The sequence below is a fragment of the Lissotriton helveticus genome, chromosome 7 (genome assembly GCF_964261635.1).
Source record: "Lissotriton helveticus chromosome 7, aLisHel1.1, whole genome shotgun sequence".
NCBI classification, from domain to species: domain Eukaryota; kingdom Metazoa; phylum Chordata; class Amphibia; order Caudata; family Salamandridae; genus Lissotriton; species Lissotriton helveticus.
The window spans coordinates 494,883,097-495,027,275 of record NC_136068.1 but is presented as its reverse complement, the minus strand read 5'-3'; the positions used below and the strand labels follow the sequence as shown (position 1 = coordinate 495,027,275).

At 44.9% G+C, this 144,179-nt stretch overlaps 1 protein-coding gene across 1 annotated transcript; it reads left to right on the top strand.

Moving 5' to 3' along the window:
- The first annotated feature begins 53,612 nt into the window (after positions 1 to 53,612).
- On the top strand, positions 53,613 to 141,102 carry LOC144768666 (perforin-1-like). Its single transcript, XM_078652487.1, has 3 exons — positions 53,613 to 53,793; positions 73,028 to 73,621; positions 139,353 to 141,102. Exons 2-3 carry the CDS (start codon positions 73,059 to 73,061, stop codon positions 140,434 to 140,436), a joined length of 1,647 nt encoding a protein of 548 aa, XP_078508613.1. The 5' UTR covers positions 53,613 to 53,793; positions 73,028 to 73,058; the 3' UTR covers positions 140,437 to 141,102.
- The last annotated feature ends 3,077 nt before the right edge of the window (positions 141,103 to 144,179 follow it).

Below are 144,179 nucleotides of genomic sequence, written 5' to 3'. Positions count from 1 at the left end.
GTCTCGCCTTCTATGTGTGATGAACATTGGGAACCTTTGCTTACTGTTTTGAGTGTAAAGGCTTTTCAACTGCAAAATGATGCCATAAAAATGTCACTACACCTTTACCGTGTCCCCCTCACTTCACTCACCCCTCCCCTTCTCACCGAGAGCACTTTTTTGAATTTATGAATGTAATGAGTTTATAATTACATGTTTGCTATGTCCTCAAAATGAACTATTGGCTGCAATTTGATTGAAACTTTGCTTGAATAAATGCCAATGAATCTTGAAATAAATTGTTTAAGTTTATGGAGAATGTACTTTAAAGTAAACGATAATGAAGTCGTTGATTGTGTGACCAACCAAATAACTGGCTTTCTATAAGCCTTTTGAAACTCTTCAACTCGGACCAACCCTTTTTTTGTACTGCTTCACGGACCCAGGTCCTGAGTTCTTAAGGGCCTACCCCTTTTTGTACTCACACGGTATAAATATTGGGGCCAAGACTTTAGAACTCACTTGAATCAAGGAACCTGCCAAGAAGAAGAGCTGCGAGGAGGAGTACTGCCCCTTTGCTGGGTTGTTGCTTTGTTGGGTTAGCCTGCAGCTGCTGCTTCTGCCTTGGGCAGTGAAAGGACTGGACTGAACTTTCTCTACGTGTGCTGAGTATCTCCAAGGGCTTGAGGTAGAGCTTGCCCCCTGTTCACGAATTCTCAGGAACAGCAAAGACTTCAAGCCCGACACCGTCAATGACGCCGCTGCCGACACCGTGTCCTCAAGGCACCGCAGAGAGCACTGCTGCAATGCCGCAACGCGACCCTGGTCTCACCGACGACACCTGCTGACGCCGCCACTGAGCCGCTGCTCGTACCGCAACCTGTGGGCACCACACTCCGCACCGGCTCGATTCACAACCACGCCTTGGTATCCCCGAAGACGCCGCTCCTCATCGGACTCGACGCCGCTGCTTGCACCGTGGTTCGGGGGCACCGCTCATGAAGTTATACGACGCACCTCCCTCATTCCGCACTGCAGCTTTGGCCTACCGACGCCGGTGCCATCGACTCCAGTTGTCAGCTGACGACAGCGCTTCAAGCGACAGCGTCGCCGCTGCTGCACTGTGACCTGCCAGCACCGTGACGAGCACCGCCTTCATCTCACCCCGCGACCCTGGTCTTACCGACGACACCATCTGACGCCGCCACTGAGCCACTGCTCACACCGCAGTCTGAGGTCACCGCATGCCGCACTGCTGCACTTTGCACCGCAGCAGCCGATGCCTGCCAACGCCAGCACTCCTGATTCCATCAGAAGGGAGATCGACTTGCAACGGGCGTGACAACGAGAGGTCATTGACGACCTGCATCTCTGAAAGGTACTGTTGGCGGGTCTTCCCGACACTGCAGCTGACCCACGACGCCGCGGCCAGCCAGAACTGTTTGGATTTGTTTGTTTCGACCCCGTGATAGCCCGGACGTGGCTATCGACATCGACATCAAGGAACTGTGCTTTCAACGTATCTTGGCAAGATAAAGATATCTTGCAATGCATCTATTTTTAAAGTGCTGTTCTGTGGATTTTTATCGTATTTGGTCTTAAGTATATAAAAATATTGCATATTTTTCTAAACTTGTGTGGTGTCCTTTTGTAGTGTTTACACTGTATTACCATTGGTTATGTGCAAATGCTTTACACACTGCCTCTGAGATAAGCCTGACTGCTCGTGCCAAGCTACCAAGGGGGTGAGCTGGGGTTATTTTAGGAGTGTAACTCCCTTATCCTGACTAGAGTAGTAGTTTCTGCCTGGCTTCGGTGCAAACCTTGGCCAACCAGAAATCCCATTTCTAACACAGCCATTAATCCGGAGGCGGGCAGTAGGCGAAGAATACAGTAGAGCAATCAGGGTGATAAAATTAAAAGGAAGGCCAAGTTTACGCAAAGATGCCATAAGGAAGGGCCACTCAAGGGAATCGAAGGCCTTCTCTGCGTCTAGTAATGCAACTACCACAGGGGTAGTGGGTTCGATGCGGTTGATAAACGAAAATACCGTGCGAAGATTTAGTGCCGTGGAGCGATGTAGTATGAAACTTTGTTCCCAGTACAGTCCAGTACTGTGAACAAAATTCGATCCATGAGCAAGGAAAAGCATGTGGAAAGCGTTTTAGCAAGGATTTTATTATCGAAATTGATGAGGGAAATGGGCCAATAGGACGAGCAGTGCTTGGGGTCTTTCATCAGCTTGAGTAGGAGGGAAATGGCAGCCTCTCGCATAGTTGGGGGGGAGGACTCATGATTCCAGTGCCTCAGCAAACACCTCAAGGAGTTGGGGCGGTAGACTGTCCTTGTAGGCTTTATAAAACACTCCTGAGAGTCCATCAAGGCCTGGCACTTTGGAGCCGGAGAGTGCATCTATGGCAATCGAGATTTCCTCAACCGTAAAGGGGTCCTCTAAAAAAATGAGACTGGCCTTTAGTAAGCCAAAACATGGCCACTTCCTCCAGATAGGACAGGTGCTGTGTAAACTTGTCAGGAAGCGTAGTGGAGTAAAGGGACCGATAGTAGGCCACCGGCTCCGCCACAATGTCCGCGTCAGAAGTGGCAGACGTACCGTCCGAACGCTCAATGGACGTGATATGTCCAGTCCCCTTCGGGGGGCTCCCAAAGGGAGCCAGCGTCCTGCCAGGGTGTTCGCCCTCACCGTAATACCGAGCAAGTTGGTATTTACCAAGCAAGGAGGCTTCCCTGTCAGCGTGATCATTGAAGTCCAGCAAGAGGGAATTGCGCTTCGCCTGTACGTTCGGATCTAGGGAGGATTCGTCCAGTAACGCCAATTCGCTTCTACTTTACCCAGGCTGCCACGCACGACCCGCAAAACCCCGACCTGTTTGGAATTGAAAACCCTCCCAAATGAATGGCTTAAAGGCATCCCATAGAGTGGAGTAATGGGCCACCGTGCCATTGTTGAGAGCGAAGTACTCTGTAATGGCTTCCTGGACCTCTGAGCGGAACACCTCGTCCAAGAGGGCAGAGGTTGGAAAAGACCATCTCCCTTCCCACCCGGCCGAATGTAGAATGTTCAGGTGCAAAAGTACAGGGGAATGGTCTGATAAGGTACGGGGCTGTATGTCCACACCCTCCACCCAGCGACACCCGACAGCAGTAGCGAAGACATAGTCAATATGAGTGTGCATTGAGTGGGGTGCTTAGTAGAACGTTTCGCCGGGGGCTAATGGGTGATGCCTACGCCAGACATCGCGGAGGTTTAAAGAATGGATCAGGTCATTAAATACTGCAATGGAGCAAACCTTAGGGGACACCTGAGGGTTTGAGGAGTCCAGAGCATGATTGAGCCAGAGGTTAAGGTCCCCACCTGAAAAGAGGATGTTGTAATCGTGGAGGTTCAACAGGGCATGTAGATTACCAACAAAGACAGAGTCATCAGTATTTGGGGGGTAGATATTAAGTAGGAGGATCGTTTGGCCCAGGACTGTTCCCTTGATTAGTAAATAGCGCCCTTGTTATGTTATGTTATTTAAAATTTATAAAGCGCGCATACGCCCAAGGGCTTCTTGGCGCTGGAAAGAGATTAAAAAACAACATAACAAGGGGAAAATCAACAGAAGTCTCTATTTCGAGTATGCCTGTTTGAAGAGGTGAGTCTTGAATGCCTTTTGAAAGTCCAAAAGGTCCTTGCTCTGTCTAAGAGCTAGCGGCAGGGAATTCCACAAGGTGGCTGCTAAAAAGTGAAAACTACTGCCTCCCTGTCGTTTTTTCTTAAAGCGTGGTACCTCGAGTAGACCTTTTTGTGCTGATCTTAGGCTACGTGAGGGAACATACCTACCAATCAACTGGCTGATAAATAGGGGACCCTTGCCTTGCAGTGCCTTAAAAATAATACACCCTGCTTTAAATTCGGCTCTTTGAGCCACAGGCAACCAGTGCAAGGTCTCTAAGCCTAATTTGATTGATTCCCATTTAGGTACGTTGTAAATCAATCTAGCGGCCTGATTCTGCAGGTACTGCAGTCTTCTAAGTTGGCCTGCAGGTAGGCCAAGATAGAGACTGTTTGAAAAGTCAATATGGGACAAGACTAGGGCCATGACTACCTGAATTAAGGCGGTGTGGGTGAGGAAATGTGCGATTTTCCTGATTTTCCTCAGTTGGAAAAATCCAGAAGAAACCACAGTTCCAATCTGGGATTTTAAAGTAAGGTCCTCGTTGATGGTAACCCCCAGGCTTTTTACTGATTGAGATTTCTTTGGAGGAAGACCCATTTCAGCAGGCCAGAAATTAGGGCTCCAGCTGATTTCGCTCTTACCGGGCAGAATCAACTCAGTTTTCCCCGGGTTTAACTTGAGATGGTTTAAGGACATCCAACTCTGGATAAGGGTCATGGTAGCCTGAAACTCTTCCACAGCATTTAAAGAGTTGAGTACAAAGACTAACTGCAAGTCATCTGCATAATTGTATACAGTGACTTTATGTTTTCTTAAAACAAAAAGAAGGGGCCGCATATACAAATTAAACAATAAGGGGGACAACGAAGAACCTTGGGGGACCCCACAAAAGGAATTGGTTTTAGCAGCAGAAAAAGAGCCTAAGCAGACAGCTTGGGTGCGTTCAGATATGAACGATTTTAGCCAGGCTAAGGCAGAGTCTCTGAGACCTGCCTGTTCGACACGGTTGACCAGAATGGAATAGTCAACCGTGTCGAAAGCCGCAGACAGGTCAAGGAGCACCAGGGCTTGGTGAAGGTTTTTATCAGCGTTGGACCTCAAGGTGTTCTGGACAGCCAGTATTACTGCTTCGGTAGAATGACCAGGCCGAAATCCTGCTTGGTTGGGTTGAAGATAGCCCGATTCCTCCACAAAGCTTGAGAGGCAGTTAGTAACATGAGCCTCCAACATTTTGGATAGGAAGGGCAGCAGGGATATTGGCCGGTAATTCGTGAGGTCCAGCGGATCGATACCAGGTTTCTTGGTGAGAGGTATCAATAAGGCCTGCTTGAAGCTGCTGGGCACTATCCCAAGAGTAAGAGAGTTGTTAAGCAAAGGTATCATGCTATTGGGAATGGCCCGTCCAATTTCCCTCATGATTTGAGGGGGGCAGACATCCATAGGGGAACCTGATTTGACTCTGGATAAAAGTTCCAAAAAGATTTGCAGGTCAATGGGGGGAAAGGAGTGTAAAGTTAAAGGATTAAAAGAAATGTCTTCCACCGGGGCACAAGCTGGAAGTGTGGAGATGTTCTGTTTGATCAGTAAAATCTTTTCGCTGAAGAAATCATTCAGGGAGTTACATAATGCTTGAGTAGGAACTACGGGGGGGAAGTTCTATCATCATTACATAAGTCGTTCACTATCCTGAAGATTTCTTTCGACTTGTTGGTGGCATTTAAGATTTTAGATGAGAAGTAGGCGGTCTTATGGTTGTGTAGAATTTTTTGATATGCCTTCCTGGCTAGGCAGTAAGTAGCCCTGGCTAGAGGACAATACTGGGAGCGCCATAGCCTTTCCTGTTGCCTCACTTCCAGTTTTAATTTTTTAAGCTCAGGTGTGAACCATTTATGAGCGTCCGAGCTCCTAGAGCTGCATAGACGCATAGGAGGAGCAAAGATGTCAATCGCTGAAGTAAGCCATTCTTTAAGCCGATAATCGGCCTGCTCCACATTGGTATTCTCAGGGGGAAGGGAAGTTTGTAAAAAATTTAAAAATGCTGACATATCCATGGAAGTCCAGTTCCTGATGGTCTTGCTGGTTTGTAGCTTAAATTGATTGGTCTTGTCTAACTGAAAAGAAAAACTTATACTATAGTGATCAGACCAACAGCACGGTTTTATGTCTATCGATGATAAGGATAGATTCAAAGACCAGATTTGGTCGAGACTATGACCTTTCTGATGAGTCTCAGTGCAAATATGTTGTATCATATTGAGATCGCCAAAGAGGTCTTTCATCTCTGCAGCCTGGGGGTCTTGCAATAAATTATCAAACCAGTAATTTAGGTCCCCGACCAAAAGTAGTTTAGGATGGTTAATGACCAGCGGGGCCAGTAGCTGTGCTAAGGTGGATGGAAATGTGGCCATGGTTTGGGGTGGGCGATATAGTAGCACCAGTGCAAGTGATCCTTGTGGGTCTTCCATTTTCTCCTGGACTGTAAAAGGGAGAGAACTGTGAATTAAAGTGCAGACTCCCCGGGAATTTGTACTATAGCTGGTGAAGAACCTGTTGGATCCCCAAGAGGAAGCAAAGGGAGGGGAACCCTGGGGAGGGAGGAGGGTTTCTTGTAAAAAGGCTATCTTTACCCCATGACGTTTCAAATATGCCAAAACCAATTTACAGGTTATTAAGCCCCCAGACATTCCATGTGAGCATGTTAACTTTCACCGCAGGGGCTACCGCCATAACCATATCGAACCAAATCGGAGTGCATACAAGCAGTATATCGTCAGCCCGGTGAAGGCTACCAGAACGGGGAACTCAACCAGTGATATGGCAAAAATAAAAAAAACATCAAAACCATCAAAATAAGGACATAGACAACCCCACATAACCCGCACCCCCAAACTCCTACCCGCCACCCACACCTGAGCCTACAGGCTCTGAGAATGGGATCCCTCCCTAGAAATTCACACACACCAAAAACAGCAACAAATCCCATTGAAAACTTAGTCGGAGTCATCCAAGGGGGGGAGGCAACACCTCAGATAGACGATGCCCACAACAATGAACCATAGACTTGAAACAGAGATAATGGTAGAGGCCGTTCAACGGTGAGTAGAACAGTGAATCCACCAGTCAACAATAAGATGCAAATGTGGTCCACCTTAGGAATAAAAAAGATAACCTGAGCAGATATCCAGTGTTTTATTGAAACAGGATAAAGCTACTGGATCAATAGATTTAGAGACAACTTGCCTAACCAGTACATGAACGCCCAGCACAAATAAACACCAGGATCTACTGCACGGAAGAGGTCAAAGTCGCACAACAGACATGGCTCAGTCTGTGGTGAAAAGTTCAGCGCTGGGGGCTAGTTGATGGTTTGGGGAGGAGTGCGGTAACGAGCGGGCAGGGCTGCGACCGGCGTCCCCTACTCGCTGTTTTCAGAAAGCCAGGACATCAGGAGCGTTGTCAAAGAAGCTAGGTTTACCACCCACCATCACCCTGAGCATGGCTGGATAGAGCATTGCATACTTGAACTCAAGAATGCGGAGTTGACGGTTTGCATCCACATTGCTCCTCCGGGACCTGGCCTCCAAATCCTTGTTCTAATGGCGACAGCTTTCAGCAGATGCTCCGTTCGTTCCAGCCATTGCGCCACGTTTTGGTGCCGGTCCTCCTGATCAGATAAGCGTTGTTCTGCCTCTCCAAGCTGGGTGTTATGACCATCAAGCCGCTATCCCATTCTGTCCAGTCGGGAAGTGAGGGTGTCAAGCCGATCATTCAAACCGCGGAACCCAGCATAGAGCTCCACCAAAATGGCCGACATCCCCTCCCCCGGCGGCTGTCAATCCGCCTGACTGGAGGCACTGTTGTGATCCAGGGACTGAGAGGAGCGGTCCCCTGCAACCGGCCTGTCAAAAGTAAGCTGCCTTTGCTTGGGATCCCCCCGGCCCATCGTGCCCAGTGTCCAAAACAGTGGCAAGGAAGGTGAAGGCGCTCCGCCTGCTTGTTGGGGCCCAGAGTGTATCAGCCGGCAGCTCGAAGGTAAGTCCGAGGAGAGACTGGGGGGGAGAATTGAGGGGGGGGGGGGGAGATGCCAGAGAGTGCCCAACAGGAGCGTCTCTCAATCACCGAGAGGCAGGGCCAGGCAAGAATTGGCTGGGAAAAGGCCCGATCCCCGGCCTGCCCAATCTCCACTCACCAGGCAATCTGTGTGGCAGGTGCGGCAGTCTCCACAGGCGGGGGGATCCAGGGCTGCAGTCACCGGTCCCAAAGCAATGAGCCTGGGGGAGCCCAGCGTTGTGACAAAGCAGCTGGGCCCTGTACGTAGAGCAGACCACGGGCTCTCCCAGTGTTCTCCCCGACGAGGCCTCTGGCATAGAGCGGGACTCTCCGCCCAGTCAACAAGGAATCCCTCCAGCAATCCAGGAATCTGCCACAGCAGCCTGATTTTCCGCACCGATCTTATACCCTCAGCTTTAGATCATGGGTGGACGCACTCTGGGCGATATATTCGGTGGGCTCACCACGCATTAAGCAGCGCGTGTGAGCATCGGAGGCCGGAGCTTCAGAGCCGTGCGGCCATGCTAGTCGATGGTTTAGCCACGCCCCCTGTTTTGTCACTGCATGATATCAAACATTTGAGGGTGCCTCTGTACTCGCTATCGCCAAACTGTTTGGTTGAGAGAGGGAATACGCTTATAAAAGAAGGCATACACACTGCCATTGCATCAGGCCAAGATGTGTTCAACTTCATTAAAAAGAAATGTTATGTTATGTTATACGTTTTTTAGAGTGCGCAGCTGCCCCAGCCAAGAGGCGTCCCGGCGCTGACAAATCTAACTGGAAGAGGATCCCCTGAGAGCTCACCAAACAACATCCAAAGGCTATGTTGAAAGGAAAAGGAGGGCTTTAATTGCTTTCCTGAAGACTAGCACATCCTCCATTCTCCGAGTATGGGCCGGCAAGGAGTTCCATAACTTGGCCGCCATGTATCTAAATGACCGACCACCAATGCAACAGAGTTTAATCCGTGGGACCATCACCAGATGTTGTCCCAGTGAGCGCAGGTTACGGTGAGGGACGTATGGAGTCAGAAGGATACATAACAGTTCTGGGCTTCCAAATTTGACGATCTTAAACATTGGAGTTATAATTCATCTTCACACTGCATAACTGTTGTGACTCCCTTTTTCCTACGTAGAGGAAGAGAAGATCACACTGGGTTGTTTCCCACGTGGCTGAAGGAGCAGTTGCAAAGAGAAAATGTAAGCATTCACAAAAACATTGAGGATGTTGCTTCAAAAGGGATTTTTAATCAAGGTAAAATGAAATGGTACTTTTATTTAATTTTTAGAAACGTGTGCTACAACAGCACAACTATCAGTGATTGGGTGCTGATCAAAAGTCCTGTCAGAGCCAGGAAAGGTGAATCCAAACTTCAGTTAACTGTGAGAGTATTTAGTGGTAAAGGTGTAATTTTGCTTGAAGGTAAAGGGTGGTGGAATAAGAGGCAATTGGTAGAACTCACTTAGCAACAAGCTCATATCATATGTATGAGAACTTGTTCCAGAGCTGGCTCTGATTAGGCATGTTGATTATAACCTGTGGAGAAGTTTCAGGCATGGATAGAGATATTGATTCTGGGGTCAGTGAATCTGTCGGTGATTCTGCAGTCTCAGAATTGGTAGTGGCTCAAGCCGCTGGTGGTGGTGTCAGGAGATGTGTTGAGTCGCATGAAATATAGATTCTGAGTAAGTTTGATGATTATTTAACCCCTCCCATGCTCGTGACGGAACCGTTCCGTCACGAGCCTCGGGTGGGCTGTGCTGGTGACGGAACGGTTCCGTCACGGCCCGCTCGCCGCGCCTGCGCGGCGCGAATTTCGCGCCTGCGCTGACGTTCTAATGGGCAGGCGGGTCCGTGACGGAACCGTCCCGTCACAAGCACAGCTCACCTTAGGGCCGTGACGGAGCAGTTCCGTCACGAGCACGGGACCGCCGCGCGGCCCTGCCTCCCCCTTAGCGCTGGGGCGGAATAGCCGCCGCAGCGAAGGGGTTAATTTAGTATCATGGGTTTACAATTAAGCTTGCTTGTTTTAGATTTTAAATGGGGGAAGGTGATGCAGTGATGCATGTGTTATGTTTTAATGTTATTCGTGAGCGTGGGCAGAATGGTGGGAAAGGTTTCCAACAGCAACCGGCAGTTGCAGTGGGGATCTGAGCTGATCGGTCGCTTCATGTCATGGATGCTTTACATTTGAATAATCTCATGTTATCTATATACTGGTGTTGATACAACTTACTACATTGCTGCCTCTCACTGTATATCAGATTACTTCCGGTGAACACGTGAGAGTTGCATAAATGCTGTATGGTTTTGCAATATCGAGGTGGTACTCCAATATTGCAGTCTGATGCATGGTATGATGCTTAAGTGCCAGCCTGCCAGTGGGGTTGTTCAGAGGATACTCAGTGGAATAGCTTCAACTCTAGATTGGCAGTTTCCATATTGCCAGCATTTCTACATTTGGCATGTGATATTCACAGTACCCACTTGGATATCAATTGCCCTTCAACTACCAGCATGTGGCAGAGAGCAGACAGGCCATCTCTACAGTCTGCATTTGACATACTTTTCCTCTTCCCAGCCAACTTCAAACAAACTGTTAGTAGAGGGCCAGCCCAAGATGGAATAGAATGATTAATTTCTCTCTGAACCAAAGAACTCATTGTCTCCAGGAACATCTTCCATGAATGAATGAAAGCTGTCGCCACCTGGATGAAGGACAACTGCCTGAATCTCAACTTGGACAAGACAGAAGTCCTCAGCCTGGGAGCCTTCCCCTTTGCTTGGAACTACTCCTGGTGGCCCTCTGCTCTAGGAAGTACCCCTACCCCCACAAACCATGCACGAAACCTCAGCATCGTACTGGACTCCTCGCTCACAATGGACCACCAGATAAATACTGTCTCCTTGGCCTGCCTCAACACACTCTGCCTGTTTCGAAAGACATCAGATGGATCCACACTGAATCCAGGAAGACAGTCACCCATGCCCTCATTAGCAGCAGACTCAACTATGGCACCGCACTCTATGCCGGCGCCACCCAGAAACTCTTACGAAAAGTCTAGAATGTCCAGGTTGCCGCAAGACTAATCCTCAACATCTCCCGTTACAGCCACATCACTCGGCACCTCTGCAACCTCCGCTGGGTCCTAGTCGGCAGAAGAATAACCTTCAAACTGCTCACCCATGCATATAAGGCCCTTCACAACACCAGATCCGCTTACCTGAATCACCACCTCACATTTCCCATACCCAACAGACACCTGCGCTTCGCCCAGATTTCCCTGGCTACCATCCATGATCCTGCAAGACCAGTTCTTCACTTACCTTGCCTCCAAGACATGGACCACCCTGCCCAACAACCCTAGAAAATCACCCTCGCTAATGCAATTCTGGATGGACCTCAAGACCTGGCTCTTCAGATGAACTCAGCACTTGGTCTGATCCCCTACGCCCCCAGCGCCTTGAGACCCTCACGGGTGAGTAGTCATGCTTTACAATCCCTGATTGATTTGAAGTTGGTCTAAGTGGCAGCTGTTGGCTTGTTAGCTCTTTGCTCTTAGTATTAGTCATAAAGTAGTTTGACTTATACACCCCCACCATAACATCTCTACACTCCATTTCTTACTGCACCACAGTCTAAACACACTGCCCGGCTATGATGAGGATGCCTCAGAGTGCTAAATGGCGAACCCAATGAGGAAGCATGACACAATAAGTGGGTGAGGTTTTATAGTCTTTCAAGAAAACAATTTTTACAAACATGTTTTCTTAGATGACTCCTTTACCAACATTGAAAGTAGCCTGATTTTTTTGGTGGATATAGTTTAGTGAGAAAGTGCTGCCCACCTCGCTTTGGAGTAAAATGCCTGCCTCCTTTTCTGTAGGTTCCCTGCTCCATTAGAGTGTAGCCTGAACTACCAGTTCCGGTCCCCTCCATACAGGAACACAAGCAACTCATGTCTACCTGCTTGGGTGTCATGAGTGACATAAAGTGATGGAAGGAGTGCTTGAAGTATTCTCTGCCACTGGTGATTATTTAGTGGCACATTCCCGCACATTGGGACCTGTGATTTGACTCTGCATCTCATTAACACCTGCCTTTTCATTTAGTGGTCAAACTTCTGATCCTCTACTTAAAACATTTGGTTACATGTTTTTGCTCTTGTTTGTCAACTTCAACTATGGACCACTTTTTAATTTGCCCATTAACTGTGCAAAGATGATGCCGCTGTCTTTGTGTCATAATTCTTTATTGAAAAAGTAAGGACCGATAAAGACATAACAGTGTAGCACAGTGTAATGGACCCACAAGTCTATTGTCAAAACATATATGAATGTGCTATAAAAGGAGAGAAAACTACGCATAAAAGGAGAGAGGAAGGGTGTAAATGGAGGAATGAATTAAAAGACAAGAGGCCAAAAGTGGAAGAGATGGATATTGTACATGGTATGCTTAATAATCCATAACTCTGGTTATTCATTACCATGGGCTTGGTTAGACAGAATGAATCATGGACAGGGGGAACAAAAAAAATAAAATTGGACCTACAGAAGTATTAAATACGTAAAATGTAATGTATTTTGAAGATAACGGGAGGTCCTAAAGAATCATAGATAAATAGTTAAATAATTAAATAAATAGGTAAATAAATAAATGAATAAATAGATGATCAAATGGGTGAGTTAATAAATAAAAGAATGAATAAATAGATGATTGAGAGGGAATGACATATCCTTACCCTGAAACAGAACGAGAGCATAAGAAAAAGAAAAAATAAGGGAAAAGAGAAGAGAATGAGAGAAGAGGGCGAGAAAGAGAAAGAAGACAGGATGAAAGAGATAGGGAAAGGGGAATGAGGAAAGATGAAATAGGGGAGGGGAGAAGGAAAGAGTAAAGTAATAAAAGAAAACATTCAGGAGTCTCTGAGAAAGGAAGCCCATACTTGTTGGAACATTTCTTCCTGACCTTGTGGTCTATATATTATACTTTCGTGGGATACCGTCTGGATCATTGCTACCATCCAGTCCTCCGTTAGGAATGACTAGGCGATTGCCACAGTCTTAAGATACAAATGTTGGCTGTAGAGAGTGCAGTATGTAAAAGACAACGCTGTGGGTGTGTAATGTCAGGTAAACTCCCAAGATCATGTAATAAAATAAAGGGGGGTTGCAAGGGGAAGCCAGTGGGGAATTGTTTCCTTAAGTGTATCCCACCTTGAGCCCAAAAACATTGTTTAGAAGGACATTCGCAGAGTATATGAGGAAGGTCACAATTTATTCCACAACACCTCCAGCACTTAGAGTGTGCTAATAATCCTGCTCCTAGTAATTTCAAAGGCATCCAGTACCAGTCATGCTAAGTTTTGAAAAGATAAAATTTCAAGCGGGCTTCCCGTGAACCCTTGTCAAAGGCTTCCAGTATGTCCAGCCAACATCTTCATCTATGATGATGTGTAAGTCTTCCTGCCATTTCTCGCGAAGAGCTTTAAAATGTGGTTGTGAGTATAAGTGATTAGTTAAAGCACAATATAATAACAACATTACTTTCTTATGACATCCCCAGATAAAAAGATAATCTAATATCGGCGATGATTCTAAAATCCAAGGAGAAGGACCTAAACATGGCCTCAGACAGTGCTGCAGTTGCAAATGTCACGAAATCTGGTGCAATGGGAGATTAAATTCCTCACAAAGCAGGTCAAAGGATTTCCACTCTCCATTTACTATAACCTGATCTAGTGTCTGGATTCCTCTTGAACTCAACTGGACCAGTGAAGCGCATGACAGTTTATTCGGATACTCTTGTTACGCCAAAGTGGAGCTTAAGAGTGTAAACGATAAGCAACCCCAAGAAGGGGATGTACATGATACCATCCTTGATATCTAGCTTGTATCACAGGGTGTGGAGGAGATATTCATGGATTATGGGGTCCATATACAAAATTCAAGGCCGTCATTACAGTTAAGGAGTGAGTGTTCTGTTGTAACCCACTGTGGAGGGTCAGATGTACCTGGAAGTAGATAGGCAAACTGCGAGAGTTGTAAGGCTAAAGAGTGATGCTCCAGCGATGGCAAACCGAAACCACCGTGGGAGAGGCGAGCTATTAGTTTGGCAGGAGCTAGACGAGGACGCATAGATCCCCAGACAAAGGCCCATACACGAGCATCCACACAACGTTATGTAGACAAGGGAACTACAATTGGAAGCCTTCCAAGAACATAAGTAAAGCGAGGTTAAGTGACCATTCGTACCGTCTGTACTCTTCCCCACATGGAAAAACCCAAAAGAGACCATTTGGCAAAGTCAGTTTCCATTTCTAGTCTAAGGGGAGAGAGACTATCTGAGACCATCACTTCTAATCCGCGATTAACCAAGATTCCCAAAAAGTTTAAGTGCGAAGATTTCCAGCAAAAGGATTATCCATCAATTGATGCTTTTGTGGTGCCAGAAGAGAGTGGGAGAGCTTCACTTTTGTTCCAATTCACCTTATAGCCAGAAAGGACTGATAACCTTTTAATAATCCCAAGTAAGGCTAGTAAAGAATGAGAGAGATCCTTAAGAGTATGAAGGATATCATCCGCACATAAATATAACTTAGATACACCTCCCGTTATATGTATTCCCCGTATCTGCGACGAGTGAAGAATAAGTGAGGCCAGGGGTCCCATCGCCAATAAGAATAAAATGGGGGAAAAGGGAAATCCTTGGCTAGTACCCCTTCGAATTGGAAAGGGGTCCAAAAGAAAACCGCCGCAGTTGACCTGGGCTATAGGGTTGTGATACAGAAGGCGGACCATAGAAATAAACTGATCTCCTAGACCAAAGCGGTTCATGGCAGCGAAGAGATAGACCCAGTCAATGTGGTCAACCACTTTTTCTGCATCCAAGGAAAGGGCCACAGCATCTTCCATCATCCCTTTTGAAGCCCATAAATATGAGCTAATGTTCGGAGGTGATTTCTGGAGGAACGACCTGGGACAAACCTGAGAATGGTGTATAAGGGAGGGAATGACTTTGCAGAGTTGGGATTCTAAAATACTTGCCAATATTTGAATATCCCCATTTATTAGGGATATAGGACCGTAACTACCAAAAGTGAGCGAATCTCTACCCGGCTTAGGTATAACCCCAATTAACGCCCTATTACAGTGGTTCCCAAACTGTGCTCCGCTGCACCCCGGTGCGCCGTTAGGAGTAGCCAGGGGCGCCGCGCACAATCTGGGAAAGATAGCGGTGGCCGTGTGCTGAGCAAGCTAATCATGTGAGAATGTGGGCCAATAAAATAATATGTGTCTTTTGACGCCTACCTGAATGCAGCAAGTGAAGCTCATTCCAGCCACAGCCCAACTCACGGGGAAGTTACAAATGCCACCTGCATAATTTGGGGTTTGGCCCAGGAGCGCAATGCCGCCATAGTGCCTACGTGCTTTCGAAGACGTAGCCTCCACATACGCAGCATGACTGTCAGCGTTCTTGCTGCCAGCCGTGTTCTGCTGTGCCTCGGACGACCCTCCAGAAAAGTTAAAAGTAGGTAAGAGGGCTGAATCACTGGTCGCTCATTAACGGTTTTAATTTGACAAGTCAAATTTGAAAGGGACAAGTTAAATAAATGTGCAGTGGCCCACAGTCTCGACGGAAAACAGCAGTGCATCTTAATGAATACTAAGACTCCTCTCAGAACAATTTTAGTAAACCGATGCAAATGAATGAAATTTATGGTGCAGTAAAGTGTCCTGGGGAACAAGAGTTATGTAAGGGGAAACACAGACTCGTGACATTGTCATTCGAATAAAGATAAAGATTTCAAATATTGCTCCAACTTCACGCAGGCCGTGTATTTATATGCTGGCTGCTGTTTCTGCACTTACTTTGTGTGAACTTGAAGAAATACCATGCCAGATTTTATAAACCAGAATGTTTTATTTCTGTGAAGAGGAGTGCAGCAGAGGGCTGGGTAATACAGGAAACTAAAAGTGACACCTGACTTTCAGTCTGAGAAAACATGGAAGAAGGAATGCACGGGGGTAAAACAAAGTTTGAAAGAATCAATGGGGAAGAGAAGGAAAGCAGGACATAAAGGCAGAGAGAGGGGAGAAAAAGAACGTTGAAGAGCAAAGGTAGCAACAAGAGGTGAAGAAACGAAAAGGATGAGGGAATAGAAGACGCTTTAGCAGGCTTTTTCATAATTTAAAGTTTCACAAAGTGTCATCAACTGACCAAAAACAGATACAGCAGAGGCTGTAACTATGCAAGCTTCCTTAAAGCACCGAACAGGCACACATATAGCTGCTCTTTTTTTAGCTTTTGGTAGTGCATTCTTGGGCTTGTAGTTTGCCTTTTTTACATTATTATGCTTCTTAATACATTTTAGGGAGACAACTGGAAGTACTCCCAAGGTCAGGATTATATTCCCCCACCAGTAAAAAAATGTTGGGGAGCCATGGCCAACAGCCAATTAGGTCAAGGGAGCCACAGGTCTGAAAAGTTTGGGAAACACTGCCCTATTAGAAATTGGACCAAGTGAGGATGTCTAAACAGCCCCATGAAAGGCAGAGTAAAGAGTATCAATTGTTTCTTCCCCAGATCATTTATAATATTCCTCAGTGAATCAATCTTCACCAGGGGATTTGTGATAAGGTAATTTGGCAATGGCTGCAGTAATTTCTTCTCTGCTGATGTCGCTCTCAAGTAAATCTCTAGCTTCGTCTGTAAGGCATGGAAGATCAATATCAATGAAATGGGCAGTCAATTGTTCTTCAGTTTATGAAGTCTCAGGAAGTATAAAGTTTTTCGCAAAAGTATTTACTACTTATTGCGGTTTAGTAAGAATCATTCCTGATTCTGTCCGAATTGCAGGTATAGCCATGGCAGCCTCACGTTATTTCAGCTGAGTTGCAAGTAATTGGCTTACTTTCTCCCCTTGTTCATAATGCCTACCTTTTAGACACTGAAGAGCATACTCCGGTTTGGAAGTATATAGATTATTAAGAGCCATTTTAGCTAACTCTAGGTTCTTCCGGTTGGGAACAGTGGGACGAGATGAGTATAGATGTGTAAGAGAGATAATTTGAGCTTCAAGCTCAGTACGATGTAGAGATGCTGACTTATTGGCCTCAGCTGTATCTCTCATTAGTTGTCCATGAATAGTTGCTTTCGCAGCTGCCAATATGGTTCCACAAGAGGTAACAGATGATGTATTGTTGATTAACTAATCAGAGAAATTAGAAAGTAGTTGGTCTTTACCCTGGGGTGAGCTGCATCTCTGAATATTCATACTCCAGGGTTTACGGCCTGGAGAGGTTAAACCTACTTCTAGAGCAAGAAGAACAGGGGAATGGTCTGAAAGGGCAGCTTCAAAAATATGGGATTCACTAGTGTTTGTGACTACCGAATGTAAATAAGAAAATAATCAGTCCTGGATTGGGTGCCATGAACAGAAGAAAGGAATGTGTATTCCTGATCTGAGGGATGACAGAGGCACCAATGATCCACCAATTCGTGGTCCAATGTTATGTCTCCTTCATTACATATATCTAAGGGACCTGTTCTGTCTAGAACTGCATCACGAGCAAGATTCCAGTCACCACCGATGACCACCGGATGCTCTAATTTCAATCAGCAAGTGATTCAGGTTGAGAAGACAGGAGTGTTTAGCTCCCATTGGAGCATATACTGAACCAACACAAAGAATCCTATCTCCTATTTTTAACTTAGCAAAGACATATCTGCCTTCTGAATCAACCCAGGTCTTAACAATTGTGATGAGTAGGGATTTGTTTAAGAGAATAACCACTCCACATTACCATGGATGACCCTTCTCAGAAGGAGATTGTGTTGTCAATCCACAATGAATTACTTTTCCCACCCAATCTCGCTGTAATTTAGATGATTCTAAAGCATCCAAATGAGTCTCTTGTAAAAGAGCAATATCAGTTCTTTTCATTTGCAGATAAAAGAGTACTTTCTTGCGTTTATTAAAATAAGTAAGGACGTTAAAATTCCATGAAATAATTCTTAATGGATGAGAGGAAGAAGGAATGTTCACTGTCATAATTGTGTTAGAAGGCGAAAGAGGCTGGTTTTGAAGGAAAAGCTAATGTATGGAATGAAAGGTGTTAAGTTATGGGAAGAGTGAAGTAAAGAAGAAAGTAATGTATAATATTAAAAGCTGTGTAGATAATGGGGGATATTAGGGTAAGAAAAAGGCTATGTAAGAGAAAGGGGATGGAAAAAGGAATTAAAGAAAGAAAAAAGGAAGGGAAAGAACAGAAAAGAAAAAGGGGGCATGGAAAGTGAGTAAGTTCTGGGTAAGGAGAAAAGTCAAGGATGAAATCAAAAACCTTTTGAAAAATACCAAGGAGGTTAAAGGGTTGTAAAAAGGAAAATAAGCGAGTCGCTTACATGTACACAGAAGAGCAAGCGAGAAGGAGGAAAAGCTAAATTCTAGAAAAACTGAATGAAAGAGAAAAGAAAGAAAGGGAAGAGTAATAGATGTGCTATGTGGGGAAAATGCAGCACTAGGGGGATAGGACTGCTCTCTGCGGGTCTAAACGTTTAGGCTATACGCACTGGAGGAGCCCCGTTCGGCAACAAAGTCAATAGTGAAAGGCACATCTGTGTAATAATATCAACAGCATTGAGTTTGAGGTAATAAGAATACTTACGCATTCAAAAGATCAGGTTATTTGACCTATAGTATAAAGATCGGAGTTAAAAGTTGAAGAGATAGGGAAAAGAGATAAGTGTCACGTCTACTCCGGCTCCTCGGGATCAGGGTGATGCTCAAAGGGGTCCACCTCCTGACTGCCTCAAACTCTGACTAATAAATCAAACAGAGCATAAAGGTAATCAAGCGAGGGAAAAGGTAAGGGTGCGGTCGGCGGTGAAAAGGGATTACCTGCAACGACAAAAGCACAACATAAATACTGTATGACAATCCTGTCTACTCTCAGTATGATTTCGCTAGAATCCTGACTATACCTGGATGGTATCTCCCAAGAAACGGTTCCAATGGCTCCTACCTCTCCTACAGTCAAGGGAACACCACCGCCTGTAATATACAAGATCCGTTTACCAAATTACTCCTTTGATCTCATCCGAGAAACTCAATATTCAACTCTCATTCCTCCATACTCACTTTCATTCCCCACATTACCCAGAACAAAAATAGGAATGAAAAACAGGGTCCAAATCCAAGGTTCCAAGTAAAAGAAACAAGATCCAAGAACAGAGTTCAGTAGAAAGCGGAAGAGAGGCTTCCTGATTCCTGTTACTCCACAGAATGGTCAGAACTCTCAAAAGAAACAAACTACAAATGTTATAGAGTTTCTCCTCTCACTTCCGATGGACGGAGAGTACCCAGAGACATGCAAGAATGTTAGTGCCCCAAAACGATACCTCCGTGTAGATCATTAGCCGATGGCTTCCTGCTGGGAACACTGTTCTTCACACCAGAAAAAACCCTGCAGCCACAAGAGGATAGGTTTTCAGAGAACCAGCTCAAATTACTTTTCCACCGCAGCCGCGAGTGGAAGGATTCGGGGTCAGTAGTAGCTCCGTCTGAGCCAAGAAGCAAAGGAATGCCAATACCGCCGCAGCCGCTAACCGGAATGGCCCTAACGACTTTTCCTGCTCAGCCGAGCAGGGAAGGGAGACGCCAAGACCCGCCGCAGCCGCGCCAGAAGACAGGAACGAGGTTCGCACCCAGCCGAGCAGAACACAAGGGAAGGGCAACCCGCCGCAGCCGCGCACGGGCTCCGGTAAGCAATAGTCCGTGACTCTAGTAACGCGAAGGGGTGGAGGTCACAGTTTCCACTCCCTAACAGCGCAGCTGCTAGGAAGGAGTCGGGTAAGGACAGAATCACGTACAACGCGGTCGCGTTGGTACGTGTATTTTACGTAGAATGGACACACCTCCCAAGAAGGCCTTCTGTGAGTCGAAGTCCTTGAATCCAGGCACAAGTAGGCGATTCTGCCAGGTCAAACCCTGACAATAAGCAACTTAAGAGTATAGTGTTGAAGAAGAGGAAGAACAAAGCAAATAGGAGAGGAAGAGAGAGAAAGAAAGAAAGTCTATATAATATGAGACTATCATATAGATAATATATTTAAACAAATTATGCATACCATAGTGGTAGTGGCAACTGAATATTAAATATCATAAAGAGATTATCGCATCTAAAAATGAACACCCTGTAGTTAAATATTATCTTAGTTAAATATTATCACTTAAGTATTAAATATTATCATAGCTTACTAATACCATACATATTGGTTAAACAGAGGAAGAGGGGAGGTAAATATGTTGGAAGAGAACGAAAGAGGGGGAACATTATAGTGCATATAGCACATAACAAATAAGCAGAAATTCAAGAATATAGTCAATTATCGAATTCGTGGCATATGAGGTTATACAAAGTGTGGAAGTTAAGAGTATGTGAGTAATTGAGTTTTCAAGTTCTTGGTTATTTGACCTTTAATATAGATAGCAGGGTTAAAAGATGAAGGAATAGGGGTAAGAGATAAGCTTTCTAAGAGTGCAACATTAAGGAAGAGTAGGAAATCAGAGGAGGGGGAAAGGGAGGGAGAAGAAAGAGAAGATCTGCGTAATATGAGATTATCATATGTAGAATGCAGTTAAAACAAGCTTAGCATACAATTGGAATGGTAAATAGAAATTATCATAGTTATAAAGGCTTAAATATTATCTTAGTTAAATATTAACTTAGTTGAAATAATATATATTATCATAACTAAATAATTTCATAAATACCTGTTAAAAAGGAGAAAGAGAAACAAAAAGGTGCAAGAAGGGGTCAAAAAAGAAGGGTAACATTATAAAGCATATAATATATAAGAAGTGAGAAGACATTCAGGTATATTGCCAGCCAACCTAGTTCATATCATATAATATAAGATTAACAATACTAAAAGTACAAGTAGATAAGCTTTATAAGACATTATGAGAACAAATCATAGTAATATGATAAGAAATGAAGGAAAAGGAATTAAGAGAGAATGAATCAGGAAAAAAGAGGAACATTATAAAGAAAGTAATGCATAACAGATAGGCATATATGCAAGTACTCAGCTGATTGTCTTCTGGGACAGGTGAAAAGGCAGCAATCCCCCATCTATCTTCTCATAGATGTAATAAGATTGATCATCCATAGTTCAGGGAACACCCTCCTCAAATGAAGAGGGCTTTATATGAGATCTTGATTTGTTCCTGTTGTTCCTGGCTCTTTCCCGCGTGAGGGCAGCCACTGCCTGAAGGGCCTGTGCTCTGTTTCCCAGAGAGCGCGCAAGTCGATCGACGTCTCGACCTCTGTTCTGAGACCGGTTTATTGCGAATCCCACTAGAGGGTATCTTAGAATATGATGATAAGTTTTGGGGTCCAAAATCTTGTAGGGATGCAGTACATTCCATATTTGTAGGAGTAAGAATGTCTAAGAAATGACGAAGGTCCTCTGGATTAAAGAATTCTTTGGTTACTCCATCTTTGGTGATCCACAGACGTGCATGTTCAAAGAGACCATACTTAATATCATGCTGTCGTAAACAGGGTCTAAGAGAAAGGAAGGCTTTATGACGTTCATGAGTTGCTTTCGCGAAAACCGTTATCGTTCTGATCTTGTGACCTTCAAAGTGTATGGGCCATGAGTACGAGACGCTATAACTAGCTGACTGGCTTGTTCATGGCGTAGGAAACAGACAATAAGCGTACTTGGTCGCGTATTTTTACCTATGTTGTACGATCCGATGGGCTCTCTGCATTTCCAATGGTGGATCAAAAGTCAGACCTGTGAGCTTTGGAAGGGCATCTCTAAGAAAAGATTTAGTGTCTAGGCCTTCTATCTACTCCAGGAAGCCCAAAAAACGGACATTGTCATGACGGTTTCTATCTTCAAAATCTAGAATTTTACTTCTAAGGAAGAGAAGATCTTGGTTGCAGTTTGGTATAATATCAAGGCGATTCTCAACCGCTGTCACCCGTGTATGTAAGCCATCCATCCGACTCCTAAATTCAGCGATGTCTGTGTGGATAGATTTAGTCTCAGTCGTGAGGGTAGATATAGAAGTTTCTATGCCTTCTAAACGATGCCCCACTGCTGAGATTTCCTGGAATATTCGATCCATGGTAGAATCCATCAAGTTTATCGTCGTGGGGTTAGATGGTTTCTGAGTCGAGAGGGTGGTTCCACTTATTTCTGAGGTGGAACGCCCCTGGTTTAAAGCTTCTGAAAAGACAAATTGTTTGACAGGTTTACCAGACACCTTATCAGAAGCCAATACCAGTTCTTCTGTATTCTGTAAGTATTTATAACCATTTAAGGACCTCTTTGTGGTAACCAGTGAGTGTAGATGCACTCTGGAAGGGCAAAAAAGAGAAAGTATTGATGTAGTGGACTCCTTCGCCCCGGTAAGTGTGTAATCAAAGTCCTTGCTGTACTTCCAGTCTTTCTATGAAAGCAGTAGTAAAGAGTGGTCAATATATGAAACAATAATGATGTAAACTGACCACTGAGGGTGTGAGGTAATCATATATTGATTAGAATTCTTATGTGCTTCCAACCAGGTTTAAATCCTTGCTAGAAGATTTCTGATCAGACAATCTTTAAAGGAAGCGGTAAATACCCTTACTAACTCAGTCAATCAGTGTAGGCAGGTGAGTATCCAGAACCAGTATTTTGTTTGTTGTGCATGAACTTGTCGCTGCAGTTCACGTCTGGACTATCTCTCCTGAGAAAAAACACAGATTGTTTATATATCGAGCCTTGTTGATGATGAAAAAAGTGTCTCATGTGGGTCTGGCAAATGGCTATGGCAAGATGAATTAATTCACTGAGGCTGCTCTAAGGATAATAGTAACCACAGGTAATCAAGAGAACGTCCGAAGTCTGATAACAGTACAAACCGTTGTGCCGTGAGGAAAAGTAAATTCATATCGCTTTATAGTACCATTATCACAGAGCAAGAGATGATAGTAGTCTGATGCAGATTTGTAAGAGAGCCAGAAGTAGTATTGCACATACCTCATTAAATTCTCAAACAGCTCCCTAAATGCGTCATAATCCGCTATTTTAATTTACCTAAGGAGCATCGCAGATAAGCTAAAAAACTTGAGGTAGACCGGTTATGTTAAGTGAAAGTTTAATCGGGAGACCACACCTCAGTATGAACCCGAAGGAGAAAGACTCCGCATCAGTGCTGCCGGTGATTATAGATTTACGGTACACCTTTTATAGAAGATTGAGCAGAGTTGCTTCGCGCATACGACGTTGGCCGCCATTTTACACTCATTCAGTGCTCCAAACTCACTTAATAAAAAATGGCACTTAGAGAACTCCACAGTCGGCGAGAGAGTAATCAATCAATCCCCAACAGGTTCATCGCTAGAAGTCAGGGCTCAAGTCGATAAATGATCACCAGGAAGACCTGACGCTGGCTTCAGGGGCTCCTCACAGCACAGAGCCCCGAGATTAAGCGGCCACCTTCTTGCATGGTCAGACCATGCCCGTCGCCACTGTCTCAAATGTGATTTCCTACTTCAACCTTGTCTATGCAACAGAAGGCTTTTGATATGACATTCCTAATTGTTTCAGTTGCCACCATCCAGGATTTTATCTGAGTAGTTGTGATTTAGGTTGATTTGAAGGGGCCTATTCTGTGTTTGGGACAGGACAGTGTTTTGATCAGACAAAACACCTGCCCCACTGAGCCTATAATGTGCTCAGGTCCAGAGAAAATCTAATAAAGCATTTTTCGGTGGATTGAATAGAGTGTAATGCTGTGCCATCACCACCAGTTATTATGTCTGCTGTTACTAAAGACCTTTTGATTTGACGAAAGTCGAATGTGCAAAACGCTAACTTTTTACAGTTTTTAGATAGTCCTTTTCTTCCATTGGTGTATTATTGTGTCATTCACAACTTTTTTACATCCTCTTAAGGATACAGCTAAGTCTAGTCTGTCAGCCCACTACAGCCATTGGCTAACTTCACTCTCACTTACAGCATTCTGCCCTTTCACAAAGAGCAAAGCCACACACTAAGATCCTTCAGTGCCAGGGGGTACTGTGGCCATTTTTGTGTTTTGTAGCTAAAAATGTTTTGAGGGAAAACATCTTTTTCAGATAACTCCTTTGTCCAATTGGAAAGCACCCCTGTTTCTTAATGGATAGAGATTAGGGAGGTGCAGCCCACCTCGCTTTGGTGTAAAATGCCTGTCGCATTTCTGTAGGTTGCGTGCTCCAGTAGAGTCATCCTGAACTACCAGTCCCGGTCCCCTCCACAAGCAACCCCTGTCCTGTGTCTACCTACTTGGGTATTATCAGTGACAGTCTGTGACACAGTGAACATGGTACCCCATCTGGGAATATCTGTTGCATTTAAGGTGTCTACAGCAGCAAACACAAAGTGATGAAAGGAATGTTTGTATTAATCTCAACCACTGGTGATGCTTGAGACACATTCCATTACACTGTGACCTCTGATTTGACCTTGCATCTCATTACCAGCTCTCCTTTAATTTAATGTTCAAACTTCTGATCCTCTACTTAAATGATTCAGTTACAGCCTTTTGGCCTTTTTGTTGGACAACTTTTATTATGGGCCCACTTTTTAAGTTGCCCATTACTGTGCAAAAATGTCACCGCTATTTCTAAAATGTGATTTGCTGCTCTGCATTGCTTTTTGCTGTTGCTGTTCTGCTTTTTGCCATTGTTTTTTAGATTGATGGAGGCCCAACAGCTTCCCTAACAGAAGCGTTGTGCACAAACCATGACAAAAACAAAACAGGTACTGACAAAGCAAAAAGGCTGGCAACAAGTCCCAGACCTGTTGCCTTTTCCCCCTTATCTCTAAGCTTCCTTGTATGTTTTTGTCTGGCATTAGCCCAAACCTATTGATTTTAGTTAACTTGTTAATAATATAGTATCAAATCAATCAAAATATCTTTATTTCGATTGCTGGAAGCAATCATAAAAGTACAGAATAAAAAACATTATTTACAATATTAAAAACAGATAATTACAGTGCAAGAATTCATCAATTTCAAGGAGTTCATCAATTTCAAGGGATTCAAGATCCAATAATGGAATTTAAATATAAAGTGCATTTTAAATGTCCATGCTTTTTCTAATGCTCATCACATTTTTTAAATACAATGTTGTTGTTGCTACACCTAAATGGTTATCAAGGCATTGAATATTAAGAATTGCCACTTGGCACTGATGACATCCTAATTCTCTTAAAAATGGCAATAAAACATTTTTCCTCATTGCGTCATAAAATTTACAGAATAGGAAAACATGGATGGTGCTCTGAGGTGAAACATTATCGCAGGGACAAAGAGGTAGATCATGCATCCAATTGTTAGTCGTAGGAAAACTAACCAGTCTGTGGAAAATACCAAATCTAAAACGTGAGAGTAAAAAACGCTCATATTTATTAGACACATGTATTAGATAGGGCTGAATTTTAAAAGTCGTTAAAACCATTTGATGCTGTAGGACAGAAGGTTTTAGGATCTCCGTGTCAATTCTATGAGAATCCAAAAGAGCTAGACCCTCGATTTTCAACTCTTTCCGCGAGATAGCTGAAATATTGGTGGGGTTCAAGAAGTAGTCTTCTCCCCCATATCCTTAAAAAATTACGAACGTAATTTACCCAAGGTATCTCTATGGCTCCCTCTAATTTTAAAATGACGGTCAGAACATCTCTATTTAAGTGAGTTGCTTCTTGTGTCCAGAGTCTGTGCCATAATAGCACAGGCTCTAGTTTAATTAGGTCAGTAATATAAGGTAGACCCAGTTCTGCGTGGCAATTATAATTAGAGGAGCTTTTGGGAAGTGCCAAGATATATTTTAAAAATGAATTTTCAGCCATCTGGATGGGTGCAGGATTTGCAAAACCCCAAACCCCACTGCCATAGGTAGCGCCAGCCACACACTTAGCTTTGTAGATTTTAATTAATTCTACAGGTGGTCTGGTCCCTAGTTTATTTGAAAAGATTTTAGGAGCAGCAGTCGATTGTAGAAACTCAAGTCTTTTCATAGACACAGCTTGGGTCCACATCTCATTTTGGGCAAAAAGTATCCCAAGATAAGAAAAGTGCTTAGCAAATTCAAGCTTCTGTCCTGCAATAAAAATGGGCCTCTTAGGTTTGCTATGTCTGCCACAATACATAGTGAAAGTCTTTGATGTGTTGACTTTCAGGCCCAGCTCCTTCATAAAGCGGGAAAAACTATCAACCACTCGCTGTAGGCCCACTTGAGTACGTGACATAAGTACAGCGTCGTCAGCATACAAAAGTGCTGGTATTGGGCGGCCACCTACGTATGGGGGATCCAAGCTATCTTTGCACAGAACTTCTTCCAATCCATGTATGTACAGGTTAAAAAGGAAAGGGGCCAGGACACAGCCCTGCCTGACCCCACTCCTGATTGGAATTTTATCAGTGCGTTCTCCCTTTAGGCCAAAGCGAACGCGGGCTGAGGCGTTGCTATAAAAACGTTTAAGATAATAAATAATGTTAAGTTCAACCCTGAGTTGTTCCAGTATTAACCACAGCTTAGAATGGATCACACAATCGAAAGCGGCCGAGAGATCAACGAAGGCCAAAAACAGGTTACCCTGTTTTGCCCTCATGTATTTCCCAACCAACATTAGGAGATTCAATCCCTGTTCTACTGTCCCCAAGCCGGAGCGAAAGCCATACTGAAAATCAGACAGAACAGAGTTTTCCTCTGCCCAATCCAACAGCCGGTCCAAAATTATTCTACCAGCTATTTTTGTAAAGGAGTCCAGAAGGGAAATAGGCCTGTAACAAGCAGGGTCATGCCTGTTCTCCTTCTTGTAGATCGGTACTATTACAGACTCCACCCAGGTGGGCAGGAAATCAGTGACACAGCTGGCATTAAGCACCTGGACCAGGAGGGGCGCCCAGAGAGGAGAAGTGGTCTTGAATATATCTATGGGGACCCCGTCTGGGCCAGGTGCCTTGCCGCTCTTACTTTTACCCAAAGCTCTTTCAACCTCCTCAAAAGTAAAGTACAAATTTCTATCAGAGGGGTGTTCAAGATCAGGAATCATGCACACCGCTTGTTCCTGGCCCTCATAGACTCTTGTGAAGTGTCTGACCCAGTCCGAGTCGGGGATTGCTATTTCTATTGTTGGTACGATCTCTTCCTTAAGAAAAGGAGTTCCCACCAATTTCCAAAAACTCATGCTATCATTCCTTATAGAGGCGGAATGAAGAGCCTCCCAGGCTTCAACCCTCAGGGTTTTTTTCCTATCTTTAATTGCCATTTTATATTCTTTCCTACATCCGCTGACTTCCTCAGTGGATCTAGGTTTTTTGTGCAGCGCCTTCTTTAAGAGCGCATAGGCCCTGGTGCACCTAGAATCAAACCACCCTCTTCCTTTTTTTTGAGTCTTAAATTGCCTCGTAAGAGAGTCTTTAATCCTTTTCGATATAACAAGAAAAGATGCAAGGCAAATTTCAGGTGGTGAATCTGTCCCTAAGCACATCATTATATCTGAAAAACATTTATCAACCACGTTTTTAATTATCTCTTCCTCGTTTACCATTGACCATTTTAAAGCATATCCATTAACACTACCAATTGCTAAATTCATGTCCAGGCTGTCACTTTCTTTCTTATTAATCAGCGTGGATGCAGTGGGTAGTAGGATGGTCACACAAAGCGGAAAGTGGTCGCTCAATGCTATATCGGAAACAATAAAAGAACGAATTCTGTTCCCACATTTGTTAGAGACAATAACGTAGTCTATAGTTGTAGAGCAGCCCCTACCATTATATTATAATATAGGAGCTTTCAACCAGCCATCTTCATCCGTTGCTCTGTTGTTGTGCCCTTCACAATTTTCTTCCACTCATTCCATCAAACTGCATAGGGCAATTGGTCAGCCGCTTCAGCCATTGGGTAACTTCATGCTGACTGTTGATATTCTGTACTTGAACAATGTGTGCTTACATAGAAAAAGTAATCCCCTTTAGTGCCAAGGACTATTGGCCCATAGTGGGCTTTTGGATGAAATACAAATGGCTAAGACTATTTGATGGCACAAGTACGCTGTGCTAGTGGAATCTCTTGTATGGAAAAAACTAAATCTTAAAAGGGGCTTATAGCCCGCCCTTTACCTACCTTTACTTACTGTTAGTTGGGTCCCATGTTGCTCTCATTTCCTTTCTTCTTATTGGACAACGCCTCCTATTCTCCTCCAGCTTCCTCCTGGGGCATAGTGTGCGCTCTCGCCGTGGAGCATGGACCAAGTACTGCTTCCAGTCTATGCTTGCACACCTTCTGAGGTCATTTTTTTATTTTATAGTGTAGCTCTTCATCAGAGTGCATAGTTTTGCAGGCTGTCTCTGTAGTGACCCAGACCTCGGCACCATGGTCTTAGTTTCTGAACTGTCCTATAGGTAGGCTATTCTCATACTCCACAATAACGGCGTGCCCGTCACAGTGAGCCTCCAGGAAGCGCAGTGGAGGAGAACGTTGAGGATCACTCAGAGTTTTCAGTGCTAAATAATAAATCTAAAGATAAAATTCCATGTTTAGAGTGGTTTTCGCTGGGATTGATACTATGGAGAGTCGCTAAAGTGCAATCTATCTGGGCTTCTCTTAATATATACCAGTAATTTTTTTTTCCACTTTCGAACTGGGCGCTGTAGTGTTGTCTTGTGTTTTAGAAATGCTTAATAATAAACCAACCCTCATAAATTATTTACAGATTGGGTTCCCTTAAGTGAGTAGCTCGTCTAGTCATATAGCGTCAACTCGACCCAGATGTATTGGAGCGCTTTAACAGGAGCACCAGTTGTCAGTAGCTTTGACTGTAACCACATCCTCCTGTCCCGACCTCCCTCCCTAGTGTTGCATCCCCATCCAACCTCACCTGTTCAGCACAAAAAGAAATCTACAAAGCCAAATAGTTCCCACATATGCGAGAGCTATTTTTCTTTGTTTTTGTGGTTTTTAGACTTACTGCACAGCAGCGCAGGCTAATGTGCAACATGGGTTAAAGTAAATAGAAAGAAAAAGAGCTGTGCCTCGGTAAATACCGGCCACGTCACAGCACTTTGGGTCATATGTACAAGGAGTTAACGCCGCGTTAGCTGCGCTTTTCTGACGGTTCGGCTGTGATATTTTCATCGCCATATGCACAAGCTGTCGCTAACCTCTGTTAGCAGCAGTTCTCCAGCGAAAACCTCCAGAGAAAAGATCGCCACTTCTGTTAGAGATAATGACATGTACGGGAGGCGTTCCCCTGCAAAAACTTCTGCTAACCCCGCTTCGCAATATTTAAAAGGGAATTCCTGAAGGTAGGAGGACCTAAAAAATCTGCCTCTAACTGTATTTAGAGGCAGTTTTTTAAGACCAGAAAATAGCTGGTCTTAAACATGGAGATAACACTTGGGGCCTCATTTCAGCAGGTTTTGGTGCTGGACAGCACTGTAAGCAATGTTGCTGCGTTGTCCTGCGACAAAACTACAGGGCAGGAATACACACCATCAATAAGACAGTACATATTCCTGGGCCTCAGTCATGAAAAGTGATGCTGCGCTGTAATAAGGCAGCGTTGCAACACTTTTCACTATGCCTTTCTTGCGACACCATGGATGCTCTGTTTTCACTGGATAGTGCTCCATGACGCAAGTAATGACAGATGCGCTAAAGTCACACATTGCTGCAGTTGTGTCACAAGCATGATGGAACTCCAGCAATACATGGGACCAGCCTATCCATGTGGCACTGCGTCACCCTTTCTCCTGCCATCAGGCAGGCGTAAGGTACTGATGCAGTGCCGTCCTAGAATTGTTGCAGTGAAATCTGATGGATTTCACTGTGCCACTCCTATGAGGCCCTGTCGCGTGGGAACGCACACCCTGCATACATCATACCTGATGCAGGTATGATGTGGCACAGGACTTTACATGCGTCACTTTGCAAATATGGTGCAATGTGGTGCTTGGTTTTGCCTGGTCTTTTCTTGACGGGTGCCAGGGTGTCGGCGCAGTTGGAGATCCATCGGTGGTGGTTGCGCTCTGCGGTGTTATAGCCTGTAATCATTGGCGGAGTGGGGGGCCTTGATCCAGCTGCAAGGGGGGGCAATGATGGCGGTGGTGTACAGTGATGGTCAGTCCAGGAGAGTCCGGTGGTGTGGCTGTAGTTGAAGTTCCCACTGGCGGAGGAGACCTGCATGAGTCTGATGTTGGTGAGCTTCCCCAGGAAGAGGTGGTTTTCTGGTCACTGGGGTTGTCCAGGTGGAAGTAGAGTTCACTGAGTAGTATGTCGTCGGTGGATGGGAGAGCCTGGGGTTCAATGAGGTGTACAATGGTAACGGAGAATGGGGGTCCATGGCCCGCCATAGAGAAGTGCTGCGGGGGGACTGGACAGCTGGGAGGTGGGAAACACCAGAAAGGACACTGGATGGGACGGGGACGCCGGGGTGTGTGTGTCAGCGGGTGTTGTAAATATTTAAATGAAAGACATCTTACCTTGAGGCCGGGTCCCGCGACTTCATTGCTCCTGCTCTCCTGAGTCTGCTTGAAAGCAGTGGGGTGATGCTCTTCAGTCATTGCGGATGAGCAGCCACTCAGGGTGCGTCACAGCAGGTGCTAGGCCTGGGCGACTCGACCCTTGGTCCTCCTCTGCTACGTGTCCCACCTTCTCCTTACCTGGACATTGACACCATGGTGCAATTAGCTGTACTCTCTCCAAATCTGTGACTCAGCCAGCAGGAGCCTCAGCCAGGAGTTGCCGCCAAGTTCGGTGGGGAACCTCCTGATGCAGGTGATGCAGCAGGGCCCCCTTAGGCGTGAAGTTGCAGCGCTCCCGCCACACAAGTTCTGCGCAGCTCAGGGGCCTTACCCTCCACAGCATTCGGCCAGTGCAAATTCATCCGGCCTGTGATGCAGAGAGGTGCCGCTCGCCGTTGGTAATCCCCTCCCTGCACCCCGGTGTTGTGGTGGATGGTAGTATGCAATGCAGACCTCCCTACGTTGGTGCGCATGAGCGCCTCTATCATTCACACCTCCAAGGGGCTCAAGGCTGTCTTCTTACACAGATCAGCAATGTGTCTCCGTGTGCCCTACCAGACTTAACCACCAGGTAAGTGTGATTGCTGCGCCTCAATGTCTACCACCATGGCTCATCGACTCCACAGCACCTCTGTATACCACTCCAGGCTCCAGACGTAGGTCCATCGAGGCATCCAGGCTCCAGACGCAGGACCAGCGAGGCATCCAAGCTGAAGGTGCAGGACCATCGAGGCCTCTGGGTCCCCGGGACTGTCCCCACTTTCGAGGTTTTGGATGCCATGGTGTTTTGCGAAGAGTGCGAAATGAGAAGTGATGTATCACTTGTGTTGCACCGCAATGTGCCTCTTTTCATGGATGCAGCCCTGCATTTCCTCTTCCCCTGGGACTCTGGCTGGTCATTGTGGAAGTTGGGGGACTTGAGGGGGTTATTGATCTGTGCTGCAATTGGTTCTGGCTGCTCCATTCTGCATTCCATTGTTTTTTTGCCTAATTTTAATTTGAGATTGACTGATAGTTTTTGGCTATAGAGGCAAAAAAACTCATGTTGGGCTGACTAACGTGTGTTTTTTTGCCGCTAATCGGCCTTTCGTTGGTTTTCACCCGCTAGTGCAAGAATTTCTATCGCCATCACGCTAATGTTACTATCAGTTTTCACCGCTGATCCCTGAAGCTATCGCCATGGATTAATGTCTTGTACATACATCGATAACAAGGCGATAGTTTTCAGCGGTGCACAGCGGTAAGAAAACTGCTGCTAAACAGCGTTAATGGTAGTTATCGCCATTGTTATCGTCCTTGTACATATCCCCCTTTGTTTTTCTTTGGGCCATGTTATACAGCAGCCTGCGCTGCTGTGCAACAAGTCTAAAAGCCATTGCTATTAAATATTGAGCTGCAGACAGGGTGCAGTAATGTCTTTGCAAATATTTATTGATGCACAGTGGGTACTCAACAGCCCTCATCCCATGAACCACTGTACCAGCTGTACCATTTACAGCAATGCCCTTGAGCATCTATAAAACAAAAATTAGCCATGTCTAGTTGATTCAAAGATCGCAACAGACCTGCCGGCAGACGTTTGAATCCCAGCAGGGCCTGCCTAGCGTATCCAACTCCAGAGGTCGATAAACTCAGTGACAGTAAATTGGGTAATGGCATCAGTTGTTCTTTATAGCACCAGCAAACGATAATGTTTAAAAAGTGCAACATAAAATAGTAATTAAAAAAGCATAGCACATGCAAAATCAACTGCTTGGCTGAATGTATGGATCAGTATAGATACAAAGGAAAATCAGTCGAAGAGGTGTGGTGCAGCGGCCAGGGCAGCTGACTTAGGAGCACAGGGCACACCGTTCGATCCACGGCTTCGGCGGCAGCTCAGCTCAGCACCATGTGACTCTGGGCAATAATACGTCACGTAATTTCCAGGACGGCCCCCAAGCTCCTTGAGACGTGTAAGGGCGAGTAGTTCGCGCTTTACAAAGACTGATTTATTTATTTATTTTATCAAGTTTGATGCCTTTCTGAGTAAGCCATTAGCAGTCTTTGTATTTGAAATGTTCTGTGGATTAAATACTTTAAGAATGGTTACTGGAAGATGGGGAGACATGACGTATGTAAAAATGCTTAATGCACTAAACGAATGGAAACGTGAATGAAAGTGCTCACGCCACATTAGAACACAAATTGACAAATAGGTGAGTGAATTGGAACGCATGGATGGGTACACTGGCCAGGAAGTTCACAGGAAACACCTACATTTTGGGGAGGCATGTGGGCGCTTCCAGGCCTCATGGGCTGTGCAGGCCTTAGCCTTAAAAGCTGCCCAATGGAGTGGAACTGAATATTTGTAAGATACATGAATGAATCTTCTGTGGACAAACAGTGCTCCTACACAGGGCTTTAAGACCCGGTAGTATTTTAGAACGAACATTGAAATGGGTACATTTTGAACTCTATTTTCATGTCCTTAACCTTATTTAGAAAAACCCTGATGATTTCTGAACAATTAATGTAAAAATAATCAGGTAATTAATCCACGCCTGTGATTTTCTTCCCGTTTTCATTTCACAGTTTACTGAATCTTGCGCACATCTGGAGATTTAGGTTTTCCGAGGATGCTGTGTTTTTGTAGTTATTTTTGTGCAGCATATTACTCTTGTATAACGGGCCACGTTTCCGGGTCTGGAGCAGAGCCTGAAGGCAGTGCAATTTTGTTGCAGTGCCTGTCGATGGTTGATACAGGTGTTCAGAATAGATGCTCATTCAGTCCTTGGCCCCTCTGCAGAGCACACAGAGGCAATCGGTGACAAAGCCAATCATCCTAGCTGGTTTTAGGTGTATGCAAGTAGTTGTGGTATATATCTGGAGGTAATAACAGAAAGCTAAGAGAGGCACCAAAATACTGGTCGGTCGGCACAATATGGGAATCACAGATGTGTAGATAATTAAACCACACCATTAACTACATAGGCCACATACCTTTTAGAGACTCCCTCTTTTCCATCCCACTTAAAAGCTTCAGTCCAGGTTCACGTTCACACGGGTGTAGCTACAGTGTTACACCCCCCTAATAATGTGAGTAATGTGATCCCTGCTCATATTGAAACAGACCTGTTGAGTATGTCAAATGTTTCTAGTGCGGCCCGGGGAGTAGATGTGTTGGAGGTGCAATTGGGTACTGCTGAGAGACACGGAGGGGAGTCAGATTTCATAGTTAAATTGGATACCCCCGAATCAGACACTGCTATGACTGAACTGAAAGACGTGAGAACCCCTGACGGAGAAAAATTCTACTCCGTTACAGATGTCTCTGAACTATCTAAAGATAGTGAGTTGGGGGCTTCTGATCTCGATAATTCTAGAGAGAAGTCAGAAAGCACAGAGGCAGAACCCAGTCACTCAGAAATGGGTAATCGCACGGAAAAGATGGAGAAGCATAGGTGGAAAAATCTCTCAAGGTGCGGGATTTGAATCCGACATTGGCCAACCTGATCAGATGAAATGGGATTACTCAGGGACCCCTTTGGACTCTAATAATTTAATTTCTGATGAATAGTTGGGTACAGGTGCTCTCAGTCAGGTATGGTGAGGGGTCTGTTGGATTTCACCTGAGATTTTTGCATGCACCCACTAACAAGACTATACTCACACTCTCAACTCTGTTTTGAAAGTCCTCAAAAATGTTGGTTGTGCGACAAAATCGTGTGTTTCTCTCACTTAGTACTCCTACCAATCCTCATTCCTCTCCCTACCTACTGCCCCTTAAGCCCCTCTCATGCACCCTGCTTGTTGTATAATGTATTTTAACGTTATATGCCAACAAGATTGTTGGGAAATATGAAGCTCACCCTACTCCCCTCCCCCCGTTTTACTGACCAAGCTGCACCCCTGCACATTCAAAAGCAGAAAATTAGGAAAGATTACAGCCACTCCTTAAATTCCAAAGTTTTCAGAATGTTCATAATTTGAAATAAAATATTTCTTTAGTTGTTAGGATCTAATAAACTATTTTTGACTAACTTGCAATACAATCAAATAAACTATTTCTTGACTGAATTGCTATATTCTAATAAATGATTTCCATACATGGTATAATTTAATACATTTCTTGACTTGCTGTAATCTCGTGAAACACACCATTTATGTACCGCTACTAGAATATTTAGGGGCTCTACTGTGGAGCTTTGTAATTGTAAAGTAGTTTCTTCAGAGAGTCTTGTTTACTGCTTACTAGTGAACATTTAAAAAGCTACTTTGTACTCTCTTGAGATAGAGTGATTACCAGCTTGCTTGATACAGAATTTATAGCAGACACTTCAAATGTTGTGAGCTACTTGCCCATCCCAGTGTTTGCACAAATCTTTATAGTATATTGTAACTTCAGCAAGATATTAGTTGTTGAAACAGAGTTTAGATATGGCTCACATGTCTGATATAGATGCTCAGCATTTTTATTAGAATTTTAAATTAGTCTGTCTCCGAATTAGGTCTTCTGTTCGACTTCATCTGGTCTATAGTGACCCAACTCTAGGCGCTATACCTTGCAGTCTTTTTCATTAAAAATGTTTGTATTTGGAGACACAGAGGCAGGAGACAACTGATGCAGCTGTGAAAAGATTGTTTTTGCCTTTTTAAGTTTAGGTATTTTCTAGTTGAATTTAAATAGAGGAAACATCCTTCACCTCTTCAAATCGATCCTGTCACTAGCAAAAGTGATGAGTAAGGATATTGAATCTATAGGATTCCTACCAAATTTTGAGGGCATCCAAACATCGACCTTGATAACCGTAAATTCTGTGTCCTTAGCAGAACAAATCATAAACGAAAAATAAATATTCCATAGCTGGGGATAATAATCAGTAAGCCAGTTCCAAAAGTATATCCAACCCCTCTCATTAACGAGGAGGGTATGACACAGAAAGGAAAGAACAACAAGCTGTTTTTCTCTGTACTAAAAAATGCCCTTGGAAGATCAGAGCGAGATATTGAGGCAATACTGACCCAAAGTAAAATTGAAAAGCCAACAGGAATAAACGAAAAATGGATATCGTCGGCTTTACATGGTAATAAGGATCCATGACAGAACACAGCTATATCCACAACAAAAGAAGAAAAAAAGGATAGTGAAATATTCATGATGTGTTCATGGAATATAAAAGGGGTAGGAAACAAGTTTAAAAATGCCCACTTAAACTCTATGTCTAATACGTATCAGATCATTTTTCTACAACAAACATGGGAAACCAACCCTATTATGCTACAGGGATATAAAGGCTATTATGAGCCTGCAATTAAGCAACATAAAGATGGCTGTCTGAGTGGGGGGTTAGTAACATTCATATTCATCAACTTGGAAGTAGAACATGAACAACTGGATACGATTAGTTCTAATATCCTAATGGTAAAGCTAATATATGAAACAAACGATCAAATTAAATTAAAAACCTATTTTTGATCAATGTATATATACATCCAACACAGAGTTCAAGGTCTAATATGTGTGCTACCCTTAGCAGTTTTTTGATGGAGCGGATGTTGGATAACCCACTTGTAGATTTTATACTCACAGGGGATTTTAACTTAAATCTTTTAGTACCTTTTAGCAGAGATGATATCACACAGTCACAAGACCATCATTGTACAATTCCTCACCAGGTACTAGAAACAGAAACAAAACCTCTTTGAAGTAAAGTAGGGATGAATTTTGTAAAGGACATAGAAGCAATGGGTCTACGGATATTAAATGGGAGATTCAGGTTAGATTCACCACCTGCATGGACTTTATATTCACACAATGCAAAGTCACGTATTGACTATACGATTGTATCGCTTAATATCTTTAGCAACATTACCTCCTATCAATTAAGGAAGGTCCCTGATAGTGATCATAGTCAACAAATAATCACCACAAACTTGTCGAGTAAAAAGCACCAAACGTACCTGTCCATGCAAGGTTAGACGGGAACTATCAACTATAGGAAACTCATCTGGACAGTACATAATAAAGAGGAGACCAATGAACTGGCGCAAAATCTCGTTAGAGAGTTTTTTTAACAAAAGATCTTGACTTCCCCAATTGAACAATGGGTAAACTTTACTAGTAAACTTGTCAAACCACAGGACTCTGTATCTAAAGTTAAGGAAAAATAAGTGATACAAGGAGAGAAAAGAAAATTCAATATTAATTTACCTTACACAATAAAGAATCTGAGACGGTCTCGTAACAATCAAAGGAGACAGATTACCAATTTTCCGCATAATGAGGAATTGCCAATCATATTAAAAACCTTAATTCAGAACTTGAAGAACCTGATTTGGAATGAAAGAAACCAAGCTAACAAACCCTGTGGTTGAAAATGTTCTATGCAAGAAACCAAACAAATTCAAGAGAATTTTGGAAAATGATAAATGGCCTAGTGAGACCTAATAAATCTCTGGTCTCATCTACACTAACGGAAAAAGAATGGGTTAACTTTCTGGTTAATCATTTAAACTCTGACTGGAAAATAAAAAATCAGTAAGGCAATCAGAGCAGGATGGATATTTAAAATTATGACATTGGCAGTGAAATTGATATATCAAAATAGCAAGTCTCTAAACTAATAACTAAACAAAAAGATAGGGCTCCAGGACCCAACGGTATTCCGTTCGCCCTTTACAAAGAAAAAACGGATTTATGGTCAGAATACCTCACAGAAGTGTTCAAAGAAGTAGTACGGACGGGGAACATACCCGAATCCTGGAGAGTGTTGTTAATATCCCCTATTTATAAAATCCGAAACTAGGCCCACCCTGAAAATTACCGACTAATAACCCTTCAAAATAGAGATGCTAAGCTGTTTGCAGAGATTTTACTTACAAATCTTGCTGAATGGGCAACGGATAATAAGATACTCCCACTGAATCAGACTGGATTTATTGAAGGACTTGGAACTACAACACATATACTAGCCTTATCACTTTTAATGGACAAGACAATCTTAACGAAACAATCCTTTTACTTGTGCTTTGTAGAATTTAGATCTGCTTTTGAATGTGTACACAGAAATCTTCTATGGAGAAGACTGCTGGAAAAAAATATTCAGGAGCAATTGATAAAACGAATTCAACTTTTGAACACCAATACATGAGTTAGAGTGCAGATGGGGATGGCCAGACATTAACAAAGGAAATATTAACGACAGCAGGTCTCAAGCAGGGGTGCGTATTGGCCCCTTTACTTTTTTATTTGTTTTTAGCTGACCTAACGGATGCTCTGAATGAATTAAATGCACACCCATCCAAACTAGCTGGGAAACAAATATCTAATCTGCTGTATGCAGACGATGTCATTCTCCTAAGCCAAACAAAAGTGGGGTTGCAACACCTAATAGATCGAATATCTTCATTCTCAAAAGAAAACTTGATGGTGATACACGAAACAAATACTAAAGTTATGGTTATCACTAAAAACTTAAGATTAAAACATAAATTCAAATGGTTTCAGGAGAATATCCAATTAGAACAAGCCAAAATCATACAGATACTTGGGAGTATTATTCGATGATAATGGAAACTATCGTCTGCAAAAATTGGATAAACAAAGGAAAGCAAATGCTTTGACAGCAGCATTCAGGATCCTGCAGAAATCTTTAGGTAATCTTACTTATCGCCCCTTTTTAATGGTTATATCAATCAATCAATCAATCAATCAATCAATCATAGAATTTGTAAAGCGCACTACTTACCCGTGAGGGTCTCAAGGCGCTGGAGGGGGAAAGTGCCGCTACAGCTCGAAGAGCCAGTTCTTGAGGATTCTTCTGATGGTCAGCATTTCTTGGGTCTGCCGTAGGTGGATGGGGAGGGTGTTCCAGGTCTTCGCGGCGAGGTGGGTGAAGCTTCTGCCACCGGAGGTTGCTCTTCAGATGCGGGGGACAGTGGCGAGGGTGTGGTCGGCGGAGCGGAGCTGGGGGTTGGGGTGTAGAAGCTCAGTCGGCTGTTGAGGTACGCTGGTCCGGTTTTGTGGAGTGCTTTGTGTGCGTGGGTGAGGAGCTTGAAGGTTATCCTCTTGTTGACGGGGAGCCGTGCAGGTCTCTCAGGTGGGGTGTGATGTGGCTGCGGTGAGGGATGTCGAGAATCAGGCTTGCTGAGGTGTTCTGGATGCATTGGAGCTGTTTCATAAGTTTGGCGGAGGCTCCTGCTTAGAGAGCGATTCCATAGTCCAGTCTGCAGCTGATGAGGGCCTGGGTGACCGTCCTTCTTGTTTAGGTGGGGATCCACTTGTAGATCCTGCGGAGCTGAAAAAGGTGGAAGAAATGGCGTTGACCTGCTTCGTCATGGAGAGGGTGGAGTCGAGGATGACTCCTAGGTTGCGTGCATGGTCGGTGGGTGTTGGAGCTTTTCCTAGTACGGTCAGCCACCAGGAGTCGTCCCAGGCCGAGGTGGTGGAACCGAGTCCGAGTTGAGCTTCAGTTGGCTGTTTCTCATCCAGTCAGCGACGGCCTTCATTCCTTTGTGGAGGTTGGTTTTGGCAGTGAGGGGGTCCTTGGTATCAGCAAAACTCCTGCCTACCTTAACATACGGTAGTGAGGTGCTAAGTAGGAAAGATACTGTGACTATAAACAATGCAGTCACAAAAACTTGTAAATCCCTTTTTCATCTACCATATAATGCATCACCAGCACAAATAAGGCTGAAGTTTGGCCTAAATAACCAAGAAAGGGCCAATTTATGGAACAGGATAAAAAATTATCATGAAAATCAAATGTCTCAGCTATTATGGCAAGAAATAAATGAAAACAAATAATTACAAGCCTGGAAATATTTAAACACAGCGCTGGAAGAATTTGATGTAATGCAAATCTGGAAAACCACAATAACCAAGGAATCATTTAAAAAAGCAATCAATAAAATAACAAATCATCTATCAATTACACGAGATAAAGATATATTTTCAAAAAGAAAACATGCATGGCCAATAATGGGTGGGTTTTCAAAAAAGAAGAATCAACCATACTTAGAAATACCATGGTTTAAAAAAAAAAAAAAAGTCTTTATAAAGGCACAATTTGGTGTATTACCTGGCCTATGCCACCTCCCTGCATGGATAAATTCGGAAGGGGTCACATTATGTAGACTATGTAAAACAGGAGAGGAGAACATTATTCACTTATTTTGTACTAGCAGCCCGTCCCGACGTTGTCCGGGTATGAATTGCTGCCGGCCAGTAGTATATTGTTTTGTAGGATTTCATTTTGATAGCATTTCTTATCTGTGACAGGCCTGTGAAACGCTCCGATTCACAGTGCACTGCTGATGCACTTAAGAGTGAGCGTTCAGTAGTGTGTGAACTCCAGTTTCCCTACTTTATTTTTCCTTGCAATATTATATAGCGCAAACTCGACAACATGGCAATTTACATTACAGAAGAACACATTCATTTGTGGTAGGCACGGGGAGACAAAGCGATTTGCCTGGAATCATAGGATGTTGAGCTGATGCCGAGATTCGAACGTAGCTCCCCAGCTCTAAAGTTCGCAATTCTAGAACTTGTGGCGGAAGGTGTGTCTAAAAGTATATGTCGGTGCTGGCCATCAATGAGAGAGACCTGTGCATTTTTCAAATGGGTGGTGAAAAAATATGAGTATGTTGCTGGAGATGTGGGCTGCCGTGCCACCAATGTACTTACCGGGGGAGGGTAAACACCCATTATTCTGCAACTTTCTTTCCGCATACCATCGCTCCGCATATTTTCATTACGAAAGTACCATGACTCCGCAATGCCATTATAACGCATGACATTACATTTTATATGCTTTTACCACGCATACATTTACAACGAAATTCGTTGTAAATGCACGAATGGTAAAAGCATGTTTTTTTTATGTTTGGATAAGGTAAGTATGGGTATAGGGGTATATGTTTTGGGGTACTGAGGTATATGTTTTGGGGTGTTTGGGTATTTTAAGGGTTCAGATATAGTTTTGGGTTATGGGGTACAGGGGTAGTTTTAGGGATAGGTATGGGTTTTGGGGTACAGGGGTATTTTTAGGGTTCAGGGCTAGGTTTGGGTTTTGGGGTATAGGGGTATTTTTAGGGTTCAGGGGTAGGTTTGGGTTTTGGGGTACAGGGGTATTTTAAGGGTTCAAGGCTAGGTTTGGGTTTTGGGGTACAGGGGTATTTTTAGGGTTCAGGGCTAAGTTTGGGTTTTGGGGTACATGGGTATTTTAGGGTTCAGGGGTAGGTTTAAGTTTTGGGGTACAGGGTTATTTTTAGGGTTCAGGGCTAGGTTTGGGTTTTGGGGTACAGGGGTATTTTTAGGGTTCAGGGGTAGGTTTTGGGTTTTGGGGTACAGGGGTATTTTAAGGGTTCAGGGCTAGGTTTGGGTTTTGGGGTACAGGGGTATTTTAGGGTTCAGGGGTGGTTTTGGGGTACAGTGGTATTTTTAGGGTTCAGGGCTAGGTTTGGGTTTTGGGGTACAGGGGTATTTTTAGGGTTCAGGGGTAGGTTTGGGTTTTGAGGCACAGGGGTATTTATAGGGTTCAGGTCTAGATTTGGGTTTTGGGGTACAGGGGTATTTTTAGGGTTTAGGGATAGGTTTGGGTTTTGGGGTACAGGGTATATTTATAGGGTTAAGATGGGTTAGTGTTTAAGGGTGTTGGGGTATTTTAAGGAGTAAGGGTGGGTTATGATTATGGGATGCAGGGGTATTTAATGGGAGCAGGGTGGGATTAGCACACGATATGAAACATTGCATGAAGGGCGGAACGTACCACACGCCCCCAGCGTTTGTCATGCCCCCAGCACACGCCCACAGCACAACGCAGACATGCTCACAAGGGACTACTTTGCTGGCACGGTTCTTTTACCTTTTAAATGTATATGGTGGGCGTCTGCATAGCCTATGTCCTTCTGCTGCAACTGCCCTTTCCAACGCTGTATTGGGTGTTGTGATTGGTGCTGTGGTTCCTGAGATAACCCGCCTCAAAGGTTTGGGCTCTCTCTTTATTATATTAGTATAGATTTGCCCTGAACTGCAAACTGCAAACTGAAAGAAAAACCATGCTTAAGGCACTTTTTTTTAATGCTCTAGGAATAAGGTCATATAGGCAAGCTTTGATAATGTGCCTGCATTCTGATATATTCATGAATTCTACTTTTGTAAAGTTTTTTAATAATAGTAGGAGCCAAACCAGAAGATCATAATTAAGAATCCACTAGCACAGTATGACATTATTTTTATATCATGAAAGGAATGTTTTAGAAAATATACCATGAAATTAATTTTATCTATCGCAACTGGCTTAAAACAAATTAGCTGCTGCATTTTCATTTTTGTTTTAGCTGTTTTATATTGTATTATATATTATATGTATAATGTCTCATTGAAAGATTTTAAGTAATCAAACAATAAAGAATTCGAAATTGAATAGTGGAATTTATACATGTGGTGAATGTGTAGTTAATTAGCAGTTATTTTGCCATCAATTCATCATCTAATTTATATGTCAGCAGATTATTGGTATTGCTTGAGAGGCTGTGTGTTGGAAAGTATGTGGATAAATGCAGTGACTATGCCAGGTAGTTCCAGAGAGTGAGGAGTGAGGAATACTTAGGTCGTTCCTGACTGGTTACCATGTGTCTTGGAGCCCTGTCCTGCCCCCTTTTCCGGTTCTGCCAGCACAGCACTTGCATTGTGCTTCCAAACTCTCTTGTGAGGAAAAAACCAATCCTAACACGGGCTTGGAGACTGCCCATTACTTACCTTTACTTACTATTGATTGACTCCCACCTCACTCTTATGTCCTTGCTTCCTATTGGTCAGCGCTGGCTCCTTGCTTCCGGCTTCCTCCTGCAAGTACTCTTTTTTAAAATTACTTTTTTGCATGCACTCTGCAGGCTCTGTCCTTCATATCCATGACCCTCTCCCTATAGTCAATCCTCCCGCTGTCTGATCTTTTTAACATACCCACCTCTATTTAAAACACCCCCTGCGTTCTCTTCAAGCCACCCCATAGCTTTTGAGAGGCCTGCAGAATATTATGTGAGGCACATAAGAGGTATAGGAACCTTTTTTTATATTGCTTCACATTGGAAAAATCCCACTTTATAAGAATTAAGATGCCTGAAAGGCTTTGGCTTGGTATAATGTAACATTTGTATTCTCGCTCTATGCCATTGATTTAGGCATTGGCTACTGCATTTTCTTTTACAAGATTTGACTTCAAGTCTGTTGAATACAGCTCTGCCTCTTGTGTGCTCTGAACACTTCATTAACCCCTTCGCTGCTGCGGCTATTCCGCCACAGCGCTAAGGGGGTGATGCGGCGGCGCGGCGGTCACGTGCTCGTGACGGAACCGCTCCGTCACGGCACGCGGGTGAGCTGTGCTTGTGACGGAACGGTTCCGTCACGGCCCCGCCCGCTCAATAGAACGCGGCGCGCAGGCGCGAAATCAGCGCCGCGCAGGCGCGGCGGCGGGGCCGTGACGGAACCGTTCCGTCACCAGCACAGCCCACCCGAGGCTCGTGACGGAACGGTTCCGTCATGAGCATGGGAGGGGTTAATCTTTCGATGGTGTTTGGTCCTCTCACCCGGGTTGTACCGTCTTTAAGCATACACGGTCATTTCATATGACACCCAGCGGGCTCTGCCAGTTTTATACACACACAGGTACATAGGAGGATCATGTGGCGCCCTGCCGCTCTTATCACTGACTACTTATTTGCCCGCGCACAACCAGTTTCAAACGAGGATTTTATCGTGGTTTGAAAGTTTGTTGTGTGCTCCTGGGGTGGCGTGTTCCGTTCAAGAATGTCAATGTGGTATGAGCGATTGCCATGAGGGGAATGGCTTATACATACCTTGTTTCTGACTTCAGATGCCGTGAGGGGAACGGCCCAGCATTCCTGACATCGTGCCGTGAGGGGAATGGCTGTGCTTTCTCCTACACGCCGTGAGGGAAACGGCTGACGTGAAACCAAGACCACAACTCCCAGTGGCCCCCTGCAACCAGCGGTGCACCTCTGACGTGCCAGTTTGCGCCCGGAGGCGCTACAAAAATGCCAAGCGCCCCCCGCAGTGTGGGATGAGCGATTTCCATCCCACACTGGGATGCCATAACAGGGCAGTGTGTGTGTAACAGCGCAGTGTGTGTGATAGGACAGTGTGAGTGTCAAACAGCAGTGTGTGACTACGTACTGTGTTTGTGAGGCAGCGCAGTGTGTGTGTGTGTGAGGCAGCGCAGTGTGTGTGTGAGGCAGCGCAGTGTATGTGTGTGAGGCAGCACAGTGTGTGAGGCAGTGTGTGTGTGTGTGAGGCAGCGCAGTGTGTGTGTGTGTGTGTGTGAGGCAGCGCAGTGTGTGTGTGAGGCAGCGCAGTGTGTGTATGTGAGGCAGCGCAGTGTGTGTGTGTGAGAGGCAGTGGTGTGTGTGTGTGTGAGAGGCAGCGCGGTGTGTGTGAGGGAGGGCAGCGCAGTGTGTGTGTGTGAGGCAGCGCAGTGTGTGTGTGAGTGAGGCAGCGCAGTGTGTGTGTGAGGCAGTGTGTGTTTGTGTGAGACAGTGCAGTGTGTGTGTGTGTGTGTGAGGCAGCGCAGTGTGTGTGTGTGTGTGTGTGAGGCAGCGCAGTGTGTGTGTGTGTGAGGCAGCTCAATGTGTGTGTGAGGCAGCGCAGTGTGTGTGTGTGTGTGTGAGGCAGCGCATTGTGTGTGTGTGATGCAGCGCAGTGTGTGTGTGTGAGGCAGTGCAGTGTGTGTGTGTGTGAGGCAGCGCAGTGTGTGTGTGAGGCAGCGCAGTGTGTGTGTGTGAGGCAGCGCAGTGTGTGTGTGTGAGAGGCAGCGGTGTGTGTGTGAGGCAGCGTGGTGTGTGTGAGGGAGGGCAGCGCAGTGTGTGTGTGTGTGTGTGTGAGGCAGCGCAGTGTGTGTGTGAGGCAGCGCAGTGTGTGTGTGAGGCAGCGCAGTGTGTGTGTGAGGCAGCGCAGTGGGTGTGTGAGGCAGCGCAGTGGGTGTGTGAGGCAGCGCAGTGGGTGTGTGAGGCAGCGCAGTGTGTGTGTGTGAGGCAGCGCAGTGTGTGTGTGTGAGGCAGCGCAGTGTGTGTGTGTGAGGCAGCGCAGTGTGTGTGTGTGAGGCAGCGCAGTGTGTGTGTGTGAGGCAGGGCAGTGTGTGTGTGTGTGAGAGGCAGCGGTGTGTGTGTGTGAGAGGCAGCGTGGTGTGTGTGAGGGAGGGCAGCGCAGTGTGTGTGTGAGGCAGCGCAGTGTGTGTGTGAGGCAGCGCAGTGGGTGTGTGAGGCAGCGCAGTGGGTGTGTGAGGCAGCGCAGTGTGTGTGAGTGAGAGTAGTGTGTATGTGAGGCAGCACAGTGTGTGTGAGGCAGTGCGTGTGAGGCAGCGCAGTGTGTGTGAGGCAGCGCAGTGTGTGTGAGGCAGCGCAGTGTGTGTGAGGCAGCGCAGTGTGTGTGAGGCAGCGCAGTGTGTGTGAGGGAGGGCAGTGTGTGTGAGGCAGCGCAGTGTGTGTGAGGCAGCGCAGTGTGTGTGAGGCAGCGGAGTGTCCAATGTGTGGAAGGCCCTGGTTACTTCACAATGAATGACGCACCTGCACTTCATAGCAGCTAGATTTAGACCGGCACTGCAGGATTATAAACCCCATTGGAAGCCCTTCAATCGTCTGTACATCCAGTTCTAGGGTCACAACACGCATTCTGTTGTTTTATCTATTTCCAATACACGTGGCTGTGTTTATATGTGACGGGGTACTGCTTGGCCCAAAACATGGGCTTCAAACGTCTGGTCGCAGAGCGGTGCAGCCGCCTACATGCTGGAAGCACACAGCTTGATATGGCATGATTTACATTTAAACAAAAATAAAATCAATGGTTTTACATAGGGTACGACTGCCCTATATGAACACGGTGACAGAGACTGGAAAACAACTGCTTGCTTGCTGGTAGGTAGAGAAATGCATTTATAGGAAAAAGTGTTTATTTTTTATTTTTTTACTCAACAAAATATATCAAAATATAGATACACCTAAAAAACTGATTCTGCGCGAGCCACTGCCGCCGATTATGCAGTTTCCTACCTAAACTTCGTAAATAGTGTATAGCCACCGGTTCTACCAATCAACGCAGTAGTGCTTATTTTATCAACGGAGGAATGATGAAACTTTGAGCAGTGACTCGCATTGTAACATGCTACTTACACACTGTAGGAGGGGCTAGCGGCTCAGATGTTTTACCTGCGTTGGAACCTGTGGCTGAAAGTTCCCCACACATGTGTTTTAAAGGTTTGGAGCCTGGAGGTGTGACCACAAAGATCTCCGCAGTGGGCGTATCACGCCTTTGGTCCACTACAGATGTGTTTTTTTTCGAATGCGACATTTCAGATAAAACGTGAAACCCTGTCGCTGTTACTTATAAGACAGCTCCAATGGTGAGGGTTCTGGAAGGGCATGGTCTTTTTTTACGTATCCCCTTGGGCAGGCCCACCACCATGCAGCAGAAACAAAAAAAATGAACAAATAAAAGTGCGGTGTGGAACATTCCAGGGAAACGCCCGGTGCGCCCTACGGCCAAGTCCAGCCCTGGCTGTGGGTCTCTTGTTAAGTTCGGAGCTGTTTCTAGGGCGCTGGGGGGGGGGGGCAATATTGGGGTGGCTGCCCACCCGTCAGGTAACCGAGTTATCAATTCACAGCGGGGTAATGAAGCTAGTTTCGGCGTATTTCTTTCCCCGCAGGTTCCGGTGTTCGCGCTGTCTGTCTGCTGTTTTTACAACAATGATAGCATGTTGTCGGTCGCTTGCTTTTGCGTTGGTTTGTTGGTGGAGTTCCGTCCCTTTGTACTGTGTGGCCTGATATGTACCACGGCCTAGCTCCTGTTTCTGCTGCTCTTGTTTTCGTCTGTAATTGGACAGAGGGCGTAAGGGATTTGTTCTTACAATGTGGATCTTGGATTGAGCTGGGCCGCAGTCTGCAGGGCCATTGCAGGTCCAGTGAGTGCTCAGAGCATAGGTAGTTGCGGCACTTTCGCGAGGCCTGAGGGCCGTGGTACAGTTCCAGCAGAACCAACGGGTGAATATAGGGGGTGCCAGGGGAGACTGGGAAAGGTTACTGTAGCCTCCCAAGTTTCGTATGGGCCAGGTGCGAGGAGGCACAGAGCTGCTTTGGCTGGAGCGTCTGGTCACTGCGCATGAGCGTTTGACGAGTATATGCACTCCCGGGGGACGAGAAGCAAAGTACTACATGGTATGGTTTGCGGTGATGACCTGAACTGAAGAGGCTAGCGTGAAGGCAACTGGTTGCTCAAAGTGCTGGACAGAGCCTTATAAATCGGAAGCCCCGCGTGACGGATCCTGTAGCCGGGTGAGTGGGGCGGATGGGGCTTAGTTGTAGGGGGGGCGGGGTGGGTGCGTGTGCGTGTGTGTGTAGCTGTGCAGCTGTGCGTGTGTGTGTGTGTATGTGTGTGTGTGTGTCTGTGTGCGTGTGGGCGCGATTTCGAAAGGCTGACTTGCTCTCTGAATGTGGGACAGGGGATGTGCACGGCGCCTTGCTGGACGTGCTCGTACAGGCGATGAAATCGCAGAGGGAAAGCGCGTGCCCATCCCCTGTCCAACATTCCCGGCAAGCCGGTAGCAATAGGTCTTTCGCTGACGCAAGACCTAAAAAAGGGTGGGAAAGTGACAAGTGGGATACTCTGAGAAGTTCTCTGGGTTCCCGGGACATGAGGACCTTTTGGAAAGTTGTTAATAAAGGTAGCTCTGGTGCCAAACAGATAAAGCCGAATTTGGAGGCAGACTTTTGGCGGGAACATATTGAGTCCCTCTATTCATGGGGGGAGACACTGGAAGATGTGATCGCCAAGGGAGGCTCTGTGGGGTCCGACCACCTGACCGTAACAAAGCATACCAACGGAATTGAAGATGTTACTCCCATTATAACGTTAAACTAGATAACTGGCGCTCTCTCTAAAATAGCTCCAGGCAAAGCCCCCAGATTAGATAAGATCCCTGGGGATCTATTTCACATCGAACCGACCGTTTGGACACCATACCTTTGGGTGTTATTTAATGCCATACTCCAAGGTATGAAGATTCCTGCTAGTTGGGTTGGAGCCGAAATAATCCCCATTTACAAAAAGGGCTCACCGCTATTGCCATCAAATTAGAGGCCGATAAACCTCATAGATATCAAGCAAAAAATCTTTGCTCGCTTTCTGCTGCTCCGGCTGCAGAGCTGGATGGAGGAACAGAAGATACTCTCACCCCCATACAGGCAGGGTCTAGAGAAAAAATGTCCACATTGGACCAAATCCTCAGGCTACAAATATTACACTGGAAGACCGTGTGTCTGGAGGGTGGCAGCCTCTAATTAATATATGTAGACCGGAGGTCTGCTTTCCACCTGGTCCCAGGGGTAAAGTTGCGGGCAGTTCTCCACTAGATGGGGGTTCCAGCGTACCTATCTCAAGTTATAAAGCGGCTGCATGAGGACAATTATGCCCAAATCAGATTCGGCAAGGAGGGAAAGCTAACGGCACCCATTCCGATAAAACGTGGCGCCCGACAGGGATGTGTGCTCACCCCCACCCTTTTTAGCCTCTATATAAATGGCTTAATAGACTTTCTGCTTGCAGAGAAAGATCTAGATGCCCCTAAGTTGGCATCCCGCAAAATCCCAGCAATGATGTTTGCCGATGATACCCTACTAGTATCTAAATCACCTACGGGGCTACAGAGGGGAATTAACAGATTTGAAGCGTTCTGTAGGGAAAGAGGACTTGAAATCAATCTCCAGAAAACTAAATGTATGGCGTTTATTACCACCAAAAGTACCCGAGCAAATTCATCTTTAAAAGGTAAACCCCTTTAGAGAGTATCCTCTTTCGAAGGATCTTGGCATCACCATTACAGAGACTATGGACTGGGGGCCCAAATTAAAAAATCAACCCTGAAACTGTCGCAATCGTCAGGTGGGCTGATGAAGGTTTTTCGTAAGTCTAGCCATAAACCTGTGAGCCCTGCTATCGAGATATATAAGGTCCAAGCCAGGGGAGGGGCGTTATATGGTGCAGAATTTTGGGGACAGCGTTGTTCTGAGAGCCTCACCCAGATAGAAAACAACTTTCTCAGGCAGCTGTTCAACCTCCCACGGAGAACCATTCTCACCCCGCTCCGACTAGACCTGGGAGTAAGGGCCATTGCCGATAAATCTAATCTCAGACCCCTCCTATACTGGCGGCGCTTGTGGACCACTCCAGAACTTGCAGAATACAGGGAGGAACTCAAAAAGTTGATAAACCTTTCGGGGGCGGGCAAACTACTATGGCTTTCGTATATACAACACATGACAGCCAGCTTGGGATGGGGTGTACTTTGGGGTGACCAGGAGGGTGCCTGTGCCTCAATGTCGAAGAAATCGCTAAAGGACCATTATGGGGAGTTTAAACTAGCCCAGTTCCATAGTAACCCCCTAGTAGGCAAGCTGACCTCAGCCTTTTTAGTAATAAAGGATAGATAAAGCCTTGAGCCGGCCCTGAACGATATCAAGCTGACAGCTCAAGAAAGTTCTATCTACAATTTAGACACAGGTCTTGCCCCTTCGCTCTTTTACACATACGTGGGGGGGGGGTGTAGGAAGGTGGATATCTGACTATGGTTACCCCCAACTTTTTGCCTGGTGTTTTGCTGGTTTTTGACTTAGTTGGCCAGGGATCCTGCTATTCAGGACCCCAGGCTTCCTGCTCTCTCTGTTAAAATGGACTCCATGTACCCTAGGTACATATCTAATTGGATACTGAGTCACCTTATCAGTCCCTGTACAGTATACCTTAGGTATCCAGGGCATAGGTGTACCCAGGGCCTACCAGGGGTTGAAGCATGTATTATGCCACCCCTGGCTGGCCATCCAAAACTGACACAACTGGCTGCAAGACAGCTGGGGCAAGGTGGTGTAATCACCCTTTGCTATAGATATAGTATGCCTATATCTAACCCTAAAATGGACACATATATTCCTATCAGTCACTCCTATGGAAGGCCTTATCAATCCTGAAGGCAGAGTGCTTGGAATTATGTGAGATGGTGCTCTGGCATGAGCTGAGCCCGTTTGCAGCTTGCGGAAAAAAAGTCCTAATAGCTGTTCCATGATAACGCTATACCATATACTTTTAAGTGCATTATAATCCTCGCGGTTAAATGCCAACTCTGGTATAACATTATCAAAACATGTCGAGTAAGGTGTCATACGATTTGGAATACTACCCCCTCGCCAATTCTGGCGACGGGGGTAGCATTCCACCCTTCTAGAGGGACACGACATGTATGTAACTGTGAACCCCGGTTAAAGTTAACTCGAGCCTCAGCATCACAAAATGGATGCTGCCACCACAGACACAAGTCTGACCTCCTGCTGCTGGGAGTCCTTCCAGCGAGGATGGCTTGGACAAGGGGTTTCCTGCCTTGGGAGGTGCTAGCACCACCCGAGACAGGATTTTGTGTATTGAGGTAGGGAGGCCTGAAAGGAATGAGACATGCCTGGGGCACACAAGGTGCCCTGTGCATACACCGGTTCAAACCAGTTGCTGGGGCATCCCAGCCCCAGCTCTGGCGGGAAACCGGACAAAGGATAGGGGGTGTAACCACCCCCCTTCCTGGTCCCACCCAGGGGAGGGACCTAGTCAGTAGTGCAGCCCCCTTTAGGAGAATAAAGGTAGGAGCTGGTCCCATTCCAAATTAGATTATCCTGAACTATTCAAGAAGAAGAAACTCTGGCCTTCGACGTTCTGCTCCACAGAAGACTGAAGAATCTCCCTTGTGGACAAGGAGTGTCCACCCTGAAACTGCAGGCACCATCAAGCGTCCAGCGGCTTCACTTTGTCGTCTTCCCTCGAGGATCCAGACTTCAGAGCCCGACGAGACCCGTATTCCCAGACCTCTCCGACCTCAACCTGCATCTACAGCAAAGCTGAGACCCGTGGGTGCGACGAGACACGTGGGACCGGCCATCTTGAACGAACCTGCACTTCGCTTCCAGCACGACTCCCGAGGTAAACTCAACCAAGTGCTTTGGGGACTGAGAAGCCCCAACCCCGAGCAGCCCCTGCACCGAAGCTCAGCCCTCCAGCATCCACGAGATCTGCGTGGGGCCCTTCTGCTTTGTTGCTGCTCGACGCGTTGTCTGGTCACTTGCCGGCTGGCTAGTGACCTCCCAGATGACGAACCTGTGAATTTCCACTGCTGATCTGGTTGCTCCAGATTGGCCCTTGCTCCCTTCCAAAAGAGGGGCACCCCGGACGCTCCTAGTCCGCACCAGACACTTTCTTCACTCACCGCGTGGGTTGCCTTTGCCAAGGCCGATTCCAGCCACGTTTGTTCACACGCGGGACGCTTTTGCCTTAGCACCAGAGGGAATGTCTATACTTCAATCGTATGAGTCTTAAAGACCATACCCATACCGCGTGTGAGGCACTTTCACTACATATCTGTAGTTATACGCACTGATAAGTGGCATATGTGGTAACTAAGAAGTCGAGGAACTACGTAGAATATTAGTGTGGTTGTCCACTTATGATAATCCAGATAAATTTGAAGGATAATATCATTTTAACTTTGAAGAGATAGTTCGCTGGACAAACATCTTGTGAGACTGGAAAGGAGGCAGAGTTCCCCTGACCTAGATTGTACGATATATAGCTTTTGAGAAACATTGGGAAACATTGATTTTGTCCTGATGAAGGTGGCTAAACATTAACTACACCACCGAAACGCGTTGATGCTCAAGGAGTAATACTAGGAAAACAAATTAAGGAAAATTCTGTATTTTTGTCAGAATTTAATCCCTTACCTGTACCTCCTTTTTTACTGAAATGTTGGATATATTTTGTATATAATGTTCTGTTCTGTGTATGTTTCCCATTTTTAACAAACTATAGTGTATGGTAAAAAACTGTGCAGATCTACTTTTATTATTGTGCTTTTTCTTAAAACCTTTTGAATATTTTTTGCATTGCTTCCTTGTTATGATTTGATATTATTAATTGTTGAGTGTATATGTGCCTACTGGTAAGAATTTGTCTTTCCATGATAATTCGCCCAAAGGGAATTACATATTTTGACTTGTGTCAAGGCCTGGTGCCTCCAATCCCGGATCCAACACCGCCGACAGCGAGAGCCTGCGTGGGACAGCTCGTGCCTCCATCCTGGTTGTCGAAGACACCTCCTGGTCCACGTGGCTGCAGAGTAAAGCGTCCACTCTTCACCTGATTGCGACGACGACATCTGGTTCCTTCCTGGTTCCACTCCAGTCACTGGCTAGTGACTGTGAACATTGTCCCCTCTGCTTTCAGGTCTCCTTCTTCAACAATCCACCCTTGGATTGCACCGGACATCTTCCTCCTGGTCGCCTGCAGCATCTTTTCTTTCAGGCTCCATAGACTTCAACGCGAGAACCCGACGCACTTTGACACCTATGCACCCGCAGCCCGTGGGTGAGGTAACGAGAGCATTTCGGTGCTCAAGGGTAGTTTAACTGTTCTAGTGTCCAGTTCCACAGTTGTTGTTCTAACTAGTCAGGATTGTCCGTACTCACCTTTTCTTTGAACTGTACTGTCCATAGACGTTGTTACGCATCTCGCGTGTGAGTTCACACTCTGAACACGCGTTCCGTGGGCCTTCTATTACTTACCTGAAGTTAGTGTAGCGTGGTCCCATCGATCCTACAGCCTCCGGACAGCTCCATTCCTCTTATTGACTTTCACATTCCACTTACTTAGTATATAGTTTGTCGTGCCCCTAGGGCACCATTGTAATTTTGTGCAACTTAACGTATTTTTCAGAAGAGATTGTCATGTGCTTAGCCCTCTGACCTCATAAAGAGTTCAGAGGTGTTGGTTATTAATAAATATATCGTTTATTTTCATAACAACCTGTGTGGTGTCCTTTCATCTGGTATTCAAGGGGTTATATTGTGGTAAAACAGCTGGCTTCACATGCCAAAAGAGTTTAGCCTAAGACTGCTTTTAGGATAGCTGGTCTATAAGGTTGACTTACAACCAATCACCATAAGGGTTGTTTGGACTGATACAAGGTGATCACTAGAACTAGTGAGCATCATATATCAGGCCAACTTCTCACAGGGGGGTCGCAAGCTTTAAAGTGCCCGGCATGTGACTGCCCTGCAGAATCAGTCCTCCATGTGTACTTTAGCTGCCCCGGTTATTACAAAGCAAGAAAACGATGGATGGTACAGATATGTAAAAACTTAGGAACCAGGTACTGCTGCGAGGCTTATAGGATACTGAAACACGACTGTAGTATCCTGATAGTATACTCAGTAGCAGGTTTCCTATTTTCTATGCGGTGCACCCGCAGAGCACTTTTAAAGCCATCTCAATAAGCACAGTCCGTGGCTCTGCACAAACTTAACGGGGCCCCTTTAAGGGTCCTCTATCATCATCATCTATCTGAGAATAGCATGCATCCACGCACCTTACTTATATTTTTTGATCTATTGCTCAATGGCTAGTTGTATGCAAGTTTTGTATATAGTAACTGTGACCATGCTCTAGGAAAAACTGACTTTGTATTTATTTATTTATTCACTTTTTACTATGCACTTTCAAATGCCAGTACTGCCTCCAGTCTTGATTTATTCACTGCTACTTTTGTTGTAATTGCCCTCTGGTGAAGTAGCCTGAATAGAGCGCACCATAAAATCATGGCAGGTAATATCCACCTACAAACTTGTGTTTCATGCAATGCTCACTCCTGTTTTCTTCAATTGTTTTATTATATGCACCCAACTCTCCCTGTAGTTTTAAATGTGTCTGTATGCATTGTTAATTGCCCTTTTAAGGTCATACTGGCCGATATAAAGTTTTTACTGACTGACTGACTGGTATATACCTTACTGCACTTCCAAACTCAATTGTTTGCATCCCCCTGGACCCTGCCACCCTTACACACACGCACTTCATGTGGTACCCAGGTGGGCACTGCTGTCTTTACACACACACACACACAAAGCCAATGCACCTCGCATAGGCGAAAACTATTGGCTCTGCCTATGCTTGTTTCTATAACTGAAGTAATTGTTCACGAACAATGAGCGTGAGAATAAATAAGTAACCCTCGGTGCAATTTGCCGGGTCTCGGGTTGTTTTCCGGAAGTGCCTTGTGGTGAACAGCGCGTCCTTTAGGCACAGGTTAGTCAGAAGAGTGTGAAGCATCTCCCTCCCACCAAGAGCTGCCCCCTCGGTGCTAAAGCGAGGCCTAGTCATCGGCGCCCACCACCTGAGGGAAGCCGAAGCCACGGCCATGACCACAGGCACTGCAGGGACCAGAAGTGACGCAGCCCGTCACCAGGGCGACGGTGAGAACCGCGCAATGTGTGAAACGCGCGCCCTCCGAGGCTCGGGGTCGACAGGGACAGGTCACAGGTGTTTGGTATAACAAGGGGTCCGGCTCGGTGGCACGTGCTCCGGCCTGGGTTGGACTGCGTGCAGAGGTTCAGCAGCATCCCTTCTAACGTGAGTCTCCAAGGTGAGTGACTTAAAGTGTTTTTTTTTTAGGGTTAGCCCTTTGAAATCCATGGAGATGGACATCCCCCACCCCAACACATACATACCCTAGTTCTAAATCGGGAAGAGACAACTGGTGGTGGTGAGGGCCGGGGGTGCCATCGTTTTTAGTTGAGCGATCTTTTTGAAGTTTATGGGAAGCATTTTACTTGTGTGTTGGGGGGGGGGGGGGAGGGGGGTGCGTGAAGAGGAGTCCATGGAGGGTGAGTTAGGTAAGAGGTACGTTTGACTAAGTTTTTGATTAGCTGTCAGACGGGCATGTGTGTGTGAGACGGACATTTGTGTGTTAGGTGGTGACAAGGGCGTGCTGTACCGGAAATGAGCGTGCTGCATGTCAAGAGTGAGGAGTCGGCCGGACAGGGCCGGACTGGCCTTTTCTTCCAGCCGGCATGTTTTTGGTGGTCTGAAGCCATTGGCGCCAGCCCTCGGAGATAAAGTGCATCAGTCAGAGAGAAAGAGAGGGACAAGGAAGGGGTGAAGAGAGAGCGAGAGATCGGAGAGAGAAGGAACGAGTAGAAAATGAGAGGGAGAAGTTCAGGACGGGGGCAGGTTGAGCATTTTTGCCAGGACTGCTCGTGATCCCCGGTCCAATCCAGTATGTGCATAAAGGGCCACGAGAGAGCACGGTAGGACACGGTGGAGAGTTTCTATGGGGAATCAAGAATCGAGTGTTCGGAATCAGCTCAGAGCGCGAGATATGTTCACACTTGATTGAGGGTGAAATGCTCCGGGGCTGTGCAGTGGTGAGATGCGAAGGGTCCCCGTGTCAGTGGGAGGTGCTTTGGAATCATGCGCTGAGAGACGCTCGGGATTTCTGGGCAAGGGATTCACCTTACCCTAGTGTTAGATGCTCACGTTCCATGCGTGAGGGTGAGGTGCTCGAGGGTGAGGTATCAAGGGTGAGCTCATACGAAGGTGAGATGCTCGGTATTCCTGTGAGGGTGAACGGTTTGGGCTCTGTGTGAAAGTGGGCTGGCCTCACAGCTGCCTGTTTGAGGGGTTAGAATGAGGCAGCAAGTGGTTACACATAGTGCAGCAGGTGCAGTTGCACTGGGGTCTAGGGGACCTAGGGTGCACACATGTTATCTTAGACAACTACTCCTGAGGCGGAAGCCGGGAGCCACGAGCCTTAATCTTTTAACTTGCTTAATTTGCACTATTGTTGATTTTAATAACATTGTGTGCTCACCTTGCTGAGTGACTATTCCACTGTTGTTTCTGGGTCTGGGGGTCACATCGCGCAGCAGTTCCAGCGCTGTCGCGGGGAGGGCCGCCATCACCCACGAGACGCTAGGCCATGCCCCCAACACCTAGCCACGCTCCTCCTTTTCCCCCCATAAGTATGCTCACTAATCGGAAGTGCAGCGGACGAGCGCAGCGGGCGCGCCTAAGGCAAGCCCGTCTGCGCCCGTTCGCGACCTGGCCGCGACGAGCGCGGGGCACTCTGCTCAAATCTTTGCGAGCTCGGGTGCATCCCCCCACTATACTCCCGGGAGACTCTGCTCAACCTGGGTGAATATGCACATGAGGGTCACCTCTTATTCGCAGATACTGCTCTCCCATTGAAAGACTTTGTGATCAGGGGTCTGCTATCGTGCGGACTTCTGAATGTCAGATCATTGCCTAAGCACGCCGAAGAAATCCAACTACTGGTGGACACCCATCAGTTAGACGCCCTGTTCCTCACTGAGACTTGGACCCACCTTGACTGCGAAATCGAACTTGGCTGGGCTTGCCCGCAGGATTACAAAATTCTACACCTACCCAGACAGAATGGCCGAGGTGGTGGGGTGGGAGTTATCTACAGAGCCTCCTGGCATATCAACATTCTTTTTTGTGTTTGAAAGCTTTATTAAGAATAAAGGGTGCATAACAATAATGAGACATCAGTATCAAAAACGGATTCAAGTGCAGGAGAGAAATATATGGAAAGATCTACAGACTACTGATGACAACACAAGGACTAAAAGCATTTTCTAATTTTTTAGGGGGAGTGCAGGGGGGAGGAAAAACAGGGGGGGGGGAATAGTAACCCTGCTAGTATAAAGCATGCTTATATAAACTATAACAGCGTATCAAAAACAGGTGCATATCAACATGAAAGAATACACAATAACTAAAAATTTCAGTATAATACAATGTAAACTGTGAATTTTAAATTTTAGGAAATAACGCTACAAGCGAGAGTACGAATCTTTCAAGGAGGTTTAAAATTCTCGGAGGAGAGGGAAGTGTAGGTCCTTTTGGCAGATTGATCTAGATATAGGGTAAGGGGCAGCCAATAGAGTTCAACATTGCGAGGCGGTTTACAAGAGGATGCAAAGGCAACATCAAGTCTATGGAAATTACATAGTAAATTCCACCAACAACGAATGGAGACGTTGGTGAGGGATTTCCAATTATAGGCAATGTGTTGGAATGCGAGAGCTATCATGAGGTCAAAAAGACTCTGAGAATGTGACGGAAGGTGTAAAGTTTCCGAGAGGCTCCCCAGAAACATAAGGGTATTAGAATATGGGACAGAGAGTGTAAAAATACGTGTAATGAAAGACCAGACCTGCTTCCAGAAGGCTACTACAGAGGGACAGAAAAAGATAAGATGAAGAAGATCGGCCTCAGGTGCATTACATGTCCAGCAATTAGGAGTAGAGGAAGAGAGGAAGCGAGAGAGAGATAGTGGGGAAAGATAAAGTCTATGATATAGGAAAAAGAGAGATTGAGTGAGGGAGGCAGAGCGGGAAGTCTTCAGAGTTCTAGCCCATAGCTTATCCCAGCTAGAAACAGGCCATGAGCAACCAAGATACCTTTCCCAGGAGAGCTCCACTTTAGTCTTGGGACGTGTAGGGTTGGGAGCAGAAAAGAAACGATATATAAGAGAAGCCTTAGGAAAACTGACTAGGATGGCAAGAAGAGGAGAAGGAGCCAGAGGCGAATCGGAAGACGATAGAGAATAATAACGGTCTAAGATAATTTCCATAAGAGTATAATATTTCTGGGAGAATGATCGAGGACAACAAAACTGTTCTTGGAATTGGGGGAAGGAGCAAGGCGACGAACCGTCGAAAAGTTGATGAACCCAAATAATACCTTTCGATCTCCAAGAAGACCAAGCAAGAGGTCTGTTCTTTAGAAGTATAAGTGAGTTGTACCAAATGGGTGAAAGTAGAAAAGATTTACGGGACATAGTCAATGTGGACAGCAAGGGTTTCAAAAGAGAGGAAGTGTGTTTAAACAATGGAGGAGCGGTATGAGGGGATTTAGAGGTAAACCGAATTACATCTTGAAAGGCAAAGGGTAATAACAAAGAGCGTTCAATATGATGCCAAAGAGGGGAAAAGGGAGAAGGCTCTGTCGATAACCATGTGGAAGCTTGACGTAAAGAAAAAGATTTATGGTAGAGACGAAAATCAGGAAAGTTGACCCCCCCATTTGACTTGGTCTTGCGAAGAGCTGTCAAAGATATCCGAGCTTTTTTCTGTTTCCAAAGAAATTTGGACAAAATAGAGTCAATACGGTTAAAATAGAGAGCCGGAATATGAACAGGGAGCATAGAAAGCAGATAAATCAGAATTGGGGCAATCATCATTTTAACCGAGTCAAGGCGACCCCACCAAGAAAGGAATAAAGGATTCCAAGAGGTGAAAAGATGTTCTATTCGAGAAATAACTGCGGACATGTTCAATTTGACAGAGAATGAAATGGAGTTGGAAAATAAAACACCGAGATATTTTATTTTAGTACTATTCCACGCAAAACCCGTGGAAGAGAAAAAATGTGGAAGACAAAATTTAGTTAATGGAAGAATTTCCGTCTTATCAGAGTTAATTTTATAGCCTGAAACAAGAGAAAACTTTTGAAACTCAGCTAATAAAGAAGGGACAGAGGCTTCCGGGTCTGAAATAAATAAAAGAATATCATCAGCATATGCCGAAAGCTTTAGTTGATGGTCTCCATATGGGAAACCAGAAATAGAAGGATTGTTGCGAATGGAGGAGAGAAAAGGTTCAAGAGCTAACACAAAAAGAAGAGGGGAAAGAGGGCAACCCTGTCGAGCTCCACGTTGAAGCGTAAAGGGAGAGGAAAGTTGGCCATTAACCCCTTCCACGCTGATGACGAGCTGGGCTCGTCATGAGGTTGCCTCCTGCTACGCTGATGACGAGCCCAGCTCGTCACGTAAAATGCGGTTTCGCAAAACTACGCGTACGAGCGGAATTCCGCCAGCACGCATGCGGTTAACAAGAATTGAAGCCTTGGGCATAGAATATATCAAAGAAATAAAGGAAATAAATTTAGTGCCAAAACCATGCCATTTCAAGGAAGCAAGTAAAAAAGACCAGTCAACCCGGTCAAAAGCTTTTTCAGCGTCTACTGAAATAGCTGCCAGAGGAATAGAGAGAGAAGAAGCTTTATTTAAAACATTGAGGAGAAGTCTAGAGTTATCGGAGGTAAGACGACCCTTAACAAAACCGCACTGTTCTTTTCCAATGAGATGTGGCATAAAGGGGTCAAGACGAAGAGCCAGCAATTTGGCAAAAAGTTTGTAGTCCACATTAACTAATGAAATTGGCCGATAGTTTTTACAAAATTTGGGATCACAGCTTTCTTTGGGAATAAGGCAGATAGTAGCATCTTGAAAAGAACCTTGTGCAAGACCAGAAGAGCAGAACGATTGGAAAAGGACAAGGAGCTTGGGTAACAAGAGGATGATTCAGAAAAGGGGGTGGTGATGAACAGAGTGCCTGAATTAAGCAGACCACTCTTACCCAGTCCAAAGATCAGGGCTTGATCCATCACCGTTTTTTAGCTCACTGCACCATCCCAACTCAGAACTTGGCTATATGCAAATTAGTCTGTTCCTGTCCCAGTGCATGATGGGAACAGGGCAAACCAAACTACCAAGCCAATTCTTGTACTGGGAAGGAAACAAGCTTCCGGGGACCGGTTTCTGCCATTTCAGGCGTCGTCGGCCCGGCTTGCTTGAATCCTGATGGTGCAATGAGCAAGGGACTCACATCTGAGTATACCCTTCCACGCGTATGGTGGACAAAATGATTCAGAAAAGGGGGTGGTGATGAACAGAGTGCCTGAATTAAGCAGACCACTCTTACCCAGTCCAAAGATCAGGGCTTGATCCATCACCGTTTTTTAGCTCACTGCACCATCCCAACTCAGAACTTGGCTATATGCAAATTAGTCTGTTCCTGTCCCAGTGCATGATGGGAACAGGGCAAACCAAACTACCAAGCCAATTCTTGTACTGGGAAGGAAACAAGCTTCCGGGGACCGGTTTCTGCCATTTCAGGCGTCGTCGGCCCGGCTTGCTTGAATCCTGATGGTGCAATGAGCAAGGGACTCACATCTGAGTATACCCTTCCACGCTTATGGTGGACAAAAGGATTCAGAAAAGGGGGTGGTGATGAACAGAGTGCCTGAATTAAGCAGACCACTCTTACCCAGTCCAAAGATCAGGGCTTGATCCATCACCGTTTTTTAGCTCACTGCACAATCCCAACTCAGAACTTGGCTATATGCAAATTAGTCTGTTCCTGTCCCAGTGCATGATGGGAACAGGGCAAACCAAACTACCAAGCCAATTCTTGTACTGGGAAGGAAACAAGCTTCCGGGGACCGGTTTCTGCCATTTCAGGCGTCGTCGGCCCGGCTTGCTTGAATCCTGATGGTGCAATGAGCAAGGGACTCACATCTGAGTATACCCTTCCACGCTTCCAAATCCTCCGTGTGTTGCTGGAGAGAGAGAACAGTTTTCTCCAAAGAGGAGATACGTTGCGAATTAGACTGAATCTCAGCAGTTTGTTGTTCAACTAAGGTAATTCGGGCATCCATGACTGACCATTTCTCCTTCAATAGTTGCATGTCCTTACTTGTCTCTTCGATAAATGGGCGCAACGCACGTATCTCTTCCAGAATCTGGTCTGTAGAAGATGATGATAAAGGTTTGTCAGGGGAGGGAGGATCGTACTTGAGGCGTTTGGAAGAAGATGCAGGAGGTGAGGATTTATTGGAAACAGACTGTGTGACTGAAGATCGATGGGGTGCCGAGCCGGCCATTTTTGGCGCTGAATCCGGAACAGACAGTGGATTTGAGAATGACGGTAGAGGAGATTTGGAAGGGACAAACAGAAACTTCGGTTTACGGAGCCTGACCATATGACCACAGTGGAGAAAAGTTCCTGAAGGTTTGAAAATGAAGGACGTTTATCCGAAGAGAGTACAGCGAGAGGGCAACCAAGATAACGCAGGAAGCACCGCACCCTTGAGGAAAATTGTAAGGAGCGAAAAATGGTTGCGAGAGTTCAAAAGAGTCAAATGGCGTCAAAAACGACAGCAAAAAGGCTTGACCAACCACAGTATCCGTTGAAATATGCAAGGTGGCGAGCAGGACAATTCAAAAACAAGCTTAAGAAAGAGAAAAAGTCATTTGCTGTATTGTATAGGACTTATAGAGAAATAGTGTACTGCAATCTAAAAGAAACTCATAGTGATCCAGTAGGAGGTGACATTCTGCATATATCGTAGCACAGAAGAAGAGATACACAGCGCTAAAGGGCTCACCAGCACGTGTATTCAGTTAAAGGCGGCATGCAGGGGTCACAGGAAGCCATGTAGAAGAAGTGGCGTAAACTGCATGAGGTGAATCCAGATGGTAAATAAGAGAAAGTCTCTGCCTTCATAGGGGCCCAAAAGCAATCAGATAAGGAGCTGGGCAGGAGGCGTTATGCAGCATTATATGGAGTTGCTGGTGAATTTCATGCAGAGAGGCAGGTTGCTGAAAGAAGCCTCAAAAGTTCCAAAGCAATCAGAAATGTGAGGAGGATGAGGCGCGCCAGCACTGTAACGAGTCCCAAACATCGACACGTTAACAGGCAGCGCGGCCGTAGAGAGCGCTTAAAATGGCGGAGCTCCGTTTCTGAGGAAAAACGGGTCGCGCATACATAATTACAGAGCGCGCTCACCGGCACACAAGAATGATCTCAAAAGGAGCAGCAGATACTTCGGTTGCACATTCCGACGTCCTACATCGACGAAGGAGTGAAAATGACGGCGAAATCCAAGGAAGGTCGTCCCGGCATCGGAGAGGTCCCGCACTAGGCAGCCATCTTGTCCGGCGCCGAAGCCACGCCCCTCGGCATATCAACATTCTAGATCTGGACTCGGTTGTTGGGACTGAGCTCCTTGGCCTCTCTATTTATTTATTTATTTATTAGGAAGCTTATAGAGCGCACGGCTACCTCCAGCGGGGGTGTCCCGGCGCTAAGACTACTTGTTTATCACAGAGAGGGATGCCTAGTACATGTCTATCTGTCAGAAGAGCAGGTCTGCTGGGATCTTGCTGGCTAGTGCTTGGAAAACAGCCAAGTTTTCAATTTACGACGGAAAACTTGTTCAGACTCGGAGAACCTAAGGTCTGTAGGTAAGCTATTCCAGAGCTTTGAGGCCGTAACGGTGAAAGTTCTGCCACCAGTGCGGGTGAGTCTGAAACGAGGGACGGACAGAAGGCGTAGACTGTTGGATCTCAGATGCCTTACTGAAGAGGATATCTTAAGCCTTTTGCTCAAGTAGCCAGGGCCAGTGCCATTAATTGCCCTAAAGGCAAGAATCAGAACCTTGAAATCAATACGTCGGGCTATGGGAAGCCAATGTAGTTCCTCTCGGTATACTCTGACCGAGTTGCGGGGAGGGATGTTACCAATGAGCCTTGCTGCCGCGTTTTGTATAATTTGGAGTCGGTCAATGAGATATTGTGGGGCACCGGCATAAAGGCTGTTGGCATAATCAAGGTGTGCCATAATGAGTGCCTGGACCACTGTTTTACGGGAAGACTGGGGGAGATCATGCGAAGTTTATTAAAACAAGCCGCCGCAACTTTATTGACCTGAGTTTTTCCGGACAAGGTGTTATCAAATATAAAGCCAAGGTTGCGGGCAGAATGCACTGGTATGGGTGGGGGGTTGAGAACGGTGGGCCACCATAACGTTGCAGGGGGAGTAGATTTCTGGCTGAAAAAGAGAACCTCAGTTTTTTCAGTGTTGAGGGCAAGATGATTAGCAGCCATCCAGGTGCAAATGTTGCCAAGGCAATTTCGAAAGTTGGAGAAGAGGGAGTCAGAATGGTCTCTAAATGAGAAAACAAGCTGAGTATCATCAGCGTAAGAGACCACCCTGACTCCCCAGGACTCAACTACCCTGGCAAGAGGGGCCAGATAAACATTGAACAATAAAGGGCTCAAAGCTGAACCCTGAGGCACACCACACAGGAGGGGTTTGTCTTCGGATTGGAATGGATGTAACAATACCCTTTGGGTCCGTCCGGACAGAAAGGATTTGATCCATGCTAGGGCTGTGCCATCAATCCCCAGCTGTTGTAGTCGAGATGTAAGAATGACATGGGAAACCGTGTCAAATGCAGCGGATAGGTCGAGGAGGACCAACATGGCCTCCTCACCCCTATCCACTGATTCCCTGATTGTCTCGGAGACTTCCAGCAGCGCAGTCTCGGTGCTGAAACCGGTTCGAAAGCCGGATTGAGAGTCGTGTAGCAGTTTGTTTGATTCCAAAAACTGGGCCAGTTGTTTCTGAACCACTTTCTCCAACACCTTGGCGGGTTTTGGCAAGAGCGAGATAGGTCGGTAACTGCTGAATAGAGAGGGGTCAGCGTTGGGTTTCTTAAAGATGGGAAGTAGCCTAGCCTGTTTCCAAACCGAAGGAAAAAGACCCTGGGTCAGGGAGGAATTCCAGATGGAAAGGAGGGGATTGATTAAAATAGGGGCAAGATTGCCCATTACTTTAGCAGGTACTGGGTCTAAAGGTGAGCCAGATTTGACTTTATGAAGTAGTGATAGGGCAGGGTCAAAAGTTAATTCGCTAAAGGAATTAAAGGAGCAGTGTGTGGGGTGAGGAGCATCAGACGATCAGACGGTGAGTTGGGTAAGACAGAGACAAAAGAGGAGGCGAGTTTCATGATTTTGTCCTGAAAAAAATCAGAGAGTCCGTTACATAGGTCTTGGGTAGGAGTGCATTGGGTTTTGGTGGCCGTCGGAGTAACAAAATCCTTCACAATCGTGAAGAGGGTTTTGGACGAGTTATGCGCCTGTTGGATGAGATTTGAGAAATAGGTTCTCATTGAGGAGCGTTTGAGTATTTGAAATTTGTTTAGGGCAGATTTGTATGCCAGTTTGGCCACTGGGTCATAGTTCTGGCGCCATTTGCGTTCCATCCTTTTGCATTTACTCTTTTCCTCCCGTAGCAAAGAGGAGAACCAAGGGGCCGAGGGACGAGATCTGGCAGACGCCAGGGGAGCGAGAGGGGCAATGGAATCCAGAGCAGAGGTGAGGGCAGAGTTGTATCTTGCGGTTTCCTTGTCCAGATCTTCCATCTGATTAAAGTTGTACTGAAATCGGGAATCAATCGCCTCACAGGTAACCTTTTCCATTTACGACCACTGTCTCTATTAAGGGAAGAGGGAGGAGGAAGGGAAGGCAAGGTAATATGAAAAGGGATGAGGAAATTGTCGGACCATGTAAGGGGAAACGAAGGAAGGACCGAAATGCCAGGGTGATTTGAAAAAATCAGATCAAGTGTATGACCAGCTTTGTGCGTGGGGCCTTTAACTAATTGGGACAAGGTAAGTCCATGTAGGGTTTCCAAAAGTGAGGAGGCTTGAGCACAGGAGGAATTGTCAATATGAAGATTAAAATCTCCCAACACTGTAAAGTGCGAGTGTTTAAGGGAAAAGTCCGCTATGGAGTGCGTCAGGGCAATGAGAGAAGATGCAGTAACGGGGGGGGGGTTATATACCAGGATACCGGCGAAGATAGTGCCTGCGGCGTCCTTAATTGTGAGATACATGGCCTCGATAAGACCGGGGTTAGCAATTTTAGCAATGTTCAGTGTAAGATGAGATTTTGCAATTATCGCGACACCCCCACCAGATTTGGTGTTATCTCGATTAATGCCTAGTAATCGGAAACCAGGGGGAACGGCCAAATTGATGTCAGGCATGGACGAGTCTTTGAGCCACGTTTCTGTGAGAAATAATATGTCCCACATGTGCGTATCAAGCAGCAGCCAAATGTCCAATGCGTGAGCAGGAAGGGACCTGCAATTAATTAAGGCAGCATGTAAGATAGGCGGTAGAGAGCATTGAGCGACCGTGTTGGGGGGAGGAAACCGTTTAATAAAAACAGGAATGTGGTAATTACAGCAAAGACACGACACTATTGACAGCCACACAGGGGCTATTTTCACAGTGATTATCTGTTATCGACCTCCTGGGGCCTTTAGCTCCTTGCATCAACAATCCCTACTCAACACTCTCACTAACATGGCGACTTCCCACAACAAGCTGATTATTCTAGGCAATTATAACCTTTGGCCGAATGGCACCTTAGATACTGGACTGCACAATTTGTTGCTCTCTTGTGAAAGTGTGGGGCTCCAGCAATTAGTCAGGGAATCCACTCACAGAGCAGGGCACCGACTTGACCTTATCTTTTCTGTCCCACACCTAGTAATCCTGGATGAAATCTTGCCCATGGGTTGGACTGACCATTCCCTTCTTAAATTCCATATTAACAATAAGGGGGTCGGAACGCCGACACTCGGCACCACCTCCGAATTCATGTATAGAGACTGGCGAGCCCTTGAAAGGCTGAGAACCACAGATGCTGTGTTCCAGGTGGATGACAGTTTCTCCCCGGACTGTCCAGTCGACGACAATTATGAGGCGTTATGCCTCAGGATAACCACGAGAGTGGATTCTCTTGCTCCACTAAAAAAACAAAAACGCAAGCATAAGGGCAGAGTGTCGTCTCCATGGTATAATGATTCTTTAAAGGCTCTAAAACTTGCCTGTAAACAGGCGGAAAGAAAATGGAGGCAAGGTTACTTCGATGCCAACAAGCTACTTTGGAAAACTAAACTCTCCGAATATAAATCCTTGATCCAGAAATCTAAATCTGATTATTTTTGCTCCACAATATGTACATCCGCTAACAGCTCCAAAAGCATTTTTCAGATTTTGAACAGCCTTACCCACCCTGACTGCTCAAAAAAATCGACTCTTCCCACACAGGCCCTCTGCGACAACTTTGCGCTGTTTTTTAATGAAAAAATAGCAGCCATCATTCGTAACCTGAGCACCTCCCCCACATTGGTCGGTCCCCCTTGCTCTGCGGAAGGCACTATAGACATCGGAGTTGAGAATCCAGGGTGGCAGCTTGCGGATTGTCTGCTGGAGCTCCCCCCTATTACAGAGACAGACTTCGACAGACTGGCTCGTGGTATTTCATCTGGATCTCCTCTGGACCCTATCCCCCACAAAATCTGGAAGGCCTCCGGAGAGGAACTCTTTCCCACTCTCCGCAGGATCTGCAACCAATCTCTGGGCAGCGGTTCAGTCCCTGCTTCTTGGAAGCAGGCTCTTGTTTCGCCACTGCTAAAAAAACCCTCCCTAAATCCTGAGTGTCTACAGAATGGCAGACCTATCTCCCTGCTACCATTCCCTGCAAAAATTGCTGAGCGTTGGGTGATCTCATGTCTCTCCAATCATTTGGAGCGGTACCATTTCTTGGACGAAATACAATTTGGTTTCCGCCCAGCCCATGGTACCAAAACAGCCCTACTCACCGCCATGGAGGACCTTCGAATGCGCGCAGACAGGGGCCAGGCAGTAGCTTTGATTCTGCTGGACCTGTCTGCCGCATTCGATACGGTTAATCATGGGATTCTGTTGGAGAGACTGAGGGAGGCCGGGGTCGGTGGCACTGCTCTGTTCTGGTTTCGCTCCTTCCTGCGGGATAGGAAGCAGGCTGTGTCCCTTCTTCCGTCTCAATCGTCTTTCTCCCCAGTGTCTCACGGGGTGCCTCAAGGCTCGTCCATTAGCCCGATTTTATTTAACGTATATCTCAAACCACTGATCACGTTAATAAAGTCTCATAGGCTAGAGGCGATCAATTATGCTGACGACACTCAACTCATCCTCTCTTGGGAGGGTGAGGAATCGATCCCTTTGGAATCCTTTCATGACTGTTTACGAGACACAGCTGACTGGCTACACAACAACTCACTTCAGTTTAACACCTCCAAAACCGAGGTTCTGTTCTGTGCCGGTAGTCGGATCCCACGCCCTTTCCCGGTGGATTTTTGGCCCCCTGAATCCTCGGAAAAACCGCAACCGGTCACCACTGTCCGCAATCTGGGTGTTATGATGGACAACAAACTCAGCATGGAAGCCCAGGTTGCGAAAACAGTATCCACCTGCTCGGCCCTCATTCGCTCCCTACGTAAGATCCTGCCACTACTTCCTTTACAGGCCCGGGCTTTAATAGTCAGGTGTACTATTCTTAGCCGCCTTGACTACTGCAATGCATTGCTACTCGAGTCTCCAGCCATGCTGTTAGACAGACTCCAAAGAGTACAATCCGCCGCTGCTAAATTAGCCCTTGGTTGGCCTAGGAGATCATCTGCCACAGCGGCGATGGCCGAACTACACTGGCTCCCGCTGAAACAGCGAGTGGCCTTTAAATCCCTTTGTCTGGTTTTCAAAGCCCTGCAGGGACTCGGGCCCAGCTCTCTACAAGCCATGTTCGACTGGTACACCTCAACCAGAGCCCTTCGCTCTACAACGGTATGCCTTGTAAAAGTACAGAGATTCAAAAAAGTTAGGACCGGAGGTAGATCTTTCAGAGTTGCGGCTGCTAAACTCTGGAACAGCTTGCCCCTAGACATCCGTCAAACGAAAGAACTCCTCCCTTTCAGGAAACGGGTCAAAACCTGGCTGTTTCCTATATGTTAACTTCCTGGCCACTTTTCTGCCGCACCCGTGCTTTCCCCCCTCTGGAGTTATCTCAGCGCCAGGATGCCTGTAAGGTGACAGCCGCGCTATACAAATGTTTTAAATAAATAAATAAATTATCTGTATTTTACTTCCCAGCCAGTGAGTAGCGTTACCATTTACGTTCTTGCACAAGGGCCCATGGTACTATTGCTACGCCAAAGAGATCAGATAGTCTTGTATTAGTGGGCTATTTGGCTAAGCCTTCCCCACATGTGGGTGAAAATCTAGCATCTACCATGAACAGGAATAACCTGCTCTAGTGTGCACTGTTCCTCTAGAACTGAACGTTCACCAGTTTTTAATTATATTCATACAACATCATCTAAATCAACTGATTTATTTCATTTAAAATATTTTTACCATATCATAAATGTTTTTCATAACCCAATAACAAGATCATACATCATTTATATGTTATTTCATCACATATACCAATCACCTCATGTTTATGAGATTCAATAATTGAATGTTATCACTTTTTTACTTTTGTACTTCATGCTTTTTATACATTGAATCCGAAATTGATGTTGAACCCCATGTAGTTTCTGGCCCAATGCATTTCGGAACGGGAGTTCCTTCTTCAGGGGCAATATTTCGCCGCTATAATCCCCGAAAAATCCTTCGTGACGATCTGAGTACTTTGATAGATCAGGCTGCTGCGTGTGTGCTCTCTATGTTCGGCAGCGCGACGCAAAAGCAGCAGGTTATTGCACACCGGGACACGCTGAGAATAGTAGCGGAATCTAATAGAAGGCGGCAGAGGAACGCGATCACACACGCAAACAGAGGGACCAGGTTGACCGGAACATTCGTGTCCAGACTAAGTTTGGGGAATTTTGAATATTGGATTACACCACACATAACTCCTCGAGAGTGAAGCACACTGCAACGAGCAGCAATAGGAAACGCCTTTGTTGGATTTCACCACGGTTGCAGAGAGCACACACGCAGCAGCCTGATCTATCAAAGTACTCAGATCGTCACGAAGGATTTTTCGGGGATTATAGCGGCGAAATATTTCCCCTGAAGAAGGAACTCCCGTTCCGAAATGCATTGGGCCAGAAACTACATGGGGTTCAACATCAATTTCGGATTCAATGTATAAAAAGCATGAAGTACAAAAGTAAAAAAGTGATAACATTCAATTATTGAATCTCATAAACATGAGGTGATTGGTATATGTGATGAAATAACATATAAATGATGTATGATCTTGTTATTGGGTTATGAAAAACATTTATGATATGGTAAAAATATTTGAAATGAAATAAATCAGTTGATTTAGATGATGTTGTATGAATATAATTAAAAACTGGTGAACGTTCAGTTCTAGAGGAACAGTGCACACTAGAGCAGGTTATTCCTGTTCATGGTAGATCATTACGTGTATGTGTAGCCAACACATAATCATAGTGTAGCACCCTTGTGTTTAAACTTGGTGAAGTTACTAAGAAGAGTTGAAATTGAGTGCGCCTCAAACCCTTTGTTGGGTACTTTACTCTTATGAAAATCTAGCATTCCGTCACTGAGGGTAATTGCCAAGGCTCATTGCCTGAGCAGCGAAGACCGGTCCCAAAGTTCTCTGATGCGATGTGTCTTTCCTATTACATGACATCTGAGAACCTATAGTTCATTTGTGTGTGAAACACAATTTACCTATGTCAGGATGAGTAGTTTGGGCTCCCTCAGGTGCGAGGGTTAGACTGACTCATACCTGTCAATATATAGACTATCGAATGAGGGTGAAGTACGTATGATGTTTAAGAGGGTGGTCCCATTAAAGTGAAAAAAGACAGCATTTTTGGAGGTTAATGCATGTTTCCGTATAGGTTGCTCTTGCGGAAGTGTATGGCAGCATGATGCTTTTTAGGAGGTTTGATGTCATTAAATAAAGGATGCCAAATGAGGTTGAGTTGACAGACTGAGCAAGAGATACTCAAGCTGAGTTGCACCGAGACACTTGGTGTCCATTTGTAGGGATGTTATCCCAAAACCTGTCCCAGGATGCTTGTTTCCGGTCCAGGGAAGAAGACCTGGCTTGGCAGTTCAGGCTGGACTGTTCCCATGAGGAACAGGGTCAAGACTGATTTGCATAGGGCAGGGTCTGAACTGGGGTGGCTAAGTGAGCTAAAGAATGATAATGGATTCATCCCAAATCTGTGACTGGGGTTGAGTGTCTGAAAAGTTTCAGCTCTCCGTCCATCATCTCCTTGTGTTTGCTTTGATGAGATATCTGGGCGCCCTCTGAAAGGGTGAAGCACTCAGGTGCCCTATGTGTGGGAGAGATGGTGATGTTGTGAAGGGGTGGTGACATGAATATATTCATTAAGTCATAAAATTGCCTGAGTGATGGCGAGACTCTTGCCCCCTCTGTATGCAGTACTTTAAATGGACAGGGGCTGTCCGGTGCTGAGTACCTGCACTTCTTTCATTTGAAAGGGAGAGTACCTGCACTTTTCAGCTCTGCTGCAATCCCTTTAACAGAAGAGTACTGGCACTTCTCAGGACAAATGGGTACTCTAAATAAATAGTAGCAGCACTTCTGTATTTCCATTTAAAGTGCTGCCTGTACGGACGGGGCTGTAATGTTAGGGCTTCGTCTTTGAGGATGAGGATGATAGCCTTTCTGTGAGAGGACTGCACTCAGTGGCGTCACAGGGATGCCATAGGCCCTGGAGCAAGCAAGGAGAACGTCCCCTTTGAAGGCTGTTGTTATAGTACAAAACAGGAATTTTCAGGGTTCAGTGGGCCCTGGTGCCACTGCACCTGCTGCACCAATGATAGCTACGCCCATGGCTGCACTCAGCTTCCTGTATGAGGATGAGACCCTAGTAGTGGTCTGATGATCAAGTTAAATGTTTGAGGTGAGACCTCTGTGCTGTATGCAAGGGTGAGATGATGGAACTCCCTTAGTGCTTATTTTAGTGCGTGTGGTTGCGTGTGGTGGGCATGAGGAGTCATTTTTTAGGACCGGACTCATTTTTCATCATCTGAGTGACCAACAGCAAGAGAGAGAAAGGCAGGTTGAAAAGGGAGAAGAGAAAGATGAAAAACAGGTTAAATGGGAGAAAGCAGGGATGAAAATTAACCTTTAAAAGTGAGATAGAGAGAAAGGAAGTGTCGTCAGTGGAAGAAAGAAGCATAACTTGGCATTCAGCTGGCCTTTAAGCAAACATTGGGCCCCTGAACATCTATCTATCTATCTATCTATCTATCTATCTATCTATCTATCTATCTATCTATCTATCTATCTATCTATCTATCTATCTATCTATCTATCTATCTATCTATCTATCTATCTATCTATCTATCTATCTATCTATCTATCTATCCATCCATCCATCCATCCATCCATCCATCCATCCATCCATCCATCCATCCATCCATCCATCCATCCATCCACCCATCCATCCATCCATCCATCCATCCATCCATCTTTTTTTTAACCAAAGGAAGCAAAGAGATTTCTGTGTCAACCTGAGGTGGTCAGCTCTGCAGTAGAAGGTACCGTGACAATTGAGCTTCAAGTGAGAGAGTGAGATGTTTGGTTACCTGAGCAACAGGGCAGCATCCAAGCAGTCTGTGACGGTGAGATGATCAGGGTTTCTCTATATGGTCTTACTGATTCAGTGTGTATGAGTGTAATCAATGCTTAATTTGTAAAAAATATAAAAAACATAAGTGCTGTGTGTGGGTGCATCGATAGAAGGCTCAGCGTGCAAGGACGAGTTGCTTTCACTACCTTTGTGAGGTTGAAGCAGTGGCGCCCTATGAGTAGTAGGACTAAACTGGCTATGAGAGGTGGGATGCTAGGGTTTCATACTCATGGATTCAATGCTCAAAATTATTTTGGGAGGTGTGGGAAATTTGGGCTTCTGGTGTAAGGGATTAGGGCTCCCTGTGCAAGAGTGCGGTACACTGCTCCAAGTTGGGAGACACGTGTTGTAATCCTTTGGGGTAGCTGGGGGTGAAATGTTGTTGTTACAGACATATTCTGGTGTCACTAGTCACTTGTGAACCAAAGACTACGTCACTAGTCACTTGTAATAGTTTATTATTAAAGCTTCGGCCTCGGACTAAACTGACATTGGGAGGTGAAAGACTTGGCAGAAGAAGACCGTCATTGTCTGAGATGAAGTAACATCTGAAAAAAACGGGAAAAAAATACAATGATAATAAAAACAATTGATTATCATTTTATTTCTCTTTCCACACTAGAGCCAGCCAAGTCTGGGCAGGGCTGGACCATGATGATAGCAGGGGAGGACTAATGCAACACTGTAAGTGCGCATGACGGTTTGGTAGTCCGTCTTAGGTTTCTCCAACCCAGCTGTGTTGCAGAGTCTGGTTGTAGAAACAGCACAGACTCCCAGGCACTGTCTGAGCAGCAAACCGCTCAGACCAACCCTGGTGCTGCTCTCATGCTATTGAGAGAAGCACTGGGATTGGGTGAGGAGCCTGTGATGGTGTTCCAGGGACTGGTGGGTCACCATCAGGAGAGAAGAGGTTCACCCAAGCGGATAACAGCGTCAGAGGCAGAACAGGTAATTTTTAATTTATTTTTATTTCCCTAATCCCCGCCATCCCCTCCACCGGCCACACTTGAGTTTTGTAGCAGCCGCCGCCGTACAAAGGAGGAGATGATGTCATAGAAGGAGGTGGTGCATGAAGTAGACAAGAAAAGGGCTCGCAACCTAGGGACTTATTTTTGCTTCGTTGGACGTCCTATCCGATCTGCCAAACTCTAAATAAGGCCTTTAGTCGTGAGTCATCTACTAGTAGCAGAGTGGACAGGCACTGCAAGGATTGCTAAAACAAAACAATGAGTGATTGTAGCAGCAGGAGGAGAAGAATTCAGTCACAAGTTTAGTAAAAGATCGGCAGCTGAGAGCAACCAGAGTAATGAGATGGATGACCGGGCTGAATGCTGCCTAGCTGTCAATGCGAATGACAATCAACACAATGTGTGAATGATGACCTGTAGTGAGGAAGCTGGCCGGTGGTCTATCACAATATAGCAGAGGAAATATCAGCTTAAAAAAAGTATTGCATTCACAATTATGTAAACATAGTACATTCTATAGACTTACTTTGATGATGTACTTACTATTAATGCAACTTTGTAGTGGGATTGCGGTGTAGTGACATACAACCAGCCGAACACTTGTGCGCGAGTGGTCCTGAGGGAGGCAGGTGGTCGGAACGCAGAATCCAGATTGGAGAGTGTTGAATATGTTATGGAAGATGGGATAAAGGATGATTCTTTGTGGCAGGAGGGGAAGGGGGTCATTTAGAGAAGGATGCAAAATACTGGTGCAAACACTTCCAGTTAAAACAACGTTTGCATTACGTGTTTCTGAGTTTTGAAAAGCAATCTCTCCGATTCCTGGCACAAACTAAGAGCAAGTGCAATTTGCGCTTAGCTCTAAATTGGTGATACTGCTAACACGGACACAGATATCTGTGCCTCTTTTAGTACTCTTGCCGTGGTCTCTATTTCCCTATAATGGCCATAGGATTCTAGATAAGAAATTTAGAAGGTCAAAAGGATGTTAGGTGGAGGTAAAAGAAGGTCATTGGAAAATTGCACAACAGTTCCATGCAAGGGGCTTAATAACTTGTGTGCCAAAAGAGCCATAGTGGAGACAGAAGGAAGGGTTAGTGGACAGGAGTGTGGGAAGAACCTCGGCTGGCAAAGACGACGGAAGGAGGCGAAAAGAGCAGAGTGAGAGCAGCTGGTAGAGCAGGAGACAGGATGAGAAGCTGGACGGAAAGGTCTTAAAGTAACCATACCAAGGCAGGTTTGAGAGGAGAAATGTTGGCAAAGTCGCTTACTGATGAGTTGGACTGGGTTAATGTGATGTGAATAGAGAGAAAGGAGGGCGACTGAGATTGAAATAAAGTGCAGTGATAGGTTTTGGTGGTAAGTGCAAGGTTCCAATTTTTGTAGATGAGATGATCCCCCTACCAATGAAAGGGTAAAACAATCCAATTACTTGCGAGAAGATGATATGCAGGAGCTCCTTGTTTGAAGTGTGAGGCCTTGGCATTTCATGCGATGTGAGATTTTTTGGGTCCATTTGCAAGGTGTGATGCTCAGCTCCCTGTTTGAGAGTGAGTGATGCTGGCCTTTTCGTGGGACGAGATGGTTTGGGTGCATGGCTGCTGATTGTCCTGCTATGTCCATGCTGGAGGCCAAGTTGGGCTGAGATGGTCATCCGTACTCCCTGGAACAAGAAGTCTAGGCTTTTTAGCTGGGACAAAAGTCTTAAGGGACAGCCATGTTACTAATGAAGCTTTGGGATGTGTTTAACCCATGTACTGATTTTCTTTTGTTTTAGGTCATTTTGCAGCTTTGTGTCTTCCTTAAGGATGGATAGAGACAAACGCGTGCCTTTCAAGACACTCACGGCTCTTACACTTCACTGCGCCCTGCTCGTTTTCTATTCCACTAGGGTATGTGCCAGTTGCAGGACAGGCACTGTCAACGAATGCAAGAAACTAGGCTTCATCCCGGGCCACAACCTGGTGGGTGAGGGCATTGACATAGTTACATTGCGGAGGAAAGGGTCGTACTTGGTAAACACGGATAGATATAAGAGGGCAGATGGCACCTGCACCATCTGTGCCAACTCCATGCTGGAGGAACAGCTGCAGAAGCTGCCCCTCTCTGTGGTAGACTGGCGGGTTCACAATAAGTGCAACCGCCAGGTATCCAGCTCTGTCATTCACTCCAGCTTCCAGGTGATGGAGTCAGCAGCGTCCAGCGTGAAGAACGACTGGAAAGTGGAGCTCGACATTGACGTCAACCCACAAGCCAGCATGAAATCTGTAATGGCTGGATCACACTCCAGCCTCGCTGAGTTTGCCGGGGGCAAATCCAAGACTGACCGCTACAGCTTCACAAGCCACGAGATCTCCTGCACCTATTACAGGTAACCAGTTTTTGTATTCTTCAGTGCCACCAGAATGTGGAATTTGGTTGCAGAAATTGTATGACCATGCCTCCCTGGTGTCCTGATTTCCCCAGTGTGCTTGGCACTACAGTCCTTCCTCAGTCTCAAGCTTTCACCTCTAGTGCTCTCTGACTGTCCTAGACCTTTATAAATGTATTCCTCCTGTAAAACGATTGTTTTTCCCCAATAAAGCATCTCTAACAATCACCAACAATCTTGGTGGGATGTATGTCAGTACAACGTGATCTTTTAGATCGCTGTACTTGACAACGCTGCCATTACAACACAATTTCCATTGAAATGGCCTCAACATTTGCAGTGACTTATAGTTTTAGCAATACAACTATATAGCACACAAACAATAATAAATGGAATTTGTTTTTCAACAGTATTTGCCATTTGTGCATCACGAAGTAAAGTTTCTTGATTTGTTGTGATCCTACTAAAAAAACTTTGTTTCCATTGCACTTCAGAATGAAAAAAAATATGCTTCATTTGTGTTTCTGATAGAATTTGAATTAATTGTACAGGTATTTAACAGATATTTAAACTCGCTTGTGTGAGGAAAAATAGTGACTTCATTCCGTTTTTCTTTCATGCTTCCTGTACCCCAGCAAGCTTGTCAGATACTTCACTTTACAAAAACATCTAACGTTGCAGTCAGAGAAAGAAAAGGAAACAGCAGTCTCCATGTTAAAAGAATAAGCAGTCATTTGTTAGACGACATAGCCTGGCATTTGACCTGTCTTTGAAGCACTGTGACAAGTTGGAAATAACATGTAAACGGATCTTACCTTCTGAATTCCAGCATGGTTATTTTGGGGGTGCTGCAGCACACATGGCACTTTTAATTCCAGTGCCTATGGCCATTTTAATCATGATTCATTATGACAGCTGGGGCATTGAGTTGTGGTGTGATTCGTCGGATAAATCCTTTACGACTAGTGCTTTCCGAAAACAAAAAGAACAATTGATGGACAGAATGCAGAACAATGCCATACATTATCTCCAGTACAGAGAGCTGGGCCTAAATCCATCCTTTTTTGGCTCCCCATGCCATTCCCGTTTGAACCCAGCCATATGCAAATCAGTCTTGACCCTGCGCCCAATGGGAACAATCCAGCTTGAACTTTCGAAACAAGCATCCTAGGACCGGTTTTGGGGGTTCACCCCTCATCAGCCAGGATAGCTTGACTCCAGTGGCATGGAGAGCACTGGATGCACATCTGGGCAGACCCGTCCCATCTGTGTGCCTTTTACCTCCTAAAACAATCAGGGTGTGAGAAAAGCCTACCTGTCACCCAGCAGGCCGTCTACTTCTGAGTTTGAGGGTGCACATTTTAAGGTGGTGATTGAAGTCGGTGGGGTTTCCTAAATTCTCTGTCTTGTAGTATAACGTATTGTCGAGTTCGGTTTCTTTGTCACTTGGAAAACTAAACATAGTTGCTAGAAAAAAAAATTAATACACATAGGTGCGCAATAAAAAAGAAGATATTCTGGGTATTTCTCACACCTCTTTTTCCCCATTCTAACCCACCAAGGTGCACAGGGCCTTGCAGCTAATTCCACTGAATCTGCGGAAATCAAATTGATATGTTCTTTAACCACGTCTTTTGTGCTTCGATATGTCTAGCAGATTCTGAGCACAGCATGAGAATCGTAAGCAGCTCTACTCGAAAGACCGGCCATTTTAATTCCAGGTTGGATGACCACCTGAGAACCCACTGGAGCGGGTTTGCTGCATTAGGCAATATTGCAAAAAGCACAGCTCCCTCATCTTTTTTTTGGGGGGGCCACTCCCAGCATAGGGTATTTGAAAAATAACCAGTAGGTCCTGATAAACAGCTTTGAAGCCTACTATTTTAAAATGTTTTTTATGGAGCTTGGAGGGCCTTTTTCTTTTTTCTTTTTTTTTCCCCGTAATTTTTTATTGAAGATTATATTTCAAAGTCTAGCAGGCAACCAAATAACCATCCTTTTCAGGCACACAACGTCCAGAGCCTTTAGTCACTACACTGTGCTTGGAAGCCCAGCTTTTCAGTTTTCAATGCTATAAATAGAGAATAAAACAGCAGGGACAGGGAAACAGCATACTTTAGAACCTGTGGTAAGATCATACAAAGTTAGCTTCTGGTTTTTGCTGGAAAGTTTGGGTCCATGACGTAGTAGTCTTGCAGGAATTGGACAGCGCTGCAGAATAACTGACAGGAACATATAAAAGGCATGTAGTTCGCAGAATGGTAGCGAGCATCACATCGAGTAAACATGGATTGAGGTGGTGGAAACAAAGTCATCACTAAATGAAATAACATGAATGGTTGTGTATTTTATTGTTTGATTAAAATAAAATCATTACAATATAAAAACATTAATGTCATATTTCATGCTCCGCTGCTTGGTCGCAATCTAGAAAGATGTAACAATTGAGTGGCGGCATTTACAAGAGAGAAACATTTGATTCTAAAAAGAGGTAATTGTCATTGTGCTAAAAACATGTGCACAGTGTCGCAAAAGTGCATAGGTGTTTGCAGTCCGGGACAAGCTCAAAAAGCTGGTATGTCACGATAGTTGGTGCAGTAATAATTATTGTCTTTAAATTAAATGAAAGAAAGTCTGCCGAATTACGCAAAACACGAATCACACACACCCAGTCAGGCTGTGCTGAACGCTATCATATAATATTACAAAGGTATATACATTACTACTGACCTTGCATCCAGAAATGACCAAAAGCTATTTGAAACAAAAATGACAAAAGAAGAAGTTTGAATGTGCAAAGCAAACACATATATTTATTGCAAACGAAACAGGAACATCCAAGGAGCACCATAGCAATCGAATTAGTGTGTCAAAGGAACAGGTAATTATTGGTTTTATATAGTTAAACTTGGCTTAAGGGCATTAGAGCGCTTTACTTCAGCACCATATTACATTACACTATTTATGAAGGCGATTAAGTGATTTTTCCTGAATCACAGGATGTTGAACTTGGTTGCACAGCTCAAAATCTGGCAGTAGTGCAATGGAGTCATTAGTGATGTTGCAAACAAAGCGTGGGCATGCAATGCCTACCTGCGGCTGCAGACCCGGAGCAAATGTACCAGCAATCCCTAAACACAACAGCACACAGGAAGGACACGACTCACAATGGACAACAATAATGCACTGAATTTGCAAGAATAAATGCACCTCAAGGAAATGCACCTCTATATGGCGCACATACACAAGAATATTAGAAAAAGGAGAGCAGACAAGAGAAGGAGTGTGCAACCTAGGGGTTGACCCTAGGATTTCTGAGAGCTGGCCCAGAGACACTGGGTATTAAACGTTGGATAACGAGAGACCCTTGAGAAATGAGGTAATCCTTTGGGAATCAGCAAATCCAGTCCAGATTCCATTATTGCTCATTACCCTTCCTCAGTATTTCACCCGGAGACTCTACCTGCCCCTGGCTCTAGATGAAATTCTGCTGATCTATGCAGTAACCACAGATCTGGTAATCCAGGATTTGCCTAGCGATTCAATTTACTCACCTAATTGGGATTAATGAGCACCTCGTAGACGCGCCTTGAGGCTAACAGAGCCCTGTTTTGCCAGGGAGGCACTTCCATAGGCAGACTCCAAAGAAGGATTTCACATCCACAGATCAGCGCAGTGGTCAATCCTGATCAATTCTTTGGGAGCATGGAGTGGTGCTGATCCAGGGCTTGTGCGACAAAGTTGTTATCTCCCTAGATAGGATCCATAATTTGCTATTGTTTGGCCTCGTTGCTCAGTTTAATTTTCATCTTTAGTGTTTTTTACATGTTTTTTGTCTGCTTTCCTTCTGACACTGGGGCATGATCACTGACTTAGTTCCCTTTGTGATGCGTATTGCTTGAGTTCAAAATCAGTACTCACTCAGTCCTAAGAAATAGACCGTTTCTCCTAATGAGAAGGACCTGGGTCTAAATTTGCAAATGGTCTAAAGTCAATTGGTGCAATCTTGGTGCTTACTTGCTCAGGCCTGCAGTTTATTCACTACAGGGTTTCAAGGCGCTTTGCAGGAAGAATGTTAACAAAGACTCATGACTTAGGGAATGTAACCACACCTTTTTGAATCAGAGGTGTTAGTGCTTTTTTGAATAGAAGGTCTGAATGTAGGCCACTTCTCTGCAACAGTTTATTCTTGGATGCCCTTAATGGATAGGCTCTTACCGGTAGCACCAGGAAACTTGAGGACGATCACTCTAGTCCTGTTCACCAGGTGATGGACATGCCTGTCTTGTCTTATTTTTAACCCTTTTTATTTGGCGTTTAGAGATAACCCTCACAGTTGTATATCTGTACATGAATCTATGACAAAATATCGACTACAAAAATATCTACCTACAAAAATATCGCAACAAAAATATTGATTACAATAATATCGAGATCCTATCTCTAACAAGGTAAGTACAAAAATATTGAAAAAAATATATCGATGTCAAAAATATCGTTTTTTAAAAAAGATTGTTTTTTTATTAAAAATATATAATATTAACAAAATAATAATTATAAATGTAATAAACATAGTTAAAAGTATATTATAATATTTAGAATTAATAAATAATGTAATAAAAACTAATAATAATAAAGATGTAATACATAGTATATACTTCATTAATAATAACTTTAAAATAATTATTTTAATAACTTATAAATAAATAAAAATATAATAAATTACAAATACATTTATATACATTAAATAATAATATAAATAACAATTAATAACAATGTAAAACTAATTAAAAAAATAAGTACATTTTGGATAGCGTATGGGTAAAAATTACTATTCCCACTCCAGAGAGTGCAATAGTAGGGAAAGTGTTGGATAGCGTAGGGGTAACAATTACTATTCAAACTCCAGAGAGTGCAACAGTAGGGAAAGTGTTGGATAGCATAGAAGTAACAATTACTATTCCAACTCCAGAGAGTGCAACAGTAGGGAAAGTGTTGGATAGCGTAGGGGTAACAATTACTATTCCAAATCCAGAGAATGCAACAGTAGGGAAAGTGTTGGATAGCGTAGGGGTAACAATTACTATTCCAACTCCAGAGAGTGCAACAGTAGGGAAAGTGTTGGATAGCGTAGGGGTAACAATTACTATTCCAACTCCAGAGAGTGCAACAGTAGGGAAAGTGTTGGATAGCGTAGGGGTAACAATTACTATTCCAACTCCAGAGAGTGCAACAGTGGGGAAAGTGTTGGATAGCGTAGGGGTAACAATTACTATTCCCTCTCCAGAGAGTGCAACAGTAGGGAAAGTGTTGGATAGCGTAGGGGTAAAAATAACATACTTATAAATAAATGTATTTTTTTAAATAATAAAATTAACTATTAAATACATATAAACCTTTTACAAATACCAATACATAATTATTAAAAACATGATAAGCAAAATATATTTAAATTATAAAATTAAGTAAAAATTCCATTAAATAATATTTAATTACCAATTTATAATTAATTAACAATTATATAATTAACAAAACAATTAATTAAAAAACATTATTACTTAATTAAATTTAAATTACTTCCCACCCTATTCCCCTATAAACCCACAACCCGCTACAGAATATAATTATCAATTAATCAAATAATTAAAATGAATTACCATGTAATTAAAATAATTACCAATTAATTAAAAATAATTTATAATTCCTAATTAATAATTAAGAATTAATGTAACATAATTAAATTACTTCCCGCCCTATTCCCCTATAAACCCACAACCCGCTACAGAACATAATTATCAATTAATCAATTAATTAAAATTAATTACCAATTAATTGAAAATACTTACCAATTAATTAAAATTAATTTATAATTCCTACTAATTAATAATTAATTTAACATAATTAAATTACTTCCCACCCTATTCCCCTATAAACCCACAACCCGCTACAGAACATAATTATCAATTAATCAATTAATTAAAATTAATTACCAATTAATTAAAAAATAATTACCAATTAATTAAAATTAATTTATAATTCCTACTAATTAATAATTAATTGAACATAATTAAATTACTTTCCACCCTAGTCCCCTATAAACCCACAACCCGCTACAGTACTAAAATACAAAATTTAATTAAATACATAAAAATTAATTGAAAACATAATAAATACATAATAATATACACAAAAATGATTTAAATATCGATATTAGTAATATCGAGATTATTAACATCGATATTACTAACATCGATATTTAAAACTTCGATATTACTAATATCGATATTAAATCTATCGATATTACTTACCTTCTATATTATGTCCCTTCGATATTTAAACTTCGATATTATTGTATATCGATATTTCAATATCGATATTATGTCTGCATACCTCTGTACATACCCTAGATTTGGAATACATCAATTCAAATAAGAACATGAAGAAAGTATCGTACAGACTGATTACCATGAATGTAAATTGTGTTAGATTTGGCACAAATTCGCTACAGAACACAGTTCCTACTTGACACATACATCACCCATAGCACCACAGTCCCCAATGTTCTGCGCCAACGCACACCACATCTCAGTCAGTTTGAGTATGTAGACCTATTCATTCCTAATAGTTTGGATAACAACATTCCTAATAGTTTGGATACCACCTAAGAAAGCAAAAAACCTGGGGTCTTAGTTGACAACAGACTCACCAGGTAAATGCGGTTACCTCTGCTAGCTTTCACCTTCTGAGAATGATAAGGAAAATACTGTCATTTTTACCGGCAGACAGCCAAAGGACAGTGATAACATCTCTTATCCTGTCACGTCTCTACTATTGTAATAGTCTATATCTAAATATCCAAAGGAAACACTTAAACAGGCTCTAACTCATACAAAACGCGGCAGCCAGATTGCTGACCGGGACACCTAAGTTTGTCTGCCAAAAAAGAAAAAAAAGGGCTACACTGGCTCCCAATGAAACAACGGATCCAATTCAAATCCCTGTGCATGGTCTTCAAGACCCTACAAGGAGTAGGCCTGGACCGTCTGAAATGGTGTTTTCAGTGGTACGTTCCCAGAAGAGCCCTTCGCTCCTCGGGAGCAAAAGGAGTAATCATACCCCCAGTTAAAAACGCCAACTGAGATGGTAGAAGTTTCATCACATGTGCTGCTAGGGCCTGGAATGAGCTCGCTTTCCATCTCAGGAGCACTACCAAGCTCTTGACATTCAGGAAAGGACGGAAAACCTGGCTTTTCCCCAAATAGGTCATCACACACCTTGACAATCGATAGGTAGCAGTCAGCGCCAGGACACCCTTGGTTAACTGTTGCGCTTAAGAAATTAAAATAACATGACAAATTAACATAACATAACAGTACCCATGATGCACGCCTGAGAATGAAAGATTACTTGTAAGTGTTATTCATAATAAGCCAAGCAATAGACAAGAATATCCGTGACGTGTCAGAGACTTAAGAGAGTGGGGTAGGCAAGCATGCAGAGCATTACATGTGTGATGTGTTACTGCAAGGCTACCAATGTCAACTTCTGCTTGGCCGGTCCTGATATAACGTTAGTCTTGGCAAGCGTATCTCGACGTTTGCTGTCCGGTGCATACTTCAGATGGTGGAGTAGTGTCAGTTGTTCTTGTCTTCCTGTTCATAGAGAGGCCGAAACGGGGAAGGCAAATTGCCGGTGGGGGTCAGACATCATATGGGAGGGTGGGGAGAAGGAAGAAGAGGGAAGTGTGAAAGATATTGATAGCCAGGTAGTGACATCATAATGGAGGAGTGAAGAACTGTCATCATGGATGTAGGGTGTGGGTAGCCCTTCTGTGTGTCCATCTTTGCGTAGATTAAGCCAGTTCATGCAGTGTAACCCATTACCAGTCAAATACCTTCTTCTCCCAAAAATGGGCGTCCTTGTCTGTCTGAAAATTGTTTTTTGATCCTGCAGTCTGTATATGACCTTCTCCCAAAACTCCACTCTGAACATTCCCCTCAAACATTGTTTCAGAGATGGGAGTGTGGCAGAGTGCCAGGGCCTGTGGCCAGGCATGTCGTTTGTAGGTGCGTAATATCATGAATTCCGGAAAAGTCATGGAGTGTAGCTTGACCTATCGTTGTGTGGAATGGGTTGTCCGTGGTACCTTTCAGCGTTTCTGAAACTAACCCCCCACACACACACACACATGCATTCAGTTCTTCTGGACAGGATCACTGGATGTGTAAGAGATCACAATCGCATTGCTTACATTTCCAGGTTCGCTCTGTGGAGCTTGTATGGTATCCAGCAACAACGGTAAAGTATTTTGAAACAACTGAATTTCGGCCTAGATTCCTGTGAACTGCTATTCTGGTTTTCTAAGAGCTCAGACTATTTGCCTTCTGCAATTTCATGCTGCAGCACAATTTGCCATTTCATTCTCAGTCCTTCCTGGTCTACAGGGTTAGAAAAGATATGAGAGATAATCGCCATGCACGCCTGAAACTATCCCTTCATGGTTCCTCCATCTGCAGAAATAGACTAGTTAGGAGAGTCATGGAGTTTAGTCAGATTTTCCCCAGTTTGCGTTTTAGACAGTGGCAGAGCTGGTTGTATTACCATACTTTGTCTTCTCTCAGGCTAAATTCATCCCAGATAGCGTAGAACAGTTTGATATATCCCTCTGCAAGAAGTTGATCTGGTGGGCGAATGCCTGCCACATCAACAGTCTTCCACCTTGGTGAAATGCCTCTGAGCAGTAAGCTACACGCGGCTATAGTGAGGCTTTGTTGTGATCAAAGGGGTCTATTTTAAGGCATCAGTGCACAGACGAGGATGTCTGATAAACATAAGCTGGTCCTCCATGTCCATGACTTCCATTTGTCTCACACACATGGTTTGTTTAAAAAGTCAGAGTGAACAAGCTATGTCTACCAGTTGGAATAGTTGGTGCACTAAGTAATAGGGCTCCATGTGTAGTAACATGAGACCTCTAGACAGTGCTTGTATTCAGGTTACAAGCATTCAGACATGATTTCAAGTGGCCCATGTAAAGACTGAGTAGTATGGGAGAACAATGGTACCCCGAAATGTGAACCTGGGGTTAGCATATGTTTAGGAAAGACAGTGGTTCAATGTTGGCCTCAATGGGTCCGGTACAAAAGGTATGATCCCCGAGGGGTACACTGGGTTGTAATTTAAACTGAACAATTGGCGTCGTGATACCGAGTCTGAATTTAATTCAGAGTCCCGGTGGGGAGTGAAGCACCATCCTTGCCGGCTCTCAGCAGTGAATTGACCTCCGTCGCTCCAGGTCAATTCACTGCTGAGCACCGGCAAGGATGGTGCTTCACTCCCCACCGGGACTCTGAATTTAATTCAGACACGGTATCACAACACCAATTATGTTGTACTGACAATTCATCCTGGCTGTTCACCCCCTTGTCTCTCCACTTAGATTGACATCCCTTCTGCCAATTAACACAGTAGTAAGGATACCGCCTAGCCCTTCCTACTGGCATCGGGCTGCCGCAGTCTGCCACCAGCGCCCTGAAATTAGGCATGGTTAACTCCGATCACACAAGTGGTTTTGGAACAATTCCAGATTAAGATTGCCCTCACGCACTACCACTGGCTGGACGTAGGCCCTTCTCTGATGACTCACTAAGTGTTCCCACGTAAGCGGCATCCCCTGCACTGCTAACGAGACCACGACCTCGACCCCCTCTGGGACAGTGCCTTTCATTAGAGATGTCAGACTGCTCATTAATTGTCCTGAAGATGATCTTAAGTCCCTAAAAGATCGAAACGCCGTCAACCCCTACAACAGGAACTCCTTCTATTGTATATACTCATGTGGAGTTCCAATTTTTGTTGTCAATGTGATGTTATGGTTTGAGTTCACTTTCACTTTGTCATATCACAGGCCTTTTCACTTTATGTGAGCACCTGATTACTCTGAGTACTTAAATCATACTTGTGTAAAATAAATTGCCTATTTACACTACATATGCACCCCTACTTTTGTGCTCCGACGATGATTAATTGTCTAGTTTAAATTGCAACCCAGTGTCCCCCTCTGGGATCATACCTTTTGTCCATGTAAAGACTGAGGCATCTAAATTAAGTCTCAGCAACAGGGCTCGAGAAAATGTAGTGGGAGTTGGGCGAATAAATGATTGAACTGTTTACCATTTAAACGTTATCCCATAAGGAGAGATGGAATGGCGACCAGCGATTGTAACCATTCTTGCTTTTACAAATCAGGGGTTAGAAGTGATCTCCCACCATCAATCAAAGGCCTCCATTGACACAGATACCTAGAACTTTGAGTTTCCATTGTTTCCATTGGAAGGCATATCTGTCTATAGACCACTTAGTGATATCTGGCTACATCAGTAGATCCTCACTTTTGTCCAAGTTTGTCTTATATACCGTGAAATAAGAGCAGGCAGTGATTATTGAAAACCAGTGAGGGTTCACAGGATGCCATCAAAGTATTAATGAAGTTTAGAATTCCCAGCACTCTTTTGTAGGCCTTTGTGTTGTTGTACAACCACTGTTAAACATTCTCACACTATCCAGAACAGTAAGGACAATAGCACACTACCTTCCTATGTGCCCCTAAAGATGCAAAACGTATGCAAAAGGAAGCCACATTAATTTATTAGGGTCTTAGTATCCGTGTATCATCACTGACTCTCAATATATAATCAGAGTCCAGTCCAACTCTTTCCATGGTTCAGAATGGGAAACATCCTTTACAACGCAACTTTTACCACGCAGTGCCTTTACGACCCAACTATTACAACGCATGTCATTACAATGTATAGTGCTGGGGGGCGCTCTAGGATAGGGAATAGATTTAATTTACTATCCAACACCTTCCCTACTATCCACGGGGACTGGAGTTGGAATGGTAAATTAAACTATTCACTATCTAGCACCCCTAAGCGCTATGCGTTGTAACAACATGCGTTGTAAAAACTGCGTTGTAAAGGCATGCGTGGTAAAAGCATGCGTTGTAATGTCATACATCCGTTCAGAATAGGTAGCCCTATTCAACCCTGTCAAAGACCTTTTCAACATCTAGAGCTGGGGTATAGCATCTTTCGTGGAGTCTTTGAAGAGTCTAAGTAAATAACACAGTGTCCTTAGGTAGTTGCGATATGTTATTCAGGGGATGAACCCTACTAGCATTGGGTGCATCAGTCCAATAATCCTCTTCGGAAGGCTGGTCACCAGAAATGTTGCCAGTATCTTTTCGTTCACGCTGATCAACGAGATTGTTTTGTAGCTACTACAGTAAACCCTTACCCTTGTTTGTGGAGGACCTTAATCGATGTTTTGTTGGAGAGTGATGACAGGTCACCAGTGAGTTCTGCTTCTTTTGAAGGTATCATACTGTGTTTCCACTGTACGGTCTTTACCTAGCTTGAACAATTCATAAGGGAAGCCATTTTCTCCAGGCGATTTACGTACGGCAGATATGATACGGCCATGGCGATCACTTCCTTAGAACTCATTCACTCGCAGTTCTCTCTCTGCAGAGAGGTGTGGCATTATCAATGATGAAAGTTACTGAGGAAGTTTTCCTCCTCAGAAGTTAGGGTGTGACCCTTCGATTTGTCTGGATATTGGTAGAAGAATGCAAAAGCACAGATGGTTGAAATGGCTGATTATGTTTCTCTTTACTTTAATTGGGCTGCGAATACCTTCTCCACCTTCTCACCTTGGATATAATTGTGACACCAGAGACAAAACATTCTGTATTTGGCTGATTAGATGTGCATTGAATAAGAAGAGTATTTCTACATTTCTTAAATTTCTCCTGTCTAGGGAGTTGGGTGCTATGTGTTTATGAGCAATCTGATCTCAAATTCAAGCATGTTTTTTTCTTCCTTGTGTTTCGTCTTCATGATGGCACGACTCTCATCATTAGCACACATACCAAGGCCTTGGTAGCAGCCTATAGCATTTGCTGTGATGACCCTGATCCCTTATCTTCTAGGAAATACAGACTGATATGGTCCTGTCATGATTTCTTATGTGCTGGCATCCTGTTTTTGGATACACTCATTCTCCATGGCCGATGTGTGGGCTTACGAGATCACAAGCTAGCGTCAAAAGGGCAGGAGAGCGCTGTTAGTTCACCTTCTAATATCTTGCAATCAGATACAGTCACCAGAATGTTCTTAGAGGTCAACAAATAATTGATTCTTGAACTTGAGCCTTGGGCACACAATAGTAAAGTGAATTCCTTCCCCCTTTAATGGGCACACACTATGAGTCCACGATGTCGTCATCTTGCAGCCCATTATCATTCAACAACGCTCTATTGTCAGCATTTTGTGTATCGATCAATAGCGACAGGCGCTAGTGTCCAGGACCCCTGTGAGCGTGCATGCGGATGTCAATTCTGTCATTACTCTGGAGAGGTGCAATAGGAATTGGATGCTAGATATGTTTGGGTCACAGATGGAGCTGACAATCAATGGCTTATGGAAGAGGGAGATTTTGGCAAATATGTATCGCTCTTTTAGGTCAGTTACCCAGTTTACCTAAACATTCGGCCACCCACATTCCTTGGAACTGGCACGTGCTGCATCTGGAGGATTGGGGAGGGTAATTGTGAAGCTGCTGGATACTCTCATGCCAATTCAGCCTCATCGTAATATTTTAAATACTTTTTGAATAATTGTGTTTCTTGGGGTAAAGCAGTGTCTGCTCCTGTGGAGGAGAGGTATGAGAGTATTTGTTCCTTTTGATGCAATGGTTCATGCCTTTGACCTTCATTGTCAGAACGTTGAGAGGTATGAATGTGAAGCCGGTCTACGACCTTCTGAGACGTTAAGTAAGGCTACAGAGCAGGACAGCATGTGGATACCTGTGTTGTATGCATGCAGCATGTTGAACTGTAGATCCCCTAACTGCATGCGATGGAAAAGGGGAATTTGAGGATTGAGATGTGGTTATCAATACAGTTCTCAGTCGAACAGTAACCGTTTGGTATGGATGCCGGTGGTTTATGAGTTGTAAGGCACTGGTTCTTCTCTGAGCTCTGACCTTAGCTGTGGTTGGAGTTTTCCACATCTCTGCAGTAGGTCAACTGTAATGCTCACTTGTGGGGCTACCAGTACATGGATACCATATGTCACGCCAACTGGGTACAAGAGGAGGGGGATCACAGAATAATAAAAGCCCATACGGTAATGTCAGTTTCCCGATGAGTTGAAGGGATGAGGGTGGGAGATATCAGGAGGGGTAAAATTGCATCAGTTTTAATTGTGAGCAGAAACAATTATGGTCATATATGGTAAAATGATAGGAAAGAGGCATACGATGAAGGGGAGAATGTTTGTGCAAGATAACCAGGAGGCCCATAGTCAAAGAAAGGCTTCAAAGTAATAAATGATGGTGTGGGTAGGTTCATGAAGTCCAACGAGTGCTACTAGGAGGTAAAGAATGTGCTGCTGTGTAGTGTAGAGAAATAAGGATGTACGGTGGGAAGTATATGTGTGACTTCTTAGTATATTATGAGCTCAAGAAGATCCGTTGAGGGGATCAGGGTACGTCACTGGTTAGGAGGTCACAATACAGATGACTGAGTCGACTGTCTGCTTTATTGGGTACCTAGATTTGTCTCTGTATCGTCTCTGTTTATCCCCAAGACTTACAGTACTTTATTCAAGTCATCCATAGCAGATTGTGTGTGGTTAGATCTTTTTCTTGATGGTCAGTGATGATAGACAGCATGCTCCAAGTGATCAGAACTCCATGTAGTTCTAGCGGGCATAGTGGAAGTCTCCATGTCAATTGAATACAGACTGATTTTTTTTTTTTTTTAAACTCTTTATTCATGACTGGATCAGTTATTACAATGTGCAGAACATCTTTAACATACTGTCAGTCTTTTCCGTTTTCCAAAACATAACTTTGGTGTAGTACTTCATACGTCAGTCCCTGCATCACAGTCCGTGAAATTCTAAACATCAAATCCAAGTGTTCCTTTATCTCATGACAAATAGAGTACTGAATCGCCCAACCGTGACCCGTTCCCTCCCAGCTCCCCCCACCCCGTTCCCGTCTTCTGGTCTTTCCTTATACATCATGTAGAACTTTCATCCAACAGGTATGTGACTGCAATAATGGACATTACAGGTCACAGGCATGGTCACCAGCATGTCGAGGCCGGTCGGCTTTACATAGTGCCTCCCCCCATAGCTGGTGTGTAATCAAGCACCCTCCTCCCGGGGCTAATCCAGGTCCCCATCCTCCAGTTCCAGCAGCATGCGGTCCCAGTCTTGTGCTACAGGATATTTCCGGCGGCCCCTCTCTTCCTCCCTGCGCAATTCCGCTGCCTCCGCCTTCCCCCATTTCAGCATATCGGATCTCCACACCTCTATGTCCGGGGGTCTAAGGGACTTCCATCTCATAGTGAGGGTCCGGAGTGCCAGCAAGAGGGCTAGATCCGTAAATTTCAGTTGTGCCTTACAGGCCTTGGGCCTCTTCCTATGACCTATCAGGCAGGGTAAGACGCCTCCCGGGACCTGCATACCCGTTATAGTGTGTAGTGTGTTTCGAATTGTCTCCCAGTATGAGCGCAGTCTCGGGCACGCCCACATCATGTGAACAATATCAGCATCATCACCCTGACATCTAGGGCAGCAGTGGGGGGTGTTGGGAAAGATCCTGTGTAATCTCTGTGGAGTGAGGTAAGCCCTGTGCAGCACCATGGCTTGTATAAATTTGAATTTAACATTTCTAGACACTCTCCTGGGGTGCCCGAGGATGGTCCTCCAGTCCCCATCTGTAATTTCCTCTCCCGTGTCTGTGCTCCAGGCCTCTCTGAGTGGGGTGAGGGATCCGGCTGCGTGTTCTCTAATTCCCACATAAAGCCATTTCACTAAATGTCCGCCTGACCCCATGTAGTGAAGGAGATGGACCAATTCATGCTGTGATGGTTTAGTGCGTTGTGTAGCCCAAGTGCGCCTTACGTAATGGGAGACCGTGGCGTGTAGGAGATAGAGCCGTTGTGGGGCTCCCGTGGCTTGTGTAAAAGTGGCATGATCCAACAAGTTGTCGTCCCCAAATAAGTCTCCCACTCTGTCCACCCCAGCATCTATCCAGGGTTGTAATCTGCGTCCCGACAGGGGTCCCTGTGGAGTCGGTAGGCCCAGTAGGGGGATATTGTCTGCGTAGGGAGGGGTATCTGCCGTGTATTTAAGCGCGTTCCGCCAGCACTTCAGAGCCACCAGCAATAAGGGGTGGCAGTCCCGCGGAGTCTTGGCCGCAGGCAGCAGAAGGGAATGGAGAGACCCTCGTGCCAGCTCTTGTGGTGTAAAAGCAATCTCATGGAGGTTTTTACCCGCCACCCATCTCGTCAGCCACTGAAGCTGGCTAGCGTAGTAATAGCCCCGTAGATCAGGCACTCCCAGGCCCCCCTGTCTGGTGGACAGTTGTAGTTTCTTGAGGCTTACCCGTCTCCTACCCGTACCCCAGATCAGGGCGATCAATAACGTGTTCAACATAGTAAAGATGGGTTGTGGTAGGAGGACCGGCAAGTTCACAAAATAATACAAGATTCGGGGAAGCAGGACCATCTTCGATATCGCCACCCGGCCCATAACAGACAGGGGTAGGGACGTCCAGAAGGCCACACTGCTGCGAAGGCCAGTAATTGCTCTCCGCACATTACCCTCAATCTGATCGTCAGGGTGTCGATATACATTAATACCGAGGTACTTAAACGTAGTCGGGGCCACTTGGATCGCGTGCTCCCCAAACTGTATGTGGGTGGGTTGCCGCCCTTCGCGGAAAAAGAACCCTAGTGATTTCCCAGGGTTGACTGCCAGGCCTGATATTCTTTCAAACCTCCCAAAGGTATGTGCCAGGAGGGTATGGTCACCGTGCAGGTCACGTAGGAACAGCATTATGTCGTCTGCGTAGACGGAGACCAGGTTATGAGTGTCGCCAACTAGGATGCCCGCCTCTGCCGCCCTAGTCCGGAGTGCAATCGCCAGGGGTTCTAGCGTAAGTACAAATAACAGCGGTGACAACGGGCAGCCCTGCCGGGTGCCCCTATGTATGTCATAACTGTCCGACGTGTGTCGGCCAGTGCGTGCTCGCGCCGTCGGGTTCGTGTATAGTAGACGAACCCATTTTATCAGGGCATCTGGGAGTCCAAAGCGACGTAGGACCTCAAACATGAATTCCCAAGTCAGAGAGTCAAACGCTTGCCGTATATCAAGGGTAATGCATCCAACATTCGGTAAGTCCGGGGGGGCAGTGGACATGAGGGCATGTAGACGTCTCGTATTTTGAGATGTGCTCCTCTCCGGGAGGAAGCCACATTGATCCGTGTGGATCAGGCCAGGGAGGTGGGCCTGTAATCTCAATGCGATAGCCTTACTAAGGATTTTATACTCCGAGGGGAGCATAGACAGCGGTCTATAATTACTCACATCCAGTGCATCCCTGCCGGGCTTCAGGATGGAGATGACCAAGGCCTGCATAGTCGAAGCCGGTAGGTGGCCTGTCTCATACGCAGTCTTGTAGATCTTTTCCAGAATAGGAGCCAGCGTTTCACAGTAAGTTTGATAAAACTCTCCTGGAAGACGTCCATGCCAGGGGTCTTGCCCCGGTTTAGAGAGTGGATGGCTGTTTTGATTTCATGCTGTGTAACGGGCCCGGCTAGCACCGTCTGGATCTCTCGGGGAAGGGCCGGGATCGGCAATTCGTCCAGGAAGGCTAACATTGCATCCCGAGTGTCAGTAGGGGGTGGGGCGTACAATCTTTCCAAGTGGGTCTTAAACACATGATTAATCTCTATCTGTGTGTGTACCTGTCTGCCCATGTCATCTCTGACACTCGTAATTATCGGGGTCTCAGGGGTGTCTCTAATCAGCCGAGCCAGCAGTGCACCCGACCTGTCCGCCTCCGCCTGTTGCCGCCGCAAGTATTCTCTGTAATCCATTAACCTTAGGGATTCCAAAAGCTCTGCATGCTCAATATTGCACAGTTGGAGATCCCCCCTGCGGCCAGGGTCTGTCCCCACCGCAGTTTCAAGCTCTGCCAGTCGGCCCTCAACCGTGCGAAGTCTGTCATGTACTTCCTGTCTGGCGCAAAGTCTGGCATGTACTTCCTGTCTGAAAATACTAGAGACAGGCCCGACGCACATTGCGGGACACTGCCTCGATATCATCTGCTCTAACTCGCAACAAGTATCCATTAATGATCTCATTCCTGTACTATGGACCGATCACTCACTTATAAAATTCTCTATCAAGCTAAACTCACAGCACCCCAGACCCCCTAAACAATCGAGTCTGACCAGATCATGGACAAAAATACAGATAGAGACTTTCCAGAGGCATTTCATTCCTCCCCCTGCCACCCAATCGGCGGATCAGATGGCAGTGGACTTAGACAAAGCCATTGTAAAAACTCTCGACATAATAGCTCCCAAGCGCCCAACTAAACGCCCCACAAAAAGCAGTCCCTGGTTTACCCCAGAACTGAAGAGATTAAAAGTAGCTACTAGGGCTCTAGAAAGGCGCTGGAGAAAAACCAAAAACTCAGACGACAAAGCCAAATACAAAACCTCACACCATGAATATATGGCGAATATAGCAACAGCAAAAAAAAACTATCTTGCCGACAAAATAAATCAAGCAGGGAGCTGCCAAAAAACACTATATAAAATAGTGAAAGACTTCACGAACCCCTTACCTTGCCATGCAAACGCACTTGAATCCCAGGAATGGGCAAACCAGCTATCCGTATATTTTAAGGACAAAATAAATAATATATATATGACCTTCCCTAATTCCACCCCCAACACTGATGCTCCACATTCCCTGTATCCTCCACATATGGAGAATCCGATACCCACCATGCAACTACTAGAATTCAACCCCTTTACTATAGACATGGTAATAAAGAATCTAGGGAAGATTAAATCAGGATCCCCAAAAGACTCAGCATCATCACAAATTCTAGCCAAAATAGGACCAGCCATAGCGACTGAACTTACCACTCTTTTTAATACCTCTCTCGCACAAAGTACATTTCCAAGCAGCTGGAAGGAAGCAACGATCAGGCCCATTATCAAAAAAACCAATGCTGACCACACAACTCCCTCTAATTATCGCCCAATAGCCCTCCTCCCCCTGTTTGGCAAAATGATGGAGGCAACTATAAACTCCCAACTAATGAAACATCTAGAAGACAACAAGATACTGGACGCCACTCAATCAGGCTTTAGAGCCCACCACAGTACGGAAACAGCTCTACTCAAAATAGTAGATAACATCCGCCTTGCCATTGATTCAAAGAAATCAGCAATCCTGATTCTGTTGGATCTCTCTGCAGCGTTCGACACCATCTCCCACACAGTACTAATACAGAGACTGGTGGGGGTTGGTGTCGGGGGCAAGGCGCTGGGCTGGCTACAAAGCTACCTGACAGACAGGAAATCTAGAGTTAAAACCGGTCCCTTCCTGTCTGATACCACAGATAACAACATTGGCGTCCCCCAGGGCTCAATCCTGAGCCCAACGTTGTTTAACGTTTATATGTCCCCCCTAGCCAAGATAATCAGGGAACATGGCTTCCAAACAGTCTCATACGCTGACGACACACAGATCCTGGTCACCATGGGCCCCGACCCAGGCGACACCAAAATCAGATTCCGGTCCTGCATGGTGGCCATCAAAAAATGGATGACCGAGAATTTTTTGATGCTTAATGCAGAAAAATCCGAAATAATGCTGTTCGGAAAGGCACACCAAATATGGGAACAGGACTGGTGGCCCATTGAACTTGGTCAATGCCCCCCCCCTAAAAGTACAGTCCGAAACCTAGGAATTACAATGGATGACCAACTCACAATGCAACCACACGTTAACAAAGTGGTACACACCTGTATAGGCCTTATGAGAAGCCTTAGAAAAATATTCAAATGGCTTCCTTTAACTAGCAGAAGACCACTAATCCAAAGCTTAATAACCAGCCGACTGGATTATGGCAATGCATTGTTTGCGGACATAAATGCTTCTAATATAGCTAAATTACAGACCATTCAGAACAGTGCGGCTAGGCTAGCACTGGACCTTCCACCAAGAACCCCGTCTGCCCCCTGTCTGAATCAACTACACTGGTTACCAGTTAACAGACGCATAAAGTTCAAGGTCTGCTGCCTAGTCCACAAATCTTTAAACGGACAAGGACCGGCATATATCAGAGACAAATTGCACCGATACAGCCCAGCGAGAAATCTTCGCTCCTCCAACCAACTACTGCTAAAGACGCCTAGAGTCCGTACAGTGAAGAACGGGGACAGATGTTTCTCAAAAATTGGTCCTTCTTTCTGGAACTCACTTCCCCTAGATCTGAGAGCAGAACCCAATCTGATTATGTTCCGTAAGAACCTAAAAACTCTGCTCTTCAAACCTTAGTCATCCACCTTCCATACATACTGTTTCTGTTTTTATCCATCTGTCAGCGCTACGAGACCTAATGGGTGAGCTATGCGCGATACAAAAACAAACACAAATACAAAAAAATACTTCCTGTCTGGCGCCCACTAATCTGCCAATCGCAGCGCCTCTCACCACCGCCTTCATGGCATCCCACACAACCAGGTTCGAGGACGCAGAGTCCCAGTTGTCTCTGAAATAGCCCGTTAGTGTGTCTTCCAAGTGAGCACGGAATGGGCCATCCTCAAGTAGGGAGGGGTTGAGCCTCCAGGTGGGCACCGGAGAGGGGATCCTGCCCCAGTCCAGATCTAGCGTTAGCGGTCTATGGTCCGAGAACGTTTTGGCAAGGTAGGCCGAGGACGTACAGTGTGCCATCAAGGACTTGGTGCCAACAAACCTGTCCAGGCGTGTATGCAGGGTATGTAGTGGGGAGTAGAACGAGTACTCTTTGTGTGTCGGGTATAGTGTCCGCCACATATCTGTCAGCCCCCACCCTCGGAGCCATGTTCGAAAGGAGTCAGACAGTTTATGAACCCCTGTCCCCTGTAGCGGAGGATGTGACCTGTCCAACCCCGTGTCCAGTATCATGTTCCAGTCCCCTCCCAGAATCCAAGGAATGTCTGCCCAGTCTGCTAGGGCCCTACTCACTATTGGGAGGAACCTGTCCTGATCGTGGTTCGGGGCATAAATACTACCCAGGACTACCAGTACCCCATCCAGAGTGCCTTTAACCAAAATATATCTCCCTTGGTCATCCGTCCTCCTATCTATCTCTACAAAGGGGACACCATAGCGCACCCAGATCGTGGCTCCCCTAGAGAAGGCAGAATATATAGTGGAAAAAACAGTCCCTCTCCATTTTTTCCGCAGGGTGTGCACATCAGTCTGCGTTAGGTGGGACTCTTGGAGGAACACAATGTGTGCTTTCTGACGGAGCAGGAAGGCGTGCACTCTATGTCGTTTCTGTATCGCCCCCAATCCTCTCACATTCCAGGTAACCAGCCTGTACTTCCCTTTCACTTCAGCCATAATCAAATACCGATGCTCGAGTAGACAGCAGTGTGTAATGTAGTGTGTGCATTCGCCACTGTGACCAGAAGACGGTTCCCTCCCATCCCCAAACCCCAACTCTGGAGGCGCAGCCTCAGAACCTAGCCGTGCCAAACAAGAAACAGTACAACAAAAGCAAACAATAAACCATGCATACGCTCTTGGGGGGTCTGCTATGCTTACGCCACATCTAATGGACAATGTTATGCGGTGCCGCCTGCTCAACGGCGCCGCCGGGAGAGTCATTTGTATAATCAGTCACTGTTACCGGCCGCCCCCGGGGGGGGGTGGAAGCTGCTTCTTTCTCGCAAAACAGCGAAATGTGTCAGTGTTAGTTCAGGGTGAATACCTTGTCCAGCTCAGCTCACACAGTGGGGAGGGCAGCAGGCAAGGGCGCAGCACTGCAAGAGTACTTAGTGACTGCAAAACAACAGGTGCCTCCCCTGCCCACAAGGTCTCCCGCTCTTCCCCCCACCCCCCCCCCCGAGCCCCATGAATGTTACAGGAGTAAAAGGATACCAGGTGGACTCAGCGAGTCAGAGTACATTCGCAGCTGTCATTATTCCAAGGCATTGTCCAGGATTTCATCCGCCGCTCGGGGCGTCACATTCGGGAAGAGCACCAAGCTGTTCTCAGAGTCCGAATGCACCGTGCTGTCCTCCGTATCCGTATTTACTCGTTCTCGGTCGTCTCTAAAGGAGCCCACCATCGCAATGGCATCCACTTGACCCTGTTTCTGCACACGAGCCGTAGGTCTCCGACTCTCCAGGTCCAAGCCGCTCGGACCCGCTCCGCCGTTCGTCGGAGCCGCCCCATCTCCGGTTCCATTGGACGTCGAGCCCTGAGTCCGGGTCACCTCTCGCTCAATGTCCATCACTTCCAGCCACTCCTCCGCGTCCGCGGGGCAGTCAAAGAAGTGGGTCTTGTTGTCGTGAATCACTTTGAGTCTCGCCGGAAACAGCAGGGCGTATCGGAGCTTGGCTTTCTGAAGTTTCCTCTTTACCTCGTAGTATGAGGACCTCTGTTTCTGCACCAGGTTGGTGTAATCTGGGTAAAGGGAGATGCGCTTGTTTTCATATTCTATGACAGATTTCAGCCGGGCCTGTCTGAGTAACGTGTCACTGTCCCGGTAATTGAGGATTCGCACGATCAGAGGCCGGGGTTGTCGGCCCGGGCTCGGCTGCCCGGTAGGGATCCTGTGCGCCCTCTCCACACAAAAGTACGGGGACAGTCCTTCCGTAGCTACATGCTCCCGGAACCAGGTCTCCATAAACTCCGCAGCGTGGGGCTCCTCACAGCGTTCCGGCAGGCCAATGACTCGGACGTTATTTCGTCTATTGCGTCCTTCCGCATCCTCCACCCTATCCACAAGGGTCTGTACCTGGTGCTGGAGTCGCTGGATAGATTCCGTATGTTCAGCCACCGTCGGGGTAAGGTCTGTCAGCGCCAGACCCTGGTCCTTGACTTTGTCCGACAGTTTGGAGTGATCAGCCTTAAGGAGAGATAGATTCGAGGTAAGGGTGCCCAGCTGCATCTCCATCGCAGTCCTAGAATCTCTAATTTCTTTAAGAATCAGGTCCAGTTTGTCACCCTGGTGTCCCTCATGTGGTTGAGAGGCCGTAGTCCCCGACTTGGGATCGCCCAGGGCCTCATCAGATAAGGTGTCGGTAGGAGGGCCATCTTTACTGTCGGTCGCCCTCACCCCTCGCCGCCCCATGCTGCTCGTCGTAGGGCAAACTCCCCAGATCCCTTCACCAGGGTCAGAATCAGGATCCCGGTCCCGCTCGTGGGCACCGACCAGTCACAGCCGTCCGGCCACAGCACCCTTGTCCGCAGTCGCGAATATGCAGAGGAGGGGGGAGGACGTCAGGGGCAGGTGCCCAGCACCTCTCATCCACCTGTAGGTAATCTGCGTCTCAAGCCCCAGCGTCAGCCGGTCCTCGCCCCCGGGGGGACCAGGGAGGGGGGCCCCCGGCTCAGCGCGGCGTCGGTCCCTGTGTCTCTGCGTCTTCCCACTCCAGAACCGGGTTGCTGGGTGTGTTCGTCTGTGCCGGCAGGGCAGTGCAAACCCAGGATGTATTCGCTCTGAATATCGTACTGGCTGGCGAGGTCTACAGAGAAAGGTAAGTTAGTGGAATTAGTCACCGATGTGCGACTAATGTGCCTCAACTTTGAGATCGCCCTCACCTAAAATCAGGCCAGCGCGTCACCATAAGCAGTTGATTCTGCCTTCTTCCCGAATTCCTCACTGCAGTATTAGACTAATGGCATTTTTCCCAATTTACAGTGCCTGCAGGGTGCAGCGTGTGGCGTGTCAGCCAGTCCCTGCACAGTGCTCCTAGCGCCCGCTGCTGTGCTCGACGAGTTGGGTTCTTCTGTGAGGGTAGATCCCTCTCTGACCCAGTCTCGTGTCTGAGCAAATGTCCTCAAAAGTAGTTTAAATTAGGTCAGGACACCACCAAAGTCGCACTTAGAGCAGGGGTGCAATCGGACAGAGAAGAAACCCGGAGCTCCCCAGGGAAGGCACCTCCACGCCCGGCAGCTCCTCCCGGCTCAGCCTCCGCAATCGCTGCCAAGGCGGGGCCTCCAGAAGTCAGGGGGTGCAGGGTGTCCGTCAGGCGGGGGCCCGCCGAGGGTGCACAGCCGGCCGCTCAGACCCGCCGGCCGCAGGACCGCCCTCCGTACCTCAGTGTCCGGGGATGTCCTCAGCAGGTCGGCAGGAGGTGGCACTCCGACCCGGGTGCAGCCCGCACTCGAGTCCCCGGCTTGCCACGCGGGCCCAGGCCTCAGCTCGCCCCGGCGGTCTACCAGGTGCAGGTAGCGTCTAGAGCCTCAGAAATGCAGGCGAGTCCAGCCGGGTCTCCAGAGGACAGGATCCGACCGTCGGTGACTCAGGGCGGCCCCCAGAGACGGCAAGCAGGATTCGTCTTCCCCCGGCGGCACCGGAGCTCTAACAGACTCCGTCCGCCATGCTGGCTAGCTAGCCACGCCCCCGAATACAGACTGATGACAGATTTTTTTCAATTTCACAGGTTCTGTGTATTCAAATTATTTTCCATCAGAGGTAATCCAGATTGCTGATTGTTTTAAAAGACTGTATTTGATGTCACACTTAATGAGTCGTGGTTGGTTAACTAAAAACAATCTCCATTTCACATTTGTGGCAAAAGGTAAATTGGCAGACATAGCGATGTTATGACCTTCAAAACTGTAGGACCATGCTTGCCTTCAGTCTGTATCATTGGAAAGGCTTACCCATGCCTCCCTTAAAAAGCAAGGTTTTATCCATCTCTGAGGTTTTTTTTTCAAAGAGCTTCTGGGTCGTATCCAGTGAGCTCTTCAAATTCAAGAGGAGGGGCAGTTCTATCACCAATAATTCAGGGAGAAATGTAATCAGAAACATTTTGTATTGTTTCCTTCTATTTTCTCTTGGACACCAAATAAGCATACATTGTCCCTCTTTGAGTTATCGTCCAGATCTGTGATTTTATTGCATAAATGCCACAGTTCTTCGCCCCAGTCTGAAGAGTTACTGATACCTCGTCTAGGTCACCCACCTGCTTCTTAGCAGAGGATAATCTGGTGTGGAAAGAAGCAGTGTCAGTTCTGTCTTGTGTAATTTCAGAGGTCAGTGCCACTGCATTAGCATTGATGGTAATGACTATAGCCCCTATGGCTGTAATTTCTTGAATAATAGTATCGAAGCGCTCCAATGGGCAGCCATGATGATTTGTGATGTCTTCAGTCTGCTTCCATAAAGAGGTGATTTCGAGAAAATTTCATAAAGGAAGTCATGACGTTGTAGACCTGGCTTACAACATATACTGATCAAGAATCCCTGTTGGTGACGGTGCACAGAAATGTATCAGGGTTTCTCATCTTTCCCCCACTAGGAAAGCAAGACTAAACTGCGTAGAAAGTGTGATGTGGCTGGCGGTGGTCAGTTGTAGCAAGAAAAGATCTGCCCAGTCAGACTTATCTTGCCATTCTCCCTGTAATGCGACATTCACTGCTAAGAGTAGAGCATCATCTCATCATGAATATATGGTCACGGTATGTCAGTATTCGGGATAGAAGTAGCACGATACGTGCCAAGGTTTGTATACTCTTGCACTACTTAGGTATCCACTAGATCCCCACTCTGGGGCTCTTCTACAGTGATGTGATGACGATCCCGATTTTAGGAGTGTTGAGCATCTATTCGATCCGGTTGGTTAAAGTCTGAAACTTTCCTATCAGTGGACCTAAGTCTTGAGCCTTGCACCAATCTCTAGTGGTAGGTGACGCTGCAGGCTCTAAAGCTTGTTGATCTGGTGCCAGAGCGTAGGGCAGAAGTGGGTGTGGTCACAAGCAGGATCCGCTCTCTTCACTCTATCAGCCAGGTTGAGTCGTTTGCTGACATTGTCCAACAACTTGTGTCCTTCTCCATTTGTTTCCTTGGGACAGGCATTGTTTGGTATCCCGATTCATGCAATAAAGGCATCCCACGCTGGTGGACGCAACAAAGCACTATTCTGAGATGGTCATCTTTATCACTGCTAGACTGTGCCCACCTCCTGTCTCATCCTGCAATATTCTTAGTTCTGACAAGGCGACGCAAGTATTGATCTTGCTTGGTTCCTGTAACCTCAAGATAATTCAAAGTTTGTGGACCACTGCTGCCACATTTATGGTAATGCAAAATTGGTGTGGACGTCTAGGCACTAAAGTGAAAAATCAGAATTCACTCTAAAATGAACAGGCTAATTCTAGGACAAGAACTGTTAAAGTAATGCTTTCCAATTTGGGGACACGCTGAATCATACAAAAAGCGATGGGTGGAATGCTTCAATTAATCTCACCCACTGGTAATGACTCGGGCCACATCCCAGTCCATCATTATTTTGCACAACATGGCGGCTCAGTTTGGACCCAGCCAAATGCAAATCAGTCTTGACCCTGCTGCAGTTGGAGCAGTCCAGCCCAAACTGCCAGGCTAGGTCCTCCCTGAACCAAAACATTAGCAACCCAGACAGGTTTTGACCTGGTTGGGGCTCTTTAGTCAGGTGTAGCTTCGCATCAGTAGCACAGTAACATGGGAGCCACTGTTACATTCAACATTCTTAAGGGTGTACTGTAGATGCTGTTTTGGCTCCACTACGACCACATGCTTTAAGATGCACTTCTTTCTGACTACTTTACCCCACCAAAACAAGATAAATTGTACATATATGAACAGTAATTTCTCTGAATTCAAATGAAGTTACTTGACCCTGGTGAACCACTCTGGAATGCTGTGTGTCCAAATAAAGTGCTCGACATAGCCAGCGTTGACTGTGTCATAGCGCTTTTTTTGTTGTTGCTTTCAACCATGCTGCACAGTAGCCACCCTGCTGTTCAACATGGCTAAAACCAATAGAGCTTGCATAGATGAGATCCTTTGGTTCTGCCAATGCTTTTTTCTTTGAAGCCCTCCGAAGGCACAGCTGAAGAATGCCCAGCTCGCAGAATACCATGGCTGTCTAGTCTTGATTCTAGCTAGTGCCTTCTTCTTCCACCCCCTCCACTTCCAGCGTCTTTGTCTCACCCCTGCATGTTCTTTTTCTTCCCGGCTTTCTCTCATTGTCACTGTTCTCCTTTTTTCCCATTTCCTCTTTTTTTCTCCCTCTTCTGTCCCACAAATGACTGCCTGTGTCATCCACCTGCAACCACTGAGCGCGGATCAATCTCCTCTTAGTAAATGGTAAAGGCCACCCTTTCCAATCAGAGGCTGGTACTTTCTGCCAGGAGTATATTTATACAGTACTTGAGCATAAGATGTCACTACAAATGTACGAAGGAGTTACATGTCACTCTTTGAGTGTAATTTATTTAAAAAATGCAAATTGGAATTAGACGTTCTTCAAGAATGAGATGTTCATCTTACATGATAGGATTTTATTTCATTGATTCCTTGTCCTGGTTGCTGGGCTTATTAGGTTTACAGAGAGCTCTCTGTGCAGTAGCACTGGGCCCACAGGAATCTGTTCTCTCATTTTTCACCTTTCGTTCAGCTTGGCTTGTGTTGAGGGTCAACAAACCTCTTCCTATGGGGTGCTAGGGGAGCAGACAGGATCCCCATTCCCTACTCACACAGTGGTGAACCCCCTGACCAAAGCAGCTTAAGAGGGACTGCAACTGGGCCTGTTGGGTTGGTGAACTGAGCTCCGCTAAACAATAATTATTTGTTTATGGACCTCTACTCTCTGCAGGTTTACAGACAGAATTCTCATAAATAACAATGTTGAGGGATATCATGGCAGTGGGGTATGGGTGGTTGGCTGACAGGCACAGCAACGGAAATAGAGAAAGGGGAGTGATGAAAATTGTATTTATTTTTTTACTTTATATTAAAAGTTTTGTATAGCGCTAGCTAGACCCGTAGGTATCGGAGTGCTTCACATACACATTTGTGAAAAACAGAAGGGCCTTGCATTACCCAGAAGGCTGACAGTCGGTAAGCAAACCATGGATAAAGAATACAGCATGAACAATAAATAACTGTGCAAAAAACAAGGTGAATTGTATAGTCCGTTCACCAACAATCCTTGAATGGGAGTCAATTCGGAATATTGAGGTCTATGTTAGTTGATGTTGTTCCGGAAAGTATTTGTTAAGGAGATGGAGTTTGAGGTCCCTTTTGAAACAGGAGAAGGAGGGGTTGCATCTGAGGACTCCAGGGAGAGCGTTCCATATCCTGGGTGCGTTGCCAGAAAACGATCGGAATTGGGTGGTTTTATTTTTTATTTTTGGTGGAATGAGAAGGAGTGAGTTGGAGCTTCTCTGGGTTCTGGTTTGACCTACTCTTACCAGTTTGTTGTTCAGGTAGTTGGGGGCCGGAGAGTGGAGGGTTTTGTGTGTGATGCAGGCCAGTTTGTAAATACATCTCCCTTCCATGGGAAGCCATTTGAGGGAGATGAGAGCTGGAGTAATGTGATCAAATCTTTTTACTGCAGATACAAGTCGAGCGGCCATGTTCAGCACTGCCCTTAGAGGGGCTAGGTTTGCTTTTGGAGTCCCTGTAAGGACGGTGTTCCCGTAGTCGATTTTAGAGAGAACCAGGGATTGAACTACTCTCTTGAGGTCCTCATGGGGCAGAAAAGGTTTCAATTTCTTGAGGTGTTTTAGAGGGAAAAGAGCACTTTTTGCAGAGTTTTTGATGTGGGCCTCCATTGATAGTTTCTTGTCAAGAGGGATGCCTAGAGACTTAACTGAGTCGGATAGAACGAGGGGCCAGTTTAGGGCAACCAGATTCTTGAGCCACTCTTGGATAGGACGATGGTTGCTTTTTGGAGAGATTAGGATCAGTTCCATTTTATCTGGGTTGAGCTTTAAGTGGTTGACGTTGAACCAAGTTTGGATCTCCGTTAGAGTGGTATTGAGGTGTTGGATGTCATCGGGGGACTCGATTTTTAAATAGATTTGGGTGTCATCCGCGTGAAGATGATAACTCAAGATGATTGTGAGGGGCTCCATGAAGAGATTGAAGAGGGACGGAGAGAGGATCGAGCCTTGTGGTACCCCAAGTGTGACCTTTGTTGGCTTTGAGAGACAGGAGTTGATTTTAATTTGTTGCGAGCGATGCTGGAGGAAAGAGGTGAACCATTTTAGAACAGTGCCATTAAGTGCTTCGACAAGGTCTCCAGAAGAGCTGGATGATTAACCGTGTCGAATGCCGCAGATAGGTCAATAAGGATGAGTAGGCAGGCATCACCATCATCTAAGGCTTTGTGTATGTCATCCGAGACATTGAGTATGGCTGTTTCAGTGCTACAACCTTTCCTGAATCCTGAATGAAAGGTGTCAAGGAGGTTGAACTCATCAATGTGTTTATTGAGTTGGTGGAGAACACATGCCTCCAATGTTTTTGCCAGGAATGGGAGGTTTGAGATAGGTCTGAGGTTGTTAAGATCCTTAGGGTCGGCTCCTGGTTTCTTGAGATTGGGCGTGATTTGTCCTAGTTGAAGGAAGTCTGGGACACAGCCTGAGGTGAGAGAGGCGTTGATGATTTTTGTCCAGAAAGGGGAAATGGTGTGGTTGAGTTCTTTTATGATTGTGGAAGGGAGGGGGTCCATGGTGTGGGAGGAAGGTTTAGGGTGAGAAATTATCTTGAAGACCTCGTTTTCCGCCATTAGCTCAAAGTCGGACCAGTGCGCATTGTTTTTTAGCTGGAGGCCGGTCAGATTGTCTATATACAGCACTCTTTTTGCGTGGTCAGGGGAAGTAGAAGGGGGGCAGGTTATGAGGGAAGGAGTATTTGCGGTTTGAATGAAGGATTGATCCATTTTAGAGACTTTATTAGAGAAAAGGAGGCAATTTCTTCACATCGCTCATTTGTGGCTTCGATATCTTGAGAGGGGGTGCCGTTAGTTTGGCTTTTGACATGCTGAAGAGTTCGCTCGGTCTGTTTTTCGCCAGATCTAGTTGGCTGTGGAAAAAGGACGTCTTTTTACTGAAAATGTGTTTTTTGTATGCCTGCCGAGGAGATGTAAGTTGTGTTAGATGTAAGGTCGAGGGGTTAAGCCTCCAAACCCTTTCCGTTTGTCTGAGTTGATGCCGTTCGTCGTTTAGCTCCACGTTAAACCAGGGTTTCGATTTGTTTTGCCTCTGTTGTTTGAGTTTGAGTGGAGCTACTTGGTCTAAAACCCCTGTCATTTAAGAGTTGAAGTGTGTAGTGAGGTCATCAGCTGTCCATGATGAGGGATGGAGTTGAAGATGGGGATGAATCATGGAATCAAGTTTGGATAAAGGGACTTTTTTGATGTTTCTGGTCAAGAGTTTAGGTTTGACGTCACAAATAGGTTGGTGGCTGACCAGTGTGTAAATCCTGAACAGAATGAGGTGGTGGTCGGACCAGTCAAGGGGAGAGATCGCTCTCAGAGAGACCAGTTCGTTGTTGGTAATGATCGCATCTAGTGTTGCACCTTTGGTGTGAGTTGGCTTATTGCAGAGTTGTTTGAGGTTATGAATATCCAGAAGGTTGGATAGGTTCAGGACAGTGGAGTCTTTTGGGTCATTCCAGTGGATATTGAAGTCACCCAGGAACATGGCTTTGGCATCTGTCAAGGAGAACCGTGTTATTAGGTCTGGTAGTTCTTCGGGAAAAAGAGTACGTTCTCCAGGCGGATGGTAGATGGTGTGGAATTTGATGGATGAGGTGCCCTTAGTGGAGAGTTCGACACCCAGGTATTCAAACGATAGGTATTCTACAGGTTTGAGATTGGTAATCTGTATTCCAGTTTTGTGGATGATGGCTAGTCCCCCCCCCCCCCCCGTTTTGATCGGCTGTCTTGTCTGATTATGTTAAACATAGGGGAAACAGTGAGAGAGAGAGAGAGAGACAAATAGAAAAAGTGAGCATACGTTAAAAAGGTAAGAAAGAAAAGATAAGGACAAGAGACAAAAAATGAGTAGATTGAGAAAAGAAAGAACAGGAGGAGAAAAGAAGGACGAAAGGAAGGAGGGAAATGTGAAAAGATGCGGAAAGGATGGAAAGTGTATGGATGAAAGGGTAAAAGGAAGGATAGTTTAGTGGATAAAAGGATGGAAGGATGAAGAATGGACAGAATGTATAGGGTGAAAGGAAGGATGATGTATATATCGATGGGTAGATGAGTGAAATGATGAATGCATTTATATATCGATGGGTAGATGAGTGAAGGATGGATGCATGTATATATCGATGGGTAGATGAGTGAAAGGATGGATGCACATATGAAAGGGTGGAAAAATGAGTAGGTGGGTGGATGGAAAGGTGAAAGGATGGAGAGACGAACAGATGAATACATAGAAGGGTGAAATGATTAAAAGAGCATGAAAAGGTAAAGCAAATTCTTGTGAAGCAACACTTCATCTGCCCTGTGTGATTAGCTGTATTTTTAAGCAGTGATGTTTTCATTTTCTGGCTACCTCCTTGACTTATAAACTATGCAACCCTCAGCAAGTCTGTTACTTATTTGCAGGGCCACTGGATTTATGCGATTGTGCGGCTGCTGTAATTTTCACTTAGCTGTAGATTAGCTGCATTTGCCACATAATCCATCATCTGCCACATAAACAGATTTTAACAGAACAAATTGTGTTTCTAGCTCTAACTGTTCAAAAGTTACTATAAACGTAGCGACACGTTTTGCCACACAGTGGAAGGCCCTTTTCAAAGGTTTACGGTCACCTTTCAGTTGCTTATTGCTATATTTGGGTGTTAAACTGTTGCTAATGAGGTGCAACAAATGCTTAGACATTGTTAACAAGTTTAAAAATGACATACAAATGAAGTAATACTATCACAAAATGTGCAGCATTACGCTACATAATGTGCCTTTTCTTGCTGAATAATTTACTCCGTACTGCCGCATAATTTGGCCCACCCCTTATTTTTTTTTTTATTTATTTATGCATTTTTATATAGCGCGGACTTTACCCGAAGGCGTCAGAGCGCTTCACAATAGGAACAGAAATGAAACATAATGAGAAACATTACACATTAAAAGATTACAAAAGCAAACGTTACGTTACATAAGGTAAAGTGACAATTGTGAGCAAACAAAATACATGAGGTAGTAAAAATTGTGAGCAACCAAAAATACATGAGGTAGTGAAAAGTGCACAAGAGGAAAAAGTGACAAGTGTCCCCTGCGCAATAGTCAAGTGGGCCTGCTTATTTGCACTGGTGAGACGAGCCAGAGATTGCGCGACAAACATGTCTCATCTCCCTGACTTATCCTGCAAAATAGCACCTGACCTTCAGGGAAGATTTCTTCCGTACACTGATCATAAAAGCACATTTTCGAGACCTTTCTGTAATTTGGTAGTACTGCCACTTGGTGGCGCCCTAAGCATGCTGCTGTCTTAACTGGCTTCATGGAAGCATTGGCCCTGAAATAGAGACGAACAATACGAGATGGGTTAGTGTGTTTTAACGTCTTTAAGGGTGAGCTGAAAATTCTAGGGTCGAACACCTTCAGCGTTAACACACAACTACTGAGTGCGCCAAGATGCTAGACACAGCAACGTCGCTATCAATGAATCTGTGGCACGGGGCCAAGGGGAGTGAGGGGTTCACCGCAACCCAAGTACAGTTGTTTATTCACATTCAGCTAGGGGTGGGGGCATTTCCCTTTTCCCTTGCTCGCATTAGGGCCGGCGACACATTTGCTGTCTATCTAAAGGATACTGTACTTAAGTGAACAGCAATTGGTGTGGGATTTCAGTGTGAACATGAGAAACGGGGCAACGGTATAACCAGCTGCTTCTATCAAGCAGTATATTCAGGGCTTTATGTGGGGTGAAAAAATGTGGAGGTCTCTCAGAGGGGCGTGACCAATGTAATTAAGAGCTTGGCTTAAAAACACATAAACTAAAAATCTGTGCTTAGCACAGTGTGCCGCCCAACTTGTATTTTGCTGTTTGTGTCCTTACATCCAGATATATGATACAACAAGTAACATCATACCTACAACAAGTCAGGACTATTGGCTTTGTCAGTGGTTGTTAGTTGCAAAAGATAAATAAGCAGCAACTATGGCTTGTATACATTATTGAAAAAGCTTCCACTTAAAGCCCTGATGACACAAAGTTGCTGCTCCTGAGTTTCAAAAAGAGAAGGGAAATACAGAGAGAAAATGACTCTCTTTAAAGGATTTCCCTTTCCCTACAACACTCACCTGACATGACGTCATGCCGTCACTTCTCCACTAGTGAGAAGTGAGCAGTGTGAGCACGCGCACTTCGACGTGCCTGCAGTCCAGAAACAAACGGACTGCATGTGCCAGGGCACAAAACAGAGCCCGATAGAGACCCATTAAAAAACTGCCAGTGGGGTGAGACCCGGTCCACTTAAAGCCCTGAATATATTTAACAAACTAGGGTCTGCACAAATAAAAGGCCACTGAAGATCCAGTGTGACACTGCGGGCCACAGCCAACCTTAGCTCATGTGGGCAACACCAATCCCTGCAGCCCCTTCACTGTGAGGAGGGAGGAGTGGGGGCTACTCTTTACCCTCCCACCCGTCAAACCTTCAATCAGAGAAGAGGCGAGGATGTGGTCTTGGTGCTGGGAAACCAAGGTTCAAGCCTCGGGGTCGACTCTACATCCTGTGATTGGGCAAATCACTTAATCTCTCCATGCATACCAAAAACAAAAAAATAATAATGTGTTCTTGTGTATCGTAACTGGCGCTCATGTAAAGCACTCCAATACTTTGGGTTGAGTTCCCCCTATATAAATCTGCACAAAAAAAAAAATCAGCCCAAGGCCAATGAATATAGACTTGGGATTCCAGGGGTCCCTCTTCACATTGTTCAGTTGGGGCCCCATCAGTTTGCGTTACAGCACCGCCTCAGCAGATGATTACTGAGCAGGCATTACCCCATAGCTAACTATTTCCTGAAATGCAATTAAAGGGACAGCTTTAATGTCCAAATATTTAGTACGTGTACACCCCTCTAACCCATTCAACATTTCTGTAGGACATTTTAAAAAATGGGCCATGATCGTGATGCGCTGCTTTAAAATAGGCATTAATCTGTGTCACATTTCCGCTGTCATGAATCAGATGCCCCCACAGGTATCTTTTTTAGGAGTGTTGAGTGGTAAAATATTTTTAACAATTCTTTTGTATTATATTTTGCAGATTTATAGAGTGCACCATCACCCGGGAGGGTATCCTGGTGCTGAGCAGATGTGTCTAGTCGCACCTAGAACATAGTAGAACTACTTGAAAAAGCCAGTTCTTTACCTTCTTACGGAATTCAGGAAGTGAGGAGGAGGCTTTTGTGGAGTGGCTGGTTGTTCCACACCGTAGGAGTAATCTAGGCAAAGGCACTACCACCAGATCTAGTTTTCCGTATGCATCAGATTTGTGCAAGTAGGAGTCCGAACGAGGTATCTGGAAGGTATGTGAAAGCAGATGCGATTGTTGAGCTATGCTGGGCCAACGTTATATAGTGCCTTGAAAGTGTGGGTGAGGAGTGTGCTCATTTGTGAATGGGGAGCCAGTGGATCTCCTTCAGGTGTGGTGCCAGGTGAGTGCTGAGTGGGAGGTTGACAGTGATTCTGGCTGCCTAGTTCTGAGTGGCCTGAAGCCTTCAGTAGAGTCTTTTGTTGATCCTGCATTGAGGGTGTTCTCATAGTCCAGCTTGCTTGTGACCAAGATGTGCATGACAGTTTTCTGGGTGCTGATTGGGAGCCATTTGAAAATCTTCCTCAGCATCTTCAGGGTATAGGATCATGAGGGGATGATGGTATTGACTTGGGTGGTCATGTCGAGTTTGCTGTTGATGATGTTCCTGAGGGTCATGGCATGTGTGGGGGGTGAGTGTTTTGTCCTAGCTCTGTTGGCCACCAGATGGAGTCCCACTGTGTTTTGATCTTCCCAAAGATCACAATATCAGTCTTGTTGATGTTCAGCTTTAGACAGTTGTTTTTCATGTAATGAGAGATTTCAGTCATGCAGGCATTGCACTTCAGAGAGAGTGAGTTGGGTGTCATCGGAGTAAGGGAGTATATTGAATTTGTGAGAGTGTGTAATGCTGGCTAAAGGGATCATGTATGTGTTGAAGAGGGTTGGGCTCAGTGAGTATCCTTGCGGAACACTACAGATGAGGTCACGGGCATCCAAGGTGTATGGTGCCAGGCTGACTAACTTGGTCCTTCCAGTCAGGAAGGAGCAGAACCAGCGGATTGTGTGCCCTTGGATTCAGATATTGTGTAGATGTTTAATGAGGATGGAGTAGGAGAATATGTTCAACACTGCAAAGAGGTCCAGGAGGACAATGGCTCCTGTGCCTCTCTGTCCAGAGTCATGCAGATTTCATCTGTGGTGGTGATGAGGGCACTTTGTGTGCTATGGTTGGACTGAGTAGTGTTGAGGAGTTGGTGGTGATTGTAGGTATTCAGTGAGGTGTCTGTTGCTGTTTCTTTCAGAAACCTTGTCTGGGAAAGGGAGCAAGGAGATCAGTCTGTAGTTGGTGACCATTTAAGGGTACACAGAAGGTTTCTTCAGCAATGGGAGGAACGTTGCATGTTTCCATGCATCCGGTAAGGTCTCAAAAGAAGTGGAGACATTCAAAATGGATGTGACATTGGCGCTGATGGGTTGCAGTCCTCTGGAGTAGGAATGGTGAGGGCTGGGGTCCAATGGGGCCCCTGAGTTGATAAACATCATGGTCGCAGCAGTTTCCTCTGGAGTGATGATGAGCCATGTGATTAGCATTGGTACTGTGGATAAGATTGGGACTTGATTAGTGAGGTCTGTCTGATATGGTTGGGGGTTGAATTTGCTGTAAATGTCGGTGATTTTGTTGCTGAAAAATTGAGAGAGATTGTTGCTAAGGTCATGCGAGATAGTGATCAAGGTGGAGGTGGCCGATGATGAGGTGAAATCTTTCACAATGGCGAACATTTCTTTGCTTCTGTAGGTGCTGGCATTGATGCATTCTGCCAGAGTGGCACCTTTGGTGGTATGGCTCATTTGGTGGTAGCATCTAGGGCAGAATTGACTGTGCACCTGTCTGCATTGTCTGCATTTCCCTGGCTCTATGTCAATTTGCACGTCAGTTATTTTCCAGTGGTGTTTCATCAGTTTGAGTTCCTCTGTTTAGCAACTGGCCCAGGGTTTGGATCTTGTTGTATTACTATGTTTGAGGAGGGCCTGGGAGTCAGCACAGGAGATTATCCAATTGTTCAAGTTCTTGATGGCTTTGGGGAGGCTGTTGCTGTATTTGGGTTGGTGAGTGTTGAGAGCGGTGTTCCAGTCCTTGCAGCGATGATGTTCTAGTTTCAGTGGGATGATCTGATGGAGGTGCTTTTGCTTTGGACCGGGACAGAGTTGCTGAAGATGATGAGGACGCGGTCTTACCAGGGGACTGGTATGCGCTCATCACCTTGGATATTGTCTACATTGGTTAAAATAGGACCCAGGCAGTGCCTGGCAATGTACACAGGTCTCTTTACTCGTTCGGTGAAGCCCAGGCTTCCAAGGTCTTCGATGAGTGCTCTTGAGTTGAAGTCGGCCTGGTCTTCCAAGTGGAAATTGAGGTCTCTCTGAGTAGGATGTAATTGCTAGCATCAAGGGTGGGTGGTGTGATGAAGTATTTAATGGTGCCTGTGAAGTTGACGTGCAGTCCCAGTAGTCTGTGGATGAGAGCACCACTTGGGGTGAAGTTGCCTTTGACGTGTAACTTGAAAGACAGCTGTTCCATATTGAGGAAGACATGTCCAAGGATGTGGTGCAGCTGGGGGTGTTCTTGTGGATTATAGTGGTACTGTCTCTGGGCTTGTGAAGTCTGTCTTGCCTGGCGAACAAGTAGCCGGGGAAGGCTGTGGCGATGGCAGGTGCCAATGCAGTGTCTGGCTTGTTTTTTGTGAGAAAAGTAGGTTAGGGCATTGTCGGGCCACAGATCCCAGATCTGTCTGGTGTGTTTGGTAAGTTAGAGGGTGTTCAAGAGCATGTATGCAAGTGTGGAGCGTTATGAGGGTGGTTGCAGGGCTTTGTGAGTGTGAGACACACACACACACACGCACACCCCTCCACACATGCGGGCGCACACACACACACACACACACACACCCGCACACACACACACTAAAGACATAAGGCAATTTGTGTGACGATCTATAGTCCCATCTATTTAAAGCCACTACATCCTCTCTTATCTTAGCCTAAAATGGAGCACTTGTTTCAATTGTCTTTGACCGTCTACTCTATTTACTGTACCCACGTGCAGTGCAATCCCAGTGTTACAGGCCTTTAGTACAGTAATGTGCCTTATGTTGTTGTGTTCGATTTTAGATTCCGTATGCATTTCCCGATTCATGCCCTTATATAGGTATAATTCACATTGCCCTCATATAGGTAACAAAATCCAGTCCTTATTTAGGCATAGCCCATGCTACCCAAATACAGGCATGGCTACTTATATCCGTTTATCTACGTCACAACGACTTCTTGGAAAAGCAGACTCTTAAGCCGTTAGGGACTTCCCCTTGCCTGGATATTGATTTCTCCAAGAACTCATTTATTATGCATGAACATCTATTCCTTAGGGGTTCATTCGTGACGTTCATATGCCGACTTTTACGTTAATACAGGCATTCCTAAAACACCTTCAAGGTATAAATATACCTTCACTTTCTATGGCAAAGCACGGTGTGGTTAGGTGCAGTTCATCTACCTACTTGCATGACGCAGCTCGCTACAGCAAGTGCCGAAGGAAGTCAACTCACCAGCTGACTCACTGACTAGAAGCTGTCATCCTCCTGCCGAGAATCCAGCTCCAGTGTTTCTGACTACCCTTGTGGGGTGTTGGGAAATCTAGTCCCGGGAAAGAGATACCAACCTCTCCCATTCTAAGGCATGGAGCTGATTAGAACCTAGAGAAACCTTTGGCAATTCTTGGCAAAACTAAACCTATGCTAAACCAGCACCTACTTCTTCCCTCGTACCAGACCTAGGTTAGGTACACTGGGGTGGGCATATTTTAGAAGCACCAGTTGAGTATTTTAGCCTGTGTTATTTATGTATGTATGTTTATATATGTCATAGCAACAGACAATGCTATTACAGTATTATTTTATATTACTGTTTGCGCTTTACGCATTATACTTCACATTCTGTCTAACGATTGTAGCAGATCATATCTCTTGCATGAGAAAGAAGACTGTTCAATAAACCCTTTTTATTGAAACGCCTGTCTCTCTATTTCTGTGCAACTCTGTAGAAACTAAGCATGCACGATTGACTGAGTGAAATAGTTATCTATTGTTTCCACGACTCTGAAGATATTATTCCGACGCAAGCCCTGATTCTCCTTGACCTTTCCGCCGCTTTTGACACGGTGAATCATACCATTCTTCTTAACCGTGTCAGGGCGGCGGGGGTTGAGGGCTTAGCCTTTTGTTGGCTGGAGTCCTTTCTTGCTGGGAGAACACAGGGCGTCCATCTGGCTGGCTTTGCGGCGGCCTCGCGCAAGGTAGAGTGCGGGGTTCCCCAGGGTTCATCTCTTTCCCCTCTTTTGTTCAACCTGTATATCTTTCCCCTTATTTTTATGTTACAGCAACTGGAGGTCACCGTATTCAATTATGCGGATGACCTCCAGTTAATCTTCAATCTATCCCACTCTCCCTCATCTGCCCTGAATGTCCAAACCACAATGACCCTCATCCAAGACTGGATGAACTGCAGCCACCTCAAACTTAATCCGGACAAGACCGAATTGGTCCTGACCGGAGGTGGCTGCAGTCCCTGGTCTCCTTCTTTCTGGCCCTCTTCCCTTGGTGTCCCTCCACTCCCGGTTCCTAAAGTGAAGACCCTGGGTATCTTTCTAAATCCCCAGCTTACAGTTCTCCCGCAAGTAAATTCTGTGGTTTCTTCATCTTTCTTTTCCCTCAGAGTAATTAGGAAAGTTTCCCGTTTTTTTTCCCCTCCAGCTTTAAAAATCATTTTGATGGCCATGGTACTGTCCCGTATAGACTATGGCAACATAGTCTATAACGGGGCCCCCGCATACATAGTTCATCGTCTACAGCTTGTGCAGAATCAGGCGGCCCGTCTGATCCATGGCCTTCCCAGATATCATCGGGTTACCCCCCTACTCAAGACCTTGCACTGGCTCCCTATAAGGGAGCGGGCCTTGTTTAAACTTGGCTGCCTTACCTACCAAGCCAGAGCAGGCACTGCTCCCAAGTTTATTTGTTCACTCATTAAGCCATACTGTCCAGGCAGAGAACTCCGCTCGGCCCACTTAGCCCTCCTTACCATCCCTCGCTTTAAAAAGCAGAGGGCGGGCGGAGTGAGATTCGCTGTCCTGGCTCCAACATTTTGGAACTCCCTCCCGATTGCTCTGCGCACCTCACTTTCCTACCCCCTTTTTCGGAAATCTCTCAAAACTTTCTTGTTCAGCCAAGCCTACCCCTAAAACTCCTTACTGCTGCCCCCACTGATCATCACTAGCGCCATGAAACCGTTGGGTATGCGAGCGCTGCATAAATGTTTTTAAATTCAAATTCAAATTCTAAGGGAAACAAAGTTGTCATGTTTATGCCGTTGTCAGAAACTAATCCCTTCTTGTTTATTCGAGAAAGTTTCTAGTGATCTCTGAGTTAGCTGGCACACACAATTCGGTTTAATGTACTCGATAGAGACATACTGACCTCAGTTCTATGTCAAATCTATAGTGTATGTTATTCCAATGTGGAGAGCCTGTTAGGGTAATAGGAACTACACTACAATGTTCCCAGGGCCTGATTCATGCATTACTACTCTTAAATAAGAAAATATCAATTTATAGCCAATCCATAACAAACTACTTTGAAATAACCTTCAACCCAATATAAAGAACACTACAGTGATCCTTTATAATCCAAGCCTTAAACACATCATGGCACAAAGCAACTAATGCAAATGCATCCCATTTATAACAAAACCATGCTTTTTTTTATAAAGAAATCCACACAACTGTTACATTTGCACCAAGTTCTTTTCCAAGAGCAGTGCTGAGAGCACCAGAGACTTCAAACTTTCTGAGGAGGAAGGTGCGCCACATGGGCTCGATAGTGTATTGTTAGATGTTGCATGCAGCAGATGACTGCACATCCTCGCTGCCTGCATTGTTTTGGCATCTCCATGCTTGTGGTCTCCCAGAAGGGTGTGCTGAATGTCGCTTGGCATACATAACATAAAGAGTAAAGACAGGACTGTAAAACTCATTGGAAAGGATGTCAAACTTGGGCTTCTTCTTCTTAGCTTGCCACCCTTCCATGATGGATGTGTGTCCAAAGGGCTGATCCAAGATGTAGTAGAGTATTTTCCTGTATGTGTGCTGTGAGAATTCAGCACTTAAGCAGATCTTAGTGCCAGAAGACTAGTGATATCCAGTATTCACTTCAAGTGCCTGGTAAGAAAACCTCTGGATTCTTTTTTACAGTGCATTTTGCTCTTCATCCTACACAATTTAGTCAACGGGAGTTGCCTTACTAGATCAGCATTGGGAAATTAATTTACTAGCAAATCCTGATGCTTGTTTGCAGTTTTCTCATATCGTCCTGATAAATAAAAGTTGTTTGAACATCCTGATTTGGAGTGTTCAACTTAGAAAGCATTGCGTGATATTCAACAAGGATGAGTGGATGTATTGGCTCATTTGACTCATTTTGATTAATTGACAGCTGAAGCTAGTCTGGTTGAAAGAACATGATGGCTCTTTTTTTATTTGCTATGAAAGACTACATTTAGGAATAATTCACCTGTTGGCACCATCCTACTGCATGTTCTGAATTTATTGATAAGGTATTGTTCATTGAACATGGATTAAAAGAGTGACGGAAGTAAAGGAGAGGTTCCCGTGGACAAGACTCTCAAGAAAGAGCCTATGCAAGTAGTAGCTGTCAGGTGTCCTTTGACTGAAAATAAAAAGGAGCCTTAGGCTGGGCTGTGTCTATAGTGTGGTATGCTAAACAAGTGATTCAGGCCTTTGCTAAACAATTATAGAGGAATGCTGGAGGAATCCAATCATCTCCTGAGAAGATGACAGCGGTGATTTGGCGTCCATATATTGGATCATGTATGAATAATGCAGATAATCATTTGTTCCTTCAACCCATTGTCATGGGAACAAAAGAAGTTTTTATTAATACCTCTGCATTTCCTTGAAATGGCACCTATGGATGCTCATTGATCAGGTCTGAATAGAATCTCCTAGGTAGCCTGTTTAACTTCTAGAAATGTTAATTGTTGACGACTCACTATTAACCACAGGCCTGATATGAGAGGTCTCTGCTCCATTGCAAATCTCATTTGTGGCTCAGATAGAAGTGTTATCTTTTGATAATATTGCCTCTCCAAATTACACTGTAATTTTGGTATTCCGTGGCTGACAAGGCATATTCCATATGTCAATTGGTCTACTCAAACATCATCTTTATCAGTTTTGTAATTATCATTGTTGGGTTTCTGGAAGTCATTTTTTTTCTTCAGTGCCACTGCAATGCCAGGCTTTTCTTAGTTTTTCCTAAGTCTAAAGTTTGTTCAGTCTCCCCTCACTGGGATTAAGATTGTGCAATACCAATTGAACCTGGTTGCTGTTTTTCCTTCAGGATGCATTTATTGGGGTCACTAACAGAATATCGAGGACAAAAATATAGAAGAAAAAAATATTGAGGAAAGAATAAAAATAAGGACTCCTACCTAACACAACATAATAATAAAAAACAGTCTTTACATCACCCAAAACTAAGATTTACTACTCTAACTACAATAAATATAAAATTAATTAAAATGTAACATTGGAAAATACTACAAGTTACTATTCCCAGTATAATTAACACAACAATTAATATTCTAAGTAACAAAAAACAATATTATTCCCACTCCAGTCAATGCAACAGTAGGGAAAGTGTTGGATTGTGGAGGGGTCAAATTTACTATTCCCACTCCAGCCAGGGCAAAAGTAGTGAAAGTGTGTGGATTGCGGAGGGAAACATTTAATATTCCCACTCCAGTCAGTGCAACTGTAGGGAAAGCTTTGAATTGCAGAGGGGTAAAATTTTGTATAATCCCACTTCAGTCAGTGCAACTGTAGGGAACGTGTTGGATTGCGGAGGGGAAAAATGTAATATTCGTACTCCAGATAGTGCAACAGTAGGGAAAGTGTTGGATTGTGGAGGGGTAATATTTACTATTCCCACTTTTTTCAGTGCAACAGTAGGGAGAGAGTTGGATTGCAGAGGGCTAACATGTACTATTCCCTCTCCAGTCTGTGCAATATTAGGGAAAGTGTTGGATTGCTGAGGGCAATATTTATTATTGCCACTCCAGTCAATGCAACAGTAGGGAAAGTGTTGGATTGCAGAGGGGTAAAATTTAATATACCCAGTCCAGCCAGTGCAACAGTAAGAAAAGTGTTGGATTGTGGAGGGGTACAATGTATTACTCCCACTCCACTGCAACAGTAAAAACAAGTAAATTATCTTAAACAAAATGAAATAATTTACAAAGAGTAAATAAATAAAAAATATGTTAATTACAAAATAGAAATATATTTAAAATTAAAAATGTAAAATTAATTTACTTCCCACCCCATACTCCTACAAAACCCAAAACCCACATTTAAATAAAAAAAAGTTACTTGCACAATTTACATAATTATTTATCAACGAAACAAATATTATTTATGAAAATACAAATCTAAATTTATTAAAATTGATTAACTTCCCACCCTTTACCCATATAATATCCAAAAGCCCAACTTAAAATTAAACTAAAAAATAATGACACAAACAAATTAATTAATTTACAGTTAAATAATTATTAGTATTTCACAAGTAATTAACAAATAAAATAAAATAGTTTACTCCCCACCCTTTACCCCTATAAACCCCACAACCCAAACCTAAAAAACACTTAAATAAACAATTAATAAAATTAATTAATTAATATTTATTAACAATTAATTATTAAAAATCCACCTAAAAAAGTAATTACACAATTAACATAATTAATTGTAATTAATTAGTTAATATTAATTAACAACTGATTATTGATTAATTAAAAATAAATCACTTCCCACCCTTTACCCGTATAACCCCACAACCACACCTAAAATAATTAATTACATAATTAAAATAGTCGATTATCAATTAAATAAATAATATTAATTTACAACTAATTATTAATTAATTAAAAATAAATTACTTCTCACCCTTTACCCGTATAAATGCCACAACCAGCCAAAAAACATTTACATACATTTTTTTACAACACACTTAACAAAACATCAATTTAATACATCATATTAATTAAAACATAATTATTAATTTATTATATTTAATTAATTTCCCACCAATTCCCTAACCCACTACAGAACTCAAAAACAAAAATTTTAATTAAACAAAATTTCATAACTACTAAAAATATAACGTATATAGTAAAAACATAAACAATAATTAAATACAAATATAATATACACATTTAATAATATACTGAAAAACATAACAATAATAAAAAAATTAAATTTTAAACAACAATGTTTTTATAAACAATAATAATGACTTCTATATTTTTAAGATCGATATTACTTACCTTCTAATCGATATTTTTGACGACGATATTCTTGCACTCGATATTTCCATTCCATGCTATTTTTCACTCGATATTATAGTAGTTCAAATTTCTTCCTCAATATTCTGTCTCATTACCACTTATTCCTTATTTTAGCAAGAGAGGGAAGGTCTAAAAGTTTATTTACATGACAATCTGCAAAATCGTTTAATTGTAACATCTTCATTCCCTTCTGGGGCACCTTTGTTCTTTGTACTCAAGAAAGATAAAGATCTTCAACCTGATTTTAATTCTAGAGTCTTAAATCAAGTCACAACCAAGCATTGATATTCTTTGCCTCTTATGAAAGATATTGTGGAGTCAGTAAATCAAGCTTGAGTTTTCACTAACCTCGATTTATGAGAAGCTTATCGTCTGTTGTGTACAAAGGAAGAAAATGAATGGAAAACTGCTTTCCGTTTTCCATCTGGGCATTTTCAAATATTGTGTAATGCAGTTTGGACTGTGTAATGCTCCTGCCATCTTTCAGTGCTATAAAGTGCGATAAGAATTCAATATTCTCTGATGTATTAAATACGTTTTCTATTGCTCTTGTGGATAATATTTTAGTGTTTTTAAAGACCCATGTAGAACATCAAGTACATGTAAGTTTGGTGATGTCAAGACTTCAGAAACAATATTTGTCATCGAGATATGGAAAGTGTGCGATTGAGAAGCAAGAAGTAGAGTATCATGAATTCTAATGGAATGCCTCTGGCCTGTCTGTGAAAGCAAAGAATGTATTAAATATTCTGGATTGACTCTAAACTTCTAATGTTAAAGAGTCTTAGGGTTTCCGCAGACTTGCACACTTGTTCCATCAATTCATTAAGACATTTGCAGAGTAAATTACATCAGGTCACATGTGTTTTGAAAAGGAAAATATGAAGAGAGGTTTTTGCTGGGGCGATCAAGCTTCAGCCTTCAGTACAATTTTCTTTCTTACTGGATAGTTGTCAGAACGTCATACAACACTGCAAATAGAAAAACTATATGTATAATTATAACAAATACACAGATAAATCATCCATAACACTTGATCTCTTACAAAGAAAAGTTAATTCATAAAACAACAAATGTGGCCATAAAAATATGTATAAGTACAAGTATTAAGGGGCCGATTACGATGGCCCGGTGGTCCCGCACACCTAATTACAATGCGACTGCCACTTTGGCAGTCGCATTCAGCAATTTAACATTGCGGCGGGTGCTGCTGGCTGCTGGCTGCAGCACCCACCACACTGCTAAATGGCCATGTCGTGCATTTCCATGTACAACGTGGCAGGCACCACGCGGTGCCTGGCAACTTGTGCATGGAAATGTCGGGGGTACCATGGGTACCCCCCCAGTGTCCAATTACCTCACCCCAAACCATAAGGGGGCCTGCAACGGGCCCCCAAAATCATTCCCCGCCAGACTTTCCATGGCGGTTCCACCACCATGGAAAGGCTGACTATAGCCCACATTGTAAATTGACACAGTCGCCATTTTACGCATTGTGTACCATCCGCCAGGCAATCGGGGAAATTGCCTCTGGTGGAAGAGTGGCGGACAGTCTTTCTACCCGCCACAGTCGCAAGCTGAGTTCCCCCGAGACCCTCCTGATTTGGCGAAGAGAAATCAACGTCCTATGGCCATATTACCTGATACTTGTATAATTGAATGCTCTTTTTTGCATAACCATATTAAAAATATCCAACTTGATTCATTCCAGAGTTTGAAACACAGGATGTTCATTGACCTCCAATGGTGTACTATCAAAGAGCGAGCTACAGATATAGAAATAAAGATAAACTTACATTCTTCACCAAAAAGCTTTATCTAATTCCTAATATAAACAAACCAGACATTTATCACTTCAATTCAGGTATTTCTTAAATGAATTATGAATGTTTATGCTGAAATATACTGTTTTACTTATTAATTATGTGTTCTTATCTGCATTTGCACTTTTATGGCCCCGGAGGCTGAAAAAAAGTGACTTGACTGACTGCAACATGTAATGAAAACCTTCCCTAATTTATGTACCAAGAAGCCACCGCAAACCACAGTAGCTAGGACAATACCTAATGTATGTGCTACCCTATCAATTTCTGTCCTGAATCCGAATTGTTCAGATCCATCACCAGAGCCTCCCCTAGAGTCAATCATACTCTGTGCATATCGTTTTTCACCACTAGTAGATTAAGAACCATCTCAATGTGCCCTTGAGGCCATACCTGAGCCTTGTGGCCAAAAAGCAACATAACGGCATGTAGGATCCAAGCTCCGTGGTGCTTACTGGAGGTACCTGGTGGGCTAGTTGGCCCCCAGGGACCCTCAAGATTAAAAAGTAATTAATTCCTCAACTTAAAACGCACCACAGGGTGCGTTTGCACAATGTTGAAGGAAGTGTGTGGGGGTGGGGGGGGGGCTGAGGTGACATGTCTGCAGACACACCCTGTGGCGCGTTTTAAGTTGGGGAATTAATTCCTCTTCAATCCTGAGGTCCCCTGGGGGCCAACTAGCCCACTAGGTACCTCCAGTAAGCGCCACAGAGTGTTGTAAAAAGGGGCTTGGCCTCTGAACACCTCTCTGCAACGCAGCTCCCTGGTGCAAACTCGAGGTACCTGGTCCTACTCATCTGTTATCAGGAGAGACCTCAGTGCTGAGTCTTTCAGCCCAGTACTGATCCTGAAAAGTAATTTTAACCGTACTTACCAGTAACTTGAATTTCCTTCCATAGGATATAATTTCCTGCTATATAAAATATATATAAATTAAAAATATATATATTACAATTTCAATATTTGTAAAAACTTTTTTTCAATTTATATTGAAAATTTGTAATGTAATTTAAAAAATAAAATATCTAAAAATAAATACTTTAAAACAATGTAGTAAGTCAGTATAAAAAATATAACAATTAATACATAAAAAAATTATCATTTGCAAAACCTTTGAAATTCACTGAAAAAACCATAGGTTTCAGCCACGTTATAGTTAGGAATTAGCATTTAAAAAACCTTAGAAATTCACTGAAAAAACCATAGGTTTCAGCCAGGTTATATTTAGGAATTAGCATTTAAAAATCCTTAGAGATTCACTGAAAAAACCATAGGTTTCACACATGTTATAGTTAGCTGGACATTTCACTCATACAAAACCATTGAAATTCCCCCGTTATAGTTAGTTCAGCTAACTATAACTCGCGCGCCCGCAATGCACTGCTGATGACATCACAAATTACATCTCTCATGACATGGTCAGTGACATCACTCATGACATCACTGATGACATCTCAAATGACATCACTGATGACATCACTGATGACATCATCCTAGTGAAAGAGTGGCAGACCTCCTCTCACCGTAATATAACCTTTGATACACACATTCAAAAATAGAAACTAAAATTTAAAAAAATGGAGATACCAATACCAGTTACAACAACCTATTCAGTAATTCCAACCTCTACATACACATTCACTCATTCACCAGCAGTTCTATATAGTCACTCATACATGCACTCACTCATCATATGTACTCCTATACATCCTGTTACACACCGATACTCATCCATAGAGTTACTCACACACATACTCACACATGCAAATAAACTATCAAACATCCATTTACTTGCATATACAGCTATACACACACCACTACACTTACTTCTACAGAAACGTACACATACTTACTCTCTTACTCTCTTAAACAATCACTTATAGAAACACATACTTATTTATACAGGAACTCTTCCAATCTCTCACTCTCACATATACTCACTTATATACATCAATACTCACATATACTAGTTTAAAACATATGTAGTTACTCATAAAGATACTTTTGAGAAAGCCATTCACTCACTAACACATCCATACGCACACTCATCCACCCATACAGTCCTGCACACATGCTGTCTTCAAAACACATACAGTGAGTCAGTCAGTCATGCATCTGTGCGCTAAGTAATACCCCCCACCAAACTATACAGACACTCATACTGAAACTCAGAAAACCAACTAATAACCCATATAGACACTCATGTAGCTACTCACCAACCCATGCAGCCACTTATACACAAAGTGAGACACTGATACAGATATTTGCATATTTAAACATACTCGCTAATACATGTATTCACTAAGAGACACATAATAAGTCAGTTATACAATCAATTTTACAAAACAAATATCCATTTAGACACTTATTTACCCATTTATTCTTCCATCGACCTTTAGATATACATATATAAAAATATTTATTTTTCAGAAGGACACACATTCACTGGGTAATGTCATCAGTGATGTCATTTGAGATGTCATCAGTGATGCCATGAGTTATGTCACTGACCATGTCATGAGTGATGTAATATGTGACGTCAGCAGCAGTGCATTGCGGGCGTGTGAGTTATAGTTAGCTGAACTAACTATAACGGGGGAATTTCGATGATTTTGTATGAGTGAAATGTCCAGCTAACTATAACATGTGTGAAACCTATGTTTTTTTCAGTGAATTTCTAAGGTTTTTTAAATGCTAATTCCTAACTGTAGCGTGGCTGAAAACCATGTTTTTTTCAGTGAATTTTTAAGGTTTTTTAAATGCTAATTCCTAACTATAACGTGGCTGAAACCTATGGTTTTTTCTGTAAATATAGATATATATGTCACTATTAAAAACCAATATTTCTGTACATTTTTAACAATATTAGTATGAAACACATGGGTACAATATTTTTGTAAGCAATATTTTTGACACAATATTTTTATAACACAATGGGGGATATTCTCAAGAACGTGTGATAACTATCGCAAAATGTTCTTAACGCAACTTTGCACATCACAGTCTATCGTGGGAAAATAAAGCTGTGTTAACGTTGTATTCTCAACCCGGCGGCACCATGCGATAGTCTCACGATAACGCGCAAAATGACCGCGGTAAAACTAACGCAACACCAAAAGAACGGAAACACGAACGTGAAAAAAGTTACAAAAATCAGCAATAACCAGAGACAGGTCTGCAATTCCCACGCGTAATGCGGGAAAATGCACTGTAAAGGAAAAACAAAAAAAAAGGTCTAGAAAAATAAACTGCGTAGCACCATGGATGCACCTTGACCAAGTGCAGAGGACAACGCGAACCCCACAAGCCCCACAGACCACCAGCAAGGAACCTCATGGTCGGGGAAGGCCAAGGAAAAGAGGATGGGGAAGACGCGGTTCAGTCCACAGGAAAACAGGATCATCGTTACAGAGGTGAAAAAACACTACCAACAACTGTTCGGCACCACAAACGTGTCATTGGCAACAAAGATGCAAATATGGCAGACCATCGTGGACCATGTCAGTGCAGTTGCAGCGTTGAGGAGGACAATGGCACAGGTCAAGAGGCGCTAGAATGATGTGGAGGCCAAAACCAAGTAGAAACTTGATGCCAACATGAAAGCAGCTACACTCATTGGAGGTGGGGGTCCCGCGGCACACCAGGGGCTGGATGACTTGGAGAAAATAGTGTCCACAGTCATCATTCAGGAAACGGTGCCAGGAGTTGGGGATCCGGACACTGCTCAACATGACCTGACACAACATCAACAGGGTGAGTACCGACCAGGGATTGGGGGGACTGGGGGAGATGGGCACAATGGCACACATGCACAAGTGAGTAGAGCACACACCCAATGACTCTCGGCCATGTCCATGATCCCTGTGGCACACTGCAGCACACACACAAACACCAAGTAGGGCCCCTTACCCAATATCCCCAAAGGGTTCCCACACCAGACATCCCCAATCTCACCACCAACACATGCCCACATGCGAAACCCAGCAAAGATGCCCATTTGTGAGCCACACTGACAATGCAAGTGACACTACATGATGATCAGCGTTGCTGCAGGCCAATAATCATGATATTGTGCAAGCCACTACACTGAGGTGGCTGAGTGTGGACCACATCCGGAAGGGAGCCGGTCACACTCTGACACATCCATGTGCACAAACAACCCCTGATGTCAACAACACATCTGCGGACAAACCATGCCCAAGAGTCACAACTTGACCAACAGCCCTAAACAATCAAGTCAGGTACATCTCAGCACTGTAGAGGCATAGAAGGCAAAGGCACACCGCCTGAAAGGGATAAGGGGCCCCAAAACAGAGCTGCAACTCACCCACAATGCTGCACATAAGAATATGTTTTTAGATCAACAGTGGTCCTTAAACAGAACTGTAAGAGCATACAAAATAAAACATAGTCTGCAATAAGAACTATATTCGTTAGTGTCCAGCCGGACACATTTAATGAAAAAAAAATTCACAGAATAAGCGTGATGTTGCGAACAAACAATACACTGGGATACAATCCTGAATCCAATTTACATGAAAGGACAAACAATATAGTTGGACACAATCCTGTATCCAATTCACACAGAGGTCACATAAAAGGAAAATGGTCGACTGTGTGCAACTATACATGTGGTCGACGGCGTTTCGATCCCTAAAGAAGTGTAGCGGGATCATCGTCAGGACTTGTTGCAATTCACATGCCTGAATTGTATTTACTGCCTTAATGGAGGTTGAAGGATCGGCGTGTGGAGATGGAAGAGATGATCACTGCAACCGGGCAATGCCGTGCAGGAGCGCACAATCACTTCCAAAGGCTACCGGGCACAATGACGCGGGCAGTATAGTTGCACACAGTCGACCATTGTGTCTTATTAGTGTGCCAAATATCACGGATAGCTTGTCTATATGTTTTCATTGACCTTAAGCTCCCGCCGAACCTTTGCCTGAAAATACTTCTTTGTTTGTATTTAACCCAAGTTTTTCCTTTTTGTATTTTTTCCTTTTATGTGACCTCTGTGTGAATTGGATACAGGATTGTGTCCAACTATATTGTTTGTCCTTTCATGTAAATTGGATGCAGGATTGTATCCCACTGTATTGTTGTTTGAGTACAACCTCACAACCATGATGCCGTACAAATGTCCACTGTCCGGCATCAAATAGGCAACTCACCACAAACAGTCATAATGTAAATTGTCATGTAGTCTGTACGTAAACTTCGCCAATGCATCAACATACATGTAACACACTGTGAGACTGCATCTCCTCTTTACATTGCAGAGGGACAATCAACACCTCCTGCAGAGTAGACACTACATCACGTCAGTGATGATGGAGAGACCCCCTGGACTTCGATCTGGATGAACTCCATGGGTTCATGGACACCCTTCGCACCCCACCTCCAGTAGCAGGTCAGCCCAGCACCATCGAGGTGAGCCCACCCCCTGCACAGACCACACAGCAGGAAGCACCCACCATCACGTCTGGCTCCCAGCAGCTCACCGAAGAACACATGGCGTTCCAACGCCGTGTGTTAGACTGCCAGAGGGGGCTGGCTGAACAGGTGTGGCTGGGGTTCCAACTCATGGCAGCCAAACTAGATGCCATAAATGGGTGTCTAAGTCCCATCAGGGACCACTTACACTCCCTAACGGTCACCGACAGTCAGCCCCGTGCCCTCCAACAATCCATGGCTTGCGTCACTGGAGTCATGACTCGGAGACAACAACTGTCCAGTCAGAGTGGCTACAGCGATGTCATCCGTGATTTGGAAAACATACGGAGGGTCATGGAGAACATGGAGCGAATGCAGGTGCAAAGAATGGATACCACGGCTGCACACGAGAAAGCTGTAGATGGGATCTTCCATGCTCTGCAGATCCTCATCATGGGAGTGATGCCACAAGACATTGCGCAGATGAAAGCTGAAGCTACTTCTACATTCACATCTCTCGCAACTGATGTGTCAGTATCACACACTGCTGCAGACCAAACACCACTACCCACATGTGAGGCACATGAAACATGAAACGTCAGAGGCCAAAGATGAGGATGAATCTGCCTCAGTGGTAAGTAGGAAGCAGTAGCATTCATCCCCGCCATATGGCTTCTCACTGCTTGGTTCTGCACTCTGCATCGTGCCCTGGAATAACACCTTCCACTGTCCCCTGATACACCCAGCCACACTAACCTTGCACCTCGACAGGGACTGCCATATTTTGTTTGCAAAATAATGACACAGCAATCAGCCTGCAGACTGGACTCTTTCCCTTCCTAGTAACTTGTTAATCGCTATAGGACTCTGGCTGGCCCTCCAAGGAGCAACATTGTAAAGTGTTGTCTGCATGGACCAGTACTAAGACAGCTTCAACATTCCACTGTACGTGAATAATACCTTTTAATACACACAGATGTGTCATGTACATGATTAATCAAGTATGAAAGCATGTACGAATGTAGGGGCAGTGATTCCCCCTTACATCCATGTTGCACATGTTGTGGGTCTTGAGTCACAGGGTGCATCCCTGCATCATGGTGGGACATACCTGACCCCAAAAGAAGCCCTGTTGTCAATTGTAGGTCACAAATGACAGCCTATATGCAATTAAGTGGGACACATGTGAGACGCTGATGTGTGGGATTCTGTTCTATCCATGACACACAGAAAGGGCATTTCGAATACGTGACACCCCAAACAGCCTCTCTGTACAGAGGTGACACCCCCAAAACCTATTCCAAATGTTTAAAATTGTTAGCACTACATGTTACACTTACACTTGTCAGAGTGATGTACCTCTACACAAGAGTGACATGCACTCAGGGAATGTGTGTATGAATGAATTTATTTGCACATGTTGGGCCTGCGCCTATTTTATACTGTTCCATGTCTGGTAAGGACTGTGACAATGTGACATGCTCATGTGAAGAAATTGCCAATGATTGTGTTCCTACTGGCTATTCGGGCTGCAGCTAAAGTGGGATGTGGTCCCGCTGCCTCATCTTCCTCATCATCGTCCTGTGCATCTGGCACTTATAGCCATGGGGCATTGGTGCATATGCATATGTTGTGCAACATACAACATGCAACAATCATCTTGCACACAATGTCTGGCCTGTACAGGAGCCTTCCGCCTGGGATGTCCAGGCACCTGAAACGTGTATTCAACACACCAAATGTGTGTTCCACGATGCCCCTGGTTCATTTGTGGGCTGCATTGTACTGCCTCTGGGCCTGTGTGTTCGAGGCTCAGAAGGGTGTCATTATCCAAGGGCAGAGTGTATATCCTTGGACACCTGTGGCAGTGCAGATAGACATGAGTCAATAGTTGGTTCAGCATGATGTGTTGGCAGGCTCACTGGTTCATTGGTGTGTGATATGTGTGTCTTAGTGATTCCTGTTTGTCATGTACTGCTTGTAGCAAATGAGTGGCATTAATGTGTATTACGTAGCCTCACTGCTGCTCCTCCCTCCCCGAGCCTATTTACTACTGTGCGCAGCGCAGTTGCATCAATTACACTCCTACGGCACACCATTGTCATGCCTGTCTGCGCATGTCCACAAGCCTGACTACTACACGGTGATGTTGTGCATTGAAGGTGGGCTGCCACGTGTGTGTAGGCCTATGGTTAGGACAGAGCGGAAACAGATGTAGAGTTCATGGCTGGCTGAACTTGCGATGCAGTTGAGGGTAGACCGTTGGCCTATGCGGTGGGAATGGCAACACACACAACAGTTGGCATGTATGATCCCGGATCCTGAGCGGGCTTGCACTCCCTCATTTACTCCTTCGTCCGATCCAGCACTCCGGAGGCATGATACATTGTGCCTGGTCCCTCTAATTGCCAGGGTCACATGTACAGTGACGCCTGTGTTGGATGGGTGTGGGGTGAGTGTAAGCCAGCCCTCATAGAGTGGTTGCTGCTGGCAACAACTTGAACAGTGATCACTATTTAAGTGGAAACCGAAAAAACCAACATAACACAAACAACTGCGAAGCATCATGGTGGTAGCCGGAGCAAGTACAGAGGTCACCCAATATGCAATCAGAAGGGTCCGTGACTCGAAGTGCATTGATGTTGGGGCACCATAGTCAAATGTGCTCTTGTTAATTGATTGTTTAGGTTGTGTCCCTTCGGGATATTCCTGCTGCAGATGCAGTGGGGTGTGTACACCTGCCTCATCTTCCCCATCATCGTCCCAGGTCTTCCCCACTGCCTAAGGTGACATTGCTGCATGAGCTGTCCACAGCACAAAACTGAATCAGAAAGGGCCTATGAGTTGTGGTGCACTGAGTCAGTGGCACATGAAGAGCTGAGCAGGGTATCAAGCTGATGATGGCATCCACGACAGGTGTGAGCAACTCTAGTAGTCTGGCTATGGGACTATTTTGACTCTGGCAGTTGTTGGTTGGAGGTGGTCCCGGCGGTGGTGGCGTGTGCCTCCTGCAGTGATGCGCTGTCCAGGCAAGTCAGGACTTGATTTGATGTGTGAACCCTGGTAGATAACAGTTGAGGCCGGTGGCAGCGGTCAGTGTAGGGCCACAGACACATGGCATTGAGGACCCCCAGGCCATCGACCCAGAGGCCATCCAATATTCAATCAGACAGGGTCCATGATTTGAGCTTCACAGAGTTAGTGGACCCGGATGCAGTGCGGCGGACACAGGCACACCCGCAAGGGACGGTGACTTGCGGTGCACTGAAATAGGGTCACAAGAGCTGAGTGGGTCCTCGCCGATGTCCAAGGTGAATGTCGCAGAGTGTTTCGAAGGACAGGGGAAGCTGTTCTTTCAGGGCATGATGCAGAGGAGAATACCAAGCAGAAACAGGCAATATGGAGGAGATGAATACTACAGACTTATTCTTAACACCAAGTCAGTATCAGCTACATGATGGCACAAAGTCAGTGGCACCAGAGCTGGAAGGGGATGCAGTCTGCAATGATGCCTATACAATGATGTCAACTCTGCAATGGACAAATCAAGACTCAGTTCCAAATATGTGACCTACAGGACCGCAGTGTAGGCCGGAAGCAGCGGTCAGCATGGGCCCACAGACAGGTGGTTCGGATGCTATGCACAGAGTTGGTGGCACCACATCGAAGGGAGTACAGTGATATAAACTCAGCCATAAAGTGTATACTCTGCCATTGCATAATCAAGACTCTGTTCCAAATGTGTGACCTACTTAACCGCTGTGTAGGGCGGTGGAGTACGTCAATGAGAAAGGAGTGCTGCGGGCCTGTCTGGGGGAGGACAGCGATGGTTTGAGGAGGCTGCCAAGGTCACAGGCCTCGCGCTTGGAGCTTGCACAGGCACGTGGTGGGCCCTCTTTGACACAAGCCGGTGTCGGAAGGTGAGCGGTGTGGCCTGGTTGCGCTGGGGTGGGCTAGACGGGTCTGGGGACCTGCTACCTGGGGTGCACATGGTCGCAGGCACCACCACTCACGGCTATGTCCTCGTGGCGTGCAGGGAGGCGCTGCCCTGGCAGTCACATTGGCCATTCCAGGAGAGAACCACGCCCAGTGCTATGGCCTTTTTATTCACACCCCTACGCTGGCCTGGCGTACGATGGGCCAGCCCACTCTGCTCACGCATACAGGGGGGGGCGTAATGAGCTGCTTTCCACGCTCTTCCCCTCTGCCTGGAGTAACATGGTTGCATCCACTGTTCACTACACTCCAAACACCTGCGGTATATGTCGACATGAGCATGTCTGTGGTCTGCATACTGCAGTCTGACCAGCGCATCCACGCCACACTTGGCATTGTGTACATTCTCATTCATGGGTCACTTGCCTCCTTCGCACATGCATGGTTCCCACCTCTCCCCACATTCTCCTATTGTGTTGCTGAGGTGGCATGCCGTTGATTGGCTTGTGTGCATAGCTTGCCCAGGTCAGCACAGTAAGTTGTGCTGTTATGTCTGGTAGGTGGGCATGTTGTTTGGCATGTTGTGTGTGAGTTTGTAACATGTGCATTCCCAGAGTTGTGAGTTGCATGATTGTGGAGTTGAGGTGTGTGGTGTGTTCATTTGGTACTTAATAACGAGCACTTCATTCCCATGGCTGCCAGACTCAAAGCGCTGGTTGTTGATGGACTGTCGGAAGATGAAGGAATCATGCTCACTGCCTGGGTACGTGGCGACGACATTGTTGAAGAATCCACAGTGATCCACTATTGCCTGCACATTGATGAAATGCGTGTGCTTCCTTTTGCGGTAATTGTGTGCAGGGGCGGCAGGGGGCACGAGGAGTACATGTGTGCAGTTGACTGCCCCCAACACGTGCGGGTAGGCAGCTATGGCATAGAAGCCTTGCTTGGTTTCCAGCTGTTCCTGCGCAGTGTGTGGGAAGTGAAGGTACTGGTGTACCATGCTGATGATGGCATCCAAGACGGTTGTGAGGAACTTGGATAGGGCTGGCTGTGAGACTCCTCCGACTCTGGCAGTTGTTGGTTGGAAGGTCCCAGAGGCCAACATGTGCAGCATAGTCTGCAGCTTTGTCTGCAGAGGGATGTTGGTTGTCCGCTGTGTTGGTACCGTCAGCCTGTGAGCAATGATGGTCAGCATGCGTAGGATGGTTGTCCTTTTGAGCCTGTAGTGGGCAATGACATCCTCTGGTGTTAAGTCTGTGAGGCTGGTGCGTTTTCTGAAGGTCATCTGTCTTTGTCTGCGCTTCATCTGTGTTGGTCCAAGGGGGGGGTGGGGTCCAGGGGGGTGATGGGCCTGGGGGTGGTGGCGGTGGGTGTTGTGGCCTTCTTGGGGCTCCGAGCTGCATGATGAGTAGCTCCATGGCATCTGTCCTTCTTCAGGTGTGGCTCTGGGCTTTATGGTACAGGGTGTCGACCGACTTAACACTAGGTCAGAGCAGGTGTTAAATCCCTGCTGCTAACGCACCCTGTTGCATGTTTTGTGAACTTATCGCAGATCTGGCTGGTCGTTGAGAATGTTGCAAAGTGGTGTTGTCGCGGCTTTTTGTAGGGGAACGCCTATTCTGCATCTCATTAACATTAGTTGCAGGTGCCATCTGTGGCGATGTTTTTTGCGGCTGCTATCGCCGGAAAACTAGCGATAAAGTGCTGCTAAGTCGGCAATAGGTCCTTGAGAATATGCCCCAATGTTGTTTTCGATATTCTGTTATTGACCCCTCTAGGGGACCCTGATTGAATGTGTAGTGAAGGTATTCCCTCTTTCACAAACCTTGGGCCCAAAAAGTTTGATAAAAGACTGCATGTGGGGGAATCAGCATCTGAGTTGAATCTGATCTACTCAAGTCGTACCCCAGTCCCTAGGAGCCGAAACACACTTTTTTCAAATACCACAATATGAATTGCCCAGGAAACGGATATCCCTAACTTTACAAAGTTCATGCTGACCGAGCACTCTACGCCATCAGGAACTCTCAAATGGGATAATACTGATATGCTATCAATAGTTTCCTGGAATGTGGCAGGTCTGAAGTCAAAACTCGACCTGCCAGGAAACATGGTTCACCGAGCTGGTGTTCAGTGCAGGGTATGCCAATTACTGGATTCCAGCCAAAACAAATTCTTGTGGTCGACATTACTGAGGATTGCCAATATGGGTTAGAGTCCCACTAAACTGCACAACAAGAACTCACTAGATATAATGGGCATCCAATTACGGAAGAAAAGAGGCAGCAATGTCGATATCCATACTAATATTATAAAGAGAGAGCCCAAACATTTGAGGCGGGTAATATCAGTAACCACAGCACCAATCACAACACCCAATACAGCGTTGGAAAGGGCAGTTGCAGCAGAAGGACATAGGCTATGCAGACGGCCACCATATATTTTTTATTTATTTTTTATTTTTTGCAGAGTTTTATATAGCGCGAACTTGACCCGAACTGAATCAGGTATCAGAGCGCTTTGCATAGCACCAGTTACGTTACATGAGGACACACACTCATTTTTGTTAGGCACGGGGAGATTAAGTGATTTGCACAGATTCACAGGATGTTTGGCGCCGTTACCAAGACTCGAACCCAGATCCCCAGGTCCGAGGTCGAGCACCTTAACCGTTAGGCCAACTCCTCTATACATTTAAAAGGTAAAAGAACCGTGCCAGCAAAGTAGTCCCTTGTGGGCGTGTCTGCGTTGTGCTGTGGGCGTGGGCTGGGGGCATGACTAACGCTGGGGGCGTGTGGTACAGCCATCACATCATGGGCTGTGGGCGTGTGCTGGGGGCGTGACAAACACTGGGGGTGTTTCAAACTTTGGGGGCGTGTGTCCGCCCTTCATGCCGCCCTTCTTGCCAAATACACACATTACACACATTCTATTTCATACCCGGAACTTTGGGACGGGCTGCTAGTCTATAATATTTATGCAAGAGGGGTAAAGGGAGGGAAACTGTTTGAAGCACTTTAAACACTAGAGAGGCACTTGGAGACTAGAAAACAACTAGTGCATGTCATCCTGGCTTGGAGATTTTAACACTAACTTTGAACCCCTGGAGAGGGATGACATCAATTTAACTAAAGGGGAAGATGAGAAGATGGGGTATTCCCGACCTTGATATAGCGCCAGTCAAAAAGTGGACTCAGTGTTCCAATTGATGGCCCTCTCACTAGGGCAAGGTCTTAGCGCAGTTAATGGCAGATCTAAATCAGATAATAGACGGTCTTTTAATTTTAATAAACCAAATTTGCGAGAGCTGAACAGACTATGTTCGGATTGATCTTAGACTATGGGAACAAAGTCAGGGACATGATAGGTAATAAAAGGATTGAGAGTCACCATGTTCCGCTATGCCTCTACACGCCATCAATCCACAAAAATGCACTACTGACTCCCACTCTCGCAGAATAACTAAGGACACACAGTAAATAAATAACAAGGGTTCACTCAAATGGGAAAAGATATTTGAAAGGCCCAACACATTTGCTTAGATCTATTAGGTGCCACTTCACACCTATTTTGATATGCTGGTCAACAATGACAATGACAAACTAAAACAAGCCGCTTGCATCCATATACTTAAAATAATAACAACTGGTTCAACAAAGAAAGCAGGCAGGCCAGAAAACTGTTAGCATTGGCCATCAGGCAGAAAGCCCAGGAAAAGATAACAGCCTTGAGGAAGGTGTACAAACAAACCGAACAGGAAAGATTGAATGGGAGGAGAAGAGGTGGCATGATTTACTTCAAACATGCACTAGTAAAGATCCATGGAAATTCTGGTCCATTGAGGTGACTGGAAAAAGAATGGCCAGACTGAAGAACATAAACCACATTCAACCGCGTGTTTCGTTTAACCACCTCTCAGCCTTATACTCTGATGAACCACCCACTTTCACTCTGATGGCCAACCATTGTGTAATGCTCATATTGAATTCAAGAGCCACCTGACATTCAACATGGGCGACATAAAAGCTGCCCTTGATGCCATCATACATAGTAAAGCGTCTAGACGGGATGGCATACCAGTTGATATCTTCCTTCATGACAAAGATAATGGGGCCAAGTACATCTTGGTATTGGCAAATGCAATTGCAAGGGATGCATCAATTCCTTGCTACTGGAAAGAAATAAAGGTGGAACCTATCTATTTAAAGGGGGTAGGGATCTGCCTAAAAAGTTTAGGCCAATAAGTTTAATTAAAACTCTTTGAAAGGAGTTCTGCTTGCAGTGCTGTGGCAATTCAAGAGTAGATAGACGACAATAAGATACTTTCCACTTTACAAGCCGGGTTTAGAAAGAAAACTAGAACATAGACAAGGTTTTTCTATTTTGGGTTTGTATTGTGGGACTCTATATATAGGCAGAGGACACTTATATGTGGCCTTTGTCAATTTTAAATCTTCCTTTGATCTGGCCCAATCTACAGTTTTGACTGGTTTTATGGGATATGTGGGTTCCCTTAAACATTCTTTCCACCTTAATCTTGCTCTCCGAGGGAAACTTTGCTAGAGAGTGATGTGGTGAGAACAGGGTAAAATACAAACCCTACCTCCATCAAAAAGGGCATCCGACATGGTTGCATCTTGGTACCTCCCCTGTTCTTTCTATACTTGAATGACATAGTATAGCACTTATTACTGTACACTAATAATGCCCCTTACCTGTCTAGAGTAAAAATCCCCACCTTACTATTTGAAGATGAACACCTAGTGGGTTACAGTGCTTGTTGAATTGCTTTGAGAATGTTACACCATGCAAGGGATAGTTGTCAATACATCAAAAACTAGGGGGTCATTACCATGGTGGTCGGGAATACCTGGGAATGTGGTTTTCTGGTACCCTGAAATGGCATACGCATTTACAAGCACTAAAAATGAGGGCATTGGCTTCCGTGAAAGGTCTAAAAAGATTCAACAATATATACGGAGAAATGTCGGACAGACCGGTCCTGAAAGCCTATCAAGCAATGGTGCCCCCTCAATTCTTGTACGGAGCTGAAGTCATTTATTTAAGCAGTAAGACCCCCTGGGATAGAGAGGAGGGTAATATATTAAAAAGCCTATTTGTACTGCCTAAATCTTCTATGGTACAGGCGGTTAGACTTGAGCTGGGAATTACCTCGTGGGCGATAACCGCCTGTATGGCCCTTGTACGATTCTGGCAGCGATTGGGAACAGATGAGCTCCTCAAAATTTCCCAGTGGGCCAAAGAGGAAATTACAAAGAGCGACCTACCCTGGGCAAAGGAGGCTAGAGCATCAATAAGGAATGCATACAGGGTGCTCGATCTGAAGGTCTGCCCACTACAAGATCATATAATAACAGGAAAAAGAGAGTTAAGGCTCCAAGGCACGGATATGTCCCGCACTTATGACCGGGAGTACCTCTCACAAAAAAGCTCAGTAGCCCACATGACATCTGCCTGGGAGCTTGACCAACATTTTCCGTATGTGGACCGGTTACCTAGTCATAACTTAAGGCGGGAAGTCCTAAAAATGAGAATCGGAATAAACCCATGCTACGCGAATAATGGAGCTCGAAATCAAATGATAAGTTGTAATGGGATCTGCACTTGCACTTTAGGTACTACCTGTAATATTATACACATTTTATTAGATTGTATGTGGTTTTTAGATTTACGAAAGGAGATTTTACGTCCGATTTTTAAAAATTATAATATTGTAAATAGGATGCAAGCTGCTAAATTGCTGATGGAAATGGAGAACTTAGATATAGCCTGTGCCTTGGGGAAATATATGAAAAAAGTTAAGGTATTCCTCAGCTGCACAGAGTAAGATCTAATAATATAAGCCCTTGACATCAAATAAACGTGAAACAATTAGTGATTAAAATAGTGCTGAATGATTAAGAAGATGATGTATAGATAGGATTTGAGCGTCTCATTTAAATTAATTGTGATAACATTCCGGTTTTAAAAACGATAGTCAAAGTATATGTATATTAAGATGTAATATGTATATTGATACCGTTGTGCTATGCATTTACTGTTGTTTTTATTTTCCCTGTTTTAGTAAGATAAGAGGTAACTTGTACTTTTATGGTTGTAACAAACCAAATAAAGTTTGTTTTGACTTGACTTGGTGGTCGGACATGCGTCTGACCACCATCATATCAGAATTGGGACCGCCCGAGAAGTATTCGTCGGTCCCATCCTTCAGATTATGATGTAACTGATGTGTAGGTGGTCAGGAACATCCCTTTTTCCATTGTGGCTTGTGTTGCGGTCCTGAAAAGGGTTGTAGCACAAGCCGCAATTGAAAAAGGGATGGTTTTTATCATCCATGCACCATGTGCCAGGCAACATGTGGTGCCCGGCACACAGTGCATGGCTGTTTGAGGGCGCACCACATGTGCTTCCCAGCCCCATAGCGAAGGCCCACAGGGGCCTGGGGCCCTGCTGGAGACCCCCAAAGTCCATTGCAATCTGCCTTTATATGGCAGTGGGACCGCCATCTAATGGCTGAGGGAAAGGGCTCATTGAGCCTGTCGGAGGCGGCGGTCTTTCTCCCAACCAAATCACCCCGATCGCTAGTATTGTAATCCGACAGTCGGACCGATACACTGAATGTGGGGTGGCCTGTTGGTGGCGGTCCGCCAGACATCGTAAGCGGGCCCTTAAAATCTGACATTAAACTAACATAAATTGTACAAGAGAAAGATAACAATTGGAGAGTTTCAGCTAAAAAGTGGTAAATGCATTTGAGTATTTAGAGGTCAAGTTATCGTCCACAAAGTCATGGGATCACATGTTGATAAAATCTCCTTAAACAACAAACAAGTCGTGGGTGCCTTATGGAAAGGACATAGTACATCCTACAGCAAACCAATCACTTCAGTCTTACAACTTTATGACTCCAAGGCCGCTGGGACTGCTCTTTACGTTGCCAAACTCTCACGTATTCACAAGTTATCTGACTTGGCCAGTACTGGAAATACATTTCTGAAGTCTCTAGTGTCCCTCTCCTCTACTACTCCACTGTACCTGTGAAAACTAGGTATGGGTTTGTTACAGGTGCGGGATGAATAGGTAACAAATGTATTCTGGTTTTCTTGTCTTTTATTTTAAAGAATAACAAGTCTGAGCTTTTCTTTCCCTTAGGTATAGTCCCACACGGTGAACGGCTCCTCGCTGCTCTTCTATGGTGGGACTCGGGGTGTTCTACTCGACGGCCTCTTTCGGGTGTCCGTCGATACAGGGACTTGTCCGGATCCGTCTTGTAGCTCAAGGCAAACAAAAAGGAGAATACACCGTATCAGTTGAAGGTTCACTGTATCTACGATGCTTTAAAAGGGAAGGGAGTGAGGATCTAATAACCCGTGCCACACATCTTAGTAAAGACCGACGCCGTGAGAGGGAAGTGCTCAGGGAGGGGTAACACAGTGCTAAGGATGTGGGAGTGCTCAGGTTATTCAGCGGGCTTCCCCTTGTAACGAACCCAGCCCCTGATCTTGTCTCGTACCTGTGCTAGCCATACACCTCCCTCGGGTGTATGGCTGGGCGAGTCGCGGGGTCGTTGGCCTCCTGGCGTCTCCCGTATCTCGTCTTCTTCTTGTCGTCGCTTCTCCGTCTGTCTCCACTCCTCCGACCTCGTCTCCGCGTTGTTGTCTCCTTCGTCTCTGCTTCCGCTTTCTCCTCTCTCCCTCCGGGTGAAAAAAACACACCGTTGATTCGCCCCTCTCTGTATATGACGCCTCCGCGTCCTGACGTGACTCCTCCCACTCGCCACTCCAGTCAAAGTTAAAGGGCCATTGACCCGTCTCCTCATCTGGTTGCTCCAGCTCGTCGTCGACGTTCTGTGGGGAGTATAATTGATGAGCAATGGTATCAGCGTACTGTTCATTCTCTCTTTGTATTTTCCCCTGGTTTAGGGACAGTCCCGGCCCGTTACAGGGTAGGAAACTGATCATGAAAAATGCAAAAATCAGACCATTCCTTTTTTGGAGGAGACTAAAAGCCACACAGGAATTACCTGCCTATGCTGAGGACCTCCAAGACATAGTAAAGCTAGACAAATTCTATAAAATAGGCTGGGCCGATAACATCAAGAAACTGCTAAGTTCTCCTGGCCTACAAGACCTTTGGGAATTCTCCCCCAATGCGTACTTTCCACCTAAGGAGAAAACTAAAGAGCTATATTTGTCCTGGATAGCGCAGAACGATGCCCAGAATTTAAACTTGGGTTCTTCCTCAATAGAATTTTTTAAATTTAAGATCACAAGCACTTATGAACATTATTTAGACCTCATTACAGACCTGCTAGACAGAAAGTTATACATCCAATTTAGATTTAGATCTCTATCTCTAGTTCAAGTTCATGCATTTATAAAGCGCACTGCTCACCCAGAGGGTCTCAAGGCGCTGGAGGGAGGGGTTTACTGTTTATCGAATAGCCATGTTTTCAGTTCTTTTCTGAAGGAGATGTGATTCTGAGTAAGGCGGAGGTGGGTGGGGAGTGAGTTCCAGGTCTTGGCAGCCAGGAAGGAGAAGGATCTGCCACCCATGTTGGTTTTTCGGATGCGCGGGACTGCGGCGAGGGCTTGATTGGATGATCTTAGTTGGCGGGTGGGATAGTAGAAGGACAGTCGGATGTTGAGGCATTCGGGTCCTAGATTATAAAGGGCCTTGTGTGCGTGGGTAAGAAGGCGGAAAGTAATTCTTTTGTTGACGGGAAGCCAGTGGAGGTTTTTTAAGTGACCGGTGATGTGCTCTTGGCGCGGAATGTCTAATATGAGTCTCGCTGATGCGTTTTGGATGCGCTGGAGCTTTTTCTGCAATTTTGTTGTAATTCCGGCGTAGAGTGTATTGCCAATGCATCTCTCAATGCGTTCATGGCTAAATGGTCAGTCACAACTACTTCAGCTACGTGCTGCCCTGTTTGCAACACACTAACTGAAAGCCTAGCTCATGTCCTGTTTGCTTGTGTAGCCTGCACATGACCCAGGCTCACTTGGATCAAACCAGTATGTAGTCAGCTGAGAACTTCAAACCATGTTGTAGCACTAAGAATATTAAGAACCGACCTCAGACCATTTTTTGCCTGTGCAAGTGTGCAGTAGCCACACTTCTGGGAAGAATGTGGTCTATAAGACATAAAGGTATGTTAGCCCAAGCATGAATATAACAGCTTAGGCACCGATGCTTTTGCTTGTAAGGAAATAATCAACACTGCCGAACTGCCCCCCTTAGGATGGCTCAATATAGTGATGCATGAACCTTTTCGACCAATAACTGCATCGGCCTCTTCCATCTTCTATAAGTCGCCCAATCTTAGCGCCGGGAAACCCTCTGGGGTAGCTGTTGCGCTATACAAACTTAAATAATAAATAAATAAATAAATAATAAATAAAATTACCGTTTACACAGCGGACCGAAGAAAGGTTTTTGTTTAACGATTATGTTCTGCCCTCATGTTTTTTTCAGGGGTTGCTTTTTGGTCTTAGATGAAGCTGATGCAACCCGCTGACTGATAACTAAATGCAAGAAATTAGCACTTAAATCCTTCAGCAGCAAACTTTTCGGGCCCGTTAACCACGCTAGCTCCACGCGTGGAATTTTAACTATTGTATATAGGACTAGCCTAAACCAGTTTTAATGTTAGTTCAATTTTATTGAATGGAATATAATGTAACATCGCACTTTGCATATGCTTGGGTTGTCATGCTATATTACATCCGTGTACGGGCATTCTGTCTCCTCATTTACGATCCCTGTGTAGTAATGTATTTTACCCTTGTATAATTCGATTTTATTGCTCAGCTCTTTGAAGAATTGTTTGAAAATTGTATATGGTTTTCGGTTTACTAATTGTTTGATGAGCTACTCCTCACACGAGATTACATTATTAGTTATTCTAGACGCATAGATGCATGTATAACATTCTGAGTGTGGCACGCCTGAGTTTGGCACGCCTATAATAGATATGATGTAAAAAGTTATGCTTGAAAATTATGTGATATGTAAAACTACAACAGTTACAATAAACTTCATACACTGTGTAGGTGGATTGAGGGAAATGAAAATGTAAGTTTCTTTGCAGAATTCAGACATTCTTCATCACTAAAAACTACAATGTATTTTCCAAGCTCTTCAATCAAAAACAGCCTAAATATAAATAACACATATAAATGCATTTCTTGAGATCCTTCCAAAATCAAAAACAATACTGTACAAGAAAATCAGATACCCTTTTGAAGTTTATTGTTTGTGTCAGTCTTTTTAAATTAAAAACTGGCAGTGAGCAGTGAAATTATTTTCAAAGGACAATGCAAATAGAAATACACCGATGAATATTTATCATGTCAAAATTCATTTCTCGACACAGGAAAAACAATAATAAAATAGAATGCTTTAAAATTATTTTTAAATTCGAGGGACTAGATTTATTGATACTTAATGTAGGCCATTTTTATAAAGGATTACATTTTGATCAAATTTGAACAAAATAGAGAATTATTTGACTTCACCTAAAATAATTGTTAGGTTAATTTATAGGCATCTCAGACATTCATACCTCAGAGAGAATCTTCGACCTGCTATTTAACAGTCAACAAAGCAATGCAGTTTCACAAACTAGATATGAAACATTATAGCATTTCAAATAATAAATATATATCGCCAGAAAGATGCTAACAGTTCAAAACCATCTGCATTTTAATAGTTTCTGCAAAATATTTTATAAAAAATAAATATGTAAATCAAATTTCACACAGTGCTAAACACAGTATTATATGCCCTGTAAAATTTGTCATATTTAATAATTATGTGTCCTGTTTCACACACAACCGCTCATAAATGTCTTCTCATCTGCTAGCTGTTAACAAAATGGTGGAAAGTGGAGCAGCGGGTAGCGCTTAGAAATAGTTCGTTGCAGTGCCGTGTTCCTCTATGCATGCATTACTGAAAATTTTCAGTTCATCATTTTAGTAAAGTTCATATTCATTTCATTCTGCGTTATACTCACTTCAATGTAGTTCATATTCCACTCACTATAACATATGTGATAAGTGTGCTCATGTTCATGACATTGACTTCTGACTAATGGGGACTACTTGAAGATAGGTGACATTTTCTCCAACGCAAGAAAGTTTTTAAGCGTATGGGGCCAACCAGTGCTTTTTTAATGGGCACCCACCTTGCCAAAGACTCTCCTCTGATATGGTTGTCTCCAGAGCAACCTTTCTCCTTCAAGATATCCATTATACAATTTCCGAGTGGTCCAAATCTATGGAAGACAAGATCTCTCTTACCCCCCTCCCTCCCAAGCTGTTATTATTGCAGCCGATCACCTATATTTTTGTGATTTCACATATTCTAAGGTGCGTAAATGTGGGTTCATGCACCACTTGTCGCTTTATACAACGGTAAAGGAAATTAGAGCCTTCCCTTTCCGCATAAAACAGGTAATTTCCTTACAGGTGTTGTTGGTTGTATTTGTAAATGGAAAAAGGTTACATTAAGAAATGACAAAGAGTTCAGAAAAGGGGTCAAATTGAGCAATTTATTCCGACATTCCACAAGGACAGCACAATATCCCAGTGAGTATAAAGAGATCCCATAGGATATGCAAAGTTACAACCATACCCATAAAGCCTAAGGTTTATTATATTCATACCATGTTATATGTCTGTCACCTTGCTCACCTTATGTTATATGTTTGTAACCAGGCTCATTGTAGCACAATCAATAATCTATGTGACGCTGCTTATCATTGCAACCAATGTACTCGCACTCTGCAGAAGACTCAGGGCATTTTATTGTGTCCTAGAAATCAAAAATTGAGGCACCTTAATAAACCATAATTGTGTTCACTGATATTTTTTTTTCTTCTGGCAGCTTCCGGACCACAGACAGACCTCCTCTTACACACCAATTCTACTTGACACTTCGGGGCCTCCCAGCCAGCTATGACAAGAAGACCAAGGCCCGGTATCGGCAGGTGGTAGACACCTATGGAACCCATTACATCACCCAGGTGAACCTGGGGGGCAAGATCCGAGATGTGACAGCGATCAAGACCTGCGAGTCCAGTTTGGATGGATCCTCTGTGGACGAAGTGAAAGACTGCCTGAACCTGGAGGCCACAGCCAATGTAGGAGGAAAAGGAAACGCTGAAGCAGTCAGGAGTGCTTGTGAAGAGCTGAAGAAGAGTAAGAACTTCAAGGGCAGCTTTCATGAGACCTACAACGAGCGGCAGACAGAAATTGTGGGTGGCCACCTTAGCGCTGACCTCCTTTTTTCCGATGGGAAGGATCCAGAACCCTTCAATGACTGGATAGAAAGTCTCAAGGTCACCCCAGGAATCCTTTCCTACTCCCTACAGCCCATTCACCAGCTTATCAGGAGATGTGGCCCCCAGAAAGAGAACCTGAAGTTGGCCATCAGGGACTATGTGCTGGAGAAGACCCTCTGGAAGAACTGTTCCAACACATGTCCCTCGGGGGCCCAACCTAGCAAGAGAGACTCGTGTTCATGTTTTTGCCCGGGTGGACATGGGGTCAACAGCATGTGCTGCTCTACCAGCCGGGGACTCGCCAAAATGACAGTGGAAATTCTATACGCCACTGGACTCTGGGGAGATTATGTCACAAAGACCGATGCCTACGTAAAGTTAAAATTCGAAGCCAAAGAGTTGAGAACAAGCACAGTGTTGAACAATGACAACCCCTCCTGGAAAAGTCACTTTGATTTTGGCATGGTGCACTTGAACGAGGCCAGCACTCTTCACTTAGAAGTGTGGGACGAGGACAATCGATATGATGACGACCGCCTGGGTTTGTGCAACAAGCAGTTGGCATCTGGGACCCACGAGGATATCTGCTACCTGAACCACGGCAGCCTGACTTTCAAGTACAGCCTGGTCTGTGGCCCATCTCTGGGGGGTCCAAAGTGCCTGGATTATGTCCCTTCTCCAGAGTGAATGCTCCACAGGCCGACATCTTTAGTAAAAGTGACCTACTGGTTGGAATACAGTGACCTACTGGTTGGAATTCAGAATTATGAACTAATCAGGGAGCCATAGAAATGAACCAAAGTGGAAACCAGAGGATATTAGGGCATGCTGGAAAAAATATGCACAGAGACTATCTAAAGGCAATGTCTACCAGGCCCTATTGACATACCCTAATAGGCTTGCTTCCTCTCTGGCTCTATTTGCACTATCTTTCTATTAAAATACTTCTGTTTTTTCCTGCTGAAAGTAGGTGCTTCTAGAACTCTCTTACAGAATGGTGGCAAGTGAGTGTAGCTTCCAAAATATCATGCCTACATGGCCAAACACATTTCCAATAGAGGACAATTGATTCCTGTCTTCTTTCCCCACTTTGTTACCTGTTTTGGGGCGGGCTGTGTGGATGTTTTGTTCATTTCATGCAGATTTGCCAGGGTAACTACGTTTATATTTAACAGATTTGAGTTAGACCACAGAAACTTTGGTTGTGTACATGGAACACTGTCCCAAATTTTTCGGAGGGGTTTGTTTCGGCCTTTTTCAACGGCCCAAGTACAGTGGCAATCTTTTTTTAGACTGACCCCCTACATCAAATACTGTAATAAAATCACACAGCCTTGCTATTTGAACTTAAAACTCTTTTAAATTTGTTATTTCTCGAAGTCTCGCTGTCTGTTGGTCTGTTCCATTTTCCCTTGTGCAAACGTGGCTTCAGGGCAGACGGCAAGCTTAAAAATACACGTTACCTCTTTCCTTTCAGTGTGTCTGAGACTTTGAGCCTGCTCATGCAAAGTGACCTTGGGACGTGACATTGTAATGCATAGTCTGCAGTGCCTTGAAAAGTTGTAGAGATGGAACAGCAGTTTTTTTTGCAACCTGACCAATGGCAAATGTTTGTTTTAAATTATTAATTTGTGCTTGTTTTTGTAGCAATTGTATTAAAGTTCGCTACAGTATACAAAAAACGTGTAGTCAATGCCATTGCAGTACATTTACAATTTAAATCATGATTGTGCAAATATTTTGAAATTTGCTTTTGCGCATTATACGAAATTTGAGCGAAATTACATGAAATCACACATAATTACTTGAAATGCCAAACCGGTATTTGGTGTTATATTTGGGCGCACTTCATTTTAGACGTGAGAACACATTCCATCGTAAAACATTAGCACAACAAACACAAGCTCTGCAAAAGGAATTTGCTCTGTTCTGTCATTAATGTTACCTTGCTTTTGCGCTAAATTGTTGCCTCTGCGTGGCAAAATAGCATAATTTCGGGTACTTTATGTGACAAGCCTAATTCAAAATCACCAGAATTACTCAAAATTGCACCCCATTTCTGAAATTTCACCCCAGCCTAATTTAGTTTCCAATCAAAATGAAAATTCAAGCCACAAATCAATTGTTCCCTGGGCTTCTACTGAGCTTGCATAGGTAGCCATAATATGAGTAACTGCTACTGGTCCTATTTAAGGATGCTGGAAGGGCATTTTAGCTACAAATGGCCCCTCGCCTGAAAGGCCATTTCAGTGCGATGCCCTTAGTGGCTGCTGCAACCAGTATTCAATAGCTATCGCTCAGCCAGTAGAGGTCGACAGGGCCGGGCTGGCCTGGTCAGTCAGTGCCATACAAATTGCTCTGAAAGGTCAGTGTGTGGGCTGTTTTTTGGCTGTTTGTGGGCCTGTTTTATGCTCTGCTGGGACGATTTTTACTGTTGATTCCCCTGATATTAAAACAATTCTTAGCTGCGGCAAGCTCAGATCCATGCAGTATTCCATACCTTGCTAAACGCCCATACAGTATGTCTTTACAAGTTCAAAGCTGCCTCAATTTGCAGACATGGACTGCTTTTTAGCTGTCTAATTCACAAATGGGGGGCACTTTTATTGTGTTTCCCAGCCCTATCCTAGTCTGACTCAAGAGGTAGATGCTTACTCTTCATCGGTAGACAGACCCAGAATTGACATTCAGTCCTGGCCAAGGGCTCAATGCCACCTCCTCCTCAACTCAGCACGTATTCGTAAGCCTGTATCCCTGCCGCATATACCCTAGCAATTCCAAGTAGCTTTTATTCCTTCACTTAAAGGTCACACCCACTCCTGCCATAGAAATGACACCCCACTGGGGCTCCAAGGGACCTTCCTCTCCTCCAAGAAAAGCACTGCCAGTCAGGGGTGGAGCTTGGTCAGTAAGACTGGGGTGGGGGGTGAGCTCCAGATTTCCAAATAATCACACTGGTTAAAATACAATATATGGCAAGCAGGGAGGAGGAGGGCTTATGGAGCAGTAGGAAAGGAGAGGAGTGCGGATTGTGAGGGGCATTTAAAACTCAATAATCTGTGTACTAAAAATGTTTTAGACCTTTAAAGCAAAGACAAGTGTGTGTTTTTGTCTGCATATGTATGTAAAAATCCCAAGTGAAATCCGAGAAACACTTCACCGTACCCGACTTAAAGCACCTGTACCCAACTATTTACTAAATAATTAATTTGTTAGGGGCGGGTGTAGCACCCCAAACACCTCCCTTGAAGTTACGCCCCTGCTGCCAGTGGTTGCAGGCGGTGAGCATCGGCACTCATTTTTGGGGAGCAGGACTTTTTTAATATCACGCAGAGAAGGGAGAAAGAATGAGGAAGAGAAAGATATGAAAACATTGACGATGGGAGAAAGCAGGGACAACAAGTAAACTGCAAGAGTGGGATAAAGAAACAGGAATTGTAGGGTGGTGGAAAAAAGAGGAGTGAAGGGGGATCAGAGTGAGGCAGTCTTGGTATTTGGCAAGCCTAGTATTGTGCCGCAGCAGCATTCTGCTCCTAAGAAAAATGTTCAGCCTCTGTGTTTTTTTTCTTAATTTTTTTACAAATTAAGCAGTGCTGTCACAATGAGGCCTTGTGAAGCGTCCCATGGTCAAAGTAACACGCTGAGCAAACCTAACAGCGTGCATTTGTCAACTCTAATCATGTGTCAAATGTGACACATTCATGGTGAGGGGTCACAGCCACAGATCAATTGCAAGTTTTCAGCAGTTGTTCCATATGCATTTCACACATTTGGGTTGAGGTTTAGCACATTTGAGTTTAATTTAGGAGGTTTCTGCTTTTTTGTGATATATGCTTCTTATAGGGGTGTGCCTAGTTCTTCAGAAGGTCACAAAAAAATACGCGCTGGCAATACAGTTTAGGTTCTGCAGAGTGCAACGATTTTTACCAAGATTTACTAGTGCACACAGTGCAGTAATGCACGCATCCCTGGCACAAAGCACTAGCTCAGGCGAGGTGGCAGCAAGTAGAATGCAAGGTTTCCGTACACCAAAAAGGTGCCACACAAACACATGTGCACACAGTCACACACACTCATGCTGGGTGAAGCATGCTACACATGTAGGCAAGTGCTAGAGTGACCTGCTTAGTAGTAAGTAACACGCACTATATAAATGTTACAATACAAAACAGTAAGTGCAGTACCAATATGTGATTCTCTCACATTCAACACAAAATATAGGGCAGCCAATATTCCAAGGGACTCGGTTAATGAAATCATCAAGAACAGCGTTCCCCAGGTAATCACTTCAAAACAATATTGTATTGGTCTTAACAAAGTCCACAATAAATGCAAATAATACAATTTCATCAATAGTCTGTCTTATTTTATCTTTCAACAATTGAATAAAAAAAAAAGGACAATATAAGCAATGTAGGTGATCCAAGCGA

Excerpts from the sequence above, each read along its gene's own strand:
- LOC144768666 (XM_078652487.1), top strand. The coding sequence starts at position 73,059 with ATGGATAGAGACAAACGCGTGCCTTTCAAGACACTCACGGCTCTTACA. Across the intron at positions 73,622-139,352 it reads ATCTCCTGCACCTATTACAG|CTTCCGGACCACAGACAGAC; the intron begins GTAACCAGTTTT and ends TTCTTCTGGCAG.